Source organism: Rhinoraja longicauda, chromosome 4, assembly GCF_053455715.1.
Source record: "Rhinoraja longicauda isolate Sanriku21f chromosome 4, sRhiLon1.1, whole genome shotgun sequence".
Taxonomy (NCBI): Eukaryota; Metazoa; Chordata; class Chondrichthyes; order Rajiformes; family Arhynchobatidae; genus Rhinoraja; species Rhinoraja longicauda.
In genome coordinates this window covers 85,891,980-86,016,755 of record NC_135956.1, presented here as the reverse complement: position 1 = coordinate 86,016,755, position 124,776 = coordinate 85,891,980, and the positions used below count along the sequence as shown (strand labels likewise).

Below are 124,776 nucleotides of genomic sequence, written 5' to 3'. Positions count from 1 at the left end.
TGCCCTCCAAGGCTGGTAGCTGTGTTCCAATAGTCTTCTGAGCTCTATGGACTACCCGCTGAAGAGCTTTCCTTTCTGTCTCCGTACAGCTGAGATACCACACAGGGATGTCATGTGCCATCAGCCATGATTGAATGGTGGAGTTGACTTGATGGGCGGAATGCCTAATTCTGCTCCAATCATTTATGACCTTATGATCTTGAAACTAAACTGAAATCTGGTGAAATATGCAGTTTGGCGCATTTCCAAGATCGACAAAAAGAGCAGGAGTAAGTCAACGGGTCAGACAGCATCTCTGGAGAAAAGGAATAGGTGACATTTCGGGTCGAAACCCTTCTTCAGACTGAGATTCAGGAGAAAGGAATGCGAGAGATACAGACGATGAAAAAGAACAAATTAATGAAAGATATGTAAAAAAGTAAAGATGATAAAGGAAACAGGCCATTGTTAGCCGCAGGTTAGGTGAGAACGAATTACAGACATTGAGACTCAAGACGGCTTTGAAGCGGGGAGGGGTGGACAAAGGGAAGATGCAAAGGTTACTTGAAGTTAGGGAAATCAATATTCACGACGCTCGAAAACATGCTGACGGACACACTGAATCTTAAAGTGGCCATTGCCAAGGCTATTAGAGGAAAGAGCACAGGCTAGGTTCCTGCCACCAGTAGACATGGTCCCTCTGTAAGTGTCTTAAACATTTCACTAATTGCAAACCAATGGTACGAACACTTAATTCTCCAATTTTTCCATCCGCTTTTCCCTTCCCTTACCTATGCCATTGCATACACATTACTCCAACCACAGCCATCTTCCCCCCACCCTCTACACCCCCACCCTCCCCGCCAACCCCCCTCCAACATCCTCCTCTCCACCACCTACCCTCCTCTACTACATTCTACCACCACCCCATCTTCCAAGTCCCTCTCCACTCTCCCTACCACCCCCCCATTTACCACCCCCTTCCCCTCCACCAACCCTCCATCACCACAACCCTCCCTCCACCCCACCCAACCCCCCCCCCCTCTACACCCCCCTCCACACCCCCCCCCCCCCACCCCCCTCTCCACACCTGAAGTCAGGATTGAACCTGGGTCTTTGGCACGGTAAGGTAGCAACTTTACTGTCCTCTAACAAACCCACAGGTTTGTAGGTTAATTAGTTTGGTATAAATGTAAAAAAATGTCCCTAGTGTAGGACAGTGTTAATGTGTGGGGATCGCTGGTCGGTGCGGACTCGATGGGCCGAAGGGCCTGTTTTTGCGATGTATCTCTAAACTAAACTCATCGTGGAATCAGGTGTTTGGATGACCTACTGCAATAGTAACTTGATATCACTGAATCTGCCATTTGAGGAGGGCATAATTATCATGTCCAGTTTTCTCATATTATTTATTGAAGCCCAGCCTTTGCTCAGCATTGAAATGAACCGGTTGTGCAATGTCCTCAGACATTTCCTCTGCACTGTATTCATTGCTTTGATATCTGTTCTGTAGCGTAGTGATTAAAACTGTTTACACTAGCTGTGGTCCAACTAATGTTTTGTGCATTGTTGGGTGACTTCCAAGTTTGTGCTTTCTTTGTGTCTGTCAGTAAAGACAAACATCTCACATATTGAGCATCTGCCCTGCTTCTGTCATGGTTCTATGGAGACACACTCTAGGTTCCCTGAGTCCCTTTACATTTCATGGCACCCTATAATCCTATTGCAAATTTCTTTGCATTTGCCTTTCCAAAAGCAATACTTAACATTCCTTGAATTGGGTTCCATTTGCCACAAATAACAAATACTTGCGAATGAAAGGTCCACATACTAAATTCAAATGTGTAGGAGTGAACTGCAGATGCTGGTTTACACTGAAGATAGACACAAAATGCTGGAGTAGCTCAGCGGGACAGGCAGCATCTCAAGACCCTTCTTCAGACTGAAAGTCAGGGGAGGGGGAGACACAGATATGGATGGGTAAGATGTGGAAACAAGAGAACAAAGGGGATGAAGTTCAAGGAAAATGTAGAATAGCTCATTGTTAGCTAGCAGGAGTGCAAATTTAATCAGGAGAACAGTCAAATTCAAGAGTCAGGATTTGTATTATTATTTTTTGTTTTAATTTTTTTTAAATGGCTCCAAGAATTACACATTGCACAAACGAACAAAGACATCTGGCTGCTAAATCTTTAAATGAAAACAGTAAATCCTGTTATCCCTCAGGAACTCAGGCAGAATTTGTGAAAAATAAATGTTTCAGATGGATGGGCTTTAATGGGGATAAGGGAGGGTTGGAATGGCAAAAGGGCGTATCTGTGACCGGGATGGAGACGACAACAGAGTTCTTATCTCAACCCATAAGTCACCCATTCCTTTTCTGCAGAGCTGCTGTCTGACCCGCTGAGTTACTCCAGCATTTTGTGTCTATCTTCAGTGTAAACCTGTTCCTTCCTGCACATTTTATTTTGTCTGCTTTACTAAAAAATCTCCTCAAAGAATGCCTACTTTGGTAGATGCGCAGAATCCCTTGCCCAGAGTGGGGGAATTGATGACCAGAGGACATGCTGTAGGTTCAAGGTGAAGGGGAAAAGATTAAATAGAAATCTGAGGGGTAACATTTTCACACAAAGGGTGGTGGGTGGATGGAACAAGCTGCCAGAGGAGGTAATTGAGGCTGGGACTATCCCAACAATTAAGAAACAGTTAAGACAGGTACATGGATAGGACAGGTTTGGAGGGATATGGACCAAGCGCAGGCAGGTGGGACTAGTGACGCTGGGACATGTTGGACCGAAGGGCCTGTTTCCACACTATCACTCTATGACCCTATAAGTTCTCCTCCTCTCTCTGACGAGAATTCAGCAACACTCTCTTTTGTTGCTCCCCCTCTGTTGTTGTTCATCCTTCGGGATCGAAGATGACCATGACTTCACTTTCAATCTTATTATTTCGACCGCTGATTGGGATCCCCGCCAGCCGCGGTATGCTGGCCGAGGTTGAAGTCATGACTTGCGCTCGACTTGGATTTAAGTGAGGGAGAGTTGCGCAGATCGTCGGCCTCACTCTCTCGTCCTGGCCTATCGGGTTCCAGCAGCAAGACATAGTCGAGACGGCTGGGGACAGGTCAGGATGCAGTGGATGGTCAGAAGTGCCCTACGTATCTCACTCTGCCCTGTTTGCGCTCCACCACGCTTTGCTGGGATCGTCTTTCTGCCCGTTGAACCTTCTGGTGGTTTCCTCCGCGCAATCCGCCGAACCCAGGCTTCACATGCTAGGTACACAAGCCCTAAGCAGCTCGAACCAACGACTTGCCGACTGTACTTGTGGCATGCACACAAGACAGTGGAGACATCGTGGGGGCGGGGGTAGTCCTGCAGCTGATCCCCCTCTGTACTCTCCAATTTTCACACCATATCACTGTCTGAAGAAGAGTCTCGACCCGGAGGAATGTTGCCCATTCCTTCTCCCCAGAGATGTTGCCTGTCCCGCTGAGTGACTCCAGCATTTTGTGTCTATCTCCAGAGATGCTGCCTGAGCCACTGAGTCCAGCATTGTGTCTATATCGAGATGCTGCCTATTCTGCTGAGTTACTCCAGCATTGTGTGTCTATCTCCAGGGATGCTGCCTGTCCCACTGAGTGAGTCCAGCATTGTGTGTCTATCTCCAGGGATGCTGCCTGTCCCACTGAGTGAGTCCAGCATTGTGTGTCTATCTCCAGAGATGCTGCCTGTCCCGCTGAGTTACTCCAGCATTGTGTGTCTATCTCCAGAGATGCTGCCTGTCCCGCTGAGTTACTCCAGCATTTTGTGTCTATCTCCAGTGATGCTGCCTGACCGGTTGACTGTCCAGCATTGTGTGTCTATCTCCAGAGATACTGCCTGACCGGCTGAGTTACTCCAGCATTGTGTGTCTATCTCCAGAGATACTGCCTGACCGGCTGAGTTACTCCAGCACTGTGTGTCCATCTCCAGAGATGCTGCCTGTCCCGCTGAGTGAGTCCAGCACTGTGTGTCTATCTCCAGAGATGCTGCCTGTCCCACTGAATGACTCCAGCACTGTGTGTCTATCTCCAGAGATGCTGCCTGACTGGCTGAGTTACTCCAGCACTGTGTGTATGTCTATCTCCAGAGATGCTGCCTGACCGGCTGAGTTACTCCAGCATTGTGTGTCTATCTCCAGAGATGCTGCCTGACCGGCTGAGTATCTCCAGCACGGTGTGTATGTCTATCTCCAGAGATGCTGCCTGACCCACTGAGTGACTCCAGCATTGTGTGTCTATCTCCAGAGATGCTGCCTGACCGGCTGAGTTACTCCAGCACTGTGTCCATCTCCAGAGATGCTGCCTATCCCACTGAGTTACTCCAGCATTGTGTCTATCTCCAGAAATGCTCCTGTCCCACTGAATGAGTCCAGCATTGTGTGTCTATCTCCAGAGATGCTGCCTGACCAGCTGAGTGAGTCCAGCACTGTGTGTCTATCTCCAGAGATGCTCCTGTCCCACTGAGTGACTCCAGCACTGTGTGTCTATCTCCAGAGATGCTGCCTGACCGGCTGAGTGAGTCCAGCACTGTGTGTATGTGTGTTTATGTATCTTGTCACTGTGCTGCTTGTCTGCTGAGTATCTCCAGCACTGTGTGTGTGTGTGTGTGTGTCTATCTCCAGAGATGCTGCCTGACCTACTGAGTATCTCCAGCACTGTGCGTCTATCTCCAGAGATGCTGCCTGACCTACTGAGTGAGTCCAGCACTGTGTGTGTGTGTGTGTGTTTATGTATCTTGTCACTGTGCTGCTTGTCTGCTGAGTATCTCCAGCACTGTGTGTGTGTGTGTGTCTATCTCCAGAGATGCTGCCTGTCCTGCTGAGTGACTCCAGCACTGTGTATGTGTGTGTTTATGTATCTTGTCACTGTGCTGCCTGTCCTGCTGAGTATCTCCAGCACTGTGTGTGTGTTTATGTATCTTGTCACTGTGCTGCCTGTCCTGCTGAGTGACTCCAGCACTGTGTATGTGTGTGTTTATGTATCTTGTCACTGTGCTGCTTGCCTGTTGCTGTTGCAGTGGTCTCTGCTTGCTGCACTCCTGGTGTTTGCAGTGTGGGAGTGAGCGGGTGACGCGGCGAGGGAGTGACTGACTGACTGACTGAAGACGTGAAGCCTCTCTCTCTCTCTCTCTCTCTCTCCCTCCCTCTCTCACACTCACTCTCTCTACTCTGCTCCTTCCTGGTTCCCCTCCTGCAAGCGCAGGCCGCGATGGCGACCACTTTCGTGTCGGTGCCGCTGAAGAAGACGGCCGAGGTGGACCTGTCCAAGCCGCTGTCCAAGTTCATCGTGGCCGCCTACCCGAGCGGCGAGAGCCAGGCCGAGTACGTGCGGGCGGCAGACGAGGTGAACAAGCTGCGGAAGAGCGCCGTGGGCCGCCCGCTGGATAAACACGACAGCTCCCTGGACACTCTGCTGCGGTGAGTTACCTAGGCCCTGGTGGGCCTGGCCTGGCCTGGCTGGGCTGGGGTTGGGCTGGGTGGACCTGGCCTGGCTGGGACTGGACTGGCCTGGGTGGACCTGGCAGCACCGTCTGATGGCCCCTCTCCACACCTTTACCCTTCCCTGTGTTTGTGTGAGTGTGTGTGTTTGTTTGTGTTTGTGAGTGAGTGTGTGTATGTTTGTGAGTGTGTGTGTGTTTGTGAGTGTGTTTGTTTGTGAGTGTGTTTGTGTGTGTTTGTATGTGTGTGTGTTTGTTTGTGTTTGTGAGTGAGTGTGTGTATTTGTGAGTGTGAGTGAGTGTGTGTGTGTGTTTGTGAGTGTGTTTCTTTGTGAGTGTGTGAGTGAGTGTGTGTGTGTGTTTGTGAGTGTGTTTCTTTGTGAGTGTGTGAGTGTGTGTTTGTGAGTGTGTTTGTGTGTGTGTGTTTGTGAGTGTGTATGTGTGTTTGTGTGTGTGTTTGTTTGTGTTTGTGAGTGTGTGTGTGAGTGTGTGTGTGAGTGTGTTTGTGTGTGTGTGTTTGTGAGTGTGTATGTGTGTTTGTGTGTGTGTGTGTTTGTTTGTGAGTGTGTTTGTGAGTGTGTGAGTGTGTGTGTTTGTGAGTGTGTTTGTTTGTGAGTGTGTGTGTTTGAGTTTGTTTGTCCCTCTCCCTCACTCCCCCTCCTCCCTCACTCCCCCTTCTCCCTCACTCTCCCCCCCTTCTCCCTCACTCTCCCCCTCCTCCCTCACTCTCCCCCCTCCTCCCTCACTCTCCCCCCTCCTCCCTCACTCTCCCCCCTCCTCCCTCACTCTCCCCCCCTCCTCCCTCACTCTCCCCCCCTCCTCCCTCACTCTCCCCCCTCCTCCCTCACTCTCCCCCCCTCCTCCCTCACTCTCCCCCCTCCTCCCTCACTCCCCCCCTCCTCCCTCACTCTCCCCCCTCCTCCCTCACTCCCCCCCCTCCTCCCTCACTCCCCCCCCTCCTCCCTCACTCCCCCTCCTCCCTCACTCCCCCCCCCTCCTCCCTCACTCCCCCCCCTCCTCCCTCACTCCCCCCCCTCCTCCCTCACTCCCCCCCCTCCTCCCTCACTCCCCCCCCCTCCTCCCTCACTCCCCCCCCCTCCTCCCTCACTCCCCCCCCTCCTCCCTCACTCCCCCCCCTCCTCCCTCACTCCCCCCCCCTCCTCCCTCACTCCCCCCCCCCCTCCTCCCTCACTCCCCCCCCCCTCCTCCCTCACTCCCCCCTCACTCTCCCCCCTCCCCCCTCACTCCCCCCCCCTCCCCCCTCACTCCCCCCTCACTCCCCCCCCCCTCCTCCCTCACTCCCCCCCCCTCCTCCCTCACTCCCCCCCCCCTCCTCCCTCACTCCCCCCCCCCTCCTCCCTCACTCCCCCCCCTCCTCCCTCACTCCCCCCCCCCTCATCCCTCACTCCCCCCCCCCCCCCCCCCCCTCCTCCCTCACTCCCCCCCCCCCCCCCCCCCCTCCCTCACTCCCCTAACTAACGCCGGACCCACCTTGTCCTTACCTCTGTGAAGGAGGCCTATACCACAGTGCAGCGGTCCAATCCTCTCTGCGTCACTTTTACTGCCTCTCCCTTTCAACAGGAAACTTTTTTTTAAACAATATTCTTCCTTGTTCAATTGTATCTATGACTTTTTAAAACATGTTGTTAGTAGTTGTTGGATAATTTTTCTCAGTAGTGGGACATTGTCGTTTAAGTCGAGCATAAAACCACCATTAGGAAGTTCGAGATACTTTCAGGAAATAACCTGAATGGCGAATTCCTGTGTCGTCTCAACTATATTGGCTTGAAATCATTCAGGAAAAACCTTTTTGGATCCCTATTTCACCGCTACGGGGTCGTTTGCAATTTCCAAGGAGTTAGATGATGTTAAAAGTCTGTCAAGAATATCAATCTTTGAGTATTGTATATTGGGGTCTAGTTAAAAATCCATTGTATTCTGTAAATTGGGCCTCTGTAAATTGCTCCAATTGTATTTCCCTGAACGATTGGATTTTTTGTTGTTGTTAATACCTTAAGCACGAGTCAGTACTTTGGTTTTAAAATTAACTTTATATATAGCAAAGTGACCACGGACATTATCGTTACCTTGTTAAGATAAAATGTGAAAAGAAAAGTGATAGTTTAAATTTAAAAAAATTAATAAAAAGATTAAATGCTGGAGGTAAGAAGTGAAAACAAAATGCTGAAGCTCTCACAGGTTAAGTGGTACGTGTGGGTCTAAGAGGCCTTCCCATTATTAACCTAGAGTTACACAGCATGGAAATAGGCCCTTTGGCCCAACTCATCCATGTTGACCAAAATGCTAGTCCTATTTGGCTCGTGTTTCTATAAGCCTTTCCTATCCATGTACGATAGGTAATGGGTGATACATTTGGTAGAGTCAGCACCAGAGACCTGGGTTCGTTTGCACGTTTTCCCTGTGACTGCAGGGGGTTTCATCAGGGTGCTCCGGTATCCCCCAAAATCCCAAAGATGTACGGGCTTGGAGGTTAATTGGCCTCTGTAAATTGCCCCTAGTGTGCCAGCAGTGGTGCGAATGTGCAATTGATAGCTGTTGTGGTCTCAGTGGGCTGAAGGACCCATTTCTATCCAGTCCCAGCGCCAGAGACCTGGGTTCAAACTTGTTGACGGGAACCCAGGTGTCTGGTGCTGTGCAGAGTTTGTGCGTTCTCTACCAGCCTCTACCATCACCTTCTCTCTTCTATTGCCAAGCCAATTTTGGATCCATTTGTCCACAGCTTAATTTTGTTTCAGATTGTCCCCCACGTAGAGGCCCTACTAAAGTCCATGATGGTTCTGCCCTCGTCAACACACTTATAGACAATAGACAATAGGTGCAGGAGTAGGCCATTCGGCCCTTCGAGCCAGCACCGCCATTCAATGTGATCATGGCTGATCATTCTCAATCAGTACCCCAATCAGTAACTTTGTTATTTCTTCAACAATTCAATCAAATTGGTCAGACATAATCTGCCCAAGTCGTGTTGGCTGTCTCTGATTAGACCCTGCCTTTCCAATATGGAGACATGTACTAGATTTCCACCTATGTCTTCACTGAATTCTCCATTTACAAAGTCTGTTTCCTTTTTGGCATTGTAATGTAGAATATTGATTGAGGATCTCATCTATACCCCTGACTCCGTACAAAGTTTTCCCCTGTTGTCCCTAATGGGCACTACTGTATTTCTTCCGTGGTTATTCCTATGCCCTTGGTGTATTTATAGAAATATAGTCTTGATGGTCCCTAGTTATTAGTTCCCAAAATCTGTAAAATGCCTCCTTTTCTCTCTGTCCTGTGATGGCCTTGGTTCCCCTTACTTGTTACCTTGGCTTTTACCTGTATAGAAGCATGTTGACAATTAACATTTCCCAACATCAGGGAATCGTAGGTTTAAGGTGAGAGGTGAAAGATAGAAATCTGAAGGGCAACTTTTTCCACAGATGCTGGTTGGTATATGGAACAAGTTGTTGAAAGAAGTAGTTGAGGCAAGTACAGTAACCACTTTTTAAAGGCATTTGAACAGATCCAAAAATATGAAAGGTTTAATGGAAATGGGCCAGAAGCAGGCAAATTGAATGAGCTTAGATAGGTCATAATAATATTATTATTATTATTATTATTATTATTATTGGCATGTACAAGTTGGGCCAAAGGGCCTGTTTCAGTGCTCTCTGACTCTTGATATTTCTTCTTTTAATTCTTTCCTCAATGCAGGTGCAGACTTACCTGCAAATAGGTATTCTTAGTCTACCTTTGCTAGGTTTGCAAAAAAAGCTCTCCTGGACTATAATGCTACACTGGTGGGCATTAAAGTAGATTGGCAGGGGTGTGGGATCTGATGCAGGATCAAGGCAGGTGTGGGAGGCTGGAGGGTGGTCTGGATGGTGATGAAAGAAAGTTTTGTGGGCAGAATAGGCAGGAAAAAAGGCAAGGAGTAAGGAAGGGTTGGTTTGAATTGCACTTATTTTAATACGAGAGGTCTGACGAGTAAGGGAGATTAACTTAGGATGAGGATAGCTATGTGCGGCTGGGACATTGTAGCCATTACAGAAACTTGGTTCAGAGAGAGACTTAATGTTCCAGGATAGAGATGCTTCAGGAGAGATAGAGGTAGGGGTAAAAGAGGAGGAGGTGTTGCTTTATTGATTAAGGGGGATGTCACCGTAGTGTTCAGAGATGACATTACTGATGTTTTGTTGAGTGAGGCTATAGATGGAGCATGTTGTGTGCTATGGGCAGAGGTTGAGCAAGCTCGGAATTTATTACATAATGCAGGAGGATGAGGGGTGATCTTAGACATGTACAAGATCATGAGAGGAATGGATAGGGTAAATTCACAGAGACACAAAATGCTGGAGTAAACTCTGCAGGCCAGGCAGCATCTCTGGAGAAAAGGAATAGGTGACGCTTCAGGTCGTGATCCTTCTGAATGGTCTCGACCTGAAACGAGTTTGAAGAAGGGTTTTGACCTGAAATGTCACCTATTCTTTTTTCTCCGGGCAGCACGGTGGCGCAGCGATTGAGTTGCTGTCCTACAGCACCAGAGACCCGGGTTGGATTCTGACAATGTACGAAGTTTGTACATTCTCCCCGTGACCTGCTTGAGTTTCCTCCCACACTCCAAATTGTAAATTGTCCCTAGTGCGTTGGGTAGTGTTAATATGCAGGGGTCACTGGTCGGCGTGGACTCGATGTTTTGGCATTGTACAGTGCCCTCCATAATGTTTGGGACAAAGACCCATCATTTATTTATTTATTTGCCTCTGTACTCCACAATTTGAGATTTGTAATAGAAAAAGTCACATGTGGTTAAAGTGCACATTGTCAGTACAGCGTCAACTTAGTCCTTCCCAATAAAGTCCTTAAGCGTACCGTATGATGAAGGAGTGGGATGATATTTCCAGAAGGTTCACCAGATTGATTCCTGGGATGGCAGGACTTTCATATGAAGAAAGACTGGATAGACTCGGCTTGTACACGCTGGAATTTAGAAGATTGAGGGGGGATCTTATAGAAACTTACAAAATTCTCAAGGGGTTGGACAGGCTAGATGCAGGAAGATTGTTCCTGATGTTGGGGAAGTCCAGAACAAGGGGACACAGTTTAAGGATAAGGGGGAAGTCTTTTAGGACCGCGATGAGAACGTTTTTTTTTCACACAGAGTGGTGAATCTGTAGAATTCTCTGCCACAGAAGGTAGTTGAGGCCAGTTCATTGGCTATATTTAAGAGGGAGTTAGATGTGGCCCTTGTGGCTAAAGGGATCAGGGGGTATGGAGAGAAGGCAGGTACAGGATACTGAGTTGGATGATCAGCCATGATCATATTGAATGGCGGTGCAGGCTCGAAGGGCCGAATGGCCTACTCCTGCACCTACTTTCTATGTTTCTATATTTTTTTGATGCAAAACAACAGCAGAGAGATCTTCACGACGTTTCAGTTTAGTTAGTCGTTTATTGAAGTAATACAAACAAATTAGCATATCTCCCGTTGTATAATTTTTCTTATTGACTTGCTAAGACCCTATATCTTAGCAGGCTCCTATCGTATCTGAAGCATTACATAAGTGAATTCTCAATTATACTCATAATTCTGGCTCCTCCCCTGGCTCCTCCCAGTCCATATACGTAAGCCTAATATTCATCTCACGACAACCCCCAAGTGTCCAAAAATAATACAACAGGATACAAAATAATATAATATGCAAAAATAGCTAATAAATACAAATGGCTCTTACAGTCAGATTTTATTAAAGGATATTTTTATACATTTTGGTTTCACCATGTAGAAATTACAGCAGTGTTTATACATAGTCTCCCCATTTCAGGGCACCATAATGTTTGGGACACATGGCTTCACAGGTGTTTGTAATTGCTCGGTTGTGTTTAAATGCCTCCTTCATGCAGGTATAAGAGAGCTCTCAGCACCGAGTCTTTCCTCCAGTCTTTCCATCACCTTTGGAAAGTTTTATTGCTGTTTATCAACATGAGGACCAAAGTTGTGCCAATGAAAGTCAAAGAAGCCATTATGAGTCTGAGAAACAAGAATAAAATTGTTAGAGACATCAGCCAAACCTTAGGCTTACCAAAATCAACTGTTTGGAACATCATTAAGAAAAAAGAGAACACTGGTGAGCTTACTAATCGCAAAGGGACTGGCAGGCCAAGGAAGACCTCCACAGCTGATGACAGAAGAATTCTCTCTACAATAAAGGAAAATCCCCAAACACCTGAATGACAGATCAGAAACACTCTTCAGGAGTCAATAGACAATAGGTGCAGCAGTAGGCCATTCGGCCCCTCGAGCCAGCACCACCATTCAATGTGATCATGGCTGATCATTCTCAATCAGTACCCCGTTCCTGCCTTCTCCCCATACCCCCTGACTCCGCTATCCGTAAGAGCTCTATCTAGCTCTCTCTTGAAAACATTCAGAGAATTGGCCTCCACTGCCTTCTGAGGCAGAGAATTCCACAGATTTACAACTGACTGAAAAGGTTTTTCCTCATCTCCGTTCTAAATGGCCTACCCCTTATTCTTAAACTGTGGCCCCTGGTTCTGGACTCCCCCCGACATTGGGAACATGTTTCCTTCCTCTAACGTGTCCAACCCCTTAATAATCTTATATGTTTCAATAAGATCCCCTCTCATCCTTCTAAATAAGATTCAATAAGATCCCCTCTCATCCTTCTAAATTCCAGTATATACAAGCCTAGTCGCTCCAGTCTATCAACATATGACAGTCCCGCCATTCCGGGAATTAACCTAGTAAACCTACGCTGCACGCCCTCAATAGCAAGAGTCGGGTGTGGATTTGTCAATGACCACTGTCCGCAGAAGACTTCATGAACAGAAATACAGAGGCTACACTGCAAGATGCAAATCACTGGTTAGCTGCAAAAATAGGATGGCCAGGTTACAGTTTGCCAAGAAGTACTTAAAAGAGCAACCACAGTTCTGGAAAAAGAGACGAAGATTAACTTGTATCAGAGTGATGGCAAGAGCAAAGTATGGAGGAGATAAGGAACTGCCCAAGATCCAAAGCATACCACCTCATCTGTGAAACACGGTGTTGGGGGTGTTATGGCATGTATGGCTGCTGACGGTATTGGCTCACTTATCTTCATTGATGATACAATTGCTGATGGGTGTAGCATAATGAATTCTGAAGTGTATAGACACAACCTATCTGCTCAAGTTCAAACAAATGCCTCAAAACTCATTGGCCGGCGGTTCATTCTACAGCAAGACAATGATCCCAAATATACTGCTAAAGCAACAAAGGAGTTTTTCAAAGCTAAAAAAATGGTAAATTCTTGAGTGGGCAAGTCAATCACATGATCTAAACCCAATTGAGCATGCCTTTTATATGCTGAAGAGAAAACTGAAGGGGACTAGCCCCCAAAACATGCATAAGCTAAAGATGGCTGCAATACAGGCCTGGCAGAGCATCACCAGAGAAGACACCCAGCAACTGGTGATGTCCATGAATCGCAGACTTCAAGTAGTCATTGCATGCAAAGGATATGCAACAAAATACTAAACATGCCTATTTTCATTTACATGACATTGCTGTGTCCTAAACATTAAGGTGCCCTGAAATGGGGGGACTATGAATAAACACTGCTGTAATTTCTACATGGTGAAACCAAAATGTATAAATATGGCCTTTATTAAAATCTGACCAGGTGTACTTTACCCACATGTGATTTTTTTTCTATTACGAATCTCAAATTGTGGAATACAGAGGCAAATAAATAAGTGATGTGTCTTTGTCCAAAACATTATGGAGGGCATTGTATCTCGAAACTAAAGTTTGAATAAAATTTCACCTTCCCTCCGATAATCAAGGAACGTGAAATGAAGAGTCAGCAAAAGCAATTATTGCTATTTAATCTGATCCTTTTAAAAAACAACTGCATTGAAAGAAATGGATTCTTGATTAGAACAAATCAGATGATAAAAAATTGTCTAAAATAGCTCATGTGTGAATAAGACTTTGAAAGAAATCAAGAAAAAACATTATATTACACATCCAGTCACTGAGAATAAGAATATTCTAAACCGGTAATGCCACTTTGGATAGTAGCTCTCAAAGATTAAATTTTAAAATTCTATGACCTCATATGGAACCAGGTCGAAACACTCATAACAGCTCCAGGACAATGGCTGGACCTTGTGCAGTGTTTCGACAATACAAGCAAGCATTTCTTTCATAATTGTTTAATTGCAAAACTGGTGGGACGATTTTGAGTTTTGAAATCAAACTGCTTTATAAATGCTGTGATTGTACTCCATCTGTCACCACTCCACCCAACTTACCAGGTGATCCAATTCTCTCCGTAATCTCGCATTTAAATATATGGACAAAAATCCTTATAAACCAACGTTCTTTGGCCTTTTTTTTTGTTGCAACATATATTAAAAAATTACAGTTTTAATACTTATTTATGGAACGTATGACATTCTTTAAATGTTTCCTAGAGTATGTAAGACCATTACATCACGTAGATTTTTGTAAATCAAAAACCAAACATTGTATATTGTACATTTACAATATACATTAATGACTTAGATGAAGGGATTAAAAGTAACATTAGCAAATTTGCGGATGACGCACAGCTGGGTGGCAGTGTGAACTGTGAGGAGGATGCTATGAGGATGCAGGGTGACTTGGACAGGTTGTGTGAGTGGGCAGATGCATGGCAGATGCAGTTTAATGTGGATAAATGTGAGGTTAACCACTTTGGTGGTAAGAACAGGAAGGCAGATTATTATCTGAATGGTGTCAAGTTAGGAAATGGGGAAGTCCAAAGAGATCTGGGTGTCCTTGTTCATCAATCACTTACAGTTAGCATACAGCAGGCAGTGAAGAAAGCTAATGGCATGTTGGCCTTTATGACAAGAGGAGTTGAGTATAGGAGCAAAGAGGTCCTTCTGCAGTTGTCATATGTTGAAAGACTGGAGCGACTAGGCTTGTATACGCTGGAATTTAGAAGGATGACAGGTGATCTTATTGAAAATTAAAAGATTATTAAGGGATTGGACATGTTAGAGGCAGGAAACATGTTCCCGATGTTGGGGGAGTCCAGAACCAAGGGCCACAGTTTAAGAATAAGGGGTAGGCCATTTAGAACGGAGATGAGGAAAAAACCTTTTCAGTCAGAGAGTTGTAAATCTGTGGAATTCTCTGCCTCAGAAGGCAGTGGAGGCCAATTTACTGGATGCATTCAAGAGAGAGCTAGATAGAGCTCTTAAGGATAGCGGAGTATGGGGAGAGGGCAGGAACGGGGTACTGATTGTGAATGATCAATCATGATCACATTGAATGGCGGTGCTGGCTCGAAGGGCCGAATGGCCTACTCCTGCACCTGTTGTCTATTGTCTATAAACTGCTGGACCAACTCGGCAGGTTCTGTCTAAAGTAAAAGTTTCAAATCATAGATGATAGGATGAGATGATGACTAATGACAAGCTATGATTTGCATTGGCTTCTTTCCAGCTGCAAAGGAAAAATATTTATTCCTAGAATCTTTGAGTCATGCTGCATGGGAATTGGCTACTCGGCACAGAATGTCCACACTGACCAGTCAGCATCTATCCGTATTAGTTTAGTTTATTATTATTGTCAAGTGTACTGAGGTACCGTGAAAAGCTTTTTTGTTCCATGCTATCTTGCTGCATCAACGAGAAGACTATACATGATTACATTAAATCCGTACACAGTGTACAGATACAGGATAAAGGATAAATTATTTATAATAAGGTAAAGTCCAATTCAAAGGTCTCCAATGAGGTAGATGGTAGGTCAGCAACACACTAGCTGGTGAGAGGACAGTTCAGTTGCCTGATAACAGCTGGGAGGAAACTGTCCCTGAGTCTGGAGGTATGTGTTTTCAAACCTCTGCACCTCTTGCCTGATGGGAGAGGGGAGAAGAAGAGAATGACCGTAGTGAGACTGCTCCTTGATTGTGCTGGTGGCCTTGCCGAGGCAGTCTAAAGTGTAGATGGAGTCTATGGAAGGGTTTGTGTAATGGTTGGGGCTACGTCCATGATTCTCTGCAATTTCTTGTGGTCTTGGATGGAGCTGTTCCCAAACCATCCTGGGTCCATCCCAATAAAATGCTTTCAATGTGCATCTGTAGAAGTTAGTGAGGATTGTTGGGGACATGCTGAACTCCCCCAAGCCTTTGAAGGAAGTTGAGGCATTGGTGTTCATTCTTCGCAATTGCTTCGATATGGTCCAGGACAAATTACAGGTGATATTTACTCCCAAGATCTTGAAGCTTTTGATCATCTTTACTTTGGCGCCATCAATGTATACCGACTGGGGTGTGTGTACCTCTCTTCCAGAAGTCAATCACAATCTCCTTTGTTTTGCTGACATTGGGAGAGAGGTATTTATTCACAAAATGCTGGAGTGACTCAGCAGGTCAGGCAGCATCTTAGGAGAGAAGGAATGGGTGACGTTTCGGGTCGAGACCCTTCTTCAGACTGATGTCAGGGGGGCGGGACAAAGGAAGGATATAGGTGGAGACAGGAAGACAGTGGGAGGTCTGGGAAGGGGAGGGGAAGAGAGGGACAGGAACTATCTAAAGTTGGAGAAGTCAATGTTCATACCGCTGGGCTGCAAGCTGCCCAGGTGAAATATGAGGTGCTGTTCCTCCAATTTCCGGTGGGCCTCACTATGGCACTGGAGGAGGCCCATGACAGAAAGGTTAGACTGGGAGTGGGAGGGGGAGTTGAAGTGCTCAGCCACCGGGAGATCAGGTTGGTTAAGGCGGACTGAGCGAAGGTGTTGAGCGAAGTGATTGCAGAGCATGCGTTTGGTTTTGCCGATGTAAAGAAGTTGACATCTAGAGCAGCGGATGCAATAGATGAGGTTGGAGGAAGTAGTTGTTTTGCACCAGGTTCCAAGATTCACAATCTCCTTCCTGTACTCTGTCTCGTTAGAGACTAAGCTACTGACTTTGGATACAAATGCTGGATATTTGGGGATGCCAAAGGAGTAATTAAGAAGCTACAACCTCATCTCACACATCAGTGAGAGTGGAAACAGGACAATGACCATTTAATGTGTGGCTCATGGCATTGTGCAGCAGGGATCCTAGGATTAAAAATCACTGTCGTGGCAAGATTGATTTCAAATGATTTAAAAAGCTACAGCCAGATATTGTTGTGGAAAAATTAAGGTCAATTGCTGGTGGTTGAGTACTGGAACTGAGACAGCATAGAATTAGATTGGATTATAGAAAATGGATATGGTTTGGAGTAGAGTGGAAATGCACAAAGTCTGAAGCAATGATCTTGCTGCATTTCTGGCACACCCAGCCAGCAGATGTTATATGCCACTGTGATAGCCAGGACAATGACTAAGTGGTAGAGCTACTTCCTCACAGTGTCAGAGACCCGGATCCTGACTATGGGTGTGGTCTGTGTGAAGTTTGTACATTCCTCTGTGCCCACGTGGGTTTTATCTGTGTGCTCTGGTTTCCTCCCACATTCCAAAGACGTGCAGGTTTGTAGGTTAGACAATAGACAATAGACAATAGGTGCAGGAGTAGGCCATTCAGCCCTTCGAGCCAGCACCGCCATTCAATGCAATCATGGCTGATCACTCTCAATCAGTACCCCGTTCCTGCCTTCTCCCCATACCCCCTCACTCCGCTATCCTTAAGAGCTCTATCCAGCTCTCTCTTGAAAGCATCCAACGAACTGGCCTCCACTGCCTTCTGAGGCAGCGAATTCCACACCTTCACCACTCTCTGACTGAAAAAGTTCTTCCTCATCTCCGTTCTAAATGGCCTACCCCTGGGCTTCTATGAATTGCCCCTGGCGTGTAGGATGTGAAACAGAGATAACATAGAACTGGGTGTATGGGTGATCGATGGTTGGCATGGACTTGTGGGAAGAAGGGCCTGTTTCCATGCTGTATCTCTAAATGAATCCAAACCATGGTGATTAAGAAGGTTTAGAGATACAGCGTGGAAACAGGCCCTTTGGCCCACCAGACCCGCGCCGACCAGCGATCCCCGCACATTAACACTATCCTACACCCACTAGGGACAATTTTAACATTTACCAAGCCAATTAACCTACAAACCTGAACGTCTTTGGTGTGGGAGGAAACCGAAGATCTTGGAGAAAACCCACGCGGGTCACAGGGAGAACGTACAAACTCCGTACAGACAGCACCCGTAGTCGGGATCGAACCCAGGTGTCCGGCGACCACTGTGCCACCATGATCGCCCTTAAAAGGTTAAAAAGAAACTCGGGTTGACTGAAGAAAATTAATGACCTACGGCCATTTTTTTTAGAGCGATCAGAACTGCACTTTGGTGGTTGAACTTATTGATAACTAGACATCGGATGTGATTTAGACAGATGTTTGACAAGTGTAGAAGCTATAGTTAAAATGCAAATTTTCAATACTCTCTGAGACATTGGTTCCAAGGGCAGATAAGGATAGCATTTTTTTAAATGCTTCCTGACAATTGAAGATGAAGAATTGATGAATAGACCTTTGTGGTAGTCAAAGGTTACAAATTATTTCTCGGTAAAGAAACATGAGCAGCGTTTGCCATTTGAACCAATGTTTTTGTGATTATCACACATGCAAATCTTTTATAGTCTGTAATTCTCTGAGAATATCAAAAAGGAAGGAAATTGATAGCAACTCAGTTAGGTGGTGGATCTCTATGTATTGATTAATCACACGATGAACTAGTCTGGCATGAGTTACAGGACAGCCGGCAGCTGAAAGCAGCAGCTGTGAATGGGGAAAGTTAGCTCTCTACTAAACTGAAGGTATCAGAGACCTAATAAATTCCAAGCAATTTGGCAGTGGCCATCTGGTTGCAGTGAGATAAGAACCCTCTAGTGGCTTCAGAAGTATTATTGCCATGCAGAAGAGCTGATGAAAGATGTTGAAAGACTGGAGCGACTAGGCTTGTATACACTGGAATTTAGAAGGATGAGAGGAGATCTTATCAAATAAGATTATTAAGGAGTATAAGAAAATAACTGCAGATGCTGGTACAAATCGATTTATTCACAAAATGCTGGAGTAACTCAGCAGGTCAGGCAACATCTCGGGAGAGAAGGAATGGGTGACGTTTCGGGTCGAGACCCTTCTTCAGACTGATTATTAAGGGGTTGGACAAGTTAGAGGCAGGAAACATGTTCCCAATGTTGGGGGAGTCCAGAACAAGGGGCCACAGTTTAAGAATAAGGGGTAGGCCATTTAGAACTGAGATGAGGAAAAACTTTTTCAGTCAGAGAGTTGTGATTCTGTGGAATTCTCTGCCTCAGAAGGCAGTGGAGGCCAATTCTCTGAATGCATTCAAGAGAGAGCTAGATAGAGCTCTTAAGGATAGCGGAGTCAGGGGGTATGGGGAGAAGGCAGGAATGGGGTACTGATTGAGAATGATCAGCCATGATCACATTGAATGGCGGTGCTGGCTCGAAGGGCCGAATGGCCTCCTTCTGCACCTATTTTCTATTGTCTATTGTCTGATCTTACTCTGGTAATAACTGCATTATACAGGTTAAAAAATGGGCCTTTCGCCCCATGGCCATTGAACACCTATTGCATTTAACCTGCGGTCATTCTATTTTTTCCATGTTCCCGTCAACTTCCCTGGGTTTGGGACTTGTAACAAGGGGAAGCCACAAGTCTCATTGAGACAGATTACTTCATGTCGTGACAGGTTGCTTGCTGTGGAAGATATGAGAGATTGTGTGCTGTTTGGGCAATTGAGTTTGACTGAAGCCCCATGTCCACCTTGCACGTGTTGTTAATGGTGTGTGAATTTGGTGCAATAGAGCAAAGTGAGGCAAGTGAAGAAAACATTTCATTGCCAAGGATACATAGGCAACAGTTACAACCATACCAAAAGCTTTAGATGATTAAAGAAACAAGCAAAGAACAATCTGGAATAAAAATGCTCCAACAGACTGACTAAACAAATTAAACAGCAACTAAGTCTAGGTAAATAGGAGAGGGAGACTAACAAAAACAGAAATGAAATGCTGCAACAGGAACTTTAGTTTTAGAGATATAGTGCGGAAACAGGCCCTTCGGCCCACCGAGTCCGCACCGGACAGAAATCCCTGCACACTAACAATGTCCTACACACACCAGGGACAATTTTACATTTATACTAAGCCAATGTATACACAAACCTGTCTGTCTTAGGAGTGTGGGAGGAAACTTAAGATCTTGGAGAAAATCCACGCAGGTCATGGGGAGAATGTACAAACTCCATACAGTTTGTCACCCATAGTCAGGATCGAACCCGGGTCTTGGGCGCTGTAAGGCAGCAACTCTAGCGCTACGCCACCGTGGGTTTGGTTTTGGTGCAAAGAAGAGAGATGACTGAATCTAAAATCCCTTGGATTGTTGAAATGTTGCACTCAGTTTTATGTCTTCAAATCCAAGTTGTCTTTTTTTCTAGAAAGGGCACAATGCTTGTCGATCCTAAAGTTTAAATTCTGCTGACCTAGCAGTCTCACTTGTATATATTTGCACGCAATTTGACACAACCCTAACCTTCCGGGAATCTTATTAGAATGATAAAGAATATCATCGTTGTGATCCAAATACAAATTGGAGGAACAGCACCTCATATTTCGCTTGGGTAGACAAAATCCTGGAGTAACTCAGCGGGTCAGGCAGCATCTCTGGAGAGAAGGAATGGGTGATGTTTCGGGTCGAGGCCCTTCTTCAGACTGAAAGGTCACCCATTCCTTCTCTCCAGCGATACTGCCTGTCCCGCTGAGTTACTCCAGCATTTTGTGTCTACCTACGATTTAAACCAGCACCTGCAGTTGTTTCTTATCTATATACTAAAACTCTCGTTTGTTATCTTGTTTGTGACTGAACTTCAGCCAAAACGCTGCACGATAGCGCGACAATTTTAGCCCCACCTTACTCACCATTGTCACTTTAGTGATAATGCAAGTAGTTTTATTGAAATCGGTGTTATATTTTGAGTTATTCACATTTTTAAGTTTAAATCTATCTCCCAGGGAGGGAGGGGGCGAAGGAGGGAGGGGGGGAGGAAGTAGGGGAGGATATGGTGGGTTGAGGGGGTTGGAGTGGGGGGGAGGGGAGGCGGAAGGGGGGTGGGGGGGTGGGGAGAGGGAGGATGGTGGATAAGGGGGGTTGAGGGGGATGGAGTGGGTGAGGGGAGGTGGGAGGGGATAGGGAGAGGAAGGATAGGGGATAAGGGGCTGGAGTGGGGGGGAGGGCAAGGGGGGATGGAGGGAGGGGGGAGGTAAGAGGGGAGGGAGGAGGAAGGGGGGGAGGGGGGTAGGAGAGGGTGCTGCACCAATGCAGGAGAGGTTTGGACCCAACGGGTCCACTTGGTCTAGTACATTTATATTAACCCCACCTAACTCCAGTGGCTTCAAAACTGAAAGGTTTAAAAGAAATATGGATCTTATGTACTGGTTTTGCCTTCATCAACTTGTGGACAAGCATTTCAAAATCTCTGGATTAATTTTTGTGCTTGAGCTGCACCCTGAATCCGGCTTCCACATGGGGCCCAGTTGCCTTTTTAATTTGGACTTGGGTCAGGACAGCACACAAAGAAAATCTCTTACATCAGTGGTGAGTTTCTCAAACAAGATGGTTTATTCAGGCCTTGGGAGGAGCCAAAATGCTTCAGTGACTCAAAGCATGGAATCATAGAGTCATAGAGTGTGGAAACAGGCCCATCAACCTGACTTGTCCACACTGACCAACATGTCCCATTGACATTAGTCCAACCTGCCTAAAATATTGACATTAATAATAATAATAATAATATAATAATATTCATTTATTGTCATTGCAACGAGTACAACGAAATTAAAAAATAGCCAATCCTGACGGTGCGTACAAACATATATGCAATAAATGCAAAAACAAATAAATACATAAATACAATTAAATACAATTATATTAAGTACAAGATTTTTTAACGGTGTTGCCTAGTGCAAAGGTAGTGTTCAGTTCTCGTATGGCCCTGGGGTAAAAACTGTTTTTAAGTCTGTTTGTTCGGGATTTGATCGACCTGAAACGTCGACCAGAGGGCAGATGAACAAACAGACGGTGGCCGGGGTGGGATGGATCTTTTATTATTTTGCCTGCTCTACTGAGGCAGCGTAGGCTGAACAGGTGCTCCAGGGAGGGCAGTGAGCAGCCGATGATCCTCTGGGCCGTCGTGATGACCCTCTGAAGGGCCTTCCTGTCCTTTTCTGAGCAGCTGGCATACCATGTGGTTATACAGTATGCCAGCACACTCTCGATGGAGCAGCGATAGAAGGACAACATGAGCTTCTCCTGCAGGTTGGTTTTCCTGAGGATCCTCAGGAAGTGGAGTCTCTGCTGTGCCTTCTTTACTGTGGTGATGGTGTTGGTAGACCAGGTAAGATCCTCTGCGATGTGCGTACCCAGGAACCTGAAAGCTGGTACCCTTTCCACACAGACCCCATTGATGTAGAGTGGGTCGTAATCTCCACTGGTTTTTCTAAAGTCAATTATAAGTTCCTTTGTTTTGGAGGAGTTCAGGACCAGATTGTTCACTGAACACCATGCTGCCAGCCTTTGGATTTCATCCCTATAGGCTGTCTCATCTCCTTCTGAGATGAGTCCAACCACAGTCGTGTCATCCGCGAACTTGATGATGGTGTTGGTGGGATGGGTGCTAATATCGTTTGGCCAATATCCCTCTAAACCTTTCCTATCCATGTACTTGTCTAAATGTTTCTTAAACATTGAGATAGTACCTGCCTCAACACCACCTTAAGACTATGTCCTCGATTCCCCTACTATGGACAAGAGACTATGTGCATTTACGTGATCTATTCCTCTAAACTAAACCTTCACGATTATGTAGACTTCTATAAAATCACGCCTCATCCTCCTGTGCTCCAAGAAACAAGTCCTAGCCTGCACAGCCACTCCCTATAGTTAAGGCCCTTGATTCCTGGCAACATCCTCGTAAATTTTTAAAAAGTTTCGTTTAGAGATATATTGCGGAAATAGGCCCTTCGGCCCACCAAGTCTGCGCTGCCCAGCGATCCCTGCACATTAACACTATTTTGCACACACTAGGGACAATTTTACCAAGCCATTTAGCCAGTCTGATGAAGGATCTCGACCCGAAACGTCACCCATTCCTTCTCTCCCGAGATGCTGCCTGACCTGCTGAGTTACTCCAGCATTTTGTGAATAAATCGATTTGTACCAGCATCTGCAGTTATTTTCTTAACCTACAAACCTGTTCATCTTTGGAGTGTGGGAGGAAACTGCCTCTGCCAGGGAAACGGGGAGAACGTACAAACTCCGTACAGACAACACACGTAGTGAGGATTGAACTCTGGCGCTGTAAGGCAGCAACTCTACCGCAGTGTTTTTCCAGTATGCAAGGCTCTTGGGTTAACCTTATTACAGACTGGCTCTATATCCTTATAATTTCCAGAATTTTCCACATCGATTTTGATTACTTTAATCTCGCTTTCCTATGATTTATTTCAGTGCTGTTGCCTGCAGCAAATGGATTGCCTCACACTTCTCTAGATTAATTATATGCGCCAGTTTGCTGCTCAGTGTTTTGTCTATCATTTACTTTCTCCTTGTCAATTGCAATGCCAGTTTTCGAATAAGCTGAAAGCTACTTAGTCACGACTCATTTAAGTCAACGACAAGAACAAAAACTGCTGAAAGCAAGAGACCAAGTACAGAACCGTGTAAAATTCCACTGCAAGTAGCCTTCCAGTATCTTAAAGTATCCAGTATTACCCTAATCCTGTTGCTCATCCATTAAAAAAATTCATTTCTCACTTTCCCTTGACAGAAAAATCTTGCAACATTTCTTTCAGTCTGCTGTAATGGCCCTTGTCACCACAAGCCTTTCTAAAATCCATGTATTACATACAAGGAGATAACATGCTTTTCCATTTGACCAGCAATGTGATAGTCGTATTCGTGACCCGTAAGGTGACCACTCTCTCTCTGCTTCCTTTGTCCCGCTCCCCTGACATCAGTCTGAAGAAGGGTCTCGACCCGAAACGTCACCCATTCCTTCTCTCCTGAGATGCTGCCTGACCTGCTGAGTTACTCCAGCATTTTGTGAAATAAATACCTTTGATTTGTACCAGCATCTGCAGTTATGATGATCAGCCATGATCATAGAAACATAGAAAATAGGTGCAGGAGTAGGCCATTCGGCCCTTCGAGCCTGCACCGCCATTCAATATGATCATGGCTGATCATCCAGCTCAGTAACCTGTACCTGCCTTCTCTCCATACCCCCTGATCCCTGATAGCAAAAAGGGCCACATCTAACTCCCTCTTAAATATAGCCAATGAACTGGCCTCAACTACCTTCTGTGGCAGGGAATTCCACAGACTCACCACTCTCTGTGTGAAGAAATGTTTTCTCATCTCGGTCCTAAAAGACTTCCCCCTTATCCTTAAGCTGTAACCCCTGGTTCTGGACTCCCCCAACATCGGGAACAATCTTCCCGCATCTAGCCTCTCCAACCCCTTAAGAATTTTATATGTTTCTATAAAATCCTAAGATCATATTGAATGGCGGTGCAGGCTCGAAGGGCCGAATGGCCTACTCCTGCACCTATTTTCTATGTTATTTTCTTACACTCTCTCTCTGCTGGTCAAAGAAAAGGTACTCTACATAATCCCAATTTGAGAACACATCCAATTATTTTTTTTAATAGGATGAGGGGCAGAAACCCTCATGGAAAATTAATTTCACGTAGAATTTTCTAGAGCCTCAACATCCTCAGTGATTTCTTTTTCTCCCCTCAAATCCTTCTATGAATTAATTTATTAGGTTGACTGAGTAATATTTAATGCATTAAAAAGCTTGTTTCATGAGCGTCGAATAACTGAAGCTGAGGTGCAGGTAGAGTTGTTTTCCCCATGCTTCTTAATTGTTGTAACGTATCAGTGATAGTTACTTTCAGTACTAAAAAACACAAGGATTGCTCTGAGGCTTTGAGGATGGTGCACAAAATAGTTCAGTTGGCGAATGTAATCGTGCTTCAGTAATATTAGAAGAGTTCAGATTTAAGGCCATTGTCTGGATTTTTGATAAAATGAACATCAATGTACATCACTTGAGGCTGTCACTTGAATGTAGTATTGTCCAAGAGATTGGCTTTTGATGAATCACGTGGTAATGGTTTTATCTCCTTCAGAAATCCTTTTTCACTATTGGAAGGGGAGCAATGTAATTGACTCAAGATGCTAAGATTAAATTCTAAATTCTAAAGAAAACAGGTAATTGATGTAAAATTCCACCTCATTGAAACTTGTTGAATGGTGAAAGGCCTGGATAGAGTGGATGTGGAGAGGATGTTTCCACTAGTGGGAGAGTCCAGGAACAGAGGCCATAGCCTCATGATAAAAGGATGTACCTTTGGAAAGATGAGGAGGGATTTCTTTCGTCAGAGGGTGGTGAGTCTGTGGAATTCATTGCCACAGAAGGCAATGCTGTGGAGGCCAAATCAATGGATATTTTTTTCCGGTGGAGATTGACAAATTGTTGATTAGTATGGGTGTCAGAGGTTATGGGGAGAAGGCAGGAGAGCAGGGTTTTATTTTTACAAATACTTTATTCCAAAACAAAAACAAACATACAAAGTAGTAACGCGATCAAATCAGAAGCTGCCTATATTGGCATTTTACAAACAAAACAGTTATCAAATTAAAATTCCGCCAACTTTGTCAATAATATATTTGACCTCCCGCGGCAACCAGTGTTCACGAAAGCCTGGAGAGCGAGGTTGAGAGGGAAAGATAGATCAGCCATGATTGAATGGTGGAGTAGACTTGATAGACAGTATGGCCTAATTCTGCTCCTATAACCTATGAATATAACCTTTATTTTCAGGTATTATGATCAACTGTGTGCCATTGAGCCCAAGTTCCCATTTGCAGAAAATCAGGTATTTACCACTCTATTTGTACGACAATAAGTAAATGTGTTATATTTGATCAAGTGTGGTCATTCTTGTAGAAAACTGAATCATTGTATATTGGTTATTAATTAGCTCTAGACCAGCCATGTAAAACAGTTTGATTCATATTTAGTTCTTGTGGGAGATGGGGTGTGAAATCATTAGCCTTTATCTTCATTACATCATGAAATTGACTTAAACCTGTAGAGTAGGCATTCGTACGGTGAAAAGTATAAATCCAGAAGTTGCTATCAGTGACTTCCTGCATCAACATGGAGTATATTGCTTTGCATAATGCTGCAAGATAATCAGTTGATAATTTTATCGTCCAATGTAAGCTGATGTAACTGAACTATTCTCAATTTGAGAAGCCCAGAATGTTTTATTGTTTCTTTTATCAAGTGTAAGGGCATACAAATGTGAAATTATTGCTAAACATTCTCCAAAGTAACCATTATTTGGTTTGTGTTGTAAGTTCTTTCCATTATAATTTGAAAAAATAGTTCTGGATATGAAACTTTTTAACATTTGAAATGTCAGTTTCGTTCATCTCATGTATGTTCCAGTGTATGTAAACAGTTTAGAACTATTTTGTGAACTGTGCTTTTGTTTCCCTCTGGCTTGCTGTCTGTGTATATGTTGTAATGTGATTGCAGCTTGATAAAACAATTCATGTAGACATTCTTGTAGCTGGGATGTATCAGTAACTTGGGAAAGGGCAAGTCCAGGATCTTCTTGGGCAGCGTTCTTGACCATCAACATCAAGGTTGTTGCCTCACCATTGATCACCCAATCTGTAAAATTTTCAAACCATTCATATTCTTGCTATTTTCAAATTGGTTGCTACTTTACCCTACCAGAGAACAATGAATTTGGAGAGCAGCCTTGAATCTATTCTGAAGATAGACGCAAAAAGCTGGAGTAACTCAGCGGATCAGACAGTATTTTTGGCGAAAAATAACTCCTTTTCTCCAGAGATGCCGTCTGACCAGCTGAGTTACTCCAGCTTTGTGTCTCTATCTTCAGTTTAAACCAGCAACTGCAGTTACCTTCCTACACACCATGAATCTATTCTATTGTTCACCTGGTAGTTTCTGTGTGTAATCAAGCTCAAAGTATCTGGTATCAGGCATGCAAATTTCATCTCGTGTTTGTATACTTCAGTCAATATAAACTTAACTGACTTAATCCCTCCACCCTATATCAGTCCTGCCCTGTCAGGAATCAATCTAGAAAACTGCTGCCCAATATGACATGAGTTTAGTGCTGGGTTTGGGGATTCATTCTCAAACACCCTTTTCTCAATGGAGACAACCTATGTTGCCTTCAAGGCCACCGCAATCTCGATAATCGAATTGTAGTTAACACTTGCATTTGGGAGCCATGCTCTAAGATATTGTTTGCTTGGAGACACCAGGAACTCCAGATGCTAGAATCTTGTGTAGAATGCAAAATGCTGGAATAACTCAGCGGGTCAGGCAATATTTCTGGAGGACAGGGGTAGATGACGTTTTGGGATCAAGATCCTTCTTCAGACTAATTGGAGTAGGGAGAGAGAAAGCTAGAAAAGAGGTGGGGGTGGGACGGTGCCTGTCAAGTGATAGGTGGATACAGCGCGTTGGCTTGCTCAGTTCAGCATTAGGGTTGGCCTTTCATTCAACATCTGCATTACGAGGTTCCTTGGCGTTAGTCTTACCAGTTATCTGTGGTAAGTAACCACATTGAAATGACAGCCAAGAAGGCACATCAACCCCCCTACTTCCTGAGGAGACTGAGAACATTTGGAATATCTCCAATGACTCTTTGCACCTTAGAAACCATACTATCAGGTTGCATCACAGCTTGGTTTGGGAACAACTCTGTCCAAGACCACAATAAATTTCTGAGAGTTGTGAATGCAGCCCAGTCTATTACACAAACCGGACTCCCCACCATTGCCTCAATCTACACTTCCTATCCCTCGGAAAAGCAGCCAACATTATCAAAGACTTACTTCCCCCTGGTCATTCCTCCTTTTTGGGCAGAGAGACAAAAGCTTGAAAGCGTGCACAGTCAGAATCGGAAAGAGCTTCTTCCATGACCAGAGATAGGGTTTTACACAATAGACAATAGGTGCAGGAGTAGGCCCTTCGAGCCAGCACCACCATTCAATGTGATCATGGCTGATCATTCTTAATCAGTACCCCGTTCCTGCCTTCTCCCCATACCCCCTGACTCCGCTATCCTTAAGAGCTCTATCTAGCTCTCTCTTGAATGCATTCAGAGAATTGGCCTCCACTGCCTTCTGAGGCAGAGAATTCCACAGATTTTCAACTCTCTGACTGAAAAGGTTTTTCCTCATCTCCGTTCTAAATGGCCTACCCCTTATTCTTAAACTGCGGCCCCTGGTTCTGGACTCCCCCAACATTGGGAACATGTTTCCTGCCTCTAACGTGTCCAACCCCTTAATAATCTTATATGTTTCGGTAAGATCCCCTCTCATCCTTCTAAATTCCAGTCTAGTCGCTTCAGTCTTTCAACATATGACAGTCCCGCCATTCCGGGAATTAACCTAGTAAACCTACGCTGCACGCCCTCAATAGCAAGATTATCCTTCCTCAAATTTGGAGACCAAAACTGCACACAGTACTCCAGGTGCGGCCTCACTAGGGCCCTGTACAACTGCAGAAGGACCTCTTTGCTCCTATACTCAACTCCTCTTGTTATGAAGGCCAACATTCCATTGGCTTTCTTCACTGCCTGCTGTACCTGCATTCTTCCTTTCAGTGACTGATGCACTAGGGCACCCAGATCTCGTTGTACGTCCCCTTTTTCTAACTTGACACCATTCAGATAATAATCTGCCTTCCTATTCCTCACACTTATCCACATTAAACTGCATCTGCCATGCATCCACCCACTCACACAGCCTGTCCAAGTCACCCTGCAACCTCATAGCATCTTCCTCACTGTTCACACTACCACCCAGCTTTGTATCATCTGCAAATTTGCTAATGGTACTTTTAATCCCTTCATCCAAGTCATTAATGTATATTGTAAATAGCTGCGGTCCCAGCACCGAGCCTTGCGGTACCCCACTAGACATTGCCTGCCATTCTGAAAGGGACCCATTTATCCCCACTCTTTCTGTCTGCCAACCAATTTTCTATCCATGTCAGCACCCTACCCCCAATACCATGTGCTCTAATTTTGCACTAATCTCATATGTGGGACCTTGTCGAAGGCTTTCTGAAAGTCGAGGTACACCACATCCACTCTCTCATGACAAGCTCTCCCCTGTCAATTTTCCTAGTTACATCCTCAAAAAATTCCAGAAGATTAGTCAAGCATGATTTCCCCTTCGTAAATCCATGCTGACTCGAACGATCCTGTTACTGCTATCCAAATGCTCCGCAATTTTGTCTTTTAGAATTGACTCCAGCATCTTCCCCACCACTGATGTCAGTCTAACTGGTCTATAATTTCCCGTTTTCTCTCTCCCTCCTTTCTTAAAAAGTGGGATAACATTAGCTGCCCTCCAATCCACAGGAACTGATCCTGAATCTATAGAACATTGGAAAATGATCACCAATGTGTCCACAATTTCTAGAGTCACCTCCTTAAGTACCCTGGGATGCAGACCATCAGGCCCTGGGGATTTATCAGCCTTCAGTCCCATCAGTCTACCCAACACCATTTCCTGCCTAATGTGAATTTCCTTCAGTTCCTCCGACACCCTAGGATCTCTGGCCACGAGAACATTTGGGAGATTGTTTGTATCTTTCTTAGTGAAGACAGATCCAAAGTACCGGTTCAACTCGTCTGCCATTTCCTTGTTCCCCATAATAAATTCCCCAGCTTCTGTCTTCAAGGGACCCACATTTGCCCTGACTATTTTTTTTCCTCTTCTTTTTGGAAACGCGTATCAGGTTGCCCATGTCATTTACCTTGATGTTTAAAAACATCTTTCACAAGATATGTCCTGAGGTATTTGCTGTATCCATAGCCATGGGTTGTCTTGTTATGGACTTTAATTGGCTTCATGTTGCAGTTAAATTTTGAAGGATGCATAATGGCTTGGATTTATTTTGAATGTTTAATGTAGGTATTGAAGTAGATTCTTAAAAAAGCGGAGCAAGGTCAAGGTTCAGGGTTAGACTCCACAGATTGTACATAGCTGATTTGGTGAAGAGAGTAGGAGATATATAAGATTCTCCTGGAGAATAGATGGAAAGGGAGCCTTTGCAGTGAGGGGATTTTAAAAAGTGAAGAATTTTGAAATTGAGCTTTTGCTCAGTAGGAGTAGATTTTAGATTTAGATTTAGAGATACAGCGCGGAAACAGGCCCTTCGGCCCAACGGGTCCGCGCCGCCCAGCGATCCCCGCACATTAACACTATCCTACACACACTAGGGACAATTTTTACATTTTACCCAGTCAATTAACCTACATACCTGTACGCCTTCGGAGTGTGGGAGGAGACCGAAGATCTCGGAGAAAACCCACGCAGGTCACGGGGAGAACGTACAGACTCCGTACAGACGGCGCCCGTAGTCAGGATGGAACCTGAGTCTCCGGCGCTGCATTCGCTGTAAGGCAGCAACTCTACCGCTGCGCCACCGTGCCGCCCAGTAGTGGACTAAGTGGATAGGTTGGAGGAATTTAGTGTAGTTTACGATTTGCCAATAGAATGCCTGATTCCATTCATCTGTCTAGCATTGGACAAAAAAATAGTCTAAACATTATGCACCGTTTCACATAATTTGATGTGCAATTTAATTTGGAGTATCAGATTTCGCAAACTAATGGTATTTCACAAAAGTGCTATGATCTCCATCCACAGCTGACAATTTGAACATGAGAAAAAATGTTAATTGTGTTAGAGCAGGTTGTGATGCTTTTTTGAGTTATTTCCACGCACAGTAGTACAAAGCTTATGCCGTGTAGATTGCATCAATACATGAAAAGAACAACAACAATGAAATGTTGAATATCTGCTGGAAATTCTCAAGATTAGCAGCACCTAGGCAATATCCAATTGAATGACTGTACATCACTTGTGAAACAAATTGATATTAACTTTGTTTCGCTCTATTAGTGACGCTGCATATGTCCACCATTTGTTTTCTGTGAAATTTATCTAGTTAATAGATGCAATGAAAGTTTTTACATTTTTGAGTGTGCAAGAAAACTGACAATGTATATATATATTTTTTTAAAGCTTTGTTTAACTTTCACCTGGAAAGATGCATTTGATAAAGGATCTTTGTTTGGAGGATCTGTTAAACTCGGTAGGTATTATTTGTATTATTGTTGCATTGCCCACGGAGATATCATCTCCCTTGCCCTTTTTAACCTCTAGTTACTTTGTTCAACCTATCATTGACTCGGCCTTCATACCTGCCAGCCCTCTATTTTTTCTTGCTTTCTTAACAAATTTTCCTGATTCCTGATCATTGGTCAGTGCAGACCCCAAAACTAAAACTATAGTTGGGTCTTAATTATTTCTAAAGTTCCTCAAAGGTAAGGAAAACAATTTATTTTGTGTATAATGGCTTTTTATAATTAGTGATTTTATAATTTCTATTTTATAATAATTTTACTATTGTATAATTCATGTTTACTTTGTTGTTGTGTTCGTCTGAGCCTATGTCCCTGTGTTGCTGCTGCTGCAAAAAAAGTTATTTTCATGGTGCTGTACCTCATCTTATGGCTGGCCGCTTCCAGATTGGGTTGTCAATGCCTCCCCTGGCCCGCACCGCCCCCCCCTGGCCCGCACCGCCCCCCCTGGCCCGCACCGCCTCCCCTGGCTTCTCGGCCGTGCTGCTGACATCACCCCTGGCCCGCACTGCACTCCAGCCACCCCTGGGCCGCGACCAGTGAACCTGCCGATCCGCAACTCGCCTGCATTTCAGGCCTAGTTCCAGACCGAGTGTAAGAAAAAGGGTCTAGAACCGAAAGGTCACATATCCACGTTCTTCAGTGAACCTGCCTGATTTGCGAAGTTATTCCAACACAATAGACAATAGGTGCAGGAGGAGGCCATTCGGCCCTTCGAGCCAGCACCGCCATTCAATGTGATCATGGCTGATCATTCTCTATCAGTACCCCGTTCCTGCCTTCTCCCCATACCCCCTGTTCAGGTGTTCCTTAGTATGGAGGTGTGGGCGTAGAAAGCCTTGTAACGTCTGCCAAATGGAAGTAGTTCAAACAGACGGTGGCATGGATGTGTGGAGTCCTTGTAGATGCTGGTGGCTTTCCTGAGGCAGCGTGCGTTGTAGATGTCCTCCAGGGCTGGTAGCTGTATCCCAATGATCCTCTGCGCTCTGCAGACGACCCGCTGAAGAGCTCTCCTATCCGCTGCCGTGCAGCTGAGATACCACACATAGATGCTGTGTGTCAGTATGCTCTCTGTGCTGCAGTGGTAGAAGGTCATCAGTAACTTGTGGCAGACCGGCCTTTTTCAGCGTTCTCAGGAAAAACAGTCATTACTGTGCTTTCTTGACTAGCGCCGCATTCACCATTCCCTTATTTTAAGAGCATGCCGTATTGCTATATGTTGGACCAGTGGAGGTCAAGGGCTTGGGGGGGGGGGGGCGAGATAACGGCCCTCAAAGTCAGCCACAGAAGTTGGTTATGGGAACAGATCTACTGGCTCCGGCCAGGCCAGAGTTCCAGAGTCCCGGCTACAGCCAGCACGTTCAACCCGCGGAAGTCCAGATGAGATCGCGATTGGGCTCCTCACCCGGTCGAGGCGCCACATTTTCTGGTGGACTTCTGGGTGGGGTGGGGGGGGGGGGGGGGGGATTTTGTCCAGATTAAAGGAGGGGCCGGACTACCAGTTGGTCGTGGACCGACCGGTACTCGATCTTAAATTTTATTCAAATATACCTCTTCAGTTAAATGCCACGCAACCTAGTTTATTTGATCCAGCAGCTGCCAAGTGTACAAAGGTGAGAAATTATAATGAAGAAGATTTTAACTACTGAGTTCTGACAATTTCCTGTATTTGATTACAGCCCTTGCGAATTTGGGATATGAGAAGTGTTGTGTTTTGTTCAATGTTGGTGCCTTAGCCAGCCAAATTGCAGCAGAACAGAACCTGGAGAATGATGAAGGGCTGAAATCTGCAGCCAGGTATTATCAGGTGAGCAGACTTCACTGCTATACATCCTTAATCTTTGTTTTGATGGGGTGTGTCAAGATTCTTCCTGAGAAGCTTTTCTCCATCTATTTGGCAATTTAAATCTCCATGCCTACTGGCATTGCATCTTTTACTACGATCCATCTTCATTGAATCACCTGGTTTTGTTTCACTGTTTACTCCAATTTAAAGTGACTCTTGCTTGAAATCATAAATTTTGGACTGTAGTCTGAGGCATATTGTACATGTGCTAACTCAATGAGAGAGCTATCCAATTAGTCCCTCGTTCCACTTAACTCTCAATTTTTTTTTCATTCATATATTTCAGCTGGTTTGTTTGAAAGTTATTGCTGAACATGTTTCTGTTATGTTCTTGTAAAACGATGATCTCAGAGTAAGCCTACGCGGTCGCGGGGAGAACGTTCAAACTCCGGACAGACAGCACCCGTAGTCGGGATCGAACCCGGGTCTCTGGCGCTGTATGAGATGAGAGGAGATCTTATCGAAACGTATAAGATTATTAAGGGGTTGGACACGTTAGAGGCAGAAAACATGTTCCCAATGTTGGGGGAGTCCAGAACCAGGGGCCACAGTTTAAGAATAAGGGGTAGGCCATTTAGAACGGAGATGAGGAAAAACTTTTTTCAGTCAGAGTGTTGTGAATCTGTGGAATTCTCTGCCTCAGAAGGCAATGGAGGCCAATTCTGTGAATGCATTCAAGAGAGAGCTAGATAGAGATCTTAAGGATAGCGGAATCAGGGGGTATGGGGAGAAGGCAGGAACGGGGTACTGATTGAGAATGATCAGCCATGATCACATTGAATGGTGGTGCTGGCTCGAAGGGCCGAATGGCCTACTCCTGCACCTATTGTCTATTGTCTACTGTAACTGAGGTACCTGGACCTTTAGATGGCAGAAGGTCTTGAGTGAATGGTTTTACTCAGTTCCCTCTCTTGCAAGCAGGTTGCTGTTTGCAAGCACAATTGATGATTAAAATGTGTACAATGCACTGACGCTGTACTTGTTAGGAGGCCAATAAAGTGCTGTTAACCATTGGTGCACTGCGAATATTACACTGACTCCTAACTAGCATGATTACACAACCCAAGTCATTTGAATTTTGTTGAGGTTGCCATTCAACCCCTGGACCCTGCTGTTTTATTTAATGAGATCATATTTGACCTCGAATCCATTGAGCCACTTGGTTCACATCCTCAATATTCTTATTGAACAAAAATATGTAAAATTTGATTTTATAAAACATCCTATTATCTCAGCAGCCACATGCTTTTGGGGATAGAATTTCAGATTTTTCTTTTGTTGATGTGGAAAACTGTTTCCTGATTATTCTGCTGAATGTCCTTGCTCAAATTTCGATATTTATCGATAATACATGAAAAATTAATAAGCACACAAGTCAACTAATCCTATCTTTTTCACTTTTCACCCTTTGGTGAGATCACAGATGAAGCAATGTGTTCTTTTGTTCACTACTCTAGCTTGCCACCGGCGTTTTCCAGCATATCAAGGAGAGTGTACTGTCAGCACTGAATCGTGAGCCCACCATGGACATTTCTCCTGATACAGTTGGACCTCTCAGTTTAATTATGCTGGCTCAAGCGCAAGAAGTGTTTTTCCTGAAAGCGGCAGCTGGTAAATATGACTACTCGAGTATTTTTGTTTTGTTGTATTTGCTCTTTACTAATGTCAATAGACAATAGGCGCAGGAGTCGGCCATTTGGCCCTTCGAGCCAGCACCGCCATTCAATGTGATCGTGGCTGATCATTCTCAATCAGTACCCCATTCCTGCCCTCTCCCCATACCCCCTGACTCCGCTGTCGGGGATTCCTGATTTGGTTAAGTGTATTTTGTAGTTTTTATTTTAAAATAATCGGCATGCATTGCATGAAATTATATGGCAATAAATGGAAGACCAAACTGAAATTTTGGTTGACTTTAACTGTGCTTTGGGAATCTCAATGCTAATTGGACCTGCATGTCAATAGACAATAGACAATAGGTGCAGGAGGAGGCCATTCGGCCCTTCGAGCCAGCACCACCATTCAATGTGATCATGGCTGATCATTCTCAATCAGTACCCCGTTCCTGCCTTCTCCCCATAACCCCTGACTCTGCTATCCTTAAGAGCTCTATCTAGCTCTCTCAGAGAATTGGCCTCCACTGCCTACTGAGGCAGAGAATTCCACAGATTCACAACTCTCTGACTGAAAAAGTTTTTCCTCATCTCAGTTCTAAATGGCCTACCCCTTATTATTAAACTGTGTCACTTGAACATCTTTTCACTTAAGAACACTAAACAAAAATGTTTTCTTAATGTGCTAACCTTTTGGGGGTCCAATCTTTGGGGTCAATGTTGGCATAAACTTTTATCTTAGAATGATATGGAACTGTCCAAAACTGTTCTTGCCAGAGCTTGCTGACCTTGCTGCTGTCAATTCAGTGGTAACTGTTCACGTTCTTCTAAAGATACAGAAGAATACAGAGCTTTATTTGTCATTCGGCACCGAGGTACCGAACGAAATTACATCTCCAGCAGATGGAGTACAAAAAGCTGGAGTAACTCAGCGGGACAGGCAGCATCTCTGAAGAGAAGGATTGGGTGACGTTTCGGGTCGAGACCCTTCTTCAGACTCAAGTCTGGTTGACTTGATCTGCATTCACTTGTCTCTCTGTGTGCTACAAATCTGCCATCCCAGAAATCAGTTTGCAAAAACTTTGTGATACATCTCTTTCTAGGGAACGAGATCAAAACTGCAATACCTTTGAGTAAAGTCTCCTCAGAATTCGGTATAATAGAGTCATACCATTCAGCCCACCATGTCCACAACCAGAGTTTTAATCCCATTTTCCAGGACTAGGCCCTTTTTGCCTAGGCTGTCAGTGACACTCAAGAGTTGCATTCAGGTGTTCTCGGATAAAAATGACCATTCCTCAGATCCTTCACAGTCTCTTGTCTCTTATTTGTCCTCTAGTTTTATTCACCTCTGAAAGCAGGATCTAGGTCTGGAATCAAGCTATTTTTGCTCTTCTGGAAAACCTCGCAGTGAAGACCAACGTTGCATTTGGCATCTTAACTGCTTTATTCACCTGCATGTTTGCTTTCAGTGACTTTATATATTTTTAAAACATACCTGATCCTTTGCACGTCCATCACTATTTAAATAAATAATGCCCTGCCTCTGTTTTCCTACCTCTGGATAACTTCACATTTGTGCATGTTCTACTGCATTTACCAGGTGTTTGCCACTACCTCAGCTTCTGAAAATAACCGTATCTTGTTATGGTGTCTTCGCAACTCAGCTGGTCTAGTGTGTGCCAAGTTATAAATATTTCTTAAATAAAACGGAAAATGCTCAAAATACTTAGCAGATCAGATGGCATTTGTGGAAAGAGAAACAGCTGATGTTTCAGGTGCAGGTAAAGAGGATAGCAGAAGTTTCTTGAGATGTATAAAGAGTAAGAGATAGGTAATAGTGGACATTGGACCGCTGGAAAATAACACCGGTGAAGTGATAATGGGGAATAAAGAAATGGCAGATGAATTAAATAGTTTTTTTTGCATCAGTCTTCACAGCGGAGAGGGAAAGATAGATCAGCCATGATTGAATAGCAGAGTAGACTCAATGGGCTCTTATGGCCTAATTGTTTTCCTATGGTTTATGAACCTGTTAGTTTATGCAACATCTGTGAGTTTAAATGGTTGGTGTTGAGATGTAGTCAAACATACTTTGTGGAACAGGTTATATGAATTTTAACATGTTTAAAAATTTAATCTCCTTTTAGTCGTATTCTTTTAGATGGGAATGTTTAAAGAGAGAAAATAGGGTGTATTTGAAGCAGTTTACTTATACTCGGTTTATACATTATACTCTGTTTTGCAGATAAAAGGAAAGATGCCATAATAGCTAGACTAGCCAATCAAGCTGCAGATTACTATGGAGATGCATTCAAACAATGCCAGTACAAGGAAAATTTGCCGAAGGTATGTTTAAATTATATGCAATGCTGCTTGGCATTTGATTTGTAAATGAAGCAGGTCTTCTTCTTCTTTCGTGTCCATCATCCATGTTTCAAATGTTTACATCGCTGTCATCGTCTGTCCTGAAAAGGACGCAAGCTTCCGGCGACAATCAGTGGGAGCCATCACTTGTACAATAGATGGTGGTGGTAGCAGAATTAGCTCAGGACCCTTCCAGTTTCCAGCCCCTCGACGTGGACGCTTCTGCTATGGGGCCAAGGAAGTGGGTAATGTAACGCTTCCACTGAGCAGGATCCATTTTCAAAGATTTACCTGCAGAAGTAACCTGAGGTAAACCTCTGGGTTTAGTATTTAAAGTTTACTGAGTTATACTTCTAACAGTTTTTTTTTTGGGCTGCAGGAGATCAGAATTATGTGCCAATATCTCAATGTTAGCACAGTGTGCAGGGCAATGACAGACCAATGTCTGGCCATTTCCAGTTGTGCAGTGACAGTTTACAACAGTTCAGATGGTACCATGATAAATGAGTTTGAACTCAGATTAAACTATGCTGAAAGTGTCGAGATTAATATAAATTTTCCAGTTTCTTCCACTTGCAGCTAAATGACTCTGCTCCTAAGTACTGTAAGAAAATAACTGCAGATGCTGGTACAAATCGAAGTTATTTATTCACAAAATGCTGGAGTAACTCAGCAGGTCAGGCAGCATCTCAGGAGAGAAGGAATGGGTGACGTTTCAGGTCGAGACCCTTCAATGAAGAAGGGTCTCGACCCAAAACGTCACCCATTCCTTCTCTCCTTGAAGAAGGGTCTCGACCCGAAACATCACCCATTCCTTCTCTCCATGAAGAAGGGTCTCGACCCGAAACGTCACCCATTCCTTCTCTCCATGAAGAAGGGTCTCAACCCGAAACGTCACCCATTCCTTCTCTCCTTGAAGAAGGGTCTCGACCCGAAACGTCACCCATTCCTTCTCTCCATGAAGAAGGGTCTCGACCCAAAACGTCACCCATTCCTACTCTCCATGAAGAAGGGTCTCGACCCGAAATGTCACCCATTCCTTCTCTCCTGAGATGCTGCCTGACCTGCTGAGTTACTCCAGCATTTTGTGAATAAATACTGCTCCTAAGTACTCCTAAGTACGTTCAGTTCTTTGCTTGAGTTTCAATATTTTTGCAAGGAAAATGGCAAGGAGATCAATCATTCTTCAGTAAAATCAGTTTTTTTCTCTTCTATCTGTAGACCAGACTCTCATTAGAGCACATAATGAATGTACACTGTCATTGAGAACTTGCAGATTGCTTGTGCGTAAAAACAGAAGCAATCAGCACAAACTCAACATCATCTTTCTGGGAAGGAATGGCCCCATTTTCTGCTTCTCTGATTAAGAGAAAAAGTAGTGCATTGCAGAAAAAGTGTAGTATTTCAATATATATCTAGGTTTCATTTTCTTTAGCCACTTTTCTGTTATCCCTGCCCCCTGAATCTGGCTTTAAAAATGTCAAAATTTCTGACATAAACCTTACCACGATTCTTAGGAATGTTGTTACCAAACAGATAAATCATGTATTCTATTGATGTGCCAATCTGTAAATAACATATTCAGCCCCTTTAGTTTCTCATTTCCCTGCTGCCTCTCTGATTAAGAATCCACAGTTAAGAATTCCACAGTTTAAGAATAAGGGGTAGGCCATTTAGAACGGAGTTGAGGAAAAACCTTTTCAGTCAGAGAGTTGTAAATCTGTGGAATTCTCTGCCTCAGAAGGCAGTGGAGGTCAATTCTCTGAATGCATTCAAGAGAGAGCTGGATAGAGCTCTTAAGGATAGCGGAGTCAGGGGGGTATGGGGAGAAGGCAGGAACAGGGTACTGATTGAGAATGATCAGCCACGATCACATTGAATGGCGGTGCTGGCTCGAAGGGCCGAATGGCCTACGCCTGCACCTATTCTCCATTGTCCATTGCCTCTTTGCAAGATTTACCTACAAACATAGAATCAATTGGAACATTAATGACACACCGCTGTCCAGATATTACTTTGGACTGCACTACATCTGTTTGAACTGTAGCTTTTAATAATCGTTGCATAGAAATGTCAATGCTTAGACAATGGTTATCGCTTTCCATTGTAAATGCTCCTGCCTTTTCACTTTTTCGTTGCCTCTGCCATTGCCTCTTTGCTCTTAATATTTCTTGCAAAGCCTGATATTCTATTTGATCCTCAATTGAGCTTTCAACTGTAATTCTGACACAAAAGACTGCTGACATTGACCTCTGCAATATTATTACTTATGCCCCCTAGAGCACCATATTAGCTGAAATGTGCATGTATGTAATTAGAACCTAGAAATTTGACAATCTCAACACATTTTTTTGCTTTTTTCAGCCACCATTTGTTAACTATTCCTTCCGAAACTGCTGCCTGCACCTTATGTCATAAGAGGTCACTTGAATGGCCTAATGCTCCTATGTCTTATGATCTCACTCCCTTTCCCCCAACTTAACCAGGCTTTAAACTTAGTCTCCTTGTATCTTCTGCTTGTTTTGACATCTATCTATTTTTCCCATGATTCCAGAAATCCAATTCCTATGATTCCAGGAATGAGTGGGTTAGCACATGATGGGCGCTTGTCAGCACTGGGCCTCCGCTCGCCAGAGTTTAGAAGGTTAAGGGGGGGACCTCATTGAAACTTACAGAATAATGAAAGGCATAGATAGAGTGGATGTGGAAAGGATGTTTCCACTGGTGGGAGAGTCTCGGACCAGAGGCCATAGCCTCAGAATTAAAGGGCGCTCTTTCAGAAGGGTGGTGAGGAGGAACCTCTTTAGTCAAGTCAAGTCAATTTTATTTGTATAGCACATTTAAAAACGACCCACGTTGACCAAAGTGCTGTACATCAGTTCAGGTACTAAGAAACGAACATACAATGGCACACAAACATAACAGCACATACATAAACAGTTCACAGCGCCCCCTCAGAGGGCCTCAAATGCTAGGGAGTAGAAATAGGTTTTGAGCCTGGACTTAAAGGAGTCGATGGAGGGGGCAGTTCTGATGGGGAGAGGGATGCTGTTCCACAGTCTAGGAGCTGCAACCGCAAAAGTGCGGTCACCCCTGAGCTTAAGCCTAGACCGCGGGATAGTCAGTAGCCCCAAGTCGGCCGACCTGAGGGACCTGGAGATAGAGAGGGGGGTTAGAAGATTTTTGATATGGGGGGGGGGGGGGGGGGCAAGCCCGTTTCGGGCTTTGTATGTGAATAGGAGGAGCTTGAAGTTGAATTTGTACCGTACTGGGAGCCAGTGGAGCGAGGCCAGAATCAGAGGGTGGTTAATCTGTTGAACTCATTGCCACAGAGGGCTGTGGAGGCCAAGTCAGTGGATATTTTTAAGGCAGAGATAGACAAATTATTGATTAGAACGGGTTTCAAGGGTTATGGGGAGAAGGCAGGAAAATAGGATTAGGAGGCAGAATCATTAAACCGGCACCATATTCATCGATGACATAAAACCACATGCCTGGAACTATTGCTGGTTTTGTAGGTTAAGAGTTGTTTAAGATTGTCAATCGCCTCTTAGATTTAAAAAGAAAAGCCTTTTGAGGAAAGGGGAACCAAAAATAAGGTTTAATGTTATCGGGGAAGATTTGAAATATCTTCTGGAATAAAAACATGTTTGAAATCTGAAATAAAGGCAGAAAATGCTAGAAACGCTCACCAGGTCAGGCAGCATTTGTTTAAAAAGAAACAAGTTAATGCTTTGGGTGGAAGATCCTTTGTCAGAACAAAGTGGCTTTGACCTGAAAAGTGATGCTTTCTTCTTTCCACATATGAGTGTTTCCAGCATTTTATTTAAGTCATCCCTTACTTTGAGTAAAAAGAATTCCTTTATTCACCTTAAATAAGGTGTGCTTTATTTGCACATAATTAGTTGGATTACTTGAACAGTTTCACAGTTATTTAATTGTATTTGAGCTTGAGGTAATTCAGTATAATAAGATGCTTGCCATTACAGATTGGTTGTGTAACAATGGAGAGGCTGAAACCTCTTGGAACAGATTTTCTTAAAGAACCAGAATATGATTTAGTGTCGTACAGCGTGGAAACAGGCCCTTCGGCCCAATTTGCCCATGCTGACCAACATGCTCCATCTACACTAGTTCCACATGGCTGCAACTAACCCATATCCTTCTAAATCCTCAGAAGGCAGTGGAGGCCAATTCTCTGAATGCATTCAAGAGAGAGTTAGATAGAGCTCTTAAGGGTAGCGGAGTCAGGGGGTATGGGGAGAAGGCAGGAACGGGGTACTGATTGAGAATGATTAGCCATGATCACATTGAATGGCGGTGCTGGCTCGAAAGGCCATATGGCCTCCTCCTGCACCTATTGTCTATTGTCTATAAACCTATCCTATCAATGTACCTGTCCGAATGATGCTTAAACATTGTGATAGTATCTGTCTCAACTACCCTTTGTGTGAAAATGTTTCCCCTCAGGTTACTATTAAATCTTTCCCCTCATCCTCCTGTGCGCCAAAGAATAAAGTCCTAGCCTGTTCAACCTCTCCCTATAGCTCATACCCTCGAGTCCTGGCAACATTCTCGTAAATCTTCCCTGCAACATTTCCAGCTTAACAACAACTTTCCTGTAACAGATTGACCAAAACTGAACACAATACTCCAGACGAAATGTGTAGGAAGGAAATGCAGATGCTGGTTTACACTGAAGATAGACACAAAATTCTGGAGTAACTCAGCGGAACAGTTATTCCAGATGCAATACTCCAGATGTGGCCTCAGCAATGTCCTACACAACTGTAACATAGCCTCCCAGCTTCTATACTCAATACCCTGACTTATAAAGACCAATGTGCTGAAAGCCTGCTTGACTGCCCTGTCTACCTGTGACGCCACTTTCAAAGAACTATGTACTTGTGCTGCAACACTCCCCAGAGCCCTGCTATTCACTGTGTGGGTCCTTCCTAGGTTAGACTTCCAAAAATGTAACACTTTGCATTTATCGTATTAAACTCGTAGACTATTCCTCAGCCCACCTGCCCAACCGATCCAGATCCTGCTGCAACTTGTGAAAACCATCTTCGCCGTACACAATACCACCCACTTTCATGTCATCTGCAAACTTAGTAATCATGCCTTGTACTTTCTCATCCAAATCATTGATTCCAAACAGCAATGGATCCGGCACCAAACCCTGAGGTGCACCACTAGTCACAGGCTTCCAGTCCGAAAAGCAACTTTCCACCATCACCTACTGCTTCCCTCCATGAAGCCAATTTCCTATCCAGCCAGCAAGCTCTCCATGGATCCCATGCAATCTAACCTTCCAGCGCGGCCTACGATGTGGAATATTTGTCAATGCCTTGCTGAAATCCATATATGCAGCGCCTACAACTCTGCCCCATCAACCTTTTTAGTTGTACCTTCAAAAAATTCATTTAGATTCGTGAGACATGATTACCCTTGTACAAAACCGTGCTGACTATCCATAATCAGCCCTTGTTTATCTAAATGTATGTATATCTTATCCCTCAGAATACTCCAGTGTCTTTCCGATCACAGATGTTATCACCACTGACCGAAAATTCCCAGGCCTTTTCCTGCAGCCCTTTTTAAATAGACAACAGACAATAAATAATAGGTGCAGGAGTAGGCCATTCGGCCCTTTGAGCCAGCACCTCTATTCAATGTGATCATGGCTGATCATTCTCAATAGAGGCACAGCATTTGCCACTCTCCAAACTTCTGACACCTCACCCGTATTTAATGATGACTCCTAAATCTTAGCCAGGGCACCTGCAATTTCTGCTGTAGCTTCCCACAGTGTCCTCGGATATAATATATCTGATGTTTACTTGCCTTTGGAAAATAATCGGATAATTAGGGTCAGTCAGCATTGGCATTGTCTACAGCATGGCATGTCTTACCGACAGTTGTTTTTTGTGGAGGTGACAAAGATGATTGATGACGGTAGGGGAATGTATGTTGTCTACATGGATTTTAGTGTGACATTTGATAATGTCTCTTAAGGAAGGCTGATCTAGAGGATTCAAGATGCGTGGGATTCATGGTGACTTGGTTTGGATTCATAACCGGGTTTTTCATTGAAAACAGGGTAGTGGTGGATGGATTGTATTCTGGCTGGAGCACTGTAACCAGTGGAGTTCTGCAGAGATATGGGACCACTTTGCTTGTTATATATATATATATATATAATAACTTGGATGTAAATCCAGATGGGTTGTTTTGTAAGTTTGCAGCCAACACCAAATGTTGTGTAGTTGTGGGCAGTGGTGTGGGCAAGCTGTCAAAGTATACAACAGGATATAGATCATGTGGAATTCACTGCCTCAGAAGGCAGTGGAGGCCAGTTCTCTGAATGCATTCAAGAGAGAGCTAGATAGAGCTCTTAAGGATAGTGGAGTCAGGGGGTATGGGGAGAAGGCAGGAACGGGGTACTGATTGAGAATGATCAGCCATGATCACATTGAATGGTGGTGTTGGCTCGAAGGGCCGAATGGCCTACTCCTGCACCTATTGTCTATTGTCTATTATCTATAATGTTAAGGACATTTATTGAAGTTCACACAAAATGCAGAAATGAATAAAAATACGCTGCTGCAACTTTAGGGCTGCTTGGAATCCTCGGAAATCCAGTTCCGTAAAAGAATAGTCAGGCATTATGAGAGTATGGGGTGTTTACTTAACAAATATAAACAAATGTGAAGGGTGGGTTTTATTCAGAAAGATAGGTGGCCATTTGTTGAAAGCGTGAGTGCTGCATTATTCAAATAGCAACAACATTTGCATTGAAACAAATTCAAATATGAAATTGGCATGACTGAAATCTCGTGACTTGAAACTAACGTAGAGCAACAAACAATCAAAATATCATTGATTTTGGTTTGGAATAAATGTTCAGTATACCTTTAAATGAGATTTGAATCTTCGCGTCTAATAATTTAAATTTATCAAAATGACTGAAGCCAACTCAAATTTTTTCATTGGTTAATTTGCACAACTATAATTATAATCTCATGTTTTTCTGGTTAAAGTAACTGTACAAATTGGTGCATTTTCTGAATTCTGCTGCTTTTAATCTTTCAACTTTCAGGTTCTCGCTCCCCTTGCAGACTGTGCGTAGAATCGACCAAATTGTTCCTCTGCCTATTATTCTACCTATCCTCATCTCTGTGGAATTCTCTGCCTCAGAGGGCAGTGGAGGCCAATTCTCTGAATGCATTCAAGAGAGAGCTAGATCGAGCTCTTAAGGATAGCGGAGTCAGGGGGTATGGGGAGAGGGCAGGAATGGGGTACTGATTGAGAATGATCAGAAATGATCACATTGAATGGCGGTGCTGGCTCGAAGGGCCGAATGGCCTCCTCCTGCACCTATTGTCTATTGTCCGCCTTTTTATCCTATGTAATGTGGGACACTGCAACCTCCTGTGGTTTCTGCAACAGACATTTCCATATGTTCACAGTTGTTGCAGATTGTTATAATGATGCTGGAGAAGGGATAATGGGGAATAAAGAAATGACAGAGGAATTGAATATGTTTTTTGCATCAGTCTTCATAGTGGAAGACACCAGCAACATGTTGGGAATTCAAGAGAGTTAACGGGTGGAAGGGAGTGGAGTGACTATCACCAAAGAGCAGGTGCTTGGAAAGCCCATAGGTCTGAAGGTGGATAAGTCACCGGATGGACTGTGCACCCCCATTGTTCTGAAAGAGGTGGCTTTGGAGATCGTCGAGGCATTAGTTGTGATCTTTCAATAATCACTGGAGTCAGGGATGGTTTCAGATGATTGGAAAATTGCAAATATTACTCCTCTGTTCAAGAAGGGAGTGAGGCAGAAGAGTTGAAACTATAGGCTGGTTAGCCTGACTTCAGTGGTTGGTAATATTTTAAGTCCATTATAAACGACGAGGTTTTTGAGTACTTGGAAGCACGCGATAAGATCGGCCGAAGTCAACATGGTTTTGTGAAAGTGAGATCTTGCCTGATGAATCTGTTGGATTTCTTTGAGGAAGTTAAGAGCAGGATAGGCAAAGGAGAGTCGTTGGATGTGATTTACCTGGATTTTCAGACCTTTGATGAGGCTGCTAAAGAAGATGAGAGCCCATGGTATCAGAGGGAGGATACTAGCATGGATAGCAGGTTGGCTGGGTGGCAGAAGGCAAAGAGTGGCAATAAAGGGGGCTTTTTCTGGTTGGCTGCCAGTGACTAGCGGAGTTCCGCAGGGGTCGGTGCTGGGACCGGTACTCTTCACGGTGTATATAAATGATTTGGATGAGGGGATTGAAGGCTTTGTGGCAAAGTTTGCAGATAATACGAAGATAGGTGGAAGGGCAGGTAGTGTAGAGAAAGCAGGGACTCTGCAGAAGGACTTGGACAGGTTGGGAGAGTAGGCTGAGAAGTGGCAGATTGAATACAGCGTAGCAAAATGTAGAGAGGATGTTTCCACTAATGGGAGAATGTAGGACCAGAGGCCATAGCCTCAGAATAAATGCTCATTTCTAAAGGAGTTGAGAAGGAATTTCTTTAGTCAGAGGATGGTGAATCTGTGGAATTCCTTGCCGCAGAGGGTTTTGGAGGCCACCAATGGATATTCCTAAGGTGAAGATTAACATAGTCTTAATTAGTAAGGGTTTCAGGGGTTATTGGGTGAGGCAGGAGAATGGGGTTGAGAGGGAAACATAGAGCAGGCATGATTGAATGGCGGAGTAGACTTGATGGGCCGAAGGGCCTTATTCTGTTCCTAGAACCTATGAACATGATGAAGCTGTCAAAAATGAACCAGCTTTCAGTTCTTGGTCCATAACCTTTTTGAGGTAGGTTCTGAAATATCAATTGCTCATTAAGGTGCTTTTTAAATGTAACATGAGTTGCTTTCTCTACAGTCATTTCAGCCTGTGCCTTTCAATCCTCCATTATACTTTAAGGAAAAAAATAATTGTTTCTTGATTCCCTTTTGTCTTATCTGGTTAATTACTTCAGTTATTATGCCATGGATTTAGTTTAGTTTGATTTATTATTGTCACATGAACTGAGGTACAAAAGCTTTTTATTGTGTGCTATCAAGTCAAAGAAAAGACTATACATGATTACAATCCAACTATCCACAGTATACAAATAAAGAATATTGGCTAACACTATTTAGTGCAAGATAAAGTTCTATAAAGTTGATTTAAAGATAGTTCAAATGAGTTCTCCAAAGAGGTGGTTGGGAGGTCAGGACTGCACCTGCTGGTGACAGGACAGTTCAGTTGCCTGAAAACAGCTGGGAAGAAACTGTCTCTGAATCTGGAGGTATGCGTTTTCAAACTTCCTGCCTGGTGGGAGAGTGGAGAAGAGGGAATGACTGGGGTGACACTGCTCCTTGATTATGCTGCTGGCTTTGTCGAGGCATCGTGAAGGTAGAAGGACTCCATGGAAGAGAGGCTGATATGCGTGATGGTCTGGGCTGTATCCACAACTCTCTGCAATTTCTTGTGTTCATGGATGGAGCTGTTCCCAAACCATTAATGCATTCCGATAAAATACTTTCCAAACATCAGTGGAAGTTGGTGAGAATTGTTGGAGACATGCCGAACTTCCTAAGCCTTCGAAGGAAGTAGAGGCGTTGGTGAATTTTTTTGGCCATTGCTTTAATACTAAACATCTGGTGGAGAGACAAAGTAAGCAGTGTGGACCTGTGGAAAAGAACAAGCCAGGATCCCATTGACTTACAAATTCCAAGGAGAAAATGGAGTTGGATTGGACACGCCCTCAGAAAACCTGCCACAAACATCACCCGGCAAGCCCTGAAATGGAATCCCCAAGGAAAAAGGAAAAGAGGTCGCCCCGGGAACAGCTGGAGAAGAGGTGTCCAGGCAGAAATGTCTGGGAATGGGTTCAACTGGGGAGATCTCGAAAGAACCGCCAACAACCGAGTGAGGTGGAGGACATTTGTCAATGTCCGATGCTCCCTAGGGCTGAAGAAGAAGAAGAAGAAGAATTGCTTTGATATGGCTGGTCCAGGACAAATTGCTGGTGTTAGTTGTCAGAACTTTACTTTCAACCATCTCTACTTCGGCGTTGTCAGTGTATACCGTATGTGTGTACTGCTTCACTTCCTGAAGTCAACCACAATCTCCTTTGTCTTGCTGACATTGAGGGAGAGATTGTTATCTTGGCACCAGGTTACGAGGTTCTCAATCTTCTTTCTGTGCTCCGTCTGATCATTATTTGATATTTATCCCACCACAGTTGTGTTGTCAGCGTACTGGTAAATTGAGTTACATTGATATTTGGCTGCACAGTCCTGAATGTATAAGTATTGTAGGGAGCTGAGAACACATCCTTGCGGGACCAGTATTGAGGATTATCGTAGAGGATGATATGACACCTATCTTCACTGATTACTTAGAAACATAGAAAATAGGTGCAGGAGGAGGCCGAGCCAGCACCGCCATTCATTGTGATCATGGCTGATCATCCACAATCAGTAACTCGTGCCTGCCTTCTCCCCATATCCCTTGATTCCACGACCCCCTAGAGCTCTATCTAACTCTCTCTTAAATCCATCCAGTGATTTGGCTTCCACTGCCCTCAATGCCAGAGAATTCCACAAATTCACAACTCTCTGAGTGAAAAAAATCCTTCTTACCTCAGTTTTAAATGGCCTCCCGTTTATTCTAAGACTGTGGCCCCTGGTTCTGGACTCCCCCAACATTGGGAACATTTTTCCTGCATCTAGCTTGTCCAGCCCTTTAAAAAAAATTATATGTCTCTATAAGATCCCCTCTCATCCTTCTAAACTCCAGTGACTACAAGCCTAGTCTTTTCAATCTTTCCTCATATGACAGCCCCTCCATCCCAGAGATCAATCTCGTGAACCTACGCTGCACTGCCTCAATTGCAAGTATGTCCTTCCTCAAATTAGGAGACCAAAACTATACACAATACTCCAGATGTGGTCTTACCAGGGCCCTATACAACTGCAGAAGATTGTGATCTGTTGATTAGGATGTCGAGGATACATTTGCAGAGGGGAATGCTGACTCCCAAGTTCCATGAGTTTGGAGATGAGCTTGGTTGGGATAATGGTATTAAAAGCAGAACTGTAGTGAATGCACAGGTGTATGACAAAGTGTCCTTCTTATCCAAGTGTTTCAGAGATAGTGTAGGGCCAGGGAGATGGCATCAACCATGGACCGGTTGTGGCGATTGGTGAACTGCAGTGAATCAAGGTGGCTTGGTAGACTGGATTTAATGTGTGCCATAACCAGCCTTTCAAAGCACCTCATGATGGTGGATGTTAAGGCCACTGGATGACAGTCATTAAGCCCTGCATTTTTGCTTTTCTTTGGAGCTGGGATGGTAGTGGACTTCATGAAGCAGGTGGATACCTCAGAAAGGAGTAGGGAGAGATTAAAGACGTCCGTGAACACTTCCGCTAGTTGGTCCACGCAGTTCCTAAGGACGTGGCCTGGGACTTCAGTTTTCTGTGGGTTCACCCTCCGGAAGGCCGATTTATCTTTAGCAATGGTTTCCCTAGGAAAAGGCACTCTTGAGCCTGACGGGACGGATGTCATTGCCCTATTGGCCTTCCGCCCAAAGCGAGCATAGAATACACGTCCTTCCTACAGTTGTTCTTCTTGGGCATGCCATCAGGATTAATGATAACTTCTACTCTGGCTTCAGAACCTGTGGGTTCTGAAGTGGCTAAACCCAATGCAGGACCCACAGACCCTCAACACACACAGGGCAGGAGGTGCCTGATGCAATGTGTCGACTGTTTGTTTAGTGTACGTTCCCACCATTTACACAAGGATGCAGCGGACTACTGATGCATCAAATTGAGATTCTGAATACCATTGTGAAGGCTTCGCTTTGATCAGTGATGGATCAGTGTTGCCATTGACATTTTCTTTTCCAAGGAGACTTTGAGCCTTTCTTTGAATCTTTACACCTGTTGACTGCTAATCTGTTTCTGTGACAGAGCTCAGAATAGAGTATCTGATTCAGGAGTCTGGTGAGGAGAATGTGATCTGGTCAAAGTTGTCAACTGAGTGCAATTAAGGTCTCAGTACCAGGGATGTTAATCTGGGAAAGGACACTGGCATTTGCTTGTCTGTCCTTCCAATGAACTTGGAAGATTTTGCAGAGACAGTGTTGGTGGCATATTTCAAAGTGCCTCGAAGTGTCTGCTATAGGTGGTATTTCAAAGGGAATGGTTCACTGCTGTCCAGTAGATCAGTAGACCGTGAGTTTGTGCCATATATGATGTCTTGATCGTCAAACATCCTGTGTCAAATGACCAAAAATTATTCTAACACATTGAAGATAATGACAAATTTCATTATCAATGCCAGTCTTCACTGAGCAGTGGCTCCCGAGATCTAGGAAGAGGTTCATGCCAAAGATACTAGAGGAACAAGATGGACCACTCCGTTGAAATCGCCCATACTGAAGTGTAGTACGCAAAGGAGTGTCACGGCCGCCATTTTAGTAGGCTATGCCTCTCGCAGTGTAATCAGTGTTTTGGGGGAACGGCATGTGTGATTATAGAAGATTGGAATTTAGAAGATTGAGGGGGGATCTTATAGAAACTTACAAAATTCTTAAGGGGTTGGACAGGCTAGATGCAGGAAGATTGTTCCCGATGTTGGGGAAGTCCAGAACCAGGGGTCACAGTTTAAGGATAAGGGGGAAGTCTTTTAGGACCGAGATGAGAACGTTTTTTTTCACGTAGAGAGTGGTGAATCTGTGGAATTCTCTGCCACAGAAGGTAGTTGAGGCCAGTTCATTGGCTATATTTAAGAGGGAGTTAGATGTGGCCCTTGTGGCTAAAGGGATCAGGGGGTATGGAGAGAAGGCAGGTACGGGATACTGAGTTGGATGATCAGCCATGATCATATTGAATGGCGGTGCAGGCTCGAAGGGCCGAATGGCCTACTCCTGCACCTATTTTCTATGTTTCTATGTTTCTATACCATTAAAATGCAGAATATATCTCATCTATCCATTCACAGATTTTTGTTATTTTTCTTTTTATATGTTTCTGCAAGTTTCTGCCTACTAAAATGGCGCCGTGACGCACTACGGTTTTTAGGGTTGAGTGGCCTATCTTGCTCCTCTAGTATCTTTGGTTCATGCTTTTCAAGGTTTTCTCGTGAATCTTTATTGCCAGAGGACAATGTTCCACAGCAGGGGCACGGAGGTACAGGACCTTTTACATGCAAATGTTGAATTTTAGGTCTAATCGTACTACCCAAACTGGCATTATGTGTTCAATAGAGTCCAAGAATCTTTTTCTATTTGTTCTGTTTATTTTGGGGATTTGTAGACATGTGCTCCAAGTTATCTTTTCCTCTCTGCTTCTTTGCAGCCATTGTATGTTTCCTTGATCTGTTTTGCATGATTCCTTATTTCTCTGCACTAATTTCCTTTGGATACTTCTGTCCATTGACATTTTCCTGAACTCTTTTATTTGTACTTGCTATCAATATCGTGTACAACTTTTGCATCATCTTTAAACACCTGCCCCTCCATCCTTCTTCCCTTTTCTATGCTTTATGTGTTTACATAGAGCACAAAAAGAATGGGGTGGAACAAAGCTCACTGCAATCCAATTGCAAACAACTTCTGTTCAGTGAAACAACCAATTAGTGTTACCCCACAATAAAAAGAAAATGCTGGATACCCAGCAGGTCAGGGAACTACTTCATTTCCTGCCACTAACCTGCATTGCGATCCAACATTCAGTTTTGTTTTGGATCTCGTAGATTATTCATTCTCTGATTTGGTCTTGCATAATTGGGCATAGTAGTCTCAGGTTGACACAGCACAATTCATCTACATCGTTGAATACGTAGAGAATGAGCTTTTGTTCATGACCGAGTTGTTGCCAGACTATGAACAAGAGTGCCGTTGTCTGAAGTGTCGTTTCAAGGGCAAGACCTTCCTTCGTCCCACAACGTTCAAGCCTGTCAGAATTACTTGACTGCTTAAATTTATATTCCAAATGATTTAACCTTTTCAGACTTTCTGAAAACCATTAATTAGATTCTAATTTCCTCTCTCTTTTTCCTTTCCTAATTCCCTTGTTGTCTGTGGATGTTTGTGGTTGGACTTTCCCCTGGTCAGTATTTTTATTTCCAGGAAGTGTTGCCTGTTCTCGCTGCAAAACACTGCATGATGCAGGCCAATGCAGAATACCATCAATCAATCCTGGCCAAGCAACAGAAGAAGTTTGGTGAGGAGATTGCAAGATTGCAGGTAAGCTTGAAGTGATCATCTGAAATGCAATAATGCAATTTTAAAAACAAAAATAAGTTGATATTGTATATCATTACAGTATTGGCCTGATTATTATATGAATTTTCAGCGGCAAAATGTTTAGCTGAGAATTTTTCATCTATTTTTTAAATAGATATCCCAATGAAGATGGTGTATCACTGTTCTGAATTTTGTCATCAACTGAATGGCAGGTTTCCACATGCATGGAATAGAGATTTGAATTTGTTCATTTGTTTCCAATTAACTCAAACTTCCTGCTCATATTAATGATTTTATCCTATCTTATCTCACTATTTTCAGCATCTCAACCTAACAAAAGTCATCTTTGCTCAAGCATCTTTATTTAATTACTTGAGTTCAACCCAGGGGGGAAAAAAAAATCTTCCACCAATTAATTAACACCAACGTGTCAAAACTAGCCTTTGATAAATTATTTCACTTTGCAAAATCATATCTTTATTGGACGTTCGTGTTTCCAGTTCAAAACCTAATCTCCAAACTCTGGATTTTGGCCTGTTACACGTTTGTTTTGATAAATCCAAGAGACATGGAGTGAAAGACATGGATGGCACACAATTGCTTTACTCGTTCCTGTCCAAATTTAACTGTATCCTCAAGGAAAATGAAATCCATTGTTCACGACATGACACTCAGCTGGGAATGCCTGGGTCAGACCTACAATTATCCCTTTTCTTTGCCACCAATCTTACATACCCTATGCTGCCCCTTCCATCCAAGCCTCTGAGAAATGCAAACTAAGATTGAAACCGCATGGTCACTAAGATTGAAACTTTCTATTGGGTGCCTTTTTCTCGTACGAATGTTCACAGCCACCATCCTTGTCTATTACTCTCAACTTGCATCTTTTCAGATTTTCCTCTGGTCCTCCATAATCTCTTCATTATAAACCTGTCTTGCCCGTGAAACTACTTTTGCGGGTCTCAATTCTTCCCAACAAGTTTCCTTACAGACCTTTAACTGAACTGATGCTGTAATTGTGTCGGAAGGAACTGCAGATGCTAGTTTACACCAAAGATAGACACAAAATGCTGGAATAACTCGGGTCAAGTCTGAAGAAGGTTCTCGACCTGAAACGTCACCCATCCCTTCTCTCCAGAGACGCTGCCAGTCCCGCTGAGTTACTCCAGCATTTTGTGTCTGTCTTTGATGTTGTTATTGGTTCTCTCCCTATTGTAATCATCACCGACTTCAAATAACCCCATAATTTCTCTCCTGAATCCTTGAACATATTGCTGCTTTACAAATCTTTCTTATAACTTATTGTTTGCACATATTTATTCAATGGTTCCCCCGGCCACAACTTCAAAATGTCCTAATTAAAATCACATTTACAACGCTTGTGTTTTTTATGCAGAAGCAAATAGCAGAAATAGAAGAAATACAACAAAACTAGTCTTTTTATTCATTTGGATGGCACTTTGTATTAAATTTATTGTACATATTGGGTCAGCTTCTATTCAGTGGATTTCCAAAATGTACAGACATCAAATGCTGGAGTAACTCAGCGGAACAGGCAGCATCTCTGGAGAGAAGAAATGGGTGACATATCGGGTCGAGACCCTTTCACGTGATCAATGATTAAATTCCAAGCATAAGCAATAAAAGGAATAAATATCTGTTCCAATCAAAAGCCTTAAATAATTCCCAGATGTTTAAAACTTGATTAATCCAAATAGCAACATTCCATATTGCTGTCATCCAAATGTTCAGTATGTCCTTAATTTTATATAAACAACTTAAAACAAGATTTGTTTTAGGATGATCTCAGTTTTCTCTTTTTATAATTCAGCATGGATCTGATTTGGTGAAGACTATTGCCTCCAGGTATGATGAGTATATCAATGTGAAAGATCTATCAGACAAAATCTCTCGTGCATTAACTGCAGCGAAGAAAGATAATGACTTTATTTATCATGACCGTGTTCCTGATGTGAAGGACCTGGAGGCAATTGGAAAAGCCTCACTGGTGAAGACTACACCAGTCACTGTCCCGATGAGTCAGAAATTTACTGGTAAGATTACAGCAGAAGCATGCACACAAGGAAACTCCCCCTGCATGTTCATGCTAAACTTTGTTAAATACTTAATGCTCCATTTACAAAACAAGCTAATGTAACTTGGGCAATTTCTACCTTGTTGATCTGCTGCCAATCAGATTTAGATTTAGATTTAGAGATACAGTGCGGAAACAGGCCCTTTGGCCCACCGAGTCCGCGCCGCCCAGCGATCCCCACACATTAACACTGTCCTACACCCACTAGGGACAATTTTTACATTTACCCAGCCAATTAACCTACATACCTGTACGTCTTTGGAGTGTGGGAGGAAACCGAAGATCTTGGAGAAAACCCACGCAGGTCACGTGGAGAACGTACAAACTCCGTACAGACGGCGCCCGTAGTCAGGATCGAACCTGAGTCTCCGGCGCTGCATTCGCTGTAAGGCAGCAACTCTACCGCTGCGCCACCGTGCCAATCAGGAAAATTGTGGAAGAAATCATCGTTTGCTTAGTTTAGAGATACAATGATCACATTGAATGGCGGTGCTGGCTCGAAGGGCCGAATCGCCTCCTCCTGCACCTATTGTCTGTTGTCTATTGTACAGGTTTGTAAGTTAAATGGCTTGGTATAAATGTAAAAATGATCCCTAATGTAGGATGGTGTTGATGTGCGGGGATCGCTGCTCGGTGCGGACCCGGTGGGCCGAAGGGCCTGTTTCCGCACTGTATCTAAACTAAACTAAATTACTATCAATATGTGTAATGCCATGTTTTTTTTCTGAACGATATTTGTTTATTTAGATCTCTTTGCGAAGATGGTTCCTTTGGCAGTGCAGCAAGCTCTGAGCATATACAATCAGAGACGGGCTGACTTGGTGAACAGAATGATTGGACAGATGAGAGAATCCACAAATCTTGCCAATGGGTAAGTAAGACAATTATCTTCAGCCACTATTGTTAAAATTATAACATTTTTGCAACTTATCATGTATAGGCCCTCTCTGGATTATGAATGCTGATTTTATGGACACCCTATCCATGCAAATGGTCTCCCATAAATATTATTAAATTCAAACAGAGCTAGCCTTTGGGGGGGAAATAAATTCCTGTGTTTTTAAACCCTCCTGTGGTAATCAGACGCCATTGTCTCTTAAGATAGAGGGAGATCTGGGAAGGGGGAGGGGAAGGGAGGGACAGAGGAACTATCTAAAGTTGGAGAAGTCGATGTTCATACCACTGGGCTGCAAGCTGCCCAAGTGAAATATGAGGTGCTGTTCCTCCAATTTCCGGTGGGCCTCACTATGGCACTGGAGGAGGCCCATGACAGAAAGGTCAGACTGGGAATGGGAGGGGGAGTTAAAGTGCTCGGCCACCGGGAGTTCATAGGAATGAAGGTCTGTACGCACTTCAAACTTGGATTTAATATTATGGGAACTTGCTTGTAAATTTGTGTTTCCACATGTTGGGCGTTTGCTATCCAAGGATGGGCTGTACTTGATTTGTATTGATTTTTATGTGGTTTCCATCATGGAAGGCTACCATGCATAGAAACATAGAAAATAGGTGCAGGAGTAGGACATTCGGCCCTTCGAGCCTGCACTGCCATTCAATATGATCATGGCTGATCATCCAGCTCAGTAACCTGTACCTGCCTTCTCTCCATACCCCCTGATCCCTTTAGCCACAAGGGCCACATCTAACTCCCTCTTAAATATGCAGCATCTGGCTCACACGTAGGCAAGCTGAATATCTATCCCGATGCCTCAGCACATTTCTGCCAAGTGCTACCTGTTTTGTTCAGTGCTCTGCATTCCAATCTGGTCCCACTACTGATCATGTTCCCACATCGCACCTTTTTTTCCCTTCTGAGGCTGCACTGCGTTTCAGGCTGGGGGCATGAAGGGGGTGAGAACTTTGCTCAAAGACCATTTCGCATTTATTTTTGCAAACGCATAGGATCGGTGAGATATTATCATAGAAACATAGAAAAAAGGTGCAGGAGGAGGCCATTTGACCCTTCGAGCCAGCACCGCCATTCATTGTGATCATGGCTGATCATCAACAATCAGTAACCTGTGTCTGCCTTCTCCCCATGTGTCAAAGCAGCCTCAGCCAGACATAAAACAGCTTTTTTTCCACAAGTGATAGTTCTACTCAATAACCAAAGTCTGTAGTCTCTTTTTTTGCGCTGGTTTATTTGCACCCACATGTTTAGACCATAATGTTGTATCCTTATTGTTTTGATGTGTTTATGCTTTATTATTAATTGTTAACTGTATGGTTGTGTTGTCATTTGGGAGCGGAGCACCAAGGCACATTCCTTGTATATGCACATACTTGACCAATAAACTTATTCATTCATTCATCTTGATTCCACCAGCCCCTAGAGCTCTATCTAACTCTCTTTTAAATGCATCAAGTGAATTGGCCTCCACTGCCCTCTGTGGCAGGGAATTCCACAAATTCACAACTCTCTGGGTGAAAAAGTTTCTTCTCACCTCAGTTTTAAATGACCTCCCCTTCATTGAGTAATGTAAAAAATTGTCAAACATCTTCACGTTTTAGACGTGAAATCCAGTGGAAAGAAATAGTCTTCTTAATTATTGAATTAAAAAGTTAAATGTTCAATGCTCCAAACAGTATCATAAAAACAAAATGACTCCACAGAGTTGAATAATGTTTAGCTGTGGGTAACAGCTGATGCACCTACATAATCGGGAATAATTATTTTTGCTCTGAAAAATAGATCGCAGGAGGTTGGTTGTTTACAGAATCAGCCAAAATTTCTGAAAGTGAGAAAGCCGTTCTAAAAATAATGCGGACCGAGCGCAGGTGTTGAGCGAAGCGATCGCCGAGCCTGCGTTTGGTTTCGCCGATGTAAATAAGTTGACATCTGGAGCAGCGGATGCAATAGATGAGCTTGGAGGAGGTGCAGGTGAACCTCTGTCTCACCTGGAAAGACTGTTTGGGTCCTTGGATGGAGTTGAGGGGGGATGTAAAGGGACAGATGTTGAATCTCGTGCGGTTGCTGGGGAAAGTGCCCCGTGGTATGAACATCGACTTCTCCAACTTTAGATAGTTCCTCTGTCCCTCTCCCCCCCCTTCCCAGTTCTCCCTCTATCTTCCTGTCTCCACCTATATCCTACCTTTGTCCCACCCCCCTGACATCAGTCTGAAGAAGGGTCTCGACCCGAAACGTCACCCATTCCTTCTCTCCTGAGATGCTGCCTGACCTGCTGAGTTACTCCAGCATTTTGTGAATAAATACCTTTGATTTGTACCAGCATCTGCAGTTATTTTCTTATATATATATATTATCTCTTAAGAACTCAGGGTGTCAATTTCACCAACTGTGCAAGCACAAAGAAAGGAAATTCCAATCATAACTAGCATGGTGGTTTTCCCATCCGACAATGTGTCTCCAACCTGAAACATTAACCCTTTCCAAGAAAAGGCAAATTCCTGGCCTGAATTTCAGGATTTTTTGTAAAAAGCTTAAAGTGTTTTTTAAAAATTCAATGATTTACTTGTACATTGTTAAGTGGAACATGGGAAATGGTCTTGTGATGAATTTTATTTGTTAGAAGGTAGTATGGCAGAGGGAATGCAGATTGGTAGACAATTGGTGAATATTAAGTGTAATGAACATTGTCATAAGCCTCAGTGAACGAGTCGGCAGTTATTTGGAGCTTGATCTCCAAGTGAAAACAAGCACAAGCATGTCTACATATTGCTACTTGGCCATGAGGATCAAGTGAGCTTGGTTCGTTAGTGCAGTCGTAGAATATTTTTTGTTAACTCCACTCCTGTTGAAAACCTTTTGGTTATGAGGTGCAACATTGCTGTAAGAAAGATTGCCTCAGTGTTTTTCCTCAATGATTCAATCTTGCTCGATACCGGTCGGTCTTCACTGAGATTGGCTCTGTTGTAGACCTGTTGATATAGGAGGTCCTTCCTTCCCGCTGCTGTGAGACTGCACAACCAGCACTGCTCCCAGCAGACGAGTCAACAGTAACAATTAAGGAATACACAGTAAACTGATGACAATTTATCCTTGTCTTTACTTTTATTTATAATGAATGATCCACTTTGCTGCTGTAACACTGTAAATTTCCCCGGTGTGGGACAAATAAATATATTATTATTATTATTATTATTATTATTGGTTATGTTCATGTTTTATTTTAGAATCCACATTTCTGCAATATATTATTTTTGTATTGTTGGTCATAACTGCCCATGGAAATGCTGTATGTGTGATTGGTGAATATAGTTAAATCATTTTATTATCGTTATGTAATCTCCCAAAAGGTAATTGTATATCCTCGCCAATCAAGTCCGATTTAAACAAAGTTAGACAATAGACAATAGGTGCAGGAGTAGGCCATTCGGCCCTTCGAGCCAGCACCACCATTCAATGTGATCATGGCTGATCATTCTCAATCAGTACCCCGTTCCTGCCTTCTCCCCATACCCCCTGACTCCGCTATCCTTAAGAGCTCTAGCTCTCTCTTGAATGCATTCTGAGGCAGTGAATTCCACAGATTCACAACTCTCTGACTGAAAACGTTTTTCCTCATCTCCGTTCTAAATGGCCTATCCCTTATTCTTAAACTGTGGCCCCTGGTTCTGGACTTCCCCAACATTGGGGACATGTTTCCTGCCTCTAACGTGTCCAACCCCTTAATAATCTTATATGTTTCGATAAGATCCCCTCTCATCCTTCTAAATTCCAGTGTATAGAAGCCTAGCCGCTCCAGTCTTTCAACATACGACAGTCCTGCCTTTCCGGGAATTAACCTAGTAAACCTACGCTGCACGCCCTCAATAGCAAGAATATCCTTCCTCAAATTTGGAGACCAAAACTGCACACAGTACTCCAGGTGAGGTCTCACTAGGGCCCTGTACAACTGTCTCACTAGGGCCCTGTACAACTGTCTCACTAGGGCCCTGTACAACTGTCTCACTAGGGCCCTCTACAACTGTCTCACTAGGGCCCTATACAACTGTCTCACTAGGGCCCTATACAACTGTCTCACTAGGGCCCTATACAACTGTCTCACTAGGGCCCTATACAACTGTCTCAATAGGGCCCTATACAACTGTCTCACTAGGGCCCTATACAACTGTCTCACTAGGGCCCTGTACAATTGTCTCACTAGGGCCCTATACAACTGTCTCACTAGGGCCCGATACAACTGTCTCACTAGGGCCCTATACAACTGTCTCACTAGGGCCCTGTACAACTGTCTCACTAGGGCCCGATACAACTGTCTCACTAGGGCCCTATACAACTGTCTCACTAGGGCCCTATACAACTGTCTCACTAGGGCCCGATACAACTGTCTCACTAGGGCCCTATACAACTGTCTCACTAGGGCCCTATACAACTGTCTCACTAGGGCCCTATACAACTGCCCTAGTGAGACAGTTGGAGGAGAGATGTTTGAAAAACATTAGAGAATTGTGAGATGTGTAATACAATGATTTTATTTTAATTATATTGTAGTATTCTGGCTTCCTTGAATTTGCCTGCTGCCATTGAAGATATTTCTGGTGACAGTGTCCCGCAGTCAATCTTGGAGAAGTCCAGCAGTGTGATTCAGCAGGGTGGCCTCCAGACAATAGATCAACTCATAAGAGATCTTCCAGAACTCCTGCAAAGAAACAGCGAAATTCTGGATGAGGCAACCAATTTAATTTCCTCTTTATTTTCCTGTGTTACACTTTTGCATGTTTTTCCCTGAAACTCCAGATGTTAAATGAGCCTTGTATAAATAGATATTTAAGAAAGGGGGAGAGAGTACAGCAAATTGTTAATCTCTTAGCATAATGATAGCAGAAGGAAAATATTGGCGTTTATATTGAAGGGTGTAATCGCTGGACACCTTGAAAAGGAAAATAGGATTGAGCGGACAGCATTGATTTATTAAGACAATTATGTCTGATTAGTCCACTGAAAATCTTTGAGGATGTTGAGAGTATAATGGATTAGGGAGGAACCAGTGGATGTGGCATGTTTTGATTTTTGTAAGGCTGTGGATAAGATCTTGCACAATGAGATCAGAGCATGGAGTTGAGGGTGACTTACTGAGATGGTTAGAAGATTGATTGTCAGACAGAAAGCAGAATGGGAATGGAGGGATGTCTCCAGATGGCAGCCTGAGAATTGTGGGGGACCAAATTGAATTGTAGTTATGCACACCAGCTTTTCCTGATTTAAATCAATTTGTTGGGTGGATCAAATGGCCTATCCAAGAAAAGCAGAGTATTATTTAAACGTTGCCACGTTGGATAATGTTAATGTTCTGGAGGAGCTGGGGCTGATGGGGTTACTGAAAGTCTCTGAAAGCCAACATGCAGGCACAGCAAGCAATCAGGGAGGCCCTGAGGCCCTCAAATCGTGTAGGATTTGAGTACACGATCAAATATGTCGGTGTAATTATGCAGGTCTTTGAGTAAGGACTATCATGTTTATCTATTTACCTATTTACCTATTTACATCTAGTTACGGCAGGGGAAGAGAAAAGACTCACTGTGATGGATGTTTCTTTTTGTTTGGTGTTGGTTTATGATTGTGTGTGTTATTGCTATTTTTATTGCTTATTTTTATTGGTCTTATTGTTGGACTGTGTGTAATCTTTCATTTCACTGCACATTTATGTGTATGTGACAAATAAATTGACTATTGAAAGGAATTGCTAGCCAAAGAGGAAATGTAGCAAACATTCTTTAGACCGTTTAAAGAGACAGAAGGTACTTCATCTAAAGATAAATCTAGCGATTTTACTTTTGCTTAATTCATAATTTAGAAGAATGAGACGAGATCGCATTGAAACTCGCAAGATTCTTACGTGGTTTAATAGGCTGAATACAGGGAGGATTAACTTTTTATATTAAAAAAATTATGCTTGCAGTCAATGAGAATACTGGAACAAGAGGAAATCACTGATAATGAACTGAAAGCCAAATTTAAAGAACGCTGGCAAAGGACTCCTTCAAATGAACTATACAAACCCTTAAGAGCAGGTAAGAAAGCACTGAAGGCCATTTTAAACGGAACATAATTTTAACAACAGAACATGTTGCAAACTATCAGGTTATGAAAACATTGATCTAAATTGGGCTCTTAGGAGGAGAAAGAACTAGTGGATATTTTCAATCTATGTTTCGGGCATTTGGGTAAAAATAAATGGATTCTGTAGATGTGGTATGTGCAAAATTTGGCATGTTGGCGTTGGGAAAAGGTAAGAATGAAGTATATCAAGCGGACTAAATAAGCTACTTAGTTCCTTGAGCTTGGTTTAATTATTTTAGTGATACAGCATGGAAACAGGCCCTTCGGCCCACCGAGTCCGCGCCAACCAGCGATCACCCTGTAAACTAACACTATTCTACGCCAACTGGGGCCAATTATACCAAGCCAATTAACCTACAAACCTGTACATCTTTGGAGTGTGGGAGGAAACCGGAGATCTAGGGAAAAACCCACGCAGGTCACGGGGAGAACATTCAAATTCCGTGGAAAACCTTTTTTGCGTGCTATCCATTAAATCAGATCATACTATACAGGTCGGGCAGCATCTCCGGAGAACATGGATAGGTGATGTTAGGACCCTTCTTCAGACTGATTCAGTCCGCTGAGTTACTCCAGCGCTTTGCGTTGTTGCACTTTAAAACTAGACGCCAATGCCGCTGGTCTGCTCCAGTGAGCCCTTCCTCATCGGTTCACATGGCTGTTGTTGCGGCTCAAGTTGTAGCCCCCGGGGACAGCACTTTCTTCAGGCCGCTGCCACCGACAAGACATGCTCGGTCACTGTGGGCCTCCCTCCCTCCTCACCTGCTGCCACATCCAAGGTGGAGTATGTTGGCGATTCCGGGGGAGAAGGTGGAGGATGAGGAGGGGGGTGTGGGGGGGGGGGGGGGGGGGGGAGTCCGAGTGGACAAAGTGGCGCGAGGAGGAGGAAGAGGCAGCAGAGGAGAGGGCAGTGGACAAAGCGATGGAAGAAACGGCAGCAGGTGAGAGGGGAGGGAGCCCCCACAGTGACTTCACGTGTCCTGTCGGAGGTGGTGGTCGAATAAGGTGCCGTTCCCAGGGGCTATAACATGAGCTGCAACAACACCCATGTGACCGGTGGGTGAAGAAAGGCTCAATGGTGCACCTTGCGAGTCGGGGGTTGGGTCAGAAGCCGGGTCCCTAAACAGCCAGAGAGATCGGTGCAAGCCAGTGGTTTTGTTATGAACAAGGATAGATCTGATGCACTGGGAAAAGTACTAAACTGGGGTAATGCAGTTTACAACATCATTAGGCAGGAGCAAGGGAGAGTAAATTGTGAGCAACTGTTATTGTGTAAGAAAATACACAAACTCAGTGGGTCAGGCAGCATCGGCAGGTACGCTCGTTATATACGAAACCTGTTGTAAAGGAGTCCATTACAATGAGGGTTTACAAAACATATATTCAAGCTACATACAGGTACAACCGATAGAGAAAAGAGAAATATACCAAAGTACAGAATGTAGTTTGCAGGATTGTAGTTAGAAACATAGAAAATAGGTGCAGGAGTAGGCCATTCGGCCCTTTGAGCCTGCACCGCCATTCAATATGATCATGGCTGATCATCCAACTCAGTATCCCGTACCTGCCTTCTCTCCATACCCCCTGATCCCTTTAGCCACAAGGGCCACATCTAACTCCCTCTTAAATATAGCCAATGAACTGGCCTCAACTACCTTCTGTGGCAGAGAATTCCACAGATTCACCACTCTCTGTGTGAAAAAAAAGTTCTCATCTCGGTCCTAAAAGACTTCCCCCTTATCCTTAAACTGTGACCCCTTGTTTTGGACTTCCCCAACATCGGGAACAATCTTCCTGCATCTAGCCTGTCCAACCCCTTAAGAATTTTGTAAGTTTCTATAAGATCCCACCTCAATCTTCTAAATTCCAGCGAGAACAAGCCGAGTCTATCCAGTCATTCTTCATATGAAAGTCCTGCCATCCCAGGAATCAATCTGGTGAACCTTCTCTGTACTCCCTCTATGGCAAGAATGTCTTTCCTCAGATTAGGAGACCAAAACTGTACGCAATACTCCAGGTGTGGTCTCACCAATGCCCTGTACAACTGCAGCAGAACCTCCCTGCTCCTATACTCAAATCCCCTCGCTATGAAAGCCAACATACCATTCGCTTTCTTCACTGCCTGCTGCACCTGCATGCCTACTTTCAATGACTGGTGTACCACGACACCCAGGTCTCGTTGCATCTCCCCTTCTCCTAATCGGCCACCATTCAGATAATAGTCTGCTTTCCTGTTCTTGCCACCAAAGTGGATAACCTCACATTTATCCACATTATACTGCATCTGCCATGCATTTGCCCACTCACCTAACCTATCCAAGTCACGTTGCAGCCTCCTAGCATCCTCCTCACAGCTAACACTGCCCCCCAGCTTCGTGTCATCCGCAAACTCGCAAAGTTTTGATATCAACGGTGAAGGAGCTGTCATTGAGTTTGGTGTTGCATGCTTTTATCTTCTGCATGTTAAGCATTCACAAGATGCATGTTATGTGTTTGTTATGAACAAGGATAGATCTGATGCATTGGGAAAAGTACTAAACTGGGGTAATGCAGTTTACAACATCATTAGGCAGGAGCAAGGGAGAATAAATTGTGAGCAACTGTTATTGTGTAAGAAAATACACAAACTCAGTGGGTCGGGCAGCATCTCTGCAAAAGATAGACAGGCATCCTTCTTAAGGCTGATTGTGGCTGAGGGGGGTGTTGAAAAAGCTGAAAGAGAGGAAGGGCAGGACAAAGCCTGGCGAATGATTGGTGGATACACATGTGCGTGGAGGGATTGGAAAGGTAGCTGGTTGGACAAAAACCAGAGTTTAAAGACAAAAGGTGTGAGATAAAGATAGAAGAGCTATGAAGAAACGCAGAGTCTCAAGCTCAGAGTCGGGGAATCAAGAACCAGAGGAAATGGGTTTAAGGTGAGTGGAGAAAGAGTTGAGGGATAACTTTTTCCGGGTGTATGGAACAAGCCGCCGGCGGAGGTAGTTGTGGCAGGTACTAGCACAACGTTTAAGAAACATTTTGACAGGTATATGGATAAGACAGGTTTAGAGGGATATGGGCCAAACGCAGGCAGTTGGGACTAGTGAAGATGGGACATGTTGGCCGGTGTGGGCAAGTTAGGCCGAATGGCCTGCTTCCACACTTTAAAACTCGATTACTCTATATGGCTTTACTAATCATTAAAAATAAACCTAAGTAAAGACTGGAAGATTTGTGCATAATCCTACTTCATCGGTAGTAAATTCAGTTTTTCTAATGTTTTTTAATTAATTTGATCAAAGATTATTAAACCTATTCCACATACCACAACTATGTTGAATCAGGAATCATTGTACTTGTTCCTGTCCTGTGTTCTTCAATCACCTCAAAACTATATAATGTTGGTCTGACTTGTATATATTATTTACATGTTTTTGAGGTTCAATGTGCTAATCATCGTGATTAATGTACTTGGTCTGGGACCTATCGTCAGGTCTATATGAACATTTGTCTCACCTCTTGTGTTAAAAGCCCTTGCTCCTTGATTGGTTTTCTTAACTGGTGAAAGAGATATAACATTTTGTTCTATCTATACAGTAAACAAATAATAAACCATTTAAAGTAATGCAATTGTGTGCATTTTCCCCTCTTTTCCAAGATGGAGCTAGCTTCAGAAGTACTCTGAACAGAGCAGTCCAAGCTGATAAAGTGGTCCAGGAGCGTTATGCTGCTCATAGTGAAATAATTGCCCTTCTTTGTAAACCCGAAGCAGAACTGAATGCTGCCATACCATCTGGCAATCCAACCAAATCTCTTCAAGGAAGTGAGGTAAAGTAAGATTTGCGATCAGACTTTAATGCTTTGGGAAAATGATATTCTCAAATAACCTAAAACAGTTAACTGGCTGCAATACTTGTGGGATGGTAATTACTTAATTTTAATGGAGTATTGAGTTGTTGATGATGCGGCTATTTACTGACTCCTTTGAGTTGGTAAGAGACCATGAAGACCTCAGCATAGGTCTGAGGTTGCATGTAGACCTGGCTTTGGGTCCCAGACCTGACATTACTTCTCTGAATGTCCCCAGTGTTACCTATTTTTACTTAGTACATAAACTGAGTTGAGAAGGCTCTTTTTGTGGGAAATAATGCACCATTTGGACTTTTTGTGTAATCTTTAAAAGTGAATTAAAAACAAAATTCTCGTTCCAAGTTTCTTCAATGTGTTTTTGCTGTTGACTCTTATGACCTCAAGTTTACTAGTTCACTAGATTTTAGATTTAGATTTAGAGATACAGCGCGGAAACAGGCCCTTCGGCCGACCGGGTCCGCGCCGCCCAGCGATCCCCGCACATTAACACTATCCTACACACACTAGGGACAATTTTTACATTTTCCCAGCCAATTAACCTACATACCTGTACGTCTTTGGAGTGTGTGAGGAAACCGAAGATCTCGGAGAAACCCCACGCAGGTCACGGGGAGAATGTACAAACTCCGTACAGACGGCGCCCGTAGTCAGGATCGAACCTGAGTCTCCGGCGCTGCATTCGCTGTAAGGCAGCAACTCTACCGCTGTGCCACTACTGCTTACTATAAGGCCATTCCAATGAACTATAGAATTTAAAAGTAATATCGGCCTTTTATAATCTAATTTGAACACTGTTTTTGGCTTGAAAATTGAGACAATGCTGGACTAACAATCTTACTGACACTACCGATGGAGAACATGGATAGGTGACTTTTTGGATCATGACCCTTCTTCAGACTGAAGACCCACTCCAGCACACCACGCTCAGGGAACGGGCCCTTCGGTTCAAAATGTTTGTGCCGAACTTGATGTCTAGCTGAACTGATTTCATCTGCCTGCACAAGATCCATATCTCTCTATGGCGCTACACTTCCATGTGCCCAGCTAAACGTCTCTTAAACACTGCCTTAGGGACCTTATCAAAAGCCGTGCAAAAATCCATGTATACAACATACACCACCACACCTTCATTAATCTTTGTCACATTCTTAAAAAAACTGTAAAGTAGTGAGACATGACTTGCTGCATACAAAGCCATGCTAGCTATCCCTGATCAGCCCATTCTCTTCCAAATGGGAGTAAATCCTATCCCGAAGAATTCTCTCCAGTAGTTTCCCTGCCATTGAAGGTCACTGGCCTATCGTTCCCTATATTCTCCCTACTTCCTTTCTTAATCCAAGGATCAACATTGGCCACTCTCCAGTCCTCCAGGATTTTGTCGTGGCTAACGAAGAAACAAAGATCCTCGTCAAGACCCTGCAACCTCCTCTCTTTCAACCCTCAATTACTTGGGATCGATCCCATCAGGCCTCTGGGACGTATCCACCTTAACGGACATCAAGAGCCTCAGTACCCCCTCCTCGATCTCAAACTGCCGTAGCATATTTGCATTCTCCACACAGATCTTGCGGTCCTCCCAAGTCCCTTCGGTGAATACAAATATAAAATACTGCTTTAGTACCGAATCTACATAATCTGACTGCAGGCATAGATTCGCCCCTTTATCTTTGAGCGATCCCACCTTCTCCCTGGTCACCCTCTTATTTTTAACGTACAGATAAAGAGCCTTGGGAATTTTCTTAATCCGACTCTCGGAGGTGTTGTTTTTGAAGGTTGAGACCGTTCCCTCCGTAACTCCCTGGTCCACTCGTCCCTTCTTACCCAAACCACCCCATCCCCGGGCACTTTCCCCTGCAACCGCAGGAGATGCAACACCTGTTCCTTTACCTCCCCCCTCAACTCCATCCAAGGACCCAAACAGTCTTTCCAGGTGAGACAGAGGTTCACCTGCACCTCCTCCAACATCATCTATTGTATCCGCTGCTCTAGATATCAACTTCTTTACATCGGCGAAACCAAACGCAGGCTCGGCGATCGTTTCCCTCAATACCTTCGCTTAGTCCGCCTCAACCAACCTGATCTCCCGGTGGCTGAGCACTTCAACTTCCCCTCCCACTCCCAGTCTGACCTTTCTGTCAAGGGCCTCCACCAGTGCCATAGTGAGGCCCAACGGAAATTGGAGGAACAGCACCTCATATTTCGCTTGGGCCTCTTGCAGCCCAGCGGTATGAACATCGACTTCTCCAACTTTAGATAGTTCCTCTGTCCCTCTCTTCCCCTCCCCTTCCCAGTTCTCCCTCTATCTTCCTGTCTCCACCTATATCCTTCCTTTGTCCCGCCCCCCCTGACATCAGTCTGAAGAAGGGTCTCGACCCGAAACGTCACCCATTCCTTCTCTCCTGAGATGCTGCCTGACCTGCTGAGTTACTCCAGTATTTTGTGATATAAAAACCTCAAAGTTGTTTGTAACTTAAATTGCATTCAGTTTTGTTTTACTTGTTTATAAGATTTTTGATGAATTTGTATTAATTTTCATTATAAAACTTGAAAATGTCAAAGAATCAAACTTTTTTGGTGAGTTGACTTGATGGTGTTTTTTCTCTAAGGTGGTTACACTTCTGAAGAATCTTCTTGCTTCCTTGACTGAGGTTAAGAAGGAGCGAGAAACCCTTGAGAATGATATAAAGTCAGTGGAGTTTGACATGTCCAGCAAGTTTCTGACTGCATTGGCTCAGGATGGTGCCATAAATGAAGAAGCTGTTTCTGTGACCGAGCTTGATCGAATCTATGGAAGTCACACTGGCAAAGTCCAGAAGAATTTGAAAAAGCAGGAAGAGTTGCTGGCAAAGATTCAGGTAATTGATGCGCCATCGTGATGCTGAATGGAATATTATCCTTCATTTAAAGAAGGCTGGAACTCAAAAAACATTACAACTAAGTGGAGCTCGCATAAGACCATACCTTTCTATTCTGGGTTCCAAAACCTGGAAATTATATTCTTGGAGTGATGGACTAAATTTAAAACATGAAAACTTTACTGCAGATTTAAATAAAACTTGCAGCAAAGAAGCGCTGGTATTTTCAGGCATGTAACAATAGACAATAGGTGCCATTTGGCCCTTCGAGCCAGCACCACCATTCAATGTGATCATGGCTGATCATTCTCAATCAGTACCCCATTCCTGCCTTCTCCCCATACCTTCTGACTCCGCTATCCTTAAGAGCTCTATCTACCTCTCTCTTGAATGCATTCAGAGAACTGACCTCCATTGCCTTCTGAGGCAGAGAATTCCACAGATTTACAACTCTCTGACTGAAATTTTTTTTCCTCATCTCTGTTCTAAATGGCCTACCCCTTATTCTTAAACTGTGGCTCCTGGTTCTGGACTCCCCCAACATTGGGAACATGTTTCCTGCCTCTAACGTGTCCAACCCCTTAATAATCTTATACGTTTCGATAAGATCCCCTCTCATCCTTCTAAATTCCAGTAACATGGATCACGTAGTGATATGTCAGGCAGTGTTTTCGGTAGGAAAATAAGAAGTTGCAATTTCCATACATTGTGAGCATTGATATAGAAAAAAGACCATGGCCCTGAGCAATTGGGACTGAGCAGTCTACAATTGGGACTGAGCAGTCCAACATTTAGACTGCTGGGTTGGAAGACTTGAGTTGTCAAGAGAGATTGGATAAGGTGGGAAGTTTTCCTTGTAGCAAACGAGGCTGAAAAATCACATTATAGAGGTATATAAAATTACGAGAGGTATAGATAGCCTCTCTCGCCACTGTCTGTTTCCCATGGTAGGGCTGTCTAAAACTAGAGTGCACAGGTTCAAGATGAGAGGAAGGTGCTTTAAGGGGATCTAAAGGGTAATTTTTTCAGGCAAAGAACAGTGGGTGTCTTGAATGAGCGCCAGAGGAGGTAGGGAGGCAAGAACAGTAAAAATATTTATGAGTAATCTAAGCAAAAACTTGAATGAGCAAGGCATAGAGGGATATGAAAGTTGTGCAGACAAATGGGATGAGTATAGCTCGACATTATAGTCGGCATAGATGTGGTGGGTATAGATTTATTCACAAAATGCTGGAGTAACTCAGCAGGTCAGGCAGCATCTCGGGAGAGAAGGAATGGGTGACGTTTCGGGTCGAGACCCTTCTTCAGACTGATGTCGGGGGTGGGACAAAGGAAGGATATAGGTGGAGACAGGAAGATAGAGGGAGATCTGGGAAGGAGGAGGGGAAGGGAGGGACAGAGGAGCTATCTGAAGTTGGAGAAGTCGACGTTCATACCACCGGGCCGCAAACTGCCCAGGCGAAATATGAGGTGCTGCTCCTCCAATTTCCGGCGGGCCTCACAATGGCACTGGAGGAGGCCCATGACAGAGAGGTCAGACTGGGAATGGGAGGGGGAGTTAAAGTGCTGGGCCACCGGGAGATCAGTTGCGTTAATGCGGACCGAGCGCAGGTGTTCAGCGAAGCATATAGATATGCTGTACAACTCTTTCACTGTGAAATTGGCAGTGCAGGTTGACATTTGATCGGTGTGGGGTCAGAATTCTTCTTCCAGCTCGCATAATATTCTCGCCTCGTTGTCTGTCTCATTTCCTTTGTAACTTTGAGGGCATGAGACGTGAATTGGCCAAGATAGACTGGCAATTGATTCCTAAAGGGTTGACGGTGGATATGCAATGGAAGGCATTTAAAGACCGCAAGGATGAACTACAACAATTGTTCATCCCAGTTTGGCAAAAGAATAAATCAGGGAAGGTAGTGCATTCGTGGCTAACAAGGGAGATTAGGGATAGTATCAAAACAAAAGATGAAGCGTACAAATTAGCAATAAAAAGCAGCCAACCAGAGGACTGGGAGAAATTCAGAGTCCTGCAGAGGAGGACAAAGGGCTTAATTAGGAAAGGGAAAATAGATTTTGAAAGAAAACTGGCAGGGAACATAAAAACTGACTGCAAAAGCTTTTATAGATATGTGAAGAGAAAAAGATTAGTTAAAACACATGTAGGTCCCTTGCAGTCAGAAACGGGTGAATTGATCATGGGGAACAAGTCAAGTCAAGTCAAGTCAATTTATTTGTATAGCACATTTAAAAACAACCCACGTTGACCAAAGTGCTGCACATCTGACTAGGAAAAAAAAGAAACATACAGTGGCAGGCAGCCAAACACAACGGCGCGGCCATCTTGAACAAAATGTTAATTCAATCACCCACAGTCCAACAACAAAGCATTAAATAAGCATCAAAATTACACCCCTAAAAACACAGTCCAACAATAAAAGCACTAAACAGGCACCCAAATTACCCAACCCCAAAACCCCCCAAAACACAGTCCAACAATAAAAGCATTAAATAGGCATTCAAATCACACAACCCCAAAACCCCCAAAAACACAGTCCAACAATAAAAGCGCTAAACAGGCATTCAAATTACACAACCCCAAAACCCCCAAAAACACAGTCCAACAATAAAAGCATCAAACAGGCACTCAAACCACCCAACCCCAAAAAAACACACAAGGACATGGCAGACCAATTGAATAACTACTTTGGTTCTGTCTTCACTAAGGAAGACATAAATAATCTGCCGGAAATAGCAGGGGTCCAGGGGTCAAATGAGATGGAGGATCTGAATGAAATCCAGGTTAGTCGGGAAGTGGTGTTAGGTAAATTGAATGGATTAAAGGCCGATAAATCCCCAGGGTCAGATAGGCTGCATCCCAGAATGCTTAAGGAAGTAGCCCCAGAAATAGTGGATGCATTAGTGATAATTTTTCAAAACTCTTTAGATTCTGGAGTAGTTCCTGCGGATTGGAGGGTAGCTAATGTAACCCCACTTTTCAAAAAGGGAGGGAGAGAGAAAACGGGGAATTATAGACCAGTTAGTCTAACATCGGTAGTGGGGAAAATGCTAGTCAGTTATTAAAGATGGGATAGCAGCACATTTGGAAAGTGGTGAAATTATTGGACAAAGTCAGCATGGATTTATGAAAGGTAAATCATGTCTGGCGAATCTTATAGAATTTTTCGAGGATGTAACTAGTAGAGTGGATAAGGGAGAACCAGTGGATGTGTTATATCTGGACTTCCAGAAGGCTTTCGACAAGGTCCCACATAAGAGATTAGTATGCAAACTTAAAGCACACGGTATTGTGGGTTCAGTATTGTTGTGGATAGAGAACTGGCTGGCAGACAGGAAGCAAAGAGTAGGAATAAACGGGTCAACAGACAATAGACAATAGACAATAGGTGCAGGAGTAGGCCATTCAGCCCTTCGAGCCAGCACCGCCATTCAATGCGATCATGGCTGATCACTCTCAATCAATACCCCGTTCCTGCCTTCTCCCCATACCCCTTCACTCCGCTATCCTTAAGAGCTCTATCCAGCTCTCTCTTGAAAGCATCCAACGAACTGGCCTCCACTGCCTTCTGAGGCAGAGAATTCCACACCTTCACCACCCTCTGACTGAAAAAGTTCTTCCTCATCTCCGTTCTAAATGGCCTACCCCTTATTCTCAAACTGTGGCCCCTTGTTCTGGACTCCCCCAACATTGGGAACATGTTATCTGCCTCTAATGTGTCCAATCCCCTAATTATCTTATATGTTTCAATAAGATCCCCCCTCATCCTTCTAAATTCCAGTGTATACAAGCCCAATCGCTCCAGCCTTTCAACATACGACAGTCCCGCCATTCCGGGAATTAACCTAGTGAACCTACGCTGCACGCCCTCCATAGCAAGAATATCCTTCCTCAAATTTGGAGACCAAAACTGCACACAGTACTCCAGGTGCGGTCTCACCAGGGCCCGGTACAACTGTAGAAGGACCTCTTTGCTCCTAAACTCAACTCCTCTTGTTACGAAGGCCAACATTCCATTGGCTTTCTTCACTGCCTGCTGAACCTGCATGCTTCCTTTCATTGACTGATGCACTAGGACACCCAGATCTCGTTGAACTCCCCCTCCTCCTAACTTGACACCATTCAGATAATAATCTGCCTTTCTATTCTTACTTCCAAAGTGAATAACCTCACACTTATCTACATTAAACTGCATCTGCCATGTATCCGCCCACTCACACAACCTGTCCAAGTCACCCTGCAGCTTTATTGCATCTTCCTCACAATTCACACTACCCCCCAACTTAGTATCATCTGCAAATTTGCTAATGGTACTTTTAATCCCTTCGTCTAAGTCATTAATGTATATCGTAAATAGCTGGGGTCCCAGCACCGAACCTTGCGGTACCCCACTGGTCACTGCCTGCCATTCCGAAAGGGACCCATTTATCCCCACTCTTTGCTTTCTGTCTGTCAACCAATTTTCTATCCATGTCAGTACCCTACCCCCAATACCATGTGCCCTAATTTTGACCACTAATCTCCTATGTGGGACCTTGTCGAAGGCTTTCTGAAAGTCGAGGTACACCACATCCACTGACTCTCCCTTGTCAATTTTCCTAGTTACATCCTCAAAAAATTCCAGTAGATTTGTCAAGCATGATTTCCCCTTCGTAAATCCATGCTGACTCGGAATGATCCCGTTACTGCTATCCAAATGCTCAGTAATTTCGTCTTTTATAATTGACTCCAGCATCTTCCCCACCACTGATGTCAGACTAACTGGTCTATAATTACCCGTTTTCTCTCTCCCTCCTTTCTTAAAAAGTGGGATAACATTTGCTATCCTCCAATCCACAGGAACTGATCCTGAATCTATAGAACATTGAAAAATGATCTCCAATGCTTCCACTATTTCTAGAGCCACCTCCTTAAGTACTCTGGGATGCAGACCATCAGGTCCTGGGGATTTATCAGCCTTCAGTCCCATCAGTCTGCCCAAAACCATTTCCTGCCTAATGTGGATTTCCTTCAGTTCCTCCATCACCCTAGGTTCTCCGGCCCCTAGAACATTTGGGAGATTGTGTGTATCTTCCTCAGTGAAGACAGATCCAAAGTAACGGTTTAACTCGTCTGCCATTTCTTTGTTCCCCATAATAAATTCCCCAGCTTCTGTCTTCAAGGGACCCACATTTGCCTTGACTATTTTTTTCCTCTTCACGTACCTAAAAAAACTTTTGCTATCCTCCTTTATATTATTGGCTAGTTTACCCTCGTACCTCATCTTTTCTCCCCGTATTGCCTTTTTAGTTAACTTTTGTTGCTCTTTAAAAGAGTCCCAATCCTCTGTCTTCCCACTCTTCTTTGCTATGTTATACTTCCTCTCCTTAATTTTTATGCTGTCCCTGACTTCCCTTGTCAGCCACAGGTGTCTCTTACTCCCCTTAGAGTCTTTCCACCTCTTTGGAATAAATTGATCCTGCAACCTCTGCATTATTCCCAGGAATACCTGCCATTGCTGTTCTACCGTCTTCCCTGCTAGGGCCTCCTTCCAATCAATTTTGGCCAGCTCCTGCCTCATGCCTCTGTAATCCCCTTTGCTATACTGTAATACCGACACTTCCGATTTTCCCTTCTGCCTTTCCATTTGCAGAGTAAAACTTATCATGTTGTGATCACTGCCTCCTAATGGCTCTTTTACCTCTAGTCCCCTTATCAGATCAGGATCATTACACAACACTAAATCCAGAATTGCCTTCTCCCTGGTAGGCTCCAGTACAAGCTGTTCTAAGAATCCATCTCGAAGGCACTCTACAAACTCTCTTTCCTGGGGTCCATTTCCAACCTGATTTTCCCAGTCTACCTGCATGTTGAAATCTCCCATAACCACCGTAGCATTACATTTTTGACACGCCAATTTTATCTCCTGATTCAACTTGCACCCTATGTCGAGGCTACTGTTTGGGGGCCTATAGATAACTCCCATTAGGGTCTTTTTACCCTTACAATTTCTCATTTCTATCCATACTGATTCAACATCTCCTGATTCTATGTCACCCCTTGCAAGGGAATGAATATCATTCCTTACCATCAGAGCAACCCCACCCCCTCTGCCCACCTGTCTGTCTTTTCTATACGTTGTGTACCCCTGAATATTCAGTTCCCAGCCCTGGTCCTCTTGTAGCCATGTCTCAGTGATCCCTACAACATCATACTTGCCCATGACTAACTGAGCCTCAAGCTCATCCACTTTATTTTTTATACTACGCGCATTTAAGTACAACACTTTAACTTCTGTTCAGAATGGCAGGCAGTGACTAGTGGGGTACCGCAATGCTCAGTGCTGGGACCCCAGCTATTTACAATATATATTAATGATTTGGACGAGGGAATTGAATGCAACATCTCCAAGTTTGCGGATGACACGAAGCTGGGGGGCAGTGTTAGCTGTGAGGAGGATGCGAGGAGGCTGCAGAGTGACTTGGATAGGTTAGGTGAGTGGGCAAATGCATGGCAGATGCAGTATGATGTGGATAAATGTGAGGTTATCCACTTTGGTGGCAAGAATAGGAAAGCAGACTATTACCTGAATGGTGGCCGATTAGGTGAAAGGGAGATGCAACGAGACCTGGGTGTTGTGGTACACCAGTCATTGAAAGTAGGCATGCAGGTGCAGCAGGCAGTGAAGAAAGCGAATGGTATGTTGGCATTCATTGCGAGGAGATTTGAGTATAGGAGCAGGGAGGTTCTGCTGCAGTTGTACAGGGCATTGGTGAGACCACACCTGGAGTATTGCGTACAGTTTTGGTCTCCTAATCTGAGGAAAGACATTCTTGCCATAGAGGGAGTACAGAGAAGGTTCACCAGATTGATTCCTGGGATGGCAGGACTTTCATATGAAGAAAGACTGGATAGACTCGGCTTGTACTCGCTGGAATTTAGAAGATTGAGGGGGGATCTTATAGAAACTTACAAAATTCTTAAGGGGTTGGACAGGCTAGATGCAGGAAGATTGTTCCCGATGTTGGGGAAGTCCAGAACAAGGGGTCACAGTTTAAGGATAAGGGGGAAGTCTTTTAGGACCGAGATGAGAACGTTTTTTTTCACACAGAGAGTGGTGAATCTGTGGAATTCTCTGCCACAGAAGGTAGTTGAGGCCAGTTCATTGGCTATATTTAAGAGGGAGTTAGATGTGGCCCTTGTGGCTAAAGGGATCAGGGGGTATGGAGAGAAGGCAGGTACAGGATACTGAGCTGGATGATCAGCCATGATTATATTGAATGGCGGTACAGGTTCGAAGGGCCGAATGGCCTACTGCTGCACCTATTTTCTATGTTTCCTCACTCTGTTTCTCCCTTCCCTCGCTCATGCTTTCACTCCTCCTGGTGCACCCACTTTTGAGCTGCATCCCAGCCCTCCCCTCCCCCACACACCCTGTGATTACTAAAGAAACCAATACCGTCTGAAATAAAAAGTGAGAGCACACCTGGTCAGCTTTTGAAAGTCAATGACAAGTTAAACATTTCGGGTTGGGGGGGGGAACAAGATTGTTCAGAGATTGTGGGTGTTATGTGACGAGCAGCAACTGGATCAGTGCTCTGAATAGTATAACATTTTGCTTGGGAATTGCTTATTAAGTGTTTGTGTGTTCAGTGTGCCTCTTTGCTGAATCTGTAGTCAAAATGATCTTATCACTGCGAAGTTTGAAAGCACTGACTCAGAATTTAATTTCTGTTCCAGAGTGCTCATGAAGAATTTTCAAAGTCCTCACGATCAAACAACGATGCTAATCAGAGGGAAGAAATACTTAAGAAATTGGCAGCAGCACATGATCAATTTGTTGAGCTTGTGGGTAATTTGAGAGAAGGCACCAAAGTGAGTATTTCAACTTCTACTTTAAGTTTTGGGGGAAGAAAATATAATTTTAAGTATTTTAATTTCACATGTGGTCCTTAAATTTACACATTAGTTTACTATTTGGTAATGGGTTGATCATGTTTAGCAGACAGAAAATTTGTGATTTTTGCAACGTTTTCTTTTCAGTCGTTTTTCACGTGCTGATTTATGAGTCTGTCATTATCTCTGTTACTTGCAATTTTTTTCCAACTTTCTGAGGTAAAAATGAAAAGCTTAAAGTTTCAAAGTGCACACATGGAAAGGAAAACAAATTGTGATTTTCAGATTGTTGCCTAGTCAAATGCTCAACTATGTTGGAAATATAAACAAAAAATGCTGGAAATACTCAGCTGGCCGAGCAGTGTCAATGGAACCGCCTATAAGGAATGTTTTCTAAGTTAAATTAGTGAGTGTTTGTTTTCACCTAGCCCACAACTTCTCAATGATCTCTGAGGCATGTGGGCAAGTACATGGATAGGAAAGGTTTATTCACAAAATGCTGGAGTAACTCAGCAGGTCAGGCAGCATCTCGGGAGAGAAGAAATGGGTGACGTTTCGGGTCGAGTCCCTTCTTCAGACTGATGTCAGGGGGGCGGGACAAAGGAAGGATATAGGTGGAGACAGGAAGATAGAGGGAGATCTGGGAAGGAGGAGGGGAAGGGAGGGACAGAGGAACTATCTAAAGTTGGAGAAGTCGATGTTCATACCACTGGGCTGCAAACTGCCCAGGCGAAATATGAGGTGCTGTTCCTCCAATTTCCGGTGGGCCTCACATGGAGGAGGCCCATGACAGAAAGGTCAGACTGGGAATGGGAGGGGGAGTTAAAGTGCTCGGCCACCGGGAGATCAGTTTTGTTAATGCGGACCGAGTGCAGGTGTTCAGCGAAGCGATCGCCGAGCCTGCGCTTGGTTTCGCCGATGTAAATAAGTTGGCATCTAGAGCAGCGGATGCAATAGATGAGGTTGGAGGAGGTGCAGGTGAACCTTTGTCTCACCTGGAAAGACTGTTTGGGTCCTTGGATGGAAAGGTTTAGACGGATATGGGCCTAATGCAGGCGGATGGGATTAGTGTAGATGGGGCAAATTGGTCGGCATGGAAAAATTGGGCTGAAGGGCCTGTTTCCATGCTCAATGCCTCTATCGCTCTCTCTGTGAGAGGAATCAATGGTAACTTTTTGTTTCAACTAGCATATAATTGGGTAGAGATTTCAAATACAGAACAATGGATACAGACCCTAGTTCTAGCCCCATCCCTTTCATATGCAGCCACATTTTAAACCTGTAACTATTCTCCTAGGTTTTACTAATGAAGAGCTCGTTAAATTATAGCAGTTACATAATTATGACAAGGAAAAAATGTTTCGATATTAGATGTGAACATGTGACAAATAAACGACTATTGACTATTGATCTCTTATTTGTAGTTCTACAATGGGCTCACTGAAATCCTCGTGAAGTTCCAAACGAAATGTTCTGACATTGTGTTTGCTCGCAAGACTGAAAGAGATGAACTTTTAAAGTGAGTGCAAATTTTCAGTTTATTTTTCAGAAATTCTGATCATTTTGCATGGCATTTATTTACAGAAATTTTGTACTGACTTTGCGACATTGTCACCCTTTAAGTAATTATCTATTGTTGCATTATTTCTGGCTTCATGTTAACATTCACACAGTGTTTTTCTGCTTCTGATTTCTGGGGTTGCAACCTTAACTAAATGGTGCTCTCCAGGTAGGACTAAAGTTAAGAATTAAGACCACCATCTGTTACTGCTCTGTCTACTTGTGTTGACACTTTCAGGGAGTTATGAATTTGGACCTCAAGATCCCTCAGTACATTAATGCTGTTACGGGTCATGCCACTAATGGTTTTTATTTCCCTTGCACTTGACCTCCCAAAATGTAGCAGCTCGCACTTGCTCAGATTAAAGTCCATCTGCCATTTCTCTTCTCATTCCTATATCTGATCTATACAAAGTTATACAGCGTGACTCTTTGCGTATCTGTTTGCCCAACTTGCCCACGCCTACCGGCATGCCTCATCTGCACTAGTCCCACCTCCCAGTGTTAGGCCCATACCCCTCTAAACGGATCCTATCCATGTACCTGTTTAAAATGTTTCTTCAATGTTGTAGTACCTGCCTCCTCCGACAGCTCGTTCCATAACAATATATCCTGCTGTATACTTTGACAGCCTTCCTAACAATCGGTCACACTAGCAATCTTGTTGTCATCTGCGAACCTCGTAACTAACCCATCGATGATGCGTTTGCGTCGGTGTCATCTATGTTTACGTCCGTGTCATTTCTATATATCACAAGCAGCAGAGGGCCCAGCACAGATACCTGCGAGACTTCACTGGTCACTGACCTCCAACCTGAATATTGTCCTTCCACTGCAACCCTCTATCTTCTGTCAACAATCCAGTTCCAAATCCATATGAACAAGTCACTGTTAATCCCCAACAACTCTCACCAACTTCTAAAATGCACCGTCGAAAGCATTTTATCAGGATGCATCAGGGCATGGTTTGGGAACAGCTCCGCCCAAGATCACAAGCAACTGCAGAGAATTGTGGGCGCATCCCAGACCATCGCACAAACCAACCTCCCTTATTCCATTGACTCCATCTACACTTCACGCTGCCCTGGCAAGGCTCACCATCATAACCAAGGAGCAGTCTCACCCCGGTCACTACCCCTTCTCCCCTCTCCCATCAGGCAAGAGGTACAGAAGTTTGAAAACGCACACTTCCAGATTCAGGGACAGGTTCTTCCTGAGAGAACAATCCTGAACTGCTATCTACCTCAATGGTGACCCTCGGACTATCTTTGATCGGACTTTACTGGCTTTACCTTGCACTAAATGTTATCCCCTTGTCATTTATCTAGACACTGTAAATGGCTCAACTGTAATTATGTATTGTCTTTTGCTGACTGCTTAGAACGCAACAAAAGCTTTTCACTGTACCTCGGTGACAATAAACTAAACTCATTGGCTACATACACTTGGACTATCGTTAATCGGGCTTCACTGGCTTTATCTTGTACTGAACGTTATTCCCTTTATCATGTACCAGTACGCAGTGGATGGCTCGACAATCATGTATTGTCTTTCTGCTGACTGGTTAGCACGCAACAAAAGCCTTGATATTCTAATGAAACAGCAGGAAAGAATCAGAATGACCTTTATTGTCATCCAAAAAAACCAAGTCTTTTGGACGAGATTTCGTCACCCACAGTCCAACAGTAAGAGCAATAAAATAAGCGATTACACACACAACCACAAACCAACACAAAAGAAACAAAACAAAAGAAACATCCATCACAGTGAGTCTCCTCCAGTCACCTCCTCACTGTGATGGAAGGCCAGAATGTATTGTCTCTTCCCCTGCCGTCTTCTCCCACGGTCAGGCTGTTGAAGTTGCCACGTTCCAGGCCGCGCCAGACTGTGAAAGGTCCGCAGCGGGCCGACCCAAGCCCCGCGACCCGGAGACTAAGTATTCAAGTTCTTAATATGACCTTTTTTGGCTTAATAGGGATATGCAGCAGAGCATGGCTAGAGAACCCAGTGCGCCTAATGTTCTAGCAGCACCTGCATACCAGACCGCAGTCTCTGTCAATGAATCCGCCGCTGGTCCAACCCCTGCACCCAGATCTGTATTTGTAAGTAAAAATCTTTCTGATCGCAATCATTTGACATCGAGAAAGAAATATCTGCAGTAGGATTTCTGCAGTTCCTTTTATGGAACAAGATGTTTATTGTTTGTGCTGCATTCTAAGTTTTATACACATTTTTTTTTAAATGGATCATTTCTGAGAACTCTCCATGGTATGTGAAATCAAAGAATTTGTGACATGCAGCAAATTAGCACTGATGGCATTTTCTAAGATTAGAGATGAACGTTTCTTTACTGTGTAACATTTTCTTCAGTCCCATTCAAAATGTTGTTTGTTTTCCAGCAATCCAAAACGCAGACTCCTGAATGTTCTCCATCTTCATCCAGTGGTTGTGAAAATGTAGTTATTTTTAACTATTTTGTTCTGTAGGTTTGTTGTGTGTGTGGCAGGCAGTTTGAGAGATTACAGTATACACAAAATAATTCACAGAGTATACAATTGGACTTGATGGAGATTGAAATGTTTTATATTTTGGATTTGACAACTTGTCAGGACTTATCTTGCACTTTGCATTCGCAATGATTTCACCTTGTCATTCAATTTCTTTTTTATTACTTGTTTAGTTTAGAAATACAGCGCGGAAACAGGCCCTTTGACCCACTGAGTCCTTGCCGACTAGCGATCCCCGCACACTGAGTTTACTCTACGCACTCTAGTGACATTTTTACATTTATAACAAGCCCATTAACAGACAAACCTGTAAGTCTTGTGCACAGAGTCACGGGGAGAATGTACAAACTCCGTAAAGACAGCACCTGCAGTCAGGATCGAACCTGGATCTCTGGTGCTGTAAGCGCTGCAAGGCAGCAACTCGAATGTTTCCATAAAATAACTTGGAACATAGAAACATAGAAAATAAGTGCAGGAGTAGGCCATTCGGCCCTTCGAGCCTGCACCGCCATTCAATATGATCATGGCTGATCATCCAACTCAGCATCCCGTACCTGCCTTCTCTCCATACCCCCTGATCCCTTTAGCCACAAGGGCCACATCTAACTCCCTCTTAAATATAGCCAATGAACTGGCCTCAACTGCCCTCTGTGGCAGAGAATTCCACAGATTCACCACTCTCTGTGTGGAAAAAAAACTTTCTCATCTCGGTCCTAAAAGACTTCCCCCTTATCCTTAAACTGTGACCCCTTGTTCTGGACTTCCCCAACATCGGGAACAATCTTCCTGCATCTAGCCTGTCCAACCCCTTAAGAATTTTGGAAGTTTCTATAAGATCCCCCCTTTAGCACATTTTACAATGCTAAAAACTCTGTATAGGCACAAATCAGTGATTATTATCCACACTCTCATAATGAGAGTTTAAGTGATGACAGACTGGGAGACTTCAACATCTGTTAATGGAAGAGACTGGGGGGGAGAGGGGGGTGATAGCAGTGGAAAAAGATATAGAACTGTTTTTTTTTTGCAGCATAGGAACTATAAATGGTTTTGGCAGAAGAGGGTAGAGCCAAACTGTTGTAGTGAATTGGTAAAATAAGTTTTAGTTTGATCCTTTTGAGACTGCGATTGGCTAGCATTTAATTTGATCTCTTCCTGAGGCGAAAATTTTCAGTTAATGCAGACGCAAAAAATGCTGGAGTCTCTTGGTTCATTCCCCCAACAGTATCCCAAAGGATATACCTGTATTGAAGGGGAATGGCCACAGGGGTAACCTGCACTCTCTGTCTACTCCCCTCGCTAGTGGCCACCCATCTACTCTCTTCCTGTACTTCGCTATAAACCTTATTAAAGAAGCGGGAGTTTGTACCTTCTCCCTGTGACCATATCATATCATATATATACAGCCGGAAACAGGCCTTTTCGGCCCTCCAAGTCCGTGCCGCCCAGTGATCCCCGTACATTAACACTATCCTACACCCACTAGGGACAATTTTTACATTTACCCGCCAATTAACCTACATACCTGTACGTCTTTGGAGTGTGGGAGGAAACCGAAGATCTCGGAGAAAACCCACGCAGGTCACGGGGAGAACGTACAAACTCCTTACAGTGCAGCACCCGTAGTCAGGATCGAACCTGAGTCTCCGGCGCTGCATTCGCTGTAAAGCAGCAACTCTACCGCTGCGCTACCGTGCCGCCCATGTGGGCTTTCGCTGGGTGCTCCGGTTTCCTCACACATTTCAACGATGTGCAGGTTTGTGGGTTTATTGGCTTCTGTAAATAATAATAATAATAAATGTTATTTGCCATATGCAGGTTGGCACAGGGTCAACGGTACAATGAAATGTATTTGACAAGACAACGGGTCACCTCAGCAGTAATATTCCAAGGATAAATAAGATTTAAAAAATGACATTAGTAAGGAAAAAAGACAATATTAAAAATAGGTAAATAGACAATATTAAAAATAATCAACATTTATGATTTGAAATGTGTTTATGAGTTCAGAAGCCTGATGGCCTGATGGTAGAAACTGTTCTTAAGTCTGGTGGTACGCGCAGCCATACTCATGTATCGTCTGCCTGACGGTAACAAGGAGAACAGCCTGCGTGCTGGGTGGCTGTGGTCCTTGATGATGCTGCGTGCCTTCCGCAGGCACCGCCGGTAGCAAATGTCCTGAATTGCCTGGAGGCAATCGAACCTAGTGTGTAGGATAGAACTAGTGTACAGGTCACTGGTCGGCAAGGACTCCATGGGCTGAAGAGCCTGTTTCCACGCTGTGTCTCTTAACTAAACTATGTCCACATTCTCCCAGATGACCCTGAGGTCATGCAGCTCTAGTTCCCTAAGGAGCAGCACCCGGACCACAATTCCCATAGGTGTAGTCATCAGGGACACCAGCAGGTTTCCTGACTTCCCATATCCTGCAGGAGGAACATTGCACCATTCTACCTGCCATTACTACTGCACTAAACCAAGAAAGAAAAATCACAAGAGTCTCTCAGAATAGCAAACTACCTTTTCCTTCTGTCCTGCTCTGCTCAGCCTCCTTGCCTCAGATTCACTCTTGTGCCAAAGACTCACACTTTCCCTCAACACAGCACTTAAAACTCTTGTGCCAAAGACTCGCACTTACCCGCAACACAGCATTGTACCTCAACAAAGGCCCTCACCCAAAATGGCCGCTCCCAATCGGCCGTTGAGCTTGCCTTATTTTTATTAGTCAGAATTCCATTTTTCTATTCTTTCACCTGACCTTCATTCAAATTTTCTCCCCAGATTCCAAACGCTAACCTCCATTTAGTCTTCTTCCTGTCCAGCCTAAGCTGTATTGTTGATTTCTCTTTCTGTGTGTCAACTTCTATTGGTTATTCTGGATTACAAAATGGCGGCTGCTTTTACAGAATTAATTTAAAGAACAAAATTCACTAGGATTGCTGGAAGAATTTGACATGAGATTCGGGTATATTTTTAAGCAGAGCAAACCATGAGCCAAATAGGAGTGTTTTTCAAGTTAGATGTTTTCATTCTTGTTGTCCTCCACACATATAACAAATGTACTCTATAATTGCGGTTTAAAATAAGTAATTCTATGAAGCAATGGGGCAAACATGTTTCCTTTGTGCATGAAAGCTGGATTGGTTATGGAACAGGTAGCTCACACATTAAACATTTGTTGTTTTACAATTGAAGGCATTTTCACATCCAACTTTGCATCATGGTCGTCATTTTTTATGTCCTTTTCATTTCCATTAAGTTTGTTAAATTGCTTCTAAATTGAATGTTAACATGTATTGAATGCAAACGGTTACTTTGTCTCCCAAACAACATTGAATACATGATTTAAAAATAAAATCCATAAACTGATATGTGGTAGCAAAGTTGGACCAGCCTGCTTGAACAAGCTATCTTATGGGTGGTGGTGGTGCTAATATCTTTAGATAAAGTCATCTTGGGTGTTGGATTGGTTGTTTTTGATAATATCGTCACTAACTGGATTTCTGGAGGTGCATGCTTTTGCAGGACTTTTTGTTTTGCAGGAAATACGTTCAGCACAAAGATTCACAAATGATAAAATGAAAGCAGATTTCAGTTTCATTCCAAGCGCTCTTTTTACAGCAACCCAAACCTCAGCCTCCTGCCCGCCCTCCTCCGCCATCTATTGGATCCAATTACCCACCGACTTCGTTTGGCACAGCCGCAGGCATGAGTGCTCCAGCTTCAGCTCCAGCTAGTGCTCCGGGTTCTGCTTCACCAGCCCATATCGGAGGCACGGGTGTGCCATCCCAGGCCCAGGGGCCTCCATACCCCTCATATCAAGGATATCCTGGGTAGGTGCTCTCACTATGGCTCAAGGTAAAATACTGTCATTTTAAGTAATGGGGCAAACATGATCCCCTGCATAATGTAAGTTAGTTTGAGTTTGGAAAACTTCATCCATTGTTTTACAACTGAAAGTGTATTCACACATTCAGTTGAATTCTCTGCCTCAGAAGTGGAATTCTCTGCCGTAGAAGTGGAATTCACTGCCTCAGAGGGCAGTGGAGGCCAATTCTCTGAATGCATTCAAGAGAGAGCTAGATAGAGCTCTTAAGGATAGCGGAGTCAGGGGGTATGGGGAGAAGGCAGGAACGGGGTACTGATTGTGAATGATCAGCCATGGTCACATTGAATGGCAGTGCTGGCTCGAATGGCCTCCTCCTGCACCTATTGTCTATTCAACTTTGTTTCATGGTTAGTTGTTAAATGAAATTGCAGAGAAATAGGGGAAGCTAAAGCAATGTTTTGATTTATTGTTCTTGTTTAGCATTTCAACAATTTTCAGCTCTCATTCTATTCCGTTCCAAACCCTTTGCTCATAAATGTACATTTTTACATTTGCAAACAAAGAAGGTTTAGTTTAGTTCAGAGCTACAGCGCAGAAACAGGCCCTTTGGCCCACCGGGTCCGCACCCACCCACCGGGTCCGCACCCACCCACCGGCTGTCCCTACACACTAACACTATCGTACAAACAAGAGGGACAATTTACAGTCATACCAAGCCAATTAGCCTACAAACCTGTACGTCTTTGGAGTGTGGGAAGAAACCGAAGATCTAGGAGAAAACCCGCACAGGTCACCGGGAGAACGTGCAGCGTAGGTTTACTAGGTTAATTCCCGGAATGGCGGGACTGTCATATGTTGAAAGACTGGAGCGACTTGGCTTGTATACACTGGAATTTAGAAGGATGAGAGGAGATCTTATCGAAACGTATAAGATTATTAAGGGGTTGGACACGTTAGAGGCAGGAAACATGTTCCCAATGTTGGGGGAGTCCAGAACAAGGGGCCACATTTTAAGAATAAGGGGTAGGCCATTTAGAACTGAGATGAGAAAAAACTTTTTCAGTCAGAGAGTTGTGAATCTGTGGAATTCTCTGCCTCAGAAGGCAGTGGAGGCCAATTCTCTGAATGCATTCAAGAGAGAGCTGGATAGAGCTCTTAAGGATAGCGGAGTCAGGGGGTATGGGGAGAAGGCCTTGTCTATTGTCTATTGTCTATTGTACAAATTCTATACAGACAAGCACCCGGTCAGGATTATGTTCAGCACAGGCCTTGTGGGCCGAAGAGCCTGTTCTTGTACTGTACTGGTTTACGTTTCAAGAAGGCATGAAGTTTAAAATAGAAACATAACGGTGTATTGCAACAAAAATCAGCAAAACAAAACGTGAATGAAGGAGACGAAAAGCTTTTCACTGTACCTCGATACACGTGATCATAAACTAAACTGAACTGAGACAGAGGAAGAGAGATTGCAAAAGCTGACCGTTGACAATGTTTGCAGTCTAAATCTCACATCTCTTAAGTCACTGGTTTCCATTTTTGTAGGAGCCTAAATGTTGTGATTTTTGAAGTATGATCCATTCTTTTTTTTAACATTGCATGCTTTATTTTGCAGGTATTACCCAATGCCCATGCAAATGGGATACAGCCAATTTGGTTATGGGCAGTACAACATGCCGTACATGCCGTACCAGCCTCCTGCACAGCAACCTTTCCAAAGTGCACAGCAGCCCCAACAGCCTGGATACCCCTACCCTCAGCAGCAATACTACCAGCAATAAGAAGCATTTTCTGTAAAAGATTCTTACTGTTAACTTTGAAATTACCTCAATTCTTTATCTATTGCATACTATTAAATATTAGTCTGAGATGATTGCTAATTCGGTGGTACTGTTGAAATCTGATTGCACTAAATCTGACTTTTTTTTAGCAACAAACACTAGGAATTTAGCAAATCTAAAATGAGTTTTGCTTTTGCAAAGACATGGTAAAACTGCTTAATAGCAATCTTTTGTTGACTAGAATTTTTTTTTCTAATTTGGAGAAATGGGTTTGAAGTGCAGCAAAAATATAAAGTGGGATGTGTATGTTTCTCTGCTTTTACATTTGCTTAAACTGTATCTGGTTTATGTTATATCCTACATCCTAATGTTTAAATTTGTCTAATCAGGGCCTTGTAAATCATATACATTAAAAATAATTATGACCAAAATCTGGTTTCCTTGCCATTGAAGAGATACTGATATAGCAAAAACTTGGTTAACACTACCTAGTTTCTATAAGCTACCTGGCTTTTGCGGGTTAATGTTGCATGTTTCAGCAACTTTGCAGGCTTAAATGAGTGAACCCCCTTCAGCCAAAACCACCTTCCTAATTATGTCACGGGAATTGATTATTTAAATGGCTTCACTTTGATGCCAATTGACTTTGCCCAAATACAAATGTGAAATTACAAAAGCTACATCCTGCAATTTGCCATTGTGTAGGAAGGAACTGCAGATGCTGATTTACACCAAAGATGGACACAAAATGCTGTAGTAACTCAGCGGTACAAGCAGCATATCTGGAAAGATGGAGTGGGTGACATTTCGGGTTGAGACCCTTCTTCAGACTGTTATTATTTCTTCAGCTGTAGCTCAGTGCCAGATAGAAACAGAAAATAGGTGCAGGAGTAGGCCATTCGGCCCTTCGAGCCTGCACCGCCATTCAATATGATCATGGCTGATCATCCAACTCAGCATCCCGTACCTGCCTTCTCTCCATACCCTCTGATCCCTTTAGCCACAAGGGCCACATCTAACTCCCTCTTAAATATAGCCAATGAACTAGCCTCAACTACCTTCTGTGGCAGAGAATTCCACAGATTCACCACTCTCTGTGTGAAAAAAAACGTTCTCATCTCGGTCCTAAAAGACTTTCCCTTATCCTTAAACTGTGACCCCTTGTTCTGGACTTCCCCAACATCGGGAACAATCTTCCTGCATCTAGCCTGTCCAACCCCTTAAGAATTTTGTAAGTTTCTATAAGATCCCCCCTCAATCTTCTAAATTCCAGCGAGTACAAGCCGAAACAAATCATCAAGTTTGAATTGATGTGTAAGGAAGAAACCACCGATGCTGGTTTAAACCGAAGATAGGCACAAAAAGCTGGAGTAACTCAGCGGGCCAGGCAGCATCTCTGGGGAAAAGGAATAGGTGATGTTTTGGGTCGAGACCCATCTTCAATCTGAAGGGTCTCGAACCGAAAACGTCACCTGTTCCAGATTTTCTCCAGAGATGCTGCTTGACTTGCTGAGATACTCCAACTTTTTGTGTCTATCTTAAGCTTGAATTTATGTTAGTTTCCAGTAACAGTGTGTGGGCAACCCACAATCAAGGATGCAGGGAGTGCTTTGCCATTGATTTTAATGTAGCGACGTGATTTAAGAGGAATGGTTTAAGCGTCAATATCAGATCGAAGCCTCGGGTCATGACCTGATTTGTAAGTAAATGTCAAGCATCATTTATTTACTGGTAACTTGCTCATTAATAAACATCTCTAAGTTCATAAGTCATAGGAGCAGCATTAGGCCATTCAGACCATCGAATGATCTGCCGTTGAATCTACGCCGCCATTCAATCATGGCAGATCCATCTTTCCTTTTCAACCCCGTTCTCCTGCCTCCTCCCCATAACCCTTGACACCCGTACTAATCTAGGATCTGCCAATCTCAATAGACAATAGACAACAGGTGCAGGAGGAGGCCATTCGGCCCTTCGAGCCAGCACCACCATTCAATGTGATCATGGCTGATCATTCTCAATCAGTACCCCGTTCCTGCCTTCTCCCCGTACCCCCCTGACTCCGCTATCCTTAAGAGCTCTGTCTAGCTCTCTCTTGAATGCATTCAGAGAATTGGCCTCCACTGCCTTCTGAGGCAGAGAATTCCACAGATTCACAACTCTCCGACTGAAAACGTTTTTCCTCGTCTCAGTTCTAAATGGCCTACCCCTTATTCTTAAACTGGCCCCTGCCTTAAAAATACCCAATGACTTGGCCTCCACAGCCATCGGTGGCAATGAATTCCACAGATTCACCAACCTCTGACTAAAGAAATTCATCCTCATCTCCTTTCCAAAGGTACGTCCTTTTAGTCTGAGATTGTGCCCTCTGGTCCCAGACTCTCCCACTAATGGAAATATCCTCTCTACATCCACTCTATGCAGGCCTTTCACTATTTGGTAAGTTTCAATGAGGTTTCTCCTCATTCTTCTAAACTCCAGCGAGTACAGGCCCAGTGCCGTCAAACGTTCATCGTACGTTAAACCCAATCATCCCTGGAATCATTCTCGTGAACCTCCTCTGGACCCTCTCCAACACCAGCACATCCCTCCTCAAGGTATAGGGCCCAAAACTGCTCTCAAAATTCCAAATGTGGCCTGACCAGTAGTGCCTGATAAAGCCTCAGCATTGCATCCCCGGTTTTGTATTCTAGTCCTCTTGAAATAAATCCATTTGCCTTCCTTACTACCGGTTCAACTTGAAAATGAACCTTTTGGGAATCCTGCAACAGCACTACCAAGTCCTATAGCACCACCTCGAGTGGCTTCATTGATAATCTTTCTCAAAAACCATGTCAGACGTGGGGTGGCGTTACCTGAAGATCGCACAATGTTCAGTTCTGTTTGCAAATTAGCTAATGAGTTGTCTGCACCAGACAAAGAGCATGTTCAACAGAACACTCAAAAGTATCAATATTCAATGACATTGATTCCCAGCTATCAGCATCTTGAAGGTAGACACAAAAAAGCAAAGAGTGGGGATAAATGGGTTCCTTTCGGAATGGCAGGCAGTGACCAGTGGGGTACCGCAAGGTTCGGTGCTGGGACCCCAGCTATTTACGATATACATTAATGACTTAGAGGAAGGGATTAAAAGTACCATTAACAAATTTGCAGATGATACTAAGTTGGGGGGTAGTGTGAATTGTGAGGAAGATGCAATAAGGCTGCAGGGTGACTTGGACAGGTTGTGTGAGTGGGCGGATACATGGCAGATGCAGTTTAATGTAGATAAGTGTGAGGTTATTCACTTTGGAAGTAAGAATAGAAAGGCAGATTATTATCTGAATGGTGTCAAGTTAGGAGGAGGGGGAGTTCAACGAGATCTGGGTGTCTTAGTGCATCAGTCAATGAAAGGAAGCATGCAGGTACAGCAGGCAGTGAAGAAAGCCAATGGAATGTTGGCCTTCGTAACAAGAGGAGTTGAGTATAGGAGCAAAGAGGTCCTTCTACAGTTGTACCGGGCCCTGGTGAGACCGCACCTGGAGTACTGTGTGCAGTTTTGGTCTCCAAATTTGAGGAAGGATATTCTTGCTATGGAGGGCGTGCAGCGTAGGTTCACTAGGTTAATTCCCGGAATGGCGGGACTGTCGTATGTTGAAAGGCTGGAGCGATTGGGCTTGTATACACTGGAATTTAGAAGGATGAGGGGGGATCTTATTGAAACATATAAGATAATTAGGGGATTGGACACATTAGAGGCAGATAACATGTTCCCAATGTTGGGGGAGTCCAGAACAAGGGGCCACAGTTTAAGAATAAGGGGTAGGCCATTTAGAACGGAGATGAGGAAGAACTTTTTCAGTCAGAGGGTGGTGAAGTTGTGGAATTCTCTGCCTCAGAAGGCAGTGGAGGCCAGTTCATTGGATGCTTTCAAGAGAGAGCTGGATAGAGCTCTTAAGGATAGCGGAGTGAGGGGATATGGGGAGAAGGCAGGAACGGGGTACTGATTGAGAGTGATCAGCCATGATCGCATTGAATGGCGGTGCTGGCTCGAAGGCCTGATTGGCCTACTCCTGCACCTATTGTCTATTGTCTATTGTCTAAAAATCTAGATAGAGCTCTTAAGAATAGCGGATTCAGGGGGGTATGGGGAGAAGGCAGGAACGGGGTACTGATTGAGAATGATCAGCCATGATCACATTGAATGGCGGAGGTATTTATTCACAAAATGCTGGAGTAACTCAGCAGGTCAGGCAGTATCTCAGGAGAGAAGGAATGGGTGACGTTTCGGGTCGAGACCCTTCTTCAGACTGATGTCAGGGGGGCGGGACAAAGGAAGGATATAGGTGGAGACAGGAAGATAGAGGGAGATCTGGGAAGGAGGAGGGGAAGAGAAGGACAGAGGAACTATCTAAAGTTGGAGAAGTCGATGTTCTGTGGTTGTAGAGTAGGAGGGCAGGAGATATCACAGAGGGGGAGCAGCGAGAGAGCATGTTGCTAAACTCTCGTCGAAGAGAGGAGGAGAACTTCTTCAAAGTGGACATACCTTGAGCAGAAAATCGCAGTGGAGCAACAGGTAGTATAAGAAAATAACTGCAGATGCTGGTACAATGGTGGTACTGGCTCGATGGGCCGAATGGCCTCCTCCTGCACCTATTTATTGTAAAAAGCTGGAGGAACTCAGCGGGTCAGGCAGCATCTCTGGAGAGAAGGAATGGGTGACGTTTCGGGTCGAGACCCTTCTTCAGACCTGAAACCTATCCAGCTCTCTCTTGAATGCATTCAGAGAATTGGCCTCCACTGCCTTCTGAGGCAGAGAATTCCACAGATTCACAACTCTCTGACTGAAAAAGTTTTTCCTCATCTCCGTTCTAAATGGCCTACCCCTTATTCTTAAACTGTGGCCCCTGGTTCTGGATTGTAGGAAGTGAATGCGAAAGTTCGATAACATGGAACTAGTGTGAAGGGGAGATCGAAGGTTGGCATGGATTGAGTGGGTCGAAGGGCCTGTTTCCATGCTGTTATCTTTCTATTCAAGATTCAATTTAATTGTCACATGTACCCATTAAGGTACAGTGAAATTTGAGTTACCATACAGCCATACGAAGTAAAAAGCAACAAGACACACAGCCACATAAAATAAGTTAACATAAACATCCACCACATTCCTCACTGATGGAAGGTAATAAAGTTCAAACATCTTCCTCTTCGTTCACCCGCGGTCAGGGCTGTTGAACCTTCCCCAGGTGCCGCTGCCGAGTTTCCGAGGCCCTCGCGTCGGGATGATCGAATCTCAGGCGTCGGGACGGATTGAAACTCTCTCCGCGGCACGGAGCTCCCGAGTCGGCCTCTTCTTACCAGAGACCGTGGGGCTTCACGGTGTTAACGTCCACAGGCCCCACGGTTGGAGCTCTCCACAGTCGATCCTCGGCAAAGGAGGGGCCACCAACTCCTCGATGTTGAAGTCCACGCCGCGCCCGCGGCTTGAAGCGCCGAGCCGGTCTCCGGGAAAGGCCACCAACCCCTCGATGTTAGGCCGCAGTGGGGACTGAGATATGATACGGAGAAAAATCGCATCTCCATCGAGGTAAGAGATTGAAAAAAAAATCCCTCCAAACCCCCCTCCCCCACCCCCCACATAAAACAATCCAAGAAACGCTATGCCTTTCCATTCAACTGGCCTGGATGATTGTAGCTCTACTAATGCTTGAAGCTTGTAATCATCCTAGTTGATTGGCACGCCATTCTCAATGCTCATTCCCTCCATTGACACATGACAAAACACGTACATAAGAGACTGAAGAAGGGTCTCGACCCGAAACGTCACCCATTCCTTCTCTCCAGAGATGCTGCCTGGTCACTCCAGCATTTTGTGTCTATCTTCTACATAAGAGACTGCAGATACTGACATCTGGAGTAGAAGAAACTAAAAAGGCTGGAGAACGCAGCAGGTCGGACAGCATTCATGGAGGAATAGACCATGGCTTTCTGCGTTGAGACCCTTCAGATGAATGGTAACTGGTGGAAACATTAGTGCCAGCGATAGATAAGTCACTTAGCACAGCAAATCGTGTGGTAAAAAACTATTATAGGCAATAGGTGCAGGAGGAGGCCATTCGGCCCTTCCAGCCAGCACCGCCATTCAATGTGATCATGGCTGATCATTCTCAATCAGTACCCCGTTCCTGCCTTCTCCCCATACCCCCTGACTCCGCTATCCTTAAGAGGCTCTATCCAGCTCTCTCTTGAATGCATTCAGAGAATTGGCCTCCACTGCCTTCTGAGGCAGAGAATTCCACAGATTCACAACTCTCTGACTGAAAAGGTTTTTCCTCATCTCCGTTCTAAATGGCCTACCCCTTATTCTTAAACTGTGGCCCCTGGTTCTGGACTCCCCCAACATTGGGAACATGTTTCCTGCCTCTAATGTGTCCAACCCCTTAATAATCTTATACGTTTCGATAAGATCCCCTCTCATCCTTATAAATTCCAGTGTATACAAGCCTAGCCGCTCCAGTCTTTCAACATATGACAATCCCGCCATTCCGGGAATTAACCTAGTAAACCTACGCTGCACTCCCTCAATAGCAAGAATATCCTTCCTCAAATTTGGAGACCAAAACTGCACACAGTACTCCAGGTGCGGTCTCACTAGGGCCCTGTACAACCTCAGAAGGACCTCTCCATCCTCCGAGACTAAACTGACCCCCAATCTCTGTGGCTACGCTAGCCGCCCTCAGATGTAGACACTCCCCATTACGTATCAAATCACACCCACAAGCATGCAAAAAAAAAAAAAAAACTAGAAATATGAAACATGACCATAATATAATGACAGTGACTAATTTAAGCGTAAATGGCTCCTACAATTCCCGCTTTCTGCCATTCATCCAATCTTCTATCCATGCTAGCATCTTCCCTCTGATACCAATGGCTCTTGTTGTATTTTGTATATTAGTTTGTTGCATTGTAACTGCTGTAATCATTATCAGCCATTTAAATTTAACTGCGTAGGCATTCTTTATACTTTAATACATTGCAACTGTCTGTAACCTTGTTACATTTGGATGAAAGATAATGGTGGCAGATAAGGAAAGACATAGGCCTTGGGGTGATGAATGGATGTGAGGGATGGACTAGCAGGGAAATAAGGGTGGCGAAGTATGAAGGGATGTGATCATTGAGATAAGGATATATTACTGAATGGGATTTAATGGTGCCGGGACAGACGGGTGACTGCAATGAAATGAATGACTGAAGAAAGGAGTGTGGGTATGAGATAATGTAAAGAAGATAAGGTTTGGAATAATCCTATAAACATAGACTGCCCGATGTACTAAGTGGGCAGTCAGGCGGTTGGCTTCCTGATTGTTCCAGCCGTTGTTTGCAAATAAAGGCTTTTAACTTCTCGAAGAATTCTCCGTGTCACCTGTCTTAATTTCGAGGCTGGAGAAAACCACGACAAAACTCTCATCTTATAGAAACATAGAAACATAGAAAATAGGTGCAGGAGTAGGCCATTCGGCCCTTCGAGCCTGCACCGCCATTCAATATGATCATTGCTGATCATCCAACTCAGTATCCTGTACCTGCCTTCTCTCCATACCTCCTGATCCCTTTAGCCACAAGGGCCACATCTAACTCCCTCTTAAATATAGCCAATGAACTGGCCTCAACTACCTTCTGTGGCAGAGAATTCCACAGATTCACCACTCTCTGTGTGAAAAAAAACTTTCTCATCTCGGTCCTAAAAGACTTCCCCCTTATCCTTAAACTGTGATCCCCTTGTTCTGGACTTCCCCAACATCAGGAACAATCTTCCTGCATCTAGCCTGTCCAACCTCTTAAGAATTTTGTAAGTTTCTATAAGATCCCCCCTCAATCTTCTAAATTCCAGCGAGTACAAGCCGAGTCTATCCAGTCTTTCTTCATATGAAAGTCCTGCCATCCCAGGACATCTTGTTTAGCAGCTTCACGTGCGGCACCTTATCAAAGACCTTCGGAAAATACAGGTAAACCACATAAACCGACACCACTTTGTCTATCCTGCTAGTTACCTCCTCGAGGAATTCTAACAGGTTCGTCAGGCAAGATCGCCCTTTCACAAAACTGCTGACTTTGGCCTATTTTATCATGTGCTTCTAAGTACCTAGAAACCTCATCCTTAATAATGGGCTCCAACATCTTATCAACCACTGAAGTCAGGCTTAACTGGCCTATAGCTTCCCCTCTTCTGCCTCGTCTAGTCCCCTGGGACCACTCCTGACTCTTGAATTGAATTGAATAAATTTTATTAGCCACCCAAACAGTCTTTCCAGGTGAGACAGAGGTTCACCTGCACCTCCTCCAACCTCATCTATTGCATCCGCTGCTCCAGATGTCAACTTATTTACATCGGCGAAACCAAGCGCAGGCTCGACGATCGCTTCGCTCAACACCTGTGCTCGGTCCGCATTAACCAAACTGATCTCCCGGTGGCCGAGCACTTCAACTCCCCCTCCCATTCCCAGTCTGACCTTTCTGTCATGGGCCTCCTCCAGTGCCATAGTGAGGCCCACCGGAAATTGGAGGAACAGCACCTCATATTTCGCCTGGGCAGCTTGCAGCCCAGTGGTATGAACATTGACTTCTCCAACTTTAGATAGTTCCTCTGTCCCTCTCTTCCCCTCCCCCTTCCCAGATCTCCCTCTATCTTCCTGTCTCCACCTATATCCTTCCTTTGTCCCGCCCCCCTGACATCAGTCTGAAGAAGGGTCTCGACCCGAAACGTCACCCATTCCTTCTCTCCTGAGATGCTGCCTGACCTGCTGAGTTACTCCAGCATTTTGTGAATAAATACCTTCGATTTGTACCAGCATCTGCAGTGTTTTTCTTATATTATTAGCCAGTATGTATACATGCAAGGAATTTGCCTTGGTGCTTTGCTCGCAAGTAACAACACGATATACGACAACTAAAAATCAAAAAACATTATGATTTAAACATGTGAAGAATTAAATAAAATACCAGAGCATGACATAAAATACCAGAGAATGACTTCTGAAAGATCACCACCAACTCCTCCACAATCTCTAAAGCTACCTCCTTCAGAACCCTGGGGTGTAGTCCATCTGATCCCGGTGACTTATCCACCTTCAGACCTTTCAGCTTCCAAACACCACCTCCTTGGTAATAGCAACTCCACTAACTTCTGCCTGGTGACTCTCCTGGATTTCTGGCATGTTGCTGCAGATGCTGGTACAAATCGAAGGTATCACAAAAAGCCGGAATAACTCAGCGACTCAGGCAGCATCTCAGGAGAGAAGGAATGGGTGACGTTTCGGGTCGAGACCCTTCCTCTGTCCCTCTCTTCCCCCCCCCCCCCCTCCCCTTCCCAGATCTCCCTCTATCTTCCTGTTTCCACCTATATCCTTCCTTTGTCCCGCCCCCCCTGACATCTGTCTGAAGAAGGGTCTCGACCCGAAACGTCACCCATTCCTTCTCTCCTGAGATGCTGCCTGACCCGCTGAGTTACTCCAGCTCTTTGTGATACCTCTGGCATGTTGCTGGTGCCTTCCACTGTGAAGACTGATGCAAAAAAACTCAGATTAGCTGCTCTCAGGACTGAATATCTAAGGATTATTGAAATGAGCACGTTTTATACCAAGACACAGGTCTTAACGTAACCTCAAGTAATTTCAGAACCAAGCTTCTGCAATTAATGTATAGTCACATTTTACTGGGAGGTGGCAGTGTTGCACTACCTATACATCATTCTGCATTCCGGCTGGAATGTTGATGGCTCCATCCCATTAAAAGAAGTAATATTATCACAGCTCAGAGTGCCCAAAGAAATTTGAGGAAGGACATTCTTGTTATTGAGGGAGTGCAGCGTAGGTTCACGAGGTTAATTCCCTGGAAGGCGGGACTGTTGTATGTTGAAAGACTGGAGCGACTGGGCTTGTATACACTGGAATTTAGAAGGATGAGAGGGTATTTTATTGAAACATAAAAGATTATTAAGGGATTGGACACGTTAGAGGCAGGAAACATGTTCCCGATGTTGGCGGAGTCCAGAGCTAGGGGCCACAGTTTAAGTTCAGTCAGAGAGTTGTGAATCTGTGGAATTCTCTGCCTCAGAAGGCAGTGGAAGCCGATTCACTGGATGCTTTCAAGAGATCTGGGAAGGGGGAGGGGAAAGAGAGGGACAGAGGAGCTATCTAAAGTTTCTTATACATGGTGCGGTGGGGGCCTGGATCATGATGGTGGAGGCAGATACGATAGTGATGTTTCAGAGACTTTCAGATGGGCACATGGATGTGCAGGGAATAGCGGGATAAGGGTCAATAGACAATAGAAAATAGGTGCAGGAGCAGGCCATTCGGCCCTTCGAGCCCATTCAATGTGATCATGGCTGATCATTCTCAATCAGTACCCCGTTCCTGCCTTCACCCCATACCCCCTGACTCCGCTATCCTTAAGAGCTGTATCAAGCTCTCCTTAAGAGCTCTATCAAGCTCTCTCTTGAATATATTCAGAGAATTGGCCTCCACTGCCCTCTGAGGCAGAGAATTCCACAGATTTACAACTCTCTGACTGAAAATGTTTTTCCTCATCTTTGTTCTAAATGGCCTACCCCTTATTCTTAAACTGTGGCCCCTAGTTCTGGACTCCCCCAACATTGGGAACATGTTTCCTGCCTCTAACGTGTCCAACCCCTTAATAATTTTATACGTTTCGATAAGATCCCCTCTCATCCTTCTAAATTCCAGTGTATACAAGTCTAGTCGCTCCAGTCTTTCAACATACGACAGTCCCGCCATTCCGGGAATTAACCTAGTGAACCTACGCTGCACGCCCTCAATAGCAAGAATATCCTTCCTCAAATTTGGAGACCAAATTTGCAGGCACATGAGATCGGTTTAACATGGCGCATGTTCTGCACAAATATTATGGGCTGAAATACCCATTTTTGTGCAACGTTGTCGATAGAGGAAGGATGTTCTTGAGAGATCAAGGAAAGAATCCATTTAATTGGGGCTAAGAAGCAAAGGACCTGTCACCCAAACTGGAATATTCTTCAGATAGACACAAAATGCTGGAGTAACTCAGCGGGACAGGCAGCATCTCTGGAGAGAAGGAATGGGGTGTTGTTTTGTGTCGAGACCCTTGCCGGAAAATGGTTTCGATTTTGCAGACAAACTACAAAAAGTTGGACATGAACTGCGTAAGGATTATATTGGAGAATTGTTTTACCCCTAAGTCAAGTTGTGTAATATGAAAGAGCAAAGGGAAGGAAAGTCTGAATTGGATTGAGTGAAACTTGGTTTGAATCAATATAGGGTGGACACAAAATGCTGGAGTAACTCAGCGGGTCAGGCAGCATCTCTGGAGAGAAGGAATGGGTGACGTTTCGGGTCGAGACCCTTCTTCAGACTGATGTCGGGGGGGGGGAGGGGAAGGGGGGGGCGGGACAAAGATAGGATGTAGTCGGAGACAGGAAGACTAGTGGGAGAACTGGGAAGGGGGAGGGGATACAGAGGGGAAGCAAGGACTACCTGAAGATAGAGAAGTCAATGTTCATACCGCTGGGGTGTAAACTGCCCAAGCAAAATCCTCTGCTTCTCTTTCCATAACAGAGATGAGAATAGAGTGTAGACACAAAATGCTGGAGTAACTCAGCGGGTCAGGCAGCATCTCGGGAGAGAAGGAATGGGTGACGTTTCGTGTCGAGACCCTTCTTCAGACTCGAAACTTCAAAAATTTTCTTCAGTCTCGATCCGAAACGTCACCCATTCATTCCTTCTCTCCAGAGATGCTGCCTGACCCGCTGAGTTACTCCAGCATTTTGTGTCTACCTTCGATATAAACCAGCATCTGCAGTTTTTTTTCCCTACACTCCTTGAATTAATAGAGACTGGCTCTGGGGATTGAAGTGGGCCAAGTGAACAATGTGAACAAGAGATCACTGATGATAAAAAATACTTGCAATTATGGACCACCTTTCAATACCCATTCAGGGAGTTATGACACATTTTAAGCTAGTTTTGAGATGTAGGCACTGGTATATTCCAGAAAATAATAGGACTAGATATTAAATGCCTTACCAATACCTCATCCTGCACCTTGGTATTTAATCATAGAGGGGTTTCTTCTTTCTTAGATAATAAATGGCATTTTAAGTCCATTAGCAGTTATTACTTAGGCAGGCTGGTTTTAGTTTTAGATTTTGGTTGTAGAGATACAGCATGGAAACAGGCCCTTCGGCCCACCGAGTCCGCACCGACCAGCGAACCCTGCACATTAACACTATCCCACACAGACTAGTGACATTTTTTACATTTATACCAAGCCAATTAACCTACAAACGTACACGCCTTTGGAGTGTGGGAAGAAACCAGAGGTCCCGGAGAAAATGCACGCAGGTCACGGGGAGAACGTACAATCTCTATACAGACAGCACCCGCAGTCAGGATCGAACCCAGGGTCTTTGGCGCTGTAAGGCAGCAACTCTACCGCTGCGCCCGTGTTTCATGCAAGTTTTCTCTCAAAATCAATTTTCTCCTTTCTAGATGCTTCTTTTTATCCTTTTGCTACTGGTTCCCGAGAAATCGCAGCTCGAATGGTCCATGGCCCTTGATTCTTTGTACACCCTATGTTTTGATTTATTGTCATGAACTCCTTTGTTAATCATGATGGTTTCTCTTTCTCAAGGAACTCTTCTTTCTAGTCAGGTTATATGTTTGACTTTTCAAGAGCCGTTTGAACACATAGATTTTTTGATTGTTTTAGATTTAGATTTAGAGATACAGCGCAGAAACAGGCCCTTCGGCCCACCGGGTCCGCGCCGCCCAGCGATCCCCGCACACTAACACTATCCTACACACACTAGGGACAATTTTTACATTTGCCCAGACAATTAACCTACATACCTGCACGTCTTTGGAGTGTGGGAGGAAACCGAAGATCTCGGAGAAAACCCACGCAGGTCACGGGGAGAACGTACAAACTCCGTACAGACGGCGCCCGTAGTCGGGATCGAACCTGAGTCTCCGGTGCTGCATTCGCTGTAAGGCAGCAACTCTACCGCTGCGCCACCGTGCCATGCCGAAGTTTTGCACTTGTTGAAATTGAAGAATTGGGGAATGTGACGGGTGTACAGTGGCTTGATTTCCCATCTACTGTTTTTAATGGAAGAAATTTCGGGATAAGTAATTGTGGATGGTTTCAATAATGTTTGCTGACCTCAGAACATTCACATTGCCATGTACACCTGGTTATGGAAAGCTCCAGAGCATGGACATTAAATCCCTCATTCCTCAAAATCCCTCATTTGGCACATGGATAGGACAGGTTTGGCGGGATATGGATGAAGCGCAGGCAGGTAGGACTAGTGTAGCTGGGTCATGTTGGCCGGTGTGGGCAAGTTGGGCCGAAGGGCCTGTTTCCACACTGTTTCACTCTATGACTCTATTCACCTCACAGATGTCTGAAGAAATGCTGGAGTAATTCAGCGGGACAATCAGCATCTCTGGAGAGAAGGAATGGGTGACGTTTCGGGTCCAGACCCTTTCTTCAGACTGAGGGTCAGGGGAGAGGAAGACAGAGATATGGAGGGGTAAGGTGTGGAAATGGGACATCAAAGGGGATGTATGTTCAAGGAAAATGTAGAAGGGATCATTGTTTGCCAGGGGAAGGTGACAACGAAGCATACGGAGATAAAAGTAATCAGGAGGACAGTCAGACAAGGAGTCTGTAGTTGTTAATCCCATGTTGTTAGTTCTGAGCAGACATGAATTTTTTTCCTTGAAAGAAAAATCAGCCGCACAGCAAGAATCTATAAGAAAAGAATACTTGTTATCTCCCAAGAAAACAACTTTGTGATTGGTACCTGTTTGTTTTGTTTAGTTTAGTTTAGAGATACAGCGCGGAAACAGGCCCTTCAGCCCACCGAGTCCGTACCGACCAGCGATCCCCGCACGCTAACACTATCCTGCACACACTAGGGACAATTTACACATACACCAAGCCAATTAACCTACATACCTGTACGTCTTTGGAGTGTGGGAGGAAACCGAAGATCTCGGAGAAAACCCGCGCGGTCACGGGGAGAACGTACAAACTCCGTACAGACAGCGCCCGTAGTCAGGATGGAACACGGGTCTCTGGCGCTGCAAGCGCTGTCAGGCAGCAACTCCACCGCTGCGCCACCGTGACCGCCTCCTTAACAACCTCCTGCCTCAAGCTTTCAATGCTCCAGTAGATTCAATAGAAAGTGCTTGGTGAATATTTCCAACTTTCAGAACTTTCGAAAGTTCACAATTTAATTCATAAGATACTGCTACAAACCTGAAAAAAATTCAATACAGGAAATAATTAGCATACTCGTTAATCACATTGTCTTTCCCTCAATGAAAAGAAAGTTTTCAGATTAATTAGTACCTTCTATAAATAACCTCAGAACAAGGCAATTTGCATTTCAAAATGACAGGACAACTGTTCTTTGGTGCAATGTGACTTCCTGTGCACCTGCTCTGGGTTTATTTCATCAGCTAATACAGAAAAGAAAAAAAAAATCTGACACTTTCCACTTTACATTCATCCAGAGAAAATCCATCATATTTCAATGTTGTTTAAAATGGCTCAAATATAACAGGAGAAATAGCTGCAACAGGAAGGCACATGAGATCGGTTCGGTACGGACTCAGTGGGCTGAAGGGCCTGTTTCAGCGCTGTATCTCTAAACTAATCTAAATAAAACAGGCTTGATATCTTTAGTGTCGGTCCTGGAGGGATTGATCAGTGGCGCAGACATCTATTGTGTTTTTCGTTGTAAAGCTTAGAACAATTGGCATAAATCTTGGGAGCAGTTTATGGACCTCTGGAATTAGGCCTGACTGCAGGTTTGACAATAGACAATAGACAATAGGTGCAGGAGTAGGCCATTCAGCCCTTCGAGCCAGCACCGCCATTCAATGCGATCATGGCTGATCACTCTCAATCAGTACCCCGTTCCTGCCTTCTCCCCATACCCCCTCACTCCGCTATCCTTAAGAGCTCTATCCAGCTCTCTCTTGAAAGCATCCAACGAATTGGCCTCCACTGTCTTCTGAGGCAGAGAATTCCACACCTTCACCACCCTCTGACTGAAAAAGTTCTTCCTCATCTCCGTTCTAAATGGCCTACCCCTTATTCTTAAACTGTGGCCCCTTGTTCTGGACTCCCCCAACATTGGGAACATGTTATCTGCCTCTAATGTGTCCAATCCCCTAATTATCTTATATGTTTCAATAAGATCCCCCCTCATCCTTCTAAATTCCAGTGTATACAAGCCCAATCGCTCCAGCCTTTCAACATACGACAGTCCCGCCATTCCGGGAATTAACCTAGTGAACCTACGCTGCACGCCCTCCATAGCAAGAATATCCTTCCTCAAATTTGGAGACCAAAACTGCACACAGTACTCCAGGTGCGGTCTCACCAGGGCCCGGTACAACTGTAGAAGGACCTCTTTGCTCCTATACTCAACTCATTATTTGGTGCATTGAATAGAAGAATAGAATAGAATAGAATAGAATGGCCTTTATTGTCATCCAAAAACATTTTTGTTTGGACGAAATTCCGTCATCCACAGTCCAACAAGTCAAGTCAAGTTTATTTGTCACGTACACATACACGATGTGGGGTGAAATGAAAGTGGCAATGCCTGCGGATTGTGCAAAAAAATAATAATAATTACAGTTACAGCATAAAAATTAAAGTTAATACAGAGAAGATAAAATTTAGTCCCTGGAGTTATAAAAGTTGACAGCCCTGATGGCCTGTGGGAAGAAACTCCGTCTCATCCTCTCCGTTTTCACAGCGTGACAGCGGAGGCGTTTGCCTGACCGTAGGTCTGGAACAGTCCGTTACTGGGGTGGCAGGGGTCCCTCATAATCTTGCTTGCTCTGGATCTGCACCTCCTGATGTATAGGTCCTGCAGGGGGGCGAGTGTAGTTCCCATGGTGCGTTCTGCCGAACGCACTACTCTCTGCAGGGCCATCCTGTCCTGGGCAGTGCTGTTCCCAAACCAGACTGTGATGTTGCCGGACAGGATGCTCTCTACAGCCCCAGAGTGGAAGCATTGAAGGATCCTCAGAGACACTCTGAATTTCCTCAGCTGTCTAAGGTGGTAAAGGCACTGCTTTGCCTTACCCACCAGTGCGCCAATGTGCGTTGCCCATGTCAGATCCTCTGTGATGTGGACTCCCAGGTATTTAAAGCTGCTCACCCTATCCACAGTAGACCCATTTATCTCCAGTGGCGTGTACGTCCTTGGATGTTGAGCCCTTCTAAAGTCCACAATCAGCTCCTTAGTTTTAGTGACATTCAAGAGGAGGCTATTGTCCTGACACCAGAGTGCCAGATCAGCCACCTCCTCCCGGTAGGGTAGGCCTTCTCATCGTTGTCGGAGATCCGGCAACAATAAGAAGCAATAAAAATAAAGCAATAAAACACACACAATCACAAAACCAACATAAAACAAAAAGTCACAGCGAGCCTTCTCTAGTCACCTCCTCACTGTGATGGAAGGCTAGAATGGCTTTCTCTTCACTGCCGCCTTCTCCCGCGGTCAGGTTGTTGAAATTGCCACGTCGGGGCGGTCGGGGCTCCCGACATATAAGATAATTGAAACATATAAGATAATTAGGGGATTGGACACATTAGAGGCAGGAAACATGTTCCCAATGTTGGGGGAGTCCAGAACAAGGGGCCACAGTTTAAGAATAAGGGGTAGGCCATTTAGAACGGAGATGAGGAAGAACTTTTTCAGTCAGAGAGTGGTGAAGGTGTGGAATTCTCTGCCTCAGAAGGCAGTGGAGGCCAGTTCGTTGGATGCTTTCAAGAGAGAGCTGGATAGAGCTCTTAAGGATAGCGGAGTGAGGGGGTATGGGGAGAAGGCAGGAACGGGGTACTGATTGAGAGTGATCGGCCATGATCGCATTGAATGGCGGTGCTGGCTTGAAGGGCTGAATGGCCTACTCCTGCACCTATTGTCTATTGTCTATTGTCTATTGTCTATTGACATTGAAGCCCCAAGTGTTCACTGCTTGAGAATCAATGTAAGGTATTGAAGAAAACCCTTACGCATGAATGTCATTTCAAAGATGGGTGCAAAAATGTTTAGTCACAATTGTTTTTTCTTTCAAAATTAAAGATATATGCATCTCTCTGAACCTTGATGTTCAGTTTAGTTTCGTTTCATTTAGAGAGACAGCGCAGAAACAGGCCCTTCGGCCCACCGAGTCAATAGTCAATAGTCAATTGATTTGTCAAACACACATAAAGGTGCAAATTACCCACAGTCCAACAATAAGACCAATAAAAATAAGCAATAACACACACAATCATAAACCAACACCAAACAAAAAGAAACATCCATCACAGTGAGTCTCCTCCCCACTGTGATGGAAGGCCAGAATGTCTTTTCTCTTCCCTTGCCGTCTTCTCCCGCGGTCAGGCTGTTGAACTTGCCACGTCGGGGCGGTCGTGGCTCCCGACATTGAAGCCCCCGCCGGGCAGAGAAAATCCCGCGGCCTATTCTGCGCCGACCAGCGATCCCCGTGCATTAACACCGTCCTACACATACTAGGGACAATTTTACATTTATACCAAACCAATTAACCCACAAACCTGTCCATCTTTGGTGTGACGGAGGGAACTGAAGATCTCTGAGAAAACCCACGCGGTTGCGGGGAGAAGGTACAAACTCCGTACAGACTGCACCCATAGTCAGGGTCGAACCTGGGTCTCTGGTGCTGTTAAGTCAGTAGCTCTACCGCTACGCCACCATGCTGCTCCTGTTACATGCCGAAGGCACCAAATACATCACCTCATATTTTGCTTGGGCAGCTTGCAACCAGCAGTATGAATATTGATTTCTCTAACTTCACCCCCTCCCCCTTCCCAATCTCCCTCTATCTTCCTGTCTCCACCTATATCCTTCCTTTGTCCCGCCCCCCCTGACATCAGTCTGAAGAAGGGCCTCGACCCAAAACGTCACCCGTTCCTTCTCTCCTGAGATGCTGCCTGACCTGCTGAGTTACTCCAGCATTTTGTGAATAAATACCTTCGATTTGTACCAGCATCTGCAGTTATTTTCTTACACTCTCTAATTTCAAGTAACCCTTGCATCCCCTCTCCCTCTCTGTCCGTTTAGACTGGCTGAAGAAGGGTCTTGACCCGAAACATCACCCATTCCTTCTCTCCAGAGATGCTGCCTGGCCCGCTGAGTTACTCCAGCATTTTGTGGTAACCTTCCATTTACAGGTTTGCAGGTCACAGCGTATTAGTGGGGCTGGATCTCGAACAATGACAAGGCAGGGTAGAGGAAGGAGATGGAGAGCTTAGAGGCAGAGTGTCGGGACATCGACAATCAATAAAGGAGTTGGTCATTGAGTTCAGGAAGCCAGGTTGACTACGCACCTGCTGCGGCCTACCATCGGCCAAACACCTGGAGCTGGCGGTCTCCACCTGGGACTCGCCTGTGGAGGCTCCAGCCGTGTGGACGTCGGAAGCTCGCAGCCCCCTGGGTGGGGGCCGACATCGGGAGCTCCGGCAGCGGCAGCGTCTTCGCCTGCCCCGGATCGCGGGGCTTGGGTCTGCCCGCCGCGGACCTTTCACCGTCCGGCGCTGCCTGGAATAGGCTGCGGGATTTTCTCTGCTCGGCGGGGGCTTCGATGTCGGGAGCCCCGACCGCCCCGACGTGCAGCGTCCGGCGCGGCCTGGAATGTGGCAACTTCAACAGCCTGACCGCGGGAGAAGACGGCAGGGGAAGAGAAAAGACATTCTGGCCTTCCATCACAGTGAGGAGGTGACTGGAGGAGACTCACTGTGATGGATGTTTCTTTTTGTTTGATTGTGTGTGTTATTGTTTATTTTTACTGCTCTTATTGTTGGACTGTGGGTAATAGACAATAGACAATAGACAATAGGTGCAGGAGGAGGCCATTCAGCCCTTCGAGCCAGCACCGCCATTCAATGCGATCATGGCTGATCACTCTCAATCAGTACCCCGTTCCTGCCTTCTCCCCATACCCCCTCACTCCGCTATCCTTAAGAGCTCTATCCAGCTCTCTCTTGAAAGCATCCAACGAACTGGCCTCCACTGCCTTCTGAGGAAGAGAATTCCACACCTTCACCACTCTCTGACTGAAAATGTTCTTCCTCATCTCCGTTCTAAATGGCCTACCCCTTATTCTTAAACTGTGACCCCTTGTTCTGGACTCCCCCAACATTGGGAACATGTTTCCTGCCTCTAATGTGTCCAATCCCCTAATTATCTTATATGTTTCAATAAGATCCCCCCTCATCCTTCTAAATTCAAGTGTATACAAGCCTAATTGCTCCAGCCTTTCAACATACGACAGTCCCGCCATTCCGGGAATTAACCTAGTGAACCTACGCAGCACGCACTCAATAGCAAGAATATCCTTCCTCAAATTTGGAGACCAAAACTGCACACAGTAGTCCAGGTGCGGTCTCACCGGGGCCCGGTACAACTGTAGAAGGACCTCTTTGCTCCTATACTCAACTCCTCTTGTTATGAAGGCCAACATTCCATTGGCTTTCTTCACTGCCTGCTGTACCTGCATGCTTTCTTTCAGTGACTGATGCACTAGGACACCCAGATCTCGTTGAACATCCCCTCTTCCTAACTTGACACCATTCAGATAATAGTCTGCCTTTCTATTCTTACTTTCAAAGTGAATAACCTCACACTTATCTACATTAAACTGCATCTGCATGTATCCGCCCACTCACACAACCTGTCCAAGTTACCCTGCAGCCTTATTGCATCTTCCTCACAATTCACACTACCCCCCAGCTTAGTATCATCTGCAAATTTGCTAATGGTACTTTTAATCCCTTCATCTGTCATTAATGTATATCGTAAATAGCTGGGGTCCCAGCACCGAACCTTTCATTTCACTGCACATTTATGTGTGTGTGTGACAAATAAACTTGACTTGACTTGTTCAGTGCCACCCCCAAGTATGCTTGGCTCAGAGTATACAAATGAAAAAGAAAATCTTGGCAGCGAACAGTTTGATGTTGTTGAGGTGGAGAGGGTCGAGTACATCAAGTTTCTGGGAGCAAACATCACCAACAATCTGTCCTGGTCCAGATACGTTGACAATATGGTTTAGAAAAGCATGCCCACGATCGGACTTTCTCAGAAGGTTGAGGGAGTTTGGCATATCTCCATTAACTCCATTTCCTGCCCACAGCCCAGTAGGCAGACGATACAGAAGTTTGAAAGCCCTTACCCAAACCAGCACTAACCCAATCCTCCCCCAACTCCTCGCACGTTTTTATCTGTACTTTCTCTGTAGTTCTAACACTATAATAAACCAAGTGGACCTATTGAGCCCAAACCTCTCCTGCAATGGTGCAGCACCCTCCCCCCCCATCCCCCCCTCTCCCCCCCCCCTCTCCCCCCCCTCCCCCCCTCCCCCCTCTCCCTCCCCCCTCTCCCTCCCCCCTCTCCCTCTCCCCCTGGTTAAGAGATGAACAGGACTGGCAGCTTAATGTTCCAGCGTACAGATGCTTCAGGAGAGTTGGAGGTGGGGTTCAAAGAGGAGGGGGTGTTGCTGTATTGATTAAGGGGGATGTCGCGGCAGTGGTCAGAGATGACGTTACTGACAGTGCATCCAGTGAGGCTATATGGGTGGAGCTGAGAAATGAGAAAGGGATGATCACTTTGTTGGGGGTGTACTACAGGCCCCCCAAAGAGTCAACGGGAATTAGAAGGGCGGCACGGTGGCGCAGCGGTAGAGTTGCTGCCTTACAGCGAATGCAGCGCCGGAGACTCAGGTTCGATCCTGACTACGGGCGCCGTCTGTATGGAGTTTGTACGTTCTCCCCGTGACCTGCGTGGGTTTTCTCCGAGATCTTCAGTTTCCTCCCACACTCCAAAGACGTACAGGTATGTAGGTTAATTGGCTGTGCAAAATGTAAAAAAATAAATAAAAATTGTCCCTAGTGGGTGTAGGATAGTGTTAGTGTACGGGGATCGCTGGGCGGCGCGGACCCGGTGGGCCGAAGGGCCTGTTTCTGCGCTGTATCTCTAAATCTAAATCTAAAATCAAATATGCCAGGCAATTGCAGGAAGCTGCAGAGCTAATAAGGTTGTCTTGGTAGGGGATTTTACGTATGGCGATATTGACTGGGAATGTCATAGTGCAAAAGGTTTAGAGGATTCAGGAAGTGTTTCCTTAGGCAATATGTAGAGGGCCCGACAGAGGAGAAGGCAACACTTGATCTAGTCTTAGGAAATTGGGAGGGGCAAGTGGATGAAGTGTTCATGGATGAGCCTTTTGGGCCCAACGACCACTTCTATTGGGTTTTAAATATTTATGGATTGTGATATCATGAGAGGTAGAGTCATAGAGGGGAAATACATTTCCTCCTGGTGGATGCAACAAGGACTACAAACCATCATGGCTGCCAGCAAAAGACTACAAAACCCATAGTCAGCAGGGCTGCCTGCCCTGCTGACACTGATTGCTGCTGACACTGATTGCTGCTGATTGCTGCTGACACTGATTGCTGCCCAGCTGAACCAGATGAGCTGATTGCCTCAGTGAGAGAGCTAAAAGGGAAGGAAAGCAGTGTATTTAAAGAGGGAGACGACGAGTGGAGGCGGGAGAGCGAGGGGGGAGGGCGAGGGCGAGGGCGAGGGCGAGGGCGAGGGCGAGGGCGAGGGCGAGGGCGAGGGCGAGGGCGAGGGCGAGGGCGAGGGCGAGGGCGAGGGCGAGGGCGAGGGCGAGGGGGGAGAGCGAGGGGGGAGGGCGAGGGGGGAGGCGGAGGGCGAGGGGGGAGGGAGAGGGGAGAGGGGGAGAGGGAGAGGGGAGAGGGCGAGGGGAGAGGGCGAGGGCGAGGGGCGAGGGGCGAGGGCGAGGGGAGAGGGGCGAGGGCGAGGGGAGAGGGCGAGGGGAGAGGGAGAGGGAGAGAGGACGAGAGGGAGAGAGAGTGTTTGAGTTATATTTTGTAAGAAGGCAGCAAGCTACAGTTTTGATTTAACTACCTGTTTTGGTTTTGTGTACCTGTCTGCAAACAATTAAGTTTAACTGTTTTGGAAAAGACTAAATATATGGAATTTAAGTTTGAAAACAAGAACTTTTCTGTCTTCATTTCCGGCACCCACACCTCCCAACCTTCAAGAGAAAAGCTCCCGACCTCTCAAGACATCACAGGATGGAGACAGGATGAGGTTGGGGCAGGGCCAACTTTGAAGGTACTTAGACAGGAAATCGCTCACGTGGATTGGAGCGGGCTGTTTGAAGGAAAAGGAGTGTCCGGAAAATGGGATTTGTTTTAAAAGTGTGCTGACAAGAGTCCAGGACGTGCATGCTCCTCTCAGAGTGAAGTGGGCGTATGATCAGCCATGGTCACATTGAATGGCGGTGCTGACTCGAAGGGCCGAATGGCCTACTCCTGCACCTATTGTCTATTGTCTCTTGAAGCTGGCATGATGAGAGAGATTACTGGGGGTAATTTTACAGAGGCCAGTTAGCCTAGAAACCAGCCCGCCTCCAGAGGAGGTAGCTGAGGCAGGGGACCATCCCAACATTTAAGAAACAGTTAGACAAGTACCATGGATAGGACAGGTATGGAGAGATAAGGGCCAAAGGCGGGCAGGTGGGACTTGTGGCGCTGGGACACTTTGGCTGGTGTGGGCAAGTTGGGCTGTTGATGAGAGAAATGACAAGTTGATGAGAGAAATTACCCCCCCGTAATTACCCCCAGAATGTAGGGGTTGGATGAGAAAGTGGGATAACATAGAACGAATGCGAACCGGTGATTGATGGTCAGTGTGAACCTGGTGGGCCGAAGGGCCTGTTCTCATGCTGCATTTCTAAAACTAAAACATCAGAAGATTGTGTGCAGGGTGCTGTTGAGCTGCCAGCCCTGCTGAATGTTTCCAGCATTTTCTATTTTTATTTCAATGAGTGTGAAATGTCGGATGAGGAAAACTGTGAACGCGTTTCGTACATTTGAAAATGCGTAAGTTGTCAGGCCTGAGTGGCATATATCCAGGCTGTTGATAAAGCAGGAGAGGACATTGTGAAGGCTCGGATGACAAGGCCCTGGACATAACTAGAGGGCTGTCAGCACTGCATCGTTGTTAAAAGGCAGCAAAGAATAAGCAAAATAATTACAGACCATAGTCATAGAGGCACACAACGTAGAAACAGGCCCTTCTGCCCAACCTGCCCATGCTGTCCAAGATGCCCCATCTACACTAATCCCATGTGCCTGCGTTTGGCCCATATCCTTCTAAACCTTTCCTGTCCATGTACCTGTCCAATAGGGTTGCCAACTGTCCCATATAAGCCGAGACATCCTGTATATTGGGCCAAATTAGTTTGTCCCGTACGGGACCGCCCTTCTCCCGTATTAGGCCCGGGGGCGCTGCAGGCCCGGACACTGTAGGCCCAGGGGCCGCTGTAGGCTTGGACAGTGTAGGCCCGGACACTGTAGGCCCAGACATTGTAGGCCCGGGGGCTGCTGCAGGCCTGGATGGTGTAGGCCTGGGTGCCGCTGTAGGCCCTGAACTGTAGGCCCGGGGCAGCTGTAGGCCCGGGGGCCCGGGCGCCACCTAACAGAGGTTGCGTAAGTTGCAAAATTGGTGGAAACGGTCCCTTTGGCACAACTTGCCCACGCTGAGCAACATGTACACTTGTACCACCTGCCTGCGTTTGGCCCATATTCCTCTAAACTTGTCCTATCCATGTACAGTACCTAGTGAAATGTTTCTTAAATGTTGTGATAGTTCCTGCCTCAACTGCATCCTCCGGAAGCTTGTTCCATATACCCACCACCCTTTGTGTAGATAAAGTTGTACTCAGGTTGCTATTAAATCATTCCCCCCCCTCAACTTAAATCAATGGTTCTCAATTCTCCTATTCTGAGTAAAAGACTGTGTATTTACCCTATGCCTCTCATGATCTTGTTCACCTCTATCAGATCACCCCTCATCCTCCTGCGCTCCAAGGAATAAAGCCCTAGCCTGCTCAACCTCTCCCTATAACTCAGGCCCTCGAGTCCTGGCAACATCCAGCTTGACAACATCTTTCCCACAACAGGGTGACCAAAACTCAACAGGATACTCTAAATGTGGCCTCACCAATGTCTTGTACAACGGGAAGCCAGGGTGAAAATGTAAAAGTTTCAAGGGCGTGGCTATAAGATAAGAGGGGCACAGTTTAAAGGAGATGTGGGAGGCACGTTTTTTTTAACCAGAGATTGTTGGTGCCTGGAATGTGCTGCATGGGGTGGTGGTCGAGGGAGAAATGATAGTGGGATTTAAGAGGATTTTAGTTAGGCACAAGGATATGCAGGGAATGTCGGGATATTAGGCTAGTATACACTGGAATTTAGGATGAGAGGGGATCTTATCGAAACATATAAGATTATTAAGGGGTTGGACAAGTTAGAGGCAGGAAACATGTTCCCAATGTTGGGGGAGTCCAGAACAAGGGGCCACAGTTTAAGAATAAGGGGTAGGCCATTTAGAACTGAGATGAGGAAAAACTTTTTCAGTCAGAGAGTTGTGAATCTGTGGAATTCTCAGCCTCAGAAGGCAGTGGAGGCCGATTCTCTGAATGCTTTCAAGAGAGAGCTAGATAGACCTCTTAAGGATAGCAGAGTCAGGGGGTATGGGGAGAAGGCCGGAACGGGGTACTGATTGAGAATGATCAGCCATGATCACATTGAATGGTGGTGTGAGCTCAAGGGGCCGAATGGCCTCCTCCTGCACCTATTGTCTATTGTCTATTATCTATAACTAAAGTCATCCATTTGGAGTATTGTGTGCAGTTGTGGTCACCCCATTACAGGAATGATGTAGAGGCTTTGAAGAGGAGGTTTGCCGGAATGCTGCCTGGATTAGAGGGTTTCCTTTACAGGGAGAGGTTGTTTAGATTTGGATTGTTTTCTCTGGATCGTCAGAGGTTGAAGAGAGACTTGATAGAAATATATAAAATTATGAGAGGCACAGATAGGGTGGACAGTCAGAACCTGGGTGGAATGTCCAACATTAGAGGGAATAGCTGTAAAGTGATAAGAGGAAAGTGTAATGGGGATTAGATTAGTTTAATTTAGTTTAGTTTAGAGATACAGAGCAGGAATCAATCCCTTAAACTTGGCATAATGTTCAGCACGAACACAGTGGGCTGAAGAGTCCATTCCTGTGGCTGTACTGTTCTAATGTACCATGTACTCTAATCTGCTCTGTTTTTTAAATAGTTCTTTTACTGATGACTTGCCTAAAGTGTTTGGGCCGGAAGGAAACTGGTGCCCACCACTTAAACATGGAAACATGGAAACATAGAAAATAGGTGCAGGAGGAGGCCATTCGGCCTTTTGAGCCAGCACCATCATTCATTGTGATCATGGCTGATCGTCCACAATCAGTAACCCGTGCCTGCCTTCTCCCCATATCCCTTGATTCCACTAGCCCCTTGAGCTCTATCTAACTCTCTCTTAAAGCCATCCAGTGATTTGGCTTCCACTGCCCTCTGTGGCAGAGAATTCCACAAATTCACAAATCTCTGGGTGAAAAAGTCCCTTCTCACCTCAGTTTTAGATTTAAATTTCAATCTCTTGATATAGAATCTGAGCATTTTATTAATTCTACCAATGTCTCTTCAAAAGAACGGGCATCACCATCATAACAGAATATTGACACGGTCCTAAAAGTAAACACTTTTCATCATTGTGGATAAGAGCAAGGAAGTGCATAGCAACCATCTGGAATAACGCATTCGTTAATAGTTGTTCTGACATTTCCTGAGAGCTGGTCACAGATAGAGGAAAAACATAGATCACATGAAGGGAATATTAACGTAAAATGAACATCTCAGACGGGTGACCTGAAGAAATCAGCAACTTGCGGGTCGGAATAAAATTAACAGTTCAGCTTATTATCATTAAAAATGTAAGCCTAAAATCTTAACATCAGGTAATAGATGCATAATCTCGACGCCACTCAACATATACAAATCACATCAGTGACTGTGGATTTGTAGATGGTGGTGCTATGATAAGCCTTACTTTATCATCTTTTGCAGGTGGTTACACAGACAAACAAAGAACACATTTTTTTTACACGGCATGAATTTTTCTTCAATCATTTCTCGCTTTTTTTTTAAAATGAGACAATTACTTTTGGATTTTTAAGAAAATGGACAAGTAATGACCAACCATAATCTGCGCACTATTTCACAAAAGATTTAATGTTCTTTCAACATCTTGGTGTATTGGTGTCCAGAAATATGTTGCTAGTTTAATATCAGATTTTGTCGTTATGTTTTTTTTTCACAATTTTACCCCCCCCACCCTTGCCACTCATGTGGCCCACTAGGGTGAAATCCCTTTCCCCTATTTGAGGGGCATCTCCACCACACTCTGCCCCCTTATGGCCAGCAGTGGAAGGACCCTAGACTGTGATCCTCCCCCACAGAGCCTTGGCATTGGCTGCACCAAGCTTCAGTGCGCCCCTCAGCACGTACTCCTGCAGACTGCAGCGGGCCAGACGGCAACATTCCCCGACGGACAGTTCGCTCCGCTGGGAGTATAAGAAAATAACTGCAGATGCTGGTACAAATCGAAGGTATTTATTCACAACAAGCTGGAGTAACTCAGCAGTTCTGGCAGCATCTCTGGAGAGCAGGAATGGGCGACGTTTCGGGTCGAGACCCTTCTTCAGACTGAAGAAGGGCCTCGACCCGAAACGTCGCCCATTCCTTCTCTCCTGAGATGCTGCCTGACCTGCTGAGTTACTCCAGCATTTTGTGAATAAATCGCTCTGCTGGGAGGTCAACAAACCTCGGGCAGGCCAAAGAGCGTCTTTCAGCGAGTTGAAAGAATGGCCTTACTTGGGCATTTAAAAAAAAAAAATCAAAATAGACTTTATTCAAGTGAAGAAACATATACAATACAATAGACAATAGACATTAGACAATAGGTGCAGGAGTAGGCCATTCGGCCCTTCGAGCCAGCACCGCCATTCAATGTGATCATGGCTGATCATTCTCAATCAGTACCCCGTTCCTGCTTTCTCCCCATACCCCCTGACTCCGCTATCCTTAAGAGCTCTATCTAGCTCTCTCTTGAATGTATTCAGAGAATTGGCCTCCACTGCCCTCTGAGGCAGAGAATTCCACAGATTCACAACTCTCTGACTAAAAAAGTTTTTCCTCATCTCTGTTCTAAATGGCCTACCCCTTATTCTTAAACTGTGGCCCCTGGTTCTGGACTCCCCCAACATTGGGAACATGTTTCCTGCCTCTAACATGTCCAACCCCTTAATAATCTTATACGTTTCGATAAGATCCCCTCTCATCCTTCTAAATTCCAGTGTATACAAACCTAGTCGCTCCAGTCTTTCAACATATGACAGTCCCGCCTTTCCGGGAATTAACCTAGTAAACCTACGCTGCACGCCCTCAATAGCAAGAATATCCTTCCTCAAATTTGGAGACCAAAACTGCACACAGTACTCCAGGTGCGGTCTCACTAGGGCCCTGTACAACTGCAGAAGGACCTCTTTGCTCCTATACTCAACTCCTCTTGCTATATCCAGGTAGCGTGCAGAAAATCCTTCTGACATTTTCGGAGGCTGTACGCACAGTACAAGCAATTTGGCGTTACACGGTGTTTACTACAAATTCCCCAATTTTACCCCACACTCTTACCACTCACGTGGCCTCCCTGGCGTGAAATCCCTTCCCTTACTTTGAGGGGCGTCTCTAAGGGACTCCCTGCCCCGCATGTTTAGCAGCGGAAGGACCCTAGACTGTGGCCCTCCCACACAGAGCATTTTGTGCCCACCTTCAGTCCAGTGAAGCTTTTTGTCCCTTACCCTCCTCCTTCACTGGCAAATACCAACAACAGACTTTTTTCTCAGCCCTGTTGGTTTAGGATGAGAGTTGGTGGGGACTGCCATCTGCCTGCACACTTCTGGCACGAACCTGTTTATAGTCTGCCAAATAACATAACCAGGGTGATGTTAGATTTCACGATGCTGCCTTGGTTTGTCATTCAGATTTCTTCAGCTCGTTTGGAGCTGCATCTCATTATCATCTGAAGCTGGGAGTTGCAGCACGGAAAGAGAGAGAGTTACATATGTTAATCTCAATAGACAATAGACAATAGGTGCAGGAGGAGGCCAATCGGCCCTTCGAGCTAGCACCGCCATTCAATGTGATCATGGCTGATCATTCTCAATCAGTACCCCGTTCCTGCCTTCTCCCCATACCCCCTGACTCCGCTATCCTTAAGCGCTCTGTCTAGCTCTCTCTTGAATGCATTCAGAGAATTGGCCTCCACTGCCTTCTGAGGCAGAGAATTCCACAGATTTACAACTCTCTGACTGAAAACGTTTTTCCTCATCTCAGTTCTAAATGGCCTACCCCTTATTCTTAAATTGTGGCCCCTTGTTCTGGACTCCCCCAACATTGGGAGTTACTTATGATCTTATGATCTTATGAAGGGAGCAGGCTACCAGCCTACCACTTAAGAGATTTTCTTTAGAAAATGATAAGACAATACTTTATCTCTCAACAGATACCTGTGTGAAGATATCTGTTTAATGTTGGGGTAAAGCAAATGAGACATTCTTGTGTGCATTGGTAAAATATAGAGAGAAGAGCTAAGTTGAGTATCAATTGGAAACTATATTGAGTGGAAAGTGTGACATGGATTGCCAAAGTTCTATGGATTAAAACCAGGCATTAGAGATTTGCACAAAATGCTGGAGTAACTCAGTGGGTCAGACAGCATCCCTGGAGAAAAGGAATAGGTGCAGAAAGGAACTGCAGATGCGGGTTTAAAACAAAAAATAGACACGAAATGCTGGAGTAACTCAGCGGGACAGTCAGCATCTCTGGAGAGAAGCAATGGGTGATGTTTCGGGTTGAGTCTGAAGAAGGGTCTCGACCCGAAACATCACCCATTCTTTCTCTCTTTCTTGGGCAGCATGTACCGAAAAGGAATAAGTGACAGTCCCGCCATCCCGGGAATTAACCTGGTGAACCTACACTGCACTCCCTCAATAGCAAGGATATCCTTCCTCAAAGTAAGAGACCAAAACTGCACACAATACTCCAGGTGCGGTCTCACCAGGGCCATGTACAACTGCAGAAGGACCTCTTTGCTCCTATACTCAACTCCTCTCGTTATGAGGGCCAACATGCCATTCGCTTTCTTCACTGCCTGCTGTACCTGCATGCTTACTTTTCAGGTTCCGACCCTTCTCCAGAGATGCTGTCTGACCCGCTGAGTTGCTCCAGCTTTTTGTGTCCATCTTTGGTTTAAACAAGCATCTGCAGTTCCTTCCCACACAGATGATTTGACAGGCTTTATTTACAATATCCTTATGGTTAGAAAATAGTTATTTCTCAGCAGTTATGACCCTTCTGTTAAAAATAGTTAAATGCATTTGCTGTAAAAGATAAATGAAAGTAAATCCAATTTTATAACTGTGGATCCATTTGAATTCATGTCTATGTACTGTAGGTAATATTTTCCATCCACATCTGTTACTGAATGCTTTATCTTTTCCCTCCACACTCTCTTGGTTCGATCCTGACTACGGGTGGTGTCTGTATGGAGTTTGTACGTTCTCCCGGTGACCTCCGAGATCTTCGGTTTCCTCCCACACTCCAAAGACGTACAGGTTTGTAGGTTAATTGGCTTGGTATAAATGTAAAATTGTCCCCAGTGTGTGTCGGGTTGTGTTTAATGTGCGGGGGTCGCTGTTTGGCATTGGCTCGGTGGGCCGAAGGGCCTGAGAATGATCAGCCATGATCACATTGAATGGCGGTGCTGGCTCGAAGGGCCGAATGGCCTACTCCTGCACCTATTGTCTATTGTTTCCACGCTGTATCTCAAAATCAAACTGAACTAAAAACATGAATTCAGTTTGCGAACAAAGACCGTTATTTTCCCCATGCATCAACATCTGATATTCCCAGGTGGCCTCCCATTTTAGAAAAAGTTCAGAGACACGAGAAATAGCTGATGCTGGAATCTTGAGCAAAACAGAGTGCTTGTGGAACGTAGCAGGTCTCTTGAATGGGGTCATAATAATGTAATATTCATCACATTTTTTATTCTTCCCACATCCTCATTAACTCGTCCTAGATTCTGCCATTCACTTGTACATGAGGTATATATAGTATAAGACAATAACTGCAGATGCTGGTACAAATCGAAGGTATTTATTCACAAAATGCTGGAGTAACTCAGCAGGTCAGGCAGCATCTCAGGAGAGAAGGAATGGGTGACGTTTCGTGTCGAGACCCTTCTTCAGACTGATGTCAGGGGGGCGGGACAAAGGAAGGATATAGGTGGAGACAGGAAGATAGAGGGAGATCTGGGAAGGGGGAGAGGAAGAGAGGGACAGAGGGACAGAGGGACAGTGGGAGAAGTCGATGTTCATACCACTGGGCTGCAAGCTGCCCAGGCGAAATACGAGGTGATGTTCCTCCAATTTGCGGTGGGCCTCACTATGGCACTGGAGGAGGCCCATGACAGAAAGGTCAGACTGGGAGTGGAAGGGGGAGTTGAAGTGCTCGGCCACCGGGAGAGCAGTTTGGCCAACGCGGACCGAGCGCAGGTGTTGAGCGAAGCGATCGCCGAGCCTGCGCTTGGTTTCGCTGATGTAAATAAGTTGACATCTAGAGCAGCGGATGCAATAGATGAGGTTGGAGGAGGTGCAGGTGAACCTCTGTCTCACCTGGAAAGACTGTTTGGGTCCTTGGATGGAGTTGAGGGGGGAGGTAAAGGGACAGGTGTTGCATCTCGTGCGGTTGCAGGGGAAAGTGCCCGGGTAGGAAGGGACGAGTGGACCAGGGAGTTCTGCAGAGACCGTTCCCTCCGTAACTCATTGGTCCATCTTACTCACCGTCGTCCCTTTGGTGTTAATGGAAGAAGTTTCATTAAAATTGGTGTTATTTTTTTAAGTTATTCACATTTTAAAGTTTAAAATCTATCTCCGAGGGAGGGAGGGAGGGAGTGGGGGGGGGGGGGGGGGGAGGAGAGAGGATAATGGGGGTTAAGGGGGATGAAGTTGAGGGGAAGGGGAGGGGAAAGGGGGATTGGGGATGGAGGGAGGGAGAGGGGGAAGGGAGGGAGAGGGGAGGGAGAGGGGAGGGAGAGGAGAGGGGAGGGGAGAGGGAAGAGGGGAGGGGAGGGGAGAGGGAAGAGGGGAGAGGGGGAGGAAGGGGGGAGGAGAGGGTGCTGCACCAATGCAGGAGAGGTTTGGGCCCAATGGGTCTACTTGGTCTAGTCTCCATTAAACTTTCCCCCTTTCTCTCCCCCTCTCCCTTCAAGAGAGAGCTAGATAGAGCTCTTAAGGATAGCGGAGTCAGGAGGTATGGGGAGAAGGCAGGAACGGGGTACTGATTGAGAATGATCAGCCATGATCACATTGAATGGCGGTGCTTGCTTGAAGGGCCGAATGGCCTCCTCCTGCACCTATTGTCTATTGTCTATTGTCTCTCACCTTATTGCCATGCCCCCCAAATGGTGAGCGTTTCCATTTTGGGAAAAAGGTTCTGACCGTCTACTCTCTCAAGATGCACCAGTCAAGAGTCAATAATGTTTTATTGTCATACGTCCCAGTTAGAACAATTAAATTCTTACTTGCAGCAGCACAACAGATATGTAAACATAGTATTCTGTCAACAATATAATAAACATGAACATTTTGTTTTTACTCTGTATAGATATACATACACATAAGCACAAACAAATAATAATCGTGCAAAGAATTCCACACCTTCACCACTCTCTGACTGAAAAAGTTTTTCCTCATCTCCGTTCTAAATGGCCTACCCCTTATTCTTAAACTGTGGCCCCTTGTTCTGGACTCCCCCATCATTGGGAACATGTTTCCTGCCTCTAACGTGTCCAACCCCTTAATAATCTTATATGTTTCGATAAGATCTCCTCTCATCCGTCTAAATTCCAGTGTATACAAGCCTAGTCGCTCCAGTCTTTCAACATATGACAGTCCCGCCATTCCGGGAATTAACCTCGTAAAACCTACGCTGCACGCCCTCAATAGCAAGAATATCCTTCCTCAAATTTGGAGACCAAAACTGCACACAGTACTCCAGGTGCGGTCTCACTTGGGCCCTGTACAACTGCAGAAGGACCTCTTTGCTCCTATACTCAACTCCTCTTGTTATGAAGGCCAACATTCCATTGGCTTTCTTCACTGCCTCCTGTACCTGCATGCTTCCTTTCAGTGACTGATGCACTAGGACACCCAGATCTCGTTGTATGTCCCCTGTTCCTAACTTGACACCATTTAGATAATACTCTGCCTTCCTATTCTTACCACCAAAGTGGATAACCTCACACTTATCCACATTAAACTGCATCTGCCATGCATCCGCCCACTCACACAACCTGTCCAAGTCACCCTGCAACCTCATAATATAACATAACATAACATAACATAACATAACATAACAACACTTTATTGTCACTCGGCACAAACACCGAACAAAATTTCAGCAGCCACAAAACACAGTAAAAAAGAAAAGAACACAGGACACCCGACCCCAACACAAATATCCATCACAGTGACTCCAAACACCCCCTCACTGTGATGGAGGCAACAAAACTTCCACTCTCTTCCCCCCGCACCCACGGACAGGCAGCTCGACCCCTACCGAGGCAAACGACACGCACAGCCCCCGCAAGGGGATGGAAGGCCCCCCGGCCGAGCGAGCCCCGGGCACCGAAACGTCCCGAGGCCGCACCGGGCGATGTTAAGTCCAGCGGCCGAGCCGCACCGGGCACTGAAACGTCCCGCGGCCGAGCCGCGCTGGCGATGTTAAGTCCAGCGGCCAAGCCGCGCCGGGCACTGAAACGTCCCACGGCCGCACTGGGCGATGTTAAGTCCAGCGGCCGAGCCGCACCGGGCACTGAAACGTCCCGCGGCCGAGCCGCGCCGGCGATGTTAAGTCCCGCAGCCGAGCCGAGCCGCGCCGGGCGATGGAAGGCCCCGTGGGCGAGCTGCGCCCCGGGGAAGAGACCTAATAAAAGAAAGGTTTCCCACCGCCCCACCCCACCCCACCCCGCCTCACCCCCCCACACCCCCCCACCACACATACACAGCCAAAAACAGAAACAAAAACCATCCCAACACCGACACAAACAAAAAAAAAAGAAAAAAAGACAACAGACTGCCAGAGAGCCGCAGCCGTTAGGCGCAGCCAACTCCTATCTTGGGATAGCATCTTCCTCACAGTTCACACTACTACACAGCTTTGTATCATCTGCAAATTTGTCAATGGTACTTTTAATCCCTTCATCCAAGTCATTAATGTATATTGTAAATAGCTGCGGTCCCAGCACCGAGCCTTGCGGTACCCCACTAGTCACTGCCTGCCATTCTGAAAGGGACCCATTTATCCCCACTCTTTGCATTTATGATATGACACAAAATGTTGGCCGTAACTCCGTGAGACAGGCAGCATCTGTGGAGATGGACACAAAATGCTGGAGTAACTCAGTGGGACAGGCAGCATCTCTGGAGAGAAGGTATGGAGTAAAGGAGAAACTGGAGAGACATTCCTGGAGAAAAAGAAAAGGCACATTTTTTGAATGAAGCTTTATGCAACATTACAAGTGGGCTATAAAAAAGCAAGGAAGAAGCACCTGATAATTGGGAACTCAAATACAATATTTCCCTCTGTATGGGAACGATAATGAACTGACCGTTATGTCATGAATCAACCTGCAAAGGTTGAGTGAAAACAAGTAGAAAAAAATAGGGTTTGGCGCAGTGAGAGATTGTACACAAATTATAGTGTGTTGTGACTGACACACGATCACAAGACCACTGCAGATAATTACCAGCCACTGACTCACACTGAGCAGATGTTCCCATTCTGTCTCTGTCTCTGCAGCAAGCCGTTGGGGAAGAAAAAGATTGTGTGTCAGAACAACATGAAGAAATAGATTTCCTCTAAAAATAGACCTATTGCCTCTGATTCTCTGCAGGGATTTAAAGCAATAGTTTTGCTAAAGGTCTCTCAGGAAGTGAAGAGGCATGCATAATTGAAGGGAGACTGTATCGAGCTGCAGTGTGCTTTCAGTAGGCGGTTTTATCACAGGTTTTATCTTCCTGCAGTATATGAAATGAATTTACAGGTGGATAGTTTTAACCAGTGTGGTAGATTTATAACTTCTTTTGGATCAATGTGATTTCAATGCATCCAAACTTATTTTTACTCAAATGACATTAATCAGAAGATTCCGGAAGTGGCTGCGCCTTGCGGCTGTGGCTCACCGGCAGTCTGTCTGTCTTTGTGTATTGTTAGCGTTTAAATGTATGTAATGTAATGACCTATTTTTAGCCGTGTATATGTGGGGGGTGGTGGGGGGGGGGGGGGGGGGGTGGGGGAAACTTTTTGTTTTAAATCTCCTCCTCAACGGAGATGCAACCTTTTTCCGTGTGGTATCTCCGTTCGCGCTACGGCCTAACACCGTGGAGTCGGCGGCCTCCAGCTGGGATCGACCTTGAAGACTCCGGTCGCAGGGCCTGGACTTACCATCTCGGAGGCTTCGGCCGCGGGCTCTGTGGACTGCAACGTCGGGAGCTCGCAGGTCCCTGGCTGGCGACCGGCTTTCGGGAGCTCCAGCCGTAGCAGCTTCGACCGCCCCGGAGCGCGAGGCTCGTTCGACCCGTTCTCAGGGCCTTCATCGCCCTGCGTGGCTCGGCCGCGGCACCTTCCATCGCCCGGTGTGGGCTCAGGACCTTCATCGGCCTGCTCGGCTCGGCCATGGGACCTTCCATCGCCCGGCGGGGGCTTCGAGAGTCAGGAGCCTCGATCGCCTCGAGGCAGCAGTCTGACTGCCTGACCGCAGGAGAGAAACGGAGGAGGAGATAAGACTTTTCTTTGCCTTCCATCACAGCGAGGGTGTGCCTGGAAGAATCACTGTGATGGTTGTCTGTGTTAAACTTATGTAATTGTGTGTCTTGTGCTCATTATTGTTTGTGACTGCGTGGTAACGACAATTTCGTTCAAATTTATTTTTGAATGACAATAAAAGCAATTTGATTTGATTTGATTGATTATGGCACAATTCTTAAAAGGGTTTTAGGATATTGTCCTTGTTTGTGCTGAGCAAAGTGAAATGTTCTGCCCCCTTCCTTGGCACCCAGCCGAGCCCCAGACAGATATCTTCATCAGCCTGGATATTTCACAACTGGGGCGGTCACGTTGGCGCAGCGGTAGAATTACCGCTTTAAAGCGCTTGCAGCGCCGGAGATCCGTGTTCGATCCTGACTACGGGCGCCGTCTGTACGGAGTTTGTACGTTCTCCCCGTGACCGCGTGGGTTTTCTCCGAGATCTTCGGTTTCCTCCCACACTCCAAAGACTTACAGGTTTGGAGGTTAATTGGCTTGGTGTATGTGTAAAATTGTCCCTAGTGTGTGTCGGGTAGTGTTAATGTGTGGGGATCGTTGGTTGGTGTGGACTCGGTGGGTCGAAGGACCTGTTTCCGTGCTGTATCTCTGAAAAAAACCCTCCCTAAAATGGGCACAAAATCTTACAACATAACGGGAGATGTCCAACTCACACTCTTTGTATATTGTTAGTGTTTAAATGTATGTAATGTAATGACCTATTTTTAGCCGTGTATATGTGGGGGGGTGGTGGGGGGGTGGTGGGGTGGTGGGGGGGGGGGGGTGGGGGAAACCTTTTGTTTAAAATCTCCTCCTCAACGGAGATGCGACCTTTTTCCATGTCGTATCCCATACATTATGGGAATATAATATATATATATATTATCTATATATAATAATAAATATTATTATCAATAGAGAAATCCAGGACCTGAATGTAAAATAGGCTTCAATCCCAATGAAGATTTCATACTTAGATACTCAGAGTCATTGAGTCATAGAGTGATACAGCGTGGAAACAGGCCCTTTGGCCCACCTTACTCACACCGGCCAACATGACCCAGCTAAACTAGACCCACCTGCCTGCCTTTATCCAATATCCCTCCAAACCTGTCCTATCCATGTACCTGTCTAACTGTTTCTTGAATGTCGGGATAGCCCCTGTCTCAATTACCTCCTCTGGCAGCTTGCTCCATACACCCACCACCCTTTGCGTGAAAAAGTTACCCCTCTGATTCCTATTAAATCTTTTCACCTTGAACCTATGTCCACTGGTCCTCGATTCACCAACTCTGGGCTAGAGACTCTGTGCATCTACCTGATTTTAGATTTTAGATTTAGAGATACAGCGCGGAAACAGGCCCTTCGGCCCACCGAGACCGTGCCGCCCAGCGATCCCCGCACATTAATACTATCCTACACACACTAGGGACAATTTTTACATTTTACCCAGTCAATTAACCTACATACCTGTACGTCTTTGGAGTGTGGGAGGAAACCGAAGATCTCGGAGAAAACCCACGCAGGTCACGGGGAGAACGTACAAACTCCGTGCAGACGGCGCCCGTAGTCAGGATCGAACCTGAATCTCAGGCGCTGCATTCTTTGTAAGGCAGCAACTCTACTGCTGCGCCACCGTGCCGCACCTCTATTCCTCTCACGATTTTATACACTTCCTTTAAGAGAAATAAGAGAAACGGGAGGTATAGACAATGACAAAGAGAAATATAGAAGAAATGAATGCAAGATGTGCAAAAAACTAATGATGATCAAGGAAACAGGCCATTGTTAGCGGAGGGTGAGGTGAGAATGAGTTATGCAGACAATGAAATTCACCAGGATGACAGTGAAACTAGTACAAGGACTTGTGTGGGGGAGGGACAGAGAGAGAGAGAGAGAGGGAATGTTAGAGTTAATTGAAGTTAGAGAAATTAAAATCCATACCGCTGGGTTGTAAGCTGCCCAAACAAAATATGCTGTTCCTCCAATTTGTGTTTGGCCTCAGTCTGACAGTGGAGGAGGCCTAGGACAGAAAAGTCAGTGTGGGAATGGGAAGGGCAGTTAAAGTGTTTAGCAACCGGGAGATTATGTAGGCTCACGCGGACTGAGCGAAGGTATTCAGCGAGACGATCGCCCAGTCTACGTTTGGTCTCGTCGATGTATCAGAATCCACGTCTGGGGCAACGGGTACAGTAGCTGAAGGAGGAGGTGCAAGTGAAGACGGGCAAGATCCTCAATGAGTATTTCTCCTTTGTTTTTTATACCGTGGTGAAAGACAGGAGGACTGAGGAACTTGGAGCCGTCTTTGGAAGTGTCTTGAGAGCAGCCGGTGTTAATAGACAATAGACAATAGGTGCAGGAGGAGGCCATTCGGCCCTTCGAGCCAGCACCGCCATTCAATGTGATCATGGCTGATCATTCTCAATCAGTACCCCATTCCTGCTTTCTCCCCATATCCCCTGACTCCGCTATCCTTAAGAGCTCCATCCAGCTCTCTCTTGAATGTATTCAGAGAATTGGCCTCCACTGCCTTCTGAGGCAGAGAATTCCACAGATTCACAACTCTCTGACTAAAAACGTTTTTCCTCATCTCTGTTCTAAATGGCCTACCCCTTATTCTTAAACTGTGGCGCCTGGTTCTGGACTCCCCCAACATTGGGAACATGTTTCCTGCCTCTAACATGTCCAACCCCTTAATAACCTTAATAATGTTGCTGTCAAAGAGGTGCTGAAGGTCCTGACGTGTATGAAGGTGGACAAACCTCCCGGGCTGGATCAGATCCAGGTGCTCCCCAGCTCACGATGGAGTTCCATTCTGAGAAGCCCATCGAAAAACGGACAATGTTGTAAGTCGAAATACATTTAGTACACCTGGTCACGTGGCCGGAAGTGAACGCTGGCTCGCCATCGCACAGTCGAAATATCGCAACTCGAAGCATCGTAATCCGGGGAGCATCTGTATATCAATGCGGGAAGCAAGCGAGGAAATTGCAGGAGCCCTGGATGAAAGTTAAGAGTAGTCGTTAAGCACAGGTGAGGTGGCAGAAGACTGGGGGGAGGGGGGTGGCAAATGTGGTACAGCTATTCACGGAGGGCTGCAGAGTAAAGGCTGGGAATTACAGGCCAGGCCTAACATCTGTAGTCGGAAGGTTACTAGAGAGTATTCTGAGGGACAGGATATGTACGCATTTAGATGGACAAGGGCAGATTATAGATAGTCAGCATTGTTTTGTGCGTGGGAGGTCGTGTCTCGCGAATGTGACGAAAGATGTCGATGAAGGCAGAGCTGTAGATGTTGTAGACATCAGTAAGTACTCCTGATACCCGTTCAACCAACTATCGTTTTAGACCCTGGTCCAAACGTTGTTCCTTGAAAACAGGATTCTGTCGATGGACGTCAGTAAGGCATTCGACAAGGTTCCACATGGTAGGCTGCTCTGGAAGGTTAGATCACATGGGATCCAAGGAGAGAAAACTGAATGGATAAAAATTGGCTTCATGGAAGGAAGCAGAGGGTGATGGTGGAAGGTTGCTTTTCAGATTGGAGGCCTATGACAAGTTACAAAAAGCTGGAGCAACTCAGCAGGATAGGCATCATCTCTGGAGAAGAGGAATGGGTGACGTTTCGGGTCGAGACCATTTTGCAGACTAGGCCTGTGACTACTGATTGTGGACGATCAGCCATGATCACATTGAATGGTGGTGCTGGCTCGAAGGGCCAAATGGCCTACTCCTGCACCTATTGTCTATTGTTTATTGTCTATCGTCTATAGTGGTGTGCTTCAGAGTTCGGTGCTGGGCCCGGTACTGTTTGTCATTGATATCATTGATTTCAGTCAGAGAGTTGTGAATCTGTGGAATTCTCTACCTCAGAAGGCAGTGGAGGCCAATTCTCTGAATGCATTCAAGAGAGAGCTAGATAGAGCTCTTAAGGATAGTGGAGTCATTGGGTATGGGGAGAAGGCAGGAACGGGGTACTGATTGAGAATGATCAGCCATGATCACATTGACTGGCGGTGCTGGCTCGAAGGGCCGAATGGCCTCCTCCTGCACTTATTGTCTATTGTCTATTGAATGAGGACGAACGTGGCAAGATTAGCAATTTGCAGATGACACTAACGTGGGTGGTATTGTAGATAGTGAAGATGGTTGTCAAAAGTCGCATCAAGATCTTGATCGGTTGGACAGGTGGGCTGAGGAATGGTTGATGGAATTTAATACAGAGAAACGTGAGGTGTTTGCATTTTGGGAAGACTAACATTGGCAGGGCCTACACAGTGAATGGTTGGGCTCTGGGGAGTGTTGTAGAGCAGAGGGATCTAGGGGTGCAGGTGCATTGACCTTCATCAGTTAGAGTATTGAGTATTGAAGTTGGGAGGCCATGTTGTCGTTATATAATTTGTTGCTGAGGTTGCATTTGGAGTATTGTGTTCAGTTCTGGGCTCCATGTTATAGGAAAGGTGTCATTTAGACATGAACTTGAATAGGCAATGCATGGAATGATGCAGTCCTTTTGTGGGACTAGTGTAAGTGGGCTAAACATTTGGCATGGACAGGGTGAGTGGAAGGGGCTGTTTCTGTGCTGAACCATTGTGTGACATTTTCCCTCCACGGAAGCTGCCCGAAGCGCTGAGTTTGCACATCACTTTGTTCTCTGCTCAAGTTTCCAAAATCTGCGGTCTACTGAGTCTCGTTAACAACTCTGCTCACAGAAATGGGAAATCAAAAAGCCTGGAGGAAGCCAGGAAGGCAAATGTAACGGGCCAAAAGACTGTCGGACTCGCACAAGTGTGAAAAACCTACGCAGCCAAAACATATACTAAGGTCGAACCCCAGTGGCACAAGGCAATGACCAAAGCCCAGATAGTATGAAGTCATTCCATTTCCTTTCCACCTATTCCTTTACTCCAGAAATGCTCTCTGACCCACTGAGGTACTCCAGCTTTTTGTGTCTATCTTCGTAGGTAGTCATGACAGACGCCGGAATCCTGTTTTCAAGGAACAACGTTTGGACCAGGGTCTAAAACGATAGTTGGTTGAACGGGTATCAGGAGTACTTTGCTTTTTCCTTTTGTTTTTCCTTTCCGTATCGTAGGGGAGATGCACCTTATCTAATATTAGCTGGCACCACGTGTAGTGCACTGCACTGCATGTAATTGATATGGTAAGCGCAGAACTTGAAAGGCCATCTGTCTCTGGAGAGAAGGCCACAGTAAGAAATGCCACTTTTGCATAATATAAATGTTTCATTGATAAAGCATCTTTATTTTCTTAGTTCAAATGACTGCGATCCTCCAGAAGCTTCAGAGAATGAACGAGGCAAAGTATGAGATTGTAATTGCATCCTGTTACATTATGTGTGAAGTCACAGGAGATGTGTAAGATTGTCAGGATGCTTTGTTAGTGAGCGAGGCAAGAAGTAATGGATCAAGAGAGAACATTATATTTTGCCAGTGGAAATGTTCTGTTTGTTGAAGTGAAATCGTGTGTATCCCCAAATTACTGGATTTTATCAGATGGGCAAACTTCATTTTTCTTTTCATTTTGTTTATTATTGTCATGTGTACTAAGGTACAATGAAAAGCTTTTATTTCCATGTTATCCAGTCAATGAAAAAA

At 44.9% G+C, this 124,776-nt stretch overlaps 1 protein-coding gene across 3 annotated transcripts; it reads left to right on the top strand.

Moving 5' to 3' along the window:
* The first annotated feature begins 5,095 nt into the window (after positions 1-5,095).
* Positions 5,096-84,643, top strand: pdcd6ip (programmed cell death 6 interacting protein). Of its 3 annotated transcripts, XM_078398274.1 has the most exons (19): positions 5,096-5,439; positions 25,364-25,418; positions 30,631-30,700; positions 32,429-32,556; positions 34,053-34,206; positions 36,457-36,557; positions 50,702-50,833; positions 52,665-52,887; positions 53,676-53,799; positions 58,384-58,561; positions 59,792-59,903; positions 63,590-63,759; positions 66,408-66,656; positions 74,392-74,526; positions 75,972-76,066; positions 78,083-78,209; positions 78,507-78,563; positions 82,236-82,447; positions 84,056-84,643. In XM_078398274.1, the coding sequence occupies exons 1-19, from the start codon at positions 5,231-5,233 to the stop codon at positions 84,219-84,221; spliced, it is 2,697 nt and encodes an 898-aa protein (XP_078254400.1). In that variant the 5' UTR covers positions 5,096-5,230; the 3' UTR covers positions 84,222-84,643. The 3 variants fall into 3 exon arrangements, with proteins under 3 accessions (XP_078254400.1, XP_078254399.1, XP_078254398.1); XM_078398273.1 differs by lacking the exon at positions 78,507-78,563 and having other exon boundaries at positions 5,097-5,439; positions 50,717-50,833; XM_078398272.1 differs by lacking the exon at positions 78,507-78,563 and having other exon boundaries at positions 5,097-5,439.
* The last annotated feature ends 40,133 nt before the right edge of the window (positions 84,644-124,776 follow it).

Excerpts from the sequence above, each read along its gene's own strand:
- pdcd6ip (XM_078398274.1), top strand. The coding sequence starts at position 5,231 with ATGGCGACCACTTTCGTGTCGGTGCCGCTGAAGAAGACGGCCGAGGTG. Across the intron at positions 36,558-50,701 it reads ACAAGGAAAATTTGCCGAAG|TATTTTTATTTCCAGGAAGT; the intron begins GTATGTTTAAAT and ends TCCCCTGGTCAG. Across the intron at positions 66,657-74,391 it reads AGTTGCTGGCAAAGATTCAG|AGTGCTCATGAAGAATTTTC; the intron begins GTAATTGATGCG and ends TTTCTGTTCCAG.